The 144179-nt window shown below is 44.8% G+C and overlaps 1 protein-coding gene across 1 annotated transcript; it reads left to right on the top strand.

Annotated features, from left to right (window-relative positions):
- The first annotated feature begins 46248 nt into the window (after positions 1 to 46248).
- Positions 46249 to 114493, top strand: LOC141092857 (uncharacterized). Its single transcript, XM_073579172.1, has 15 exons — positions 46249 to 46352; positions 47182 to 47355; positions 48407 to 48484; positions 54526 to 54584; positions 71241 to 71404; positions 71511 to 71649; positions 82808 to 82933; positions 101525 to 101641; positions 101825 to 101957; positions 111529 to 111682; positions 111906 to 112096; positions 113125 to 113262; positions 113360 to 113785; positions 114196 to 114351; positions 114476 to 114493. Exons 2-15 carry the CDS (start codon positions 47287 to 47289, stop codon positions 114491 to 114493), a joined length of 1968 nt encoding a protein of 655 aa, XP_073435273.1. The 5' UTR covers positions 46249 to 46352; positions 47182 to 47286.
- Positions 114494 to 144179: the final 29686 nt, after the last annotated feature.

Here is a 144179-nt window from a genome sequence, read left to right as displayed (position 1 = left end):
CACGAACTGTACCATTAACTACAGTCCACCATTCAATTTCCCCCATTAATTGGTCGCCCAGGGCCACGGACCCGGTCACCGCTGCTGTGACACATCCCGCCGAAACCGGCCGGATACCGAGTACCCCACGGCCCTGGGAGGGCGACCCAATAACTAACCACAGTTGGTTACTATGCCCAGGCAACGCCGGGCTCTCCAGCTAGTATATATATATATATATATATATAAATGTACCTTATTAGATCTCTGATCAGTGTGAGGTGATTTTGAAAGGTCATAATACTAAAGACATTTAAAACGTCGCCCAAAAAAACAACCATTTATTGAGCAAGTGAATCCAAAATCTAAGAAAGCAAAACTGCCTGGAACAGCTGAGACAGGTCAATAAAAGAACAGGAGTCCCGGCTTGAAAGGAAATGGATGAGACAGGCTGAATCCAAGGGATGCGGAAACATCTGACCACATACTACATATGCAATTTATGCAAAGACGTAGGCAGGCTGAATCGAGTTTGGAAGTGTTTCATTACGTACGACCCAATTCAGGACCATAGGTCACTTCTGTCCATTAACCACTGATATGTTTCGCTGGGGGGAGGAGGGTTGCACTATGTTGTCCCCCTGTTCATTTTTATGTGTTTGTAGAAGGAGGGTAAATTTGAATAGTTAATAAACATTTGTTTAAAAAGTAGTAGTTGTTCACCTGGGTTACCACAAATTTGTAAAAATAAACACCTGTTAACGCCGAACTAACAAAAAAGAAGAGTTTGAAAAAAATGTACGCAATTTTAACCCCTTTACCCCGAAGCCTGTTTTCACCTTCCTGACCAGACCAATTTTTACAATTCTGACCATTGTCACATTATGAGGTCATAACTCTGAAATGCTTCAATGGATCCCACTGATTCTGAGACTATTTTCTTGTGACATATTGTACTTCATGATAATGGTAAAATTTCTTTCATATGACTTGTGTTTATTTGTGAAAAAAAATGGAAATTTGGTGAAAATTTTGCAGCTTTCAAACTTTTAAGTTTTATGCCCTTAAATCAGAGTCAAATCGCACAAACTAGTTAGTAAATAACATTTCCCACATGTCTACTTTACATCAGCACAATTTTTGAAACTTAGTTTTTTTTGTTATGAACTTTTAAGGATCAAAAGCTGACCAGCGATTTCTCATTTTTACAACAAAATTTGCAAAACCATTTTTTTTAGGAACCACTTCACATTTGAAGTGACTTTGAGGAGCCTACATGACAGGCAAAGCCCAAAAGTGATACCATTCTAAAAACTACATTCCTTAAGGTGCTCAAAACCACATTCAAAAAGTTTATTAACGTTTCAGGTGATTCACAGGAATTTTTGGAATGTGGAAGGAAAAAATAAACATTTACTTTTCTTTCACAAAAATTTTCACAATTTTTTTTTTACTTTCATCAGGGCAACAGGAGAAAATGGACCATTCAATTTGTTGTGAAATTTCTCCTGAGCATGACGATACCCCATATGTGGGGGAAATCTTCTGTTTAGGCGCATGGCAGAACTTGGAAGGGAAGGTGCGCCATTTCACTTTTTGAATGTAAAATTTGCTGGCATAATTAGCGGACTCCATGGCATGTTTGGAGAGCCCCTGATATGCCTAAACAGAGGAAACTCCCAACAAATGACACCATTTTGGAAACTAGACCCCTTAGGGAACTTATCTAGATGTGTATTGAGCACCTTGAACCCACAGGTGCTTCACAGAAGTTTATATTGTAGAGCCGTGAAAATGAAAAAAAATCACAATTTTCCCAGATAAATCTTTTTTAGCTCCAAATTTTGCATTTTCATAAAGGTAAAAGGATAAATTGCTCCATACAATTTGTTGTGCAATTTCTCCTGAGTGCGCAGAAACCCATTGTGTATGTGGAGGAAAACAACTGTTTGGGCACACGGCAGGGCTCGGAAGGGAAGGTGCTCCCTTTCACTTTTTAATGTAAAATTTGCTGGCATAATTAGGGGATGCCATGTCATGTTTGGAGATCCCTTGATGTGTCTAAACAATGGAAACCCCCCCACAAGTGACACCATTTTGGAAACTAAACCCCTTTGGGAACTTATCTAGATGTGTATTGAACACCTTGCTTCACAAAACTTTATAACGTTAAGGCTACTTTCACACATCAGGTTTTCGGCGTCAGGCGCGATCCGGCGTCGTGCCGGAATGCCGGATCCGGCAAATGTTTTGTAAAACCTGATGTGCCGGATCCGGTTTTCTGCCGGATCCGTCTTGTTCTTGACAGACAAAACCGGATCCGTCTCATCCGGTTCATCCGTTTTTCTATCCGTTTTTCGACGGATTACGCCGGATCTGGTTTTTAAAATTGACCCTTGTGGCCTTCCGAACGGGATTGGCTACTGGAAAACTATATATAGCATGTTCCTACAGCCCTTCTTTGACAGGTTGTAGTGGGCAGAGCTACTGAGCATGCTCAGACCAAAAAAAACGGATCCGGCCACCGGATCCGGCTTTCGCCGGATCAGGCGCATTGCGGCGCTCATAGGCTTTCATTGTGTGAAAAAGACGGACGCGCCGGATCCGGCGTGTCCGGCTTTTTCGCCGGAGACAAAAAACGTTACAGTAGCCGTTTTTTCCAGACGCCGGATCGCGACACATTGCCGGATCCGGCGAAAACCGGATGAAACGCATGGCCATCCGGCGCGATCCGGCGCAAATGCAAGTCAATGGGGGGGAAACCGGATCCGGCATTGCATTTCGCCGGATCCGGTTTCTGTCAAAAGCGCCGGATCGCGCCTGACGGCGAAAACCTGATGTGTGAAAGAGGCCTAAGCCATGAAAATAAAAAATGACATTTTTCCCACCAAAAATTTTTTTAGCTCAAAATTTTGTGTTTTCACAAGGGCAAAAGAAGAAAATGGACCCCAAAGTTTGTTGTGCAATTTCTCCTCAGTTCATCGATACCCCATATGTAGTCGGAAATTACTTTTGAGGCACAGTGCAAAGCTCAGAAGGGAAGCAGTGACATATTACAGTGCAGATTTTGTTGCGCTGGTTTCACGGTGCCATGTCACATTGGCAGAGCCCCTGAGGTGCCAGAGCAGCAGAACCTCCCATAAGTGACCCCATTTTGCAAACTAAACCTCTCATTGAATTCATTTAAGGATGCAGTGATAATATTGACACCACAGGTGTGCCACAGAATTTTATACCATTGGGCAGTGAAGAAAAAAGAATTTACATTTTTACCACCAAAATTGATTAGTCCCAAATTTTACATTTTCATACTTAGAACTTAGAAAATGGTAAAAATGACACCAAAGTTTGTCCCACAATTGTGCTGAATGTAGAAATATCCCATATGTGGCTGTACAGTACTACTTAGCCATACTGAGAGACTTGGGAGGGACGGAGTGCTATTTGCCTCCTGGAGCACAGATTTTACTAGATAGTTTGCGTAATCCATATACAGAGCCCCTAAGGGTATGTGCACACATTGCGGATTTGGCTGCGGATCCGCAGCAGATTTGGCCCTGCAGATCCGCAGCAGTTTTCCATGCGGTGTACAGTACCATGTAAACCTATGGAAAACAAAATCCGCTGTGCACATGCTGCGGAAAATTACGAGCAGAAACTCAGCGGTTTATTTTCCGCAGCAAGTCAATTCTTTGTGCGGAATCCGCAGCGTTTTTACACCTATTCCATTATAGGAATCCGCAGGTGTAAAATCGCAGACAAAATCCATACAAAATCTGCAGGGAATCCGCAGGTAAAACGCAGGTCATTTTACCTGCGGATTCTGCAGAATTCGGCGCTGGAAAATCCGCACTGGAATCCGCAACGTGTGCACACACCCTAAGTGCTAGAAAAGCAGTCTCCCCCTCAAGAGACCCCATTTTTGAAATTATACCCCTTTGGGAATTTATCTACAGGTGTAGTGATGATTTTGACTACATGGGTCTTTTCCAGAAACAGGCAGCAGTGGATGTTGCTGAGTGAAAATTGCAAACTGCCATTGTAGTGACCAGTACTTTATGCCCAGACAATGCTTCTGGAGATATGCACCTGTAAATTAGTTGGACTGTCATCACTACAGAAATATCAAACATATGGGCGCTAAATGTGGTTTAGGCACACTGGGGCTCATTTGGATTTAGGAGCAGAGAATTTGCTGAATTTATTTTGGGGGACGAGGAGCCATTTAGCTTTTCTAGAGCCTTTATGCTACCAGTAACGTGGAAGCCCCTATATTTCTGTTAACATTTGACAGACCTGAGTGAGGGCTTGCTTTTTTGCGGATTGAGTTGAAGGTTTTATTGGGAACATTTTACATAACATTTATCTGGCGCCCTATGCTGAGCACTTAATAATAATAATAATCTTTATATAGCGCTAACATATTCCGCAGCGCTTTACAATTTGCACTGTCCCCGATGGGGCTCACAATCTAGATTCCCTATCAGTACGTCTTTGGAATGTGGGAGGAAACCAGAGTACACCCACACAAACACAGAGAGAACATACAAACTCTTTGCAGATGTTGTCCTTGGTGGGAATTGAACCTAGGACCCCAGCACTGCAAGGCTAGGCTGCAGTGCTAACCACTAAGCCACCGTGCTGCCCGAAGCACTTAAATCGGGGTTTCCATCTAAATCTTCAAGTGAATCCATTCACTATAATGAGGCAGCACAGTTACTCTGGACTCCGTCTGACCTCTCTTCAGCGGTGTACTTCTTTTCAGAATTGTACAAAACTGTGGCCGACATCACTTTATGCAATCTTAAAAAGACGGACACCGTCAGATCACAGGTCAGGCATCCAGAGTGCCTTCATCTGCGTCATTATAGGAAATCTGCCAGAGGTTCTTAATCACGTATTTCACGGCTTTACAAGCCACCTTCCCTGCAGGACCCGGAAGGACCCCGTGGCCATCTTGGTGTCGGGGGTCTCCATGGAGACCATCACGACAAAGCGATCGCATCGCATTGTCCAGATGGTGCGCATCAGATGGGTTAAATGTCTGCGATTGGTGCTAACAGAGCTGCTACCCGCACCCGATCGCCGCGGTGCAAAGCTTGAGGCCGTGCGATTGTGTCGCCTTACATATACTGCTGTTTGCAGGAACGCAGCTCCCGCAGAGCAGTATATGTACGGCACATATCGGGAAGTGGGTAAGTGCAGAAGATGTCAACTTCAGGGTGAAACGCTTACATTTCTCTTCCTGTGCAGGTTCATTGAAAGGTGCTACTCTTTGAACATTCTGAATAGTTATTTATACTCTATCTCTTCTTCAGGAACACTGAAAAGTTCTTCTCTTGCAACATTCTGAAGAGATTCTTCTGCTCTGTCAAGGAAATCCTCATCTTTGATGAGCTTCAGTGTAGCTCTTCTCTCCTGAAGACTGCCTCTTTTCCTCTAATTTCTCTAAGGTCCTCTAAGGTCATTAACCACTTAAGTACCATTAAGAGTAACAAAATAAATTTGAATAAAAACTGTACTGGGTCCAACAAAGATTTTTTTATACAGTATATCAAAAGTGCATATTACGTAAAATGTAAAATGTACATGTACAAAAGGTTATTCGTCTACAATCAGTGTACCGTGAATAATGAGGTACTGCGGTGCGAATAAACACCACACCAAAGCAAGCAATTGAACAATGAATTAGTATCTGTGAGTATCCCAAAAATACCGTATATTAGAAAAGTGCATTGCGCCAGAAATATAAAAAAGAATATGAATTAATGATTTGTAAAAAATAAAAAAGAAGAGGGGAAAGGGGAGGAAAGGGAAAACAGGGGGCGAGTGATTGGACGTGTGGGTGATGAAGGCAAATTAATTCCTTAGCAATCCTGAAGTCATCAAGGTTAATCAAGACAAATTGTGATGTGCCAGGTAAAGAAGGTGGAGGAAGACGGGTCTGAGAGGTCCTAAAGATGGGGTGATAAACGTGAGTAAGAGGAAACCAAATTACTGAAAAAGATAATATATATATTAGTGCATAAAATATTCCCATATTCTTAATGTGAATCCAAATAGTAATCATTTATAGAAACCATTAAAGAGGAGTTCCTCATTGAGCACCAATAGAGCCATACTATGGAGATTGTATATCCATTTTGACTCCCGACACAGAAGTTCCTTAGTCATGTTTCTCTCCCTAATGTTTGTTGACCACTGTGACCTTCAACCCATTTTGCTGTCCATTATGATGGTCCAAAAAGTATGCGGCAACTGAAGAAATGGCCTTACCCTTTTCTCTATCTCTTCTGGCTTTATCATGTTAGAGATATGTTGCTGTATCCTTCGTCAGTGCTCCTGACTCGTTTGACCCACAAAGATCTTTGGACACTCACAGATGATGAGGTACACAATGTTCCGAGACCGACAGTTAAAATAAGATTTTGATTTACGGTAATCTGGCCAGGAAAAATTGGTAGGTCGATTCTTTTATCTGCAATAATATATGGGCAGATAGTGCACCCCCTACATGGATAAGAACCAATTAGATGATGGCCCCTACCTGTTTTGTATGTTGTCAGTTTGGAATGACTTGATGTTAAACAGTCTTTCAAATTTCTGGTCCTTCTACCCACCAGTTTAGCGACATTAGAGATGAAAGGCCTAAGTTTCGGTTCACTCAACAGAATATCCCAATCTTTTTGTAAAATTTGATGAATATAATGCCATTGATTGTTGAAAGTAGTTAAAGTTGTCATTGAAGATGGTGGTTTGGGGGGTACTTTGGGGCTATGGTATGGCTGTAACAGAGAAAATCAACTGAAGAACATGAAAATTTAGCAGTTAGCGAGAAGTTAAAAGGATTGCTATTGAGTTTCGAAACAAAGAGCTCACATTCTGCCTCAGAGCCCGTCTGGAAGAACAGAATGTCTTCAATAAACTGGTACCACCGATAAACCTTGGAGCGGAAAGAATCCAAAGAGCACATCTGTTTCTCCTCCCAACAAAACAGAAAGAGGTTGGCGTAAGACAGCACATCGTGCGCTCATCGTGGTGCCAGAGATCTGTTTATAAAAGACACGATCAAATACAAAATCACTATTCTCCAAAATCAAGTCTAAGAAAATCCAATACAAAAGAATCTTGTCTTCTGTCACCTGAAATATGTTGGTGCAAAGAATAAGAAATTGCTCCAATTCCAGGGTCATAGTCAGTACATGTATAAAGCGATTCAACGTCCATTGTTACAATAATGGTATTAGGTGGGACAGACAGCTCATCCAGTTGCTGGATCAGATCTGAGGACTCCTGGATATATGATCCTAGTGGAAAAACAATAGTGTTCCAGGTAAATACAGTGGCATGGGCGTTCAAAAAGGCTAGTAAGGCCTGAGACGATAGACCTACCTGGGGGTTCCTGTAGGGATTTGTGCACGTTTGGAAGCATGTATTCTGTGGCAGCAACAGGATGTTGAGTCGCGAGAAATCCAACTCTTTCTTTGTTAATATTTGTTAATATGTTGTAGTATGTGACTGATAAAAGGACTTGATCCAGTTTCCTCTTGAAAATGGCCCTCGGACCCGAAGGGAGAACCTGGTAACAGCAAGAGTTTGTTAGTTGCCGTTTAACCTCTTTGGTATATATTTGGATAAGCCAGATCGAAATGTAGAGCACTTCAGCTTCATCAGGGAAAGTTATAGGTGTGAGAAGTGGATACAGTAAGTGTATGATTGCAGCGAAACGTGTGCCTTGTCTGGGTTACCTGAATCATGGGTCTTCATGGGAGATATGGTTTTCCTCTTAGCATATTGTTTTGATTTTCTATTGCAGGTATAGGGCACCACACCTAGCACAATGTATTATACCCACTCAGCCTTTATTACTAGAGCAAACGCAAACCTATGGATTTCTTAACATACTTATTGTGGATTTCTTGCATATTAAGGGGGCAATACTATGCTTTATTGATGTACTTGACAATTTTATATTATTCTTGTTAATGCTGTGAGAGACTGAACTTCTTTAGCTCTTCCAATATATTGTATATTTAGTTACAGCCTCATTTTATTATTGATGTACTTTCCCGATTTCAGCATCAGCATCATTGTATATTATAGGTGATATATTGCATACTGTGTGCTATAGCCTTTGTGGGGTATGGTGTATTGGTTTTGCATGTAATAACTATGATATACAGCTCTGTCAAAAATTAAGAGACCACCACATCAAAACTCTGTCATGGGCAGCCCATTCTCCAGACCTGAACCCCATTGAAAACCTCTGGAATGTAATCAAGAGGATGATGGATAGTCACAAGCCATCAAACAAAGAAGAACTGCTTAAATTTTTACGCCAGAAGCATTGTGAAAGACTAGTGGAAAGCATGCCAAGACACATGAAAGCTGTTTTTAAAAATCATGGTTATTCCACAAAATATTGATTTCTGAGTTAAAACATTAGTATTGTTGTTTCTAAATGATATAACTACTATAACCTGCTCTTTATATACACGAATATAACTACTATAATACTGCCCCTATGTACAAGAATATACTGTAGCTACTATAAGGCCGGGATCACACACAGCGAGATACGGCCGAGTCTCGCAGGTTAAAACCAAGCTCTGGCGCAGGCACTCCGGAGCGGAGCATGCAGCCGCACAGCAATACATGGAGCTGCACGCTCCGCTCCAGAGTGCTGGTGCCAGAGCTTGGTTTTAACCTGCGAGACTCGGCCGTATCTCGCTGTAGTGTGACTCCAGCCTTATACTGACCCTATATAAAAGAACATAACTACTTTAACACTGCATCTATGTACAAGAATATAACTACTATAATACTGTTCCCTATGTACAAGAATACAATTGCTATAATACTGCCCCTATGTACAAAGTATAATACTATTCCTATGTACAAGAACTACTATAATACTGCCCCTATGCACAAGGATATAATTTCTATAATACTGCCCATATGTACAAGAATATACCATATATACTCGAGTATAAGTCGACCCGAGTATAAGCCGACCCCCCTAATTTTGCCACAAAAAACTGGGAGAACTTATTGACTCGAGTATAAGCCTAGGGTGGGAAATGCTCCATAGATTATTCCCCCATATGGTGTCCCCAGAAGAAGCTCCATAGATTATTCCCCCATATGCTGCCCACATAAGAAGCTCCATAGATTGTTCCCCCATATGCTGCCCCCATAAGAAGCTCCATAGATTGTTCCCCCATATGCTGCCCCCATAAGAAGCTCCATAGATTGTTCCCCCATATACTGCCCCCATAAGAAGCTCCATAGATTGTTCCCCCATATGCTGCCCCCATGCTGCTGCTGCATGTAAAAATAAAAAAAATGACATACTCACCTCTCCGTCGCTGGGTGTCAGATACTCACATGTCCTGCGTCCATGGCTGCTCACCGCTATCTGCCACGTCATCAGTCAGTGACGTTCAGACTGCAGGGGGTGCGGTGCGCACTAACCACGTCACCGCGCCCTCTGCTGTCTGAAGTCACTGACCGATGACAGACAGCAGCAAGCAGCCATGGACGCAGGACAGGTGAGTATCGCTATACTTACCCGTCCTGACGCTGTGTCTTGAGCCCCCAGCTTCTCCGCGCTCTCTCTTCCTGCCTTCAGCGGTCACATGGTACCGCTCATTAAAACTCATGAATATGCGCATATTCATGAGTTTTAATGAGCGGCACCACGTGACCGCTGAAGGCAGGAAGAGAGAGCACGGAGAAGCTGGGGGCTCAAGACACAGCGTCAGGACGGGTAAGTATGACCTGACACTTCCTCCCCCTCCGACCCCCTTTGTATATGACTCGAATATAAGACGAGAGGGGAACTTTCAGCCCAATTTTTTTGGCTGAAAATCTCAACTTATATTCGAGTATATACGGTAATTACTATAATATTGCTTCTATATACGAGAATATAACTGCTATAATTCTGCCCCTATGTACAAAAAATATACTGTAGCTACTATAATACTGCCCCTATGTACAAGAATATAACTACTATAATACTGCCCCATGTACAAGACTATAACTACTATAATATTGCACCTATGCACAAGAATATAACTACTATAATACTGACCCTATGTACAACAGGTTTCAGGGGAACAATTTCTAGAATATAAAACAATGATATACACAGTAAAGTATACGCCACTACAGTTTCCCTTCCCACGTTATCTCAGTGGTGTGAAGGATTCGTTGGGAGAGCCCTCCTTTCCGTCAACGTGTCCATGACTGATGAGACATAAACATGTACAGTAAGAGGAGATGCAAAAACCTTTAGTGTGGCAAGCCAACAACCTTAAGACAGGAAAGATTCTGGGTAAACAGCATGTGCGCTCATGTCCTGCAGAGGCGGTGCAGACAGAGGGGTGTGCAGATCACTAATTAAGACTAATTAAAATGCTGGCATTCTGAGAGCGATGCCAGGCTCTGGGCATTATTATTTACAGAGAAGGGAGCCGCAATCCTAAAATGGTCCCATCTGGAAGAGGAAATTACCAATAGTATAGCAAACTGTAGGTAATTTGAAAATATAATATGTGTTTTCTTGAGACAGACACACACTTGGTATTAACATAAGAACCAACGTTTCGGCCTACTTCCGTCTTGTTCACGGTTATCTAAATAAAACAAAAAGTCTGTTCATCACAAGACATTAACAAAATAAATACAAAGTAATAATGGAGGACAAAATAATATAAAGAAAAAGAAAAACACAAGCACATATAACGGAGGATCTCCAACGCTCAAGTGAAAAAGCTGTGAACAAAAGAATTGAAAAAACATGTATCAACATACTGTATTTTGCAGATTATAAGATGCACCCCAAATTTTGAGGATAAAAATAGGAAGAAAACTTTTTTTAATAAAATGGTGGTGCTCCTTATAATCCATGCGTCTTATTGCTTACCGGGGGTGGTGGCTGCAGTGAAGCGGGGTCCCAGGGTTGCTGCTGGAGGATGCAAGAGTGGAGCGTTGCTGCAGGCCGCAGGCTGGGATGAGGGGGTGTTCGGATATGTGCCGTTGCTGGTGTTCGGTGGTGCGGGGACTCTGCCGACATTTTGTGAAAGCCCAAAGCCCCCGCAATTACATGGTTTACTGTGCAGTGGACTACGGGAAAATGACTGCCGGAGTATGCGCAAATGGAGATCTCAGCACCAAGAACTCGGGAGATGAGATCTCAGCGCTGAAAAGAAAGAAAAGAAACAAAAAGAAAAAAGAAAGATGAACAGGGAAAAAGAACAGGAAAAATACTGTGGATACCTGATGAACCGCTAGTTGCCCTAAAGGTGAAACAAAGAAAAAGAAAACAAATATAAGTATATAAAGACTTAAATAAGAACTAAGTATAAAAGTAAAAGGGCAGTTAGTGCAACACCTCATACTCTCTGTTCAGACCATGGGATTCTTCTAGAGTATTAAGTGTATAAATCCAAAAAACTTCCGTTTCTTTTAATCTAAGAATCCTATTACCTCCTCTCCTAGCCATACAGACAGATTCAATCACCTGAAATAATAATTGCGCTATGTTGTGATTCATCGCAATATGTGCTGGAATAGGTAGCATAGTTTTTGTGCATTGTGTTGCAAAATGAAACACAGACAAACACAGTAAAACAAACGTATAACAATACACTGTTGTAAAAAAGTAACAGTAAACAGCAAGTGCTAGTAAAAAGATTATAACAAAACAGGGTATTGGGTTGATACAATTTTTGCAAAAAATATATACTAAGCTGCTCTACCAAACGTCAAGGTATACCCATCTCAGAGCAGTCCCTAACTGATGTATTTAAAATCCTGATCATGTGTATATTACCTGTATGAGCAGGATTCAGGCAGGTAATATCCGATGTGGACACGCTATGGAAGCCGGCTTTTGTGTGCAAGATGCGGTCTCGGATATGCTGGGTAGTCTCCCAACATATCTGAGACCGCACAGGCATTTGATAATGTACACTACATGTGACGAGTCACAAGTATGAAAACCATTGCCATGGAACCGTCTGCCTATCCTAGGATGAGAAAATGATTCACCCTTAGACACAAAAGGGTAAGAAATCTTTGCAAACGTGCTTTATTTTTGATTCATAAGACAAGGTTACAGGAGAGGATGATGGATTATGAGATTTCGCCTTGGACGTCTGCAGCTGTTTCACGACAGTACTGAAGTTTGCTTGCGATATGTGCTCTTTTCATAGACCCGGAGGGAGAGACGGAGAATTGCAACATTCATCAGAACGTATAGTGACAGCTTCACCCAATATTCAAATCTGAAAATAGATATAGCTAATGAAAAATAAAAAAGTAACTGTTGGAAGACAACATGGACAATGTATCATAGGAATCACTGAACCCTATATTGAATTTATGAGAGCTGAATAATTCCGGGACTCTATTCATGAGATAAACCAGATACAAGACTGTGTACCTGAGAAGGCCTATGTTCTTGTGTGTTGTCCTTTTGGTTTAGACATAAGATAAAAGTGCATCTGCATGCGAAATGAATACTGGCCCTCCAACATAATAGAAGATATAGGTGCACACACACTGTGGAGGTCTTGCGAATGAATAGCCTCTATCCTGTTTGTGATCTATGGTTATCTGCATACGTACACAGCTCCTGTGGGTTTCCATTACGAACCAGTGGTCCTGAGCTAGACATCCTGTCTCCAGCCTATGGATATGTATATTGATACACAATGTCTGTGGTGTTTGCATGATAAACTATTGTTCTTCAGATGGACATCTAGTCTTGGCCTAAACTGAATACCCTCAGGCCTTTTGACATGAGGACTTTATCCTAAATCCAAAGACGCCATCTACAGGAAAATGATGAATACTGCAGCCAATGACAGTGTTCCTATTACAGGAAGATGATTGGACATTTGCCACAGAAGATACCTGAAGACGGGTGGAGTCATGGTTTGTATTTAGGTGTGAATGTGAAATCTGGGTATAAATGGAGGAAGAATCAAGGCAATTTCTCTCTCTCTCTCGCTCTCATTATTGCCATGAAGAACCATTGCTAAGTATACTTGTATTACATAGATATTTGTATTGGTATTTATCTAATTCTAGGACATTGAAGAAAGGTTTTATTGTTATATTATTGTTTGAATTGTCTTATTACTATCTTATTTTACTTGTCATTAAATATCTTTGTCATTCTCCCAAATTTGAGTTATTGATTATACAGGAAATATTTAGGACGGGAAGTGACCTCCAACAGTAACTATAGGTAAATATTAACAAAAATACAAATATATTAAAAGGGTATATATATTAGTAAGCTGCGGTACACGAAGTCTCTCTCTTCTGTACAAGGGAGGGGGTAGGCTGAAAAGATATTAGTCGCTAGACTTATGTTCATGTTTACTCGAAGGCCCAAATTTCAATGTCTTGAATAATGAAATTCTCTTTCTTAGAAAGCGTGTGGTGCTTGCAGGTGCGCAGGATGCAGTGACGAGTCGCGAGACAGTTAGGTGCTTTCTATATTAACGTTTATAAGACTAGACTAGGGAACTTTCCTCAGTCCCGGCCTGATCACCAAAAGCGGTAACGCGGGTTGCCCTCGCAGGGGGTTCTATACAAGCACACACAAACGGGTAGAACACGACTATTTCCGGCAACAGCCGGTCACTATAGGGCCGCGGTATGGCCGACTACGGGTCCTTAATTATAAAGTCAACTTAGCTGTCCAGACGTCCCTCGCCGTTTGGGTTGGTGGTCTTTCGGCGTAGTAGTTGCTGGCCCAGTTGCTGAGGCAATGACGAAGACTTCGCGCACTCCGGCGCGCTGATGACACTGGAGCCCCACAGGCTCCGGCGTAGTCCTTGGACGGTTCGGCTGCAGCCCCTGGCCTGGGGCAAGCGGCAGCGATGTGTGGTGGCGAATGATAGGCCACCTGCACAGCTAACAGCTGCGATGGAGAGTCCGTGGTCAGCAGAGGCCCGGCCCCTGCTGCGGACCGGAGCGGGACAGTGGTGGCCGCCGGCGGTACAGTACTTGCTGCGGACACTGGTGAGAAAAGGGTGGCTGCAGGTGGCGGGGAACAAGATGGCAGCGGCGGGCTGAGGGGAAGCGGCAGCGACCGCGGGTTAAACTGGGGCCGCAGTGGCCGCGAGCTGGAGCGGGGCAGCAAGTCCCAGACATTCGCCTTGGTATCGTCCCTCTGGAGTCCTCGGTGAGCGTCCTCCCTGGCACTGGTGAGTCGCTCTCGCTTTCAGCTGCTCCCACGGTCTCCTGCTGTCTCTGTGTTGGTCTGCTGACTCATCGTCCCGGGAATTCCCCGCCTCCTTTATATTGGTCCCTCCTTGGCCCATCTGTCTGTCACAACGGTCCCCGAATTCTGTCCCATGGGGACAGTTTCCCCCAGAACCCAGATGATGGCTCCCTTGGTTCCGGCCTGGACACAACGGTGGCAGTTCCTCCCACACTCCACCGCCCTGTATGCTCGCCACTCCTCGGGTGAGGGTTTTTGTAGATTCGGGCTAGTTCTTTGGGACGACAGTCCTTGCCGCCATACGAACTGGTCCTGTTTGTAACGTTCAGGGGGTTTGCCAGCTGTTGACCGCTCGGAGCGTCGAAGCTTGGGTGTAGTGGAGTCTTCTGGGGTGGTCGAATAGTTGGTTCTGGTGGGATGCCGGGGTCTACTGTCGTGCCACTATTTGGGCGACCCGCAGATGCGGCGGGGAAGTCCTCTTCGTCATCCAGGTCCCAGACCGGGGGCAGGGGGTCGGGGACCTGGAGGGTCGGTTCGAGCCGTGGGGGATCGGTAGACATACAAGGTCGTAGCATGTTACGGTGCACAACCCGAGTGAGAGGCGCGTTGTTTCCTTCGGATTGTATTTCGTACACAGGCCCGTCGGGGCTTATTTGGCGCAACACTCGGTACGCGTTCACTTCCCACCGTGGTTCTAACTTGTTTTGGGGGTGTTGATCAAGTACGAGTACTCCGGTCCAGGGTTGGGGTTCTTCCGGGTTCAATTCCACCTCCGTAATTCCTTTGCCTTCCCGTCCGAACAGCAATGAGTAGGGGGTGTGACCAGTCACTCGATGCACCAGATTGTTATATACCCATACCAGCTCGGGGACATATTCAGGCCAGCGTGCCTTGCGGTCGCTCTTCAGGGTGCACAGCATTAGGATTAGCGTACGATTGAATTGTTCGCAGGCTCCGTTTCCCTGCGGGTGGTATGGCGTAGTCCGCGATTTATCGATACCGTAAAGATGGTGTAGCTCTTCCATGACTTTTCCTAGGAATCACGCCCCTTGGTCCGAATGTATTCGTTGTGGACATCCGTACACTTGAATAAAGTTCTTACAAATCGCATAGGCGGCCGATTCCGCTGTTTGGTCTCGGGTGGGGGTGACCACGGCAAACTTGGTGAAATGGTCCACCATAACGAGACAATGTTCATACCTCTGATAGGCAGGACCTATGGTGAGATAGTCCACCGTAAGAAGCTCCAGAAGGGCTGATGTTACAATAGTTTGCTCCGGGGCTCTTTGCGCGGGGGGTTTAGCGAGCTCACACAGGCGGCAGGTTCGACAAACTTCTACAGCAGCGTGCAAGCGTGGGTGGTACACTATCTGCTGCAGCCATGGTAAAGTCTTTTGAGCACCAAAATGAGCCCCCTTTTCATGGGCTTCCCGGGCCAGTTGGTTGAGATGGGCTCCGGGCACTACCACCTGCCATATCGTAGCTGACGTGGTTCGTGACATGGCTTTCCGATATAAAAGTCCCTTTTTGATGGCTACTTTTTCCCACTGACGCAACATCAGCAACATATCTTGGGTCAAAGTCTGTCTTTGTGAGCCCGTGGGCAATTTACTGGTGGCCACCCATCAGCGCAGGAGTCCAGTTTCTGTATCTTCCAGTTGCTGCTGGATCCAGTTGTCACGGGGCTGTTCCAGCATCCCTCCTAGGAGTCCCGGATGAGGCGCTTCTTGCGTATGAACTGTAAGCACGGCGGTGGTGAGGGCGAACGGCATCTCGTCTGCCTCTAATTCATCATCTCGACTTCTCCCTGGGGTGGTATGTCGGATTCTGGAGAGCGCGTCGGCGTGCACGTTTTCAGCTTCCCGTTTGCAGATGATCTTATAATTGAATTTGGCCATCCGAGCCACCCACCTCTGCTCGAGGGCCCCCAGTTTGCCATTCTCCAAATGGGCTAGCGGGTTGTTATCGGTCCGCACTATTACGTCGGAGCCCGCCAGGTACTCTTCGAACTGCTCCGTCATTGCCCACACTACCGCGAGGAGTTCGAGCTTAAAGGAGTTGTAATTGTCCGGGTTGCGTTCTGAGTCGTGCAGCGATCAGCTACCATAAGCGATCACTTTCTCCCGGCCGTCCTGCACCTGTGACAACACAGCTCCTAGTCCCTGGAGGCTCCCATCGGTATGCAGGATGAACGGTTGCGAGAAATCCGCATATGCCAATACCGGGGCGTCCGAAAGAGCAGCCTTGAGATCTTGAAACGCATCCTCTTGCGGTTGCTGCCACCGGATCTTCTGCCCACTCGCCCAGGCGGGAGCCCCCTTCAGCAGGTCTTGCAGGGCTTGAGCTCGGCGTACAAAATTTTTCACGAACCGACGGTAATAGCCGGCCAGCCCCAAGAAGGCCCGCACGTCCTTCATCGTCTCGGGGTAGGCCACCCCTGGATGGCAGCGACCTTCTCCAGGGATGGTCGGACACCCTCTGCCGAGATGGTATGATCCAGGTACTCAATTTGGGTGCGGAAAAGGTGGCATTTGTGGGGCTTTACCTTTAACCCGTACTTCTGCAGCCGGCCGAGCACCTGCCCCAACCGCTTCAGGTGGTTCTCGAACGTGGCGGAGTAGATGATAATATCGTCCAGGTATATCAATGTGGCTTCAAAGTTGAGGTCTCCTAGACACTGCTCCATCAACTGCTGGAAAGTTCCTGGGGCGTTGGCCAGCCCAAACGGCATCCGATTAAACTCGAACAGTCCCATGGGAAGGATGAATGCCGTCTTGGCCCTGTCTTCCTCCGACATCGGCACTTGCCAGTACCCACTGGCCAGGTCCAGGGTTGAAAAGTACGTCGCATTCCCCAGGGCGGACAGAGACTCTTCTATGCGGGGCAGTGGATACGAATTCTTGATGGTGCAGGCGTTCAACTTCCGATAGTCCACGCAAAAACGCAAAGTGCCATCTTTTTTCCGAACCAGGACAATAGGGGCCGCCCAAGGGCTTTGGCTTTCTCGTATGACCCCCTTCCGGAGCATTTGGGCTAACAGAGTTTTCACTTCCTGGTATAGCTGCGGTGGTATTTGCCGATATCGCTCCCGGATGGGGGCCGCTCCTGCCGTGGGGATCGCATGCGTGATGGCCATGGTACATCTGAAGTTGTCCTTGTGGCTGGTGAAGACACTGTAAAATTGTCCAAGAAGTGTCTCTACTTGGAGAAGCTGGGCTGGCGTTAGGCCGGAAAGCGGGCCACCAGGATGTCAGGGTGCTGGCGCTCCGAGTAACATGGTTCCACCTGCACCTCCACGCCCTCCAGGGGTATCGGGGCGCGGATCGGCAGAGCCACCACCGTCTGCCCCGGAGGAAGCACAAGCATAGGGGCCGCGGGTGTGATGACATTGCCCAGCGCCTCAAACTGCTGGCACACCAGGAGTATCCGTGCCTCCCGCACCAACCGCTGTAAGACCTGCCCCTGGGCCGTGCGAGAACCCCACTGACTTAGGGTCTCCTGCGTGGTATCGTTGAGGAGTAGATTGCCAAACTCCCGCATTATGTTCATGCCCAAGATGATCGGATGACAGTCGTTAGTCTCTCCTTGGGTTAGGACCACTCTCCGGCGGCTGAGGGATTTACCACATAATGCCATCTGGAGCCACACCACTACGGCGACAGGTACCGGCAGTTGGTTTGCGGCCACTAGTCGTATCATGGGCCCCCCATTGAGGCCTTGCCGCTTCCGGAAAATGCTGCCGGAAGTACGTTGCCGGCATGGTCGTTACTTGCGACCCTGTATCCACTAGGCACCGTACAGCACGACCCTCAACTTCGGCCCATACTATTGGGCACTTAGCAACCATTTCTTCAGGACTTCCACCACCCCTCGTTGTGGCTTCCGGCTCCGAGCGTCGTCCCCCATGCCCGGAGCTCTTTAGTTTAATGTCCGCCGGGGTGGGTATTTCCCACGCCGTGGACACTCCCGTGCGAAGTGGCCCAGTTCTGCACACTCATAACACCGGGGCGGTGAGGCTCGGCCACCCCGGGTATTGCGAGGCCCCCAGGGCCCGGAATTGTAGCCAGGTTGGCCGGGCGTGGGCTCCGTTCTTTTCTTCACTTCAGCCAGCTCACCCAGGATACCCTTCAGTTCTTGTCTCATTTCCTCGATCCATCGAGACTCTTCGGCAACGCTTACCGAAGACTCCAGGCTCCGGGCCTTCCCCACAGGAGCCGTCATCCCCTGCTCTTGCTCTTGCACCCGGGCCTGACTCCCCACTTCGGAGAAGGCTAAACGTGGGTTCTCTCGGACCTGTTCCTGCAATGCCTGCTTAATTAGCGGGTCCCGGAGTCCAGTCACTAACAGGTCACGCAGGGTAATGTCGATGGGCCCTACCCCTATTCCGTCCTTCCTTTCTATGGTGGTGTGTAACTCCTGGAGGGCGTTCATATGCTGGGTGATGGTCTCCCACTCCCCCTGCATCCGACTGAACAACCGGGTTCTCAACTCCCCCATGTCTGTCGGATCCCCGTGGGTCTCTTCCAGGATCTGTAAGACCCTGGCGAAGGTGTTGCGATGCCCCGGGGGTCTCAACATAACCGACTTCAGGGCTTCCCCATCTAGCGCCATAAGGGCCACCTCAGCCTCTCGGGGGTCATGGGGTGCATACGGAAGAGGCCCCGTATACGTTCGGTCCAGCTCCACAACAGGGTATTGGAGCCAGAAAACCGGGGCAAGTTACTTAGCATAGCCCCCAGGGAGATGCTGGAGCGGGGACCCCCATCATCAGCAGCGCCCACAGCCCCACTCTGATCAGGCGCACCGCCGTCTGCGCTCGGAGACTGCATCCTGCTGACTACGCCAAATGTGGTGCTTGCAGGTACGCAGGATGCAGTGACGAGTCGCGAGACAGTTAGGTGCTTTCTATATTAACGTTTATAAGACTAGAGGGAACTTTCCTCAGTCCCGGCCTGATCACCAAAAGGGGTAACACGGGTTGCCCTCACAGGGGGTTCTATACAAGCACACACAAATGGGTAGAACACGACTACTTCCGGCAACAGCCGGTCACTATAGGGCCGCGGTATGGCAGACTACGGGTCCTTAATTATAAAGTCAACTTAGCTGTCCAGACGTAACTCGCCATTCGGGATGGTGGCCTTTCGGCATAGTAGTTGCTGGCCCAGTTGCTGAGGCGATGACGAAGACTTTGCGCACTTCGGCGCGCTGATGACACTGAAGCCCCACAGGCTCTAACGTAGTCCTTGGACGGTTGGGCTGCAGCCCCTGGCCTGGGGCAAGCGGCAGCGATGTGTGGTGGTGAATGACAGGCCACCCGCACAGCTAACGGCTGCGACGGGAATTCCACGGTCAGCAGAGGCCCGGCCCTGCTGCGGACCGGAGCGGGACAGTGGTGGCCGCCGGCGAACCTGCACTTGCCGCAGACACTGGTGAGAACAGGGCGGCTGCAGGTGGCGGGGAACAGGCCGCAGCCGCGGGCTGGAGCGAGACGGCAGCGGCCGCGGGTGACCGCGGGTAGGCCGCAGCGGCCTCAGGTTGCACTGGGGCTGCAGTGGCCGTGGGCTGGAGCGGGGCAGCAAGTCCTGGATATTCACCTCGGTTCCGTCCCTCTGGAGTCCTCGGTGAGCGTCCTACCTGGCACTGGTGAGTCGCTCTCGCGTTCAGCCGCTCCCACGGTCTCCTGCTGTCTCTGTGTCAGTCTGCTGACTCATCTTCCCGGGAATTCCCCGCCTCCTTTATATTGGTCCCTCCCCCGGCCCATCTGTCTGTCACAACGGTCCGTCCCCGAATTCTGTCCCCTGGGGACAGTTTCCCCCGGAACCCAGATGACAGCTCCCTTGGTTCCGGCCCGGACACTCGACGGGGGCCGTTCCTCCCACAAGCGTATAGTTATCAAACGTTTTACATGAGTGACTTCTCCCGTGGTAAAGATCTCTGTCCAGCCACAAGGCAAATTCTCCTCCTCCTCCAAATGCTAGCGAGTCCATATCTCCTTTGAGGAAGAACATGTTATCACCTGTCCATTTAAAGACCTTAAATTCAGGGCAGAAAGTGAACAAGAACATTTTCCCTGTACCATAGAAACCATCGCTTATTTTAAATGGTTCAGAAGCCAAAGCCCCAAAAATCTGAGCATCGCTGTCCTTAATCACCAGGAGCACAGGAGTGTCTAACCCCAGCATAGTCCTGTACAGTCTTCATGCTCATCCCATGCTTTGCAGTACACAAGCGTCCACGGATAGCCGATAGTCCGAGGAGGAAGGTGCTTCATCAGTGATATTAGAGCTTCATCGCTCTGGGTGATCAAATCGGTGGCACGGCTGGTGATGTCTTTGTAGAGCTTAATGAAGTGGTAGAGGTTCACGATCCTTGATATATCCAAGATGCCGCTCGTCTTCCTAATCTGGAGAAAACAAATGTGACAAGACAGTCAGAAAAGTTTTCAGAGAGACAAAACAAGGTCATAAGTCTGCATCAGTGATTATGGGACTACATGTCTCCTCATGCCACAGCAAACACTGTAGGTGCACCATAGCTTGAGGTAATGATCAGGCCTGATATAAATCCACAGGTAATGCACCACATGGAAAGTTACAGATGGCACCCATCTTAGTACACAAAACACGGACAATGAGACTCCACTGATCTGATGATGCACAAAACACAGATGTGGTACTAGCAGGTACGCAGGATGCAGTGACGAGTCGCGAGTCGGCTTGATGTTTTTATAATAACGTTTATAGGCCGCAGCCACGGGCTGGAGCGGGACCGCAATGGCTGCGGGCGACCGCGGGTCGGCCGCAGTCGCGGGCTGTGGTGAGGCGGCAGCGGCCACGGGCTGAGCTGGGGCAGCAGTGGCCGTGGGCTGGAGCGGGGCAGCAAGTCTCGGCGCCGTCCCTCCGAAGTCCTCAGTGAGTGTCTTCCCTTGCACTGGTAAGGCGCTCTAGCTCTCAGTCGCTCCCACAGTCTCCTGCTGCCTCTGTCCTGGTCTGCTGACTCATCGTGACTGGTGCTCCCCGCCCCTTTTATACTGACCCCTCCCCTAGCCCAGCTGTCCATCTCAATGGTCCGTCCCCAAACTCTGTCCCCCGGGAATAGTTCCCCCCGGAACCTAGATGACGGCTCCCTTGGTTCCGGCCCGGACAATCGACGGGGGCCGTTCCTCCCACATGGACGATGACATTCTACAGATCTGACGAGTCTGAGCCCGGTTGCAACTCAAACAGGAGATGCTTGCCCTGCCTGGCGGCCAACCTCGCTGTGCTGAAAGAGAAAGGGGATACGTTAGCAAGACAGACCACATATCCTCTCCACCATGACCGGCGATAGAACTACCAACAAAAAATCTGATATGTGCATAGTACATGTATGAGCAGGATTCAGGCAGGTAATGTCCGAGGTGGACATGCTATGGAAGATAGCTTTTGTGTGCATGATGTGGTCTTGGATATGCTGGGTAGTCTTCCCAACATATCCGGGACCGCACAGGCATTTAATAAGGTACACTACATGTGACGAGTCACAAGTATAAAAATCATTGATAGGGAATCATCTGCCTGTCCTAGGATGAGAAAATGATTCACCCTTAGACACAAAAGGGTAAGAAATCTTTGCAAACGTGCTTAATTTTTGATACATAAGACAAAGTTACAGGAGAGGATGATGGTGTATGAGATTTCGCCTTGGCCGTCTGCAGCTGTTTCACAACAGTACTGACGTGCTCTTTTCATAGACCGGAGGGCGAGACGGAGAATTGCAACATTCATTGGAACGTACAGTTACAGCTTTACCCAATATTCAGGTCTGAAAATAGATATAGCTAATGAAAAATAAAAAAGTAATTATAGGTAAATATTAACAAAAATACAAATATATTAAAAGGGTATATATATTAGTAAGCTGCGGTACACAGAGTCTCTCTTCTGTACAAGGGAGGGGGTAGGCTGAAGAGATATTAGTCGCTAGGTTTATGTTCATGTTTATGACACGCCCCAGAGGCATGGGATACTCGGTACCGGGCCGGTCGTCTTAAAGGGATGTGTCACAGTGGCAGTGACCCCATCCGTGGTCCCAGGCGGTCATATAAAATTGGTGTAATTCGTCTATGAGAATAAAGTTTATATGTAAATTTGTGACGCCACCTGTGGTTTCTGGTCAGAGTAACCAGCGCTGCAGTGTTGCTTCTCTGGGACAGATGTCATAATGCAGCAGAGTGGTAAAAGCTCTCCACAGGTAGAACTGTAGTCCCAGGGCAGTTGAGATGAGTTTGTAGCTGGCGAGGTAGTATGGAGTGGAGGATGTAGCAGTGCCGAATGAGAGGCGCAGAAAAAAGGCAGATGACACAATTGTATGTAGTTCCAATGGGCTTTACTCACAGTTCTGTCTGCAGTACAGGTGCCTGCTTCAGTGCTGCGTCCTCCAGGTGAGGGGTCCAGACAACTTCCAGATAAGATGAAGTACACCCTTCCAAGCCTTCCCTGTCAGATTGTACTTTTCTTTTCCGTCTCCACACAGTATGCTGCTTTAATTCCCTCCTTCCTTCTGCTGGCCCAGAACAAGCACTTCACAGTTATCGTTCTGGGCCAGCAGCTGCGAATCCTGTCAGACAACATGTAATCTTCCGTTCTGTGATCCTGTATAGCTGCCTTTACAGTCAGACTAACCGTGGTAGGGCTATGGTCCATAAAGTAACCAAAGCTATCGGCTTGCTAGTAGCGCCCTAAGGTACGCTAGCTAGGCTAGGGGCCGTGACCCTTTGCGACCAGTTTCTCCCTCCACCTGACCTGTAGTCAGCGTGGAGAAGGGACACACAGGGAGTCTGCTCCAGCCATGTCCCAGAAGACCTTCTTTCCTTTAGGGGGCTTTCCTTGTAATCCACTCCGTCCAGCAGCCTCTAATCAGTAGAGCTGCTGCAGACCCTTCCTTCGCCTTCCCTCCCTCAGAGGGATCTCACCTTGCTTTCTCTCCTGCTCCCGCTCTCAAGCTGCACTCCGCCCACCTCCCAGCACTCTTTGTGTTCCAAGCAGGGGCCATGAAGGGTGCTCTGCTACACTACTGGTGTGTGGGATGTGGGTGTTGGAATCTGGTCGGGTGTCTCCACCTTACCTGGTTGTGGGATACCACATCTCTGGGTGAGGTGCAGTACCTCTGTGGCGACTGGACCCTCAGGGGTGCCACATTCCCTCCCCCGTTAAACCAAGCACGTCCATGGGCTGAAAATAAAGCACAAGATGTTACAGGGGAACAATACAAATTTTTTTTTTTTGGAAAACATTACTGCAGTAATTAACAATATATATATCACAATAAAACTTCTCCTGAGAGAGGCATTTTTACTTTAAACGTTACCTAAAATAACTTCATTTATACTATCTATGACTTTAAGTGCTGCCTGGTGACAACCGCTAACTATATATCAAAATGAGAAAAATGGTTGCACTCAATTGCATTAAGGCATGTCAATATGAAATCTAAGAAGTGGGAATAGCATAATGGCTTTGGAAATTTAGAAAAGACACATGAGATACTTAGCACAAAATTTGGCCAAAAATTGTGAGCCCATTCACCAACGTCAAGGTAATCTCGAAATCGAATGGGTCCCTAATCTAACTGCCTAGTGTGAACACTTACCTCTGGCTATTGACTAGGTAAAGCCTATATTTATAGGAGGATAGGAACCAAATGATTGGATGTAATTAAAATCACAGCTTGGTGAAGGGCGGAGTGCTCAGTCAGAAAGCTAGTATACAAATAACAGAAAAACTGACGCCACATCCTAGTCTGAATAGGTGCATGCCAAAAACAGCTTATATATCAAAATGAGAAAAATGGTTGCACTCAATTGCATTAAGGCATGTCAATATGAAATCTAAGAAGTGTGAATAGCATAATGGCTTTGGAAATTTAGAAAAGACACATGAGATACTTAGCACAAAATTTGGCCAAAAATTGTGAGCCTATTCACCAACGTCAAGGTAATCTCAAAATCGAATGGGTCCCTATTCTAACTGCCTAGTGTAAACATTTCTTAGATTTCATATTGACATGCCTTAATGCAATAGAGTGCAACCATTTTTCTCATTTACCAATACAGGCTCCAGCATTCCCCCCAAGGGTGGTCTCCTGGTCCCACACTATGTCCAGCACCACCTGGCCAGATTTCGGGGCAGGTGGTGACCCAATGGGGACTAACAGGGCCTACTAAGATGCAGGGGCAGTGGCCATACCTGCATCCTCAGGGTCTGCAGGGTCATGTTGCTCCTCTATGGATGTCGGCGGCAGGGATGCTGGGGAATCTGCAGGGTCAGACGCTGGAGAGCTGCTCTCAGGGGCTGATGGTGACGCCTCCTGGGTGTTGGTGGCGGCTTCCAGCGACGTGATCTGGGCGGTTGCAGCAGCGGGTACTGGCGGTGGTGTTGCAAGTGCAACGGCGGCGGGTACCGATGGTCGTTGTACCTGGACAGGGACAGCGGGTGCCGGTGGTGTGGGTTCTCCTAGGGCAGACCCCTCCTGGGCGTGCTGCCTCCGCTGTTCCAGCAAAGCCTGCCTCAGTTGCAGGCTGTGATTCAGCTGGGCGATCTCTGCCTCCTGCTGCTCCAGGTCCATGGATCCAGGGGGCCAGAGCCTGGTGCTAAGGAGCCAGGTGAGAGGGGCTGCTCCTCTCCGCACTCTTCAGGCCTCCGTCTGCTCTCCATCATGGCTGCCTGGGGTTGTGGCTTCTTTCTGGCTCTTCTTCCCACCGCTGAGCGTCTCTCCTCCCTTTGGGGGTGGTGTCTCTTCCCCTTTCCACCATACCAGGCCAAGACCCGGACTCCTCTGGGCGTTGACCATGATGCTGTAGCATAGAAATACAGGCAGGGGAGGCCCAGGATGGTTCACGCTCTTTTCTGAGTGCCACCCACGCTGACACGTCTCTCTTCACCCCTCTGGCGGCCATTTTTAGAGTCCAATTTACAGTCTATCATTTTAGTTCTTTTGCACATTTTCAGGCAAAGTTAAATGTATAAAATCTTCAGCACACAGGACCCAGTGATACCGGGCTTCGTCATCCTGTTTGTGACGCCAAAAATGACGTGCCCCAGGGGCCCTGGGAAACTCAGTACCGGGCCTGTCGTCTTAAAGGGATATGTCACCGTGGCAGTGACCCGATCCGTGGTCCCAGGCGGTCATGTAATTTGGCGTGTAATTAGATGAAAGTAAAGTTTAGATGTAAGAATTTGTGACGCCACCTGTGGGATCTGATCAGTGATGACCAGTGCTGCAGTGTTGCTTCTCTTGTACAGATGTTGGGATGCAGCAGAGATGTTAAAGCTCTCCACAGGTAGAGCTGTGGTCCCAGGGCAGTAGTTATGAGTTTGGAGCTGGTGAGGGAGTGTGGAGTGGAGGATGTAGCAGTGCTGAGTGGAAACGCAAGAATAATGCAGATGACACAATGGCATGTAGTTCCAAAGGGCTTTACTCACAGTTCTGTTCGTGATACAGATGCCCGCTTCAGTGCTGCGTCCTCCAGGTGAGGGGTCCAGACAATTTACAGATAACATGAAATACACACTTCCAGCCTTCCCTGTCAGTATGTACCTTTCTTGGCCTTTTCCACACAATATGCTGCGTTAACTCCTTCCTTCCTTCCAGCACTCCACAGTTATCGTTCAGGGCCAGCAGCTGCGAATCCTGTCAGACAACATGTAATCTTCCGTTCTATGATCCTAAATAGTTGCCTTTCCAGTCGGAATAACCGTGGTAGGGGCGATGGTCCATAAAGTAACCAAAGCTATCGGCTTGCTAGTAGCGCCCTGAGGTACACTAGTTAGGCTAAGGGCCGTGACCCTTTGCGACCAGTTTCTCCCTCCACCTGACCTGTAGTCAGCGTGGAGAAGGGACCCATGGGGTGTCTGCTCCAGCCAGGTCTCCACCTTACCAGGTTGTGGGACACCACACCTCTGGGTGAGGTGCAGTACTTCTGTGGCGACTGGACCCTCAGGGGCGCCACATTTACTCAAAGGCCAAAATTTCAATGTCTTGAACAATGAAATCCTCTTTCTTAGAAAGCATATCGTTATCAAGCGTTTTACCTGAGTGACTTCTCCCGTGGTAAAGATCTCCGTCCAGCCACAAGGCAAATTCTCCTCCTCCAAATGCTAGCGAGTCCATATCTCCTTTGAGGAAGAACATGTTATCACCTGTCCACTTAAAGACCTTAAATTCAGGGCAGAAAGTGAACAAGAACGTTTCCCCTGTACCACAGAAACAATCGCTTATTTTAAATGGTTCAGAAGCCAAAGCCCCAAAAATCTAAGCATCGCTGTCCTTAATCACCAGGAGCACAGGAGTGTCTAACCCCAGCATAGTCCTGTACAGGGTCTTCAGGCTCATCCCATTCTTTGCAGTACTGTACTCAAGCGTCCACAGATAGCCGATCATCCGAGGAGGAAGGTGCTTCGTCAGTGATATTAGAGCCTCACCGCTCTGGGTGATCAAACAGGTGGCACGGCTGGTGATGTCTTTGTAGAGCTGAATGAAGTGCTAGAGGTTCATGATCCTTGATATAGCCAAGATGCTGCTCCTCTTCTTAATCTGGAGAAAAAAATTGTGACAAGACAGTCAGAAAAGTTTTCAGGGAGACAATACAAGGTCATAAGTCTGTATCAGTGGTTATGGGACTACATGTCTCCTCATGCCACGGCAAACACTGTAGGTGCACCATAGCTTGAGGTAATGATCAGGCCTGATATAAATCCACAGGTAATGCACAACATGGAAAGTTACAGATGGCACCCACCTTAGTACACAAAACACGGACAACGAGACTCCACTGATCTGACGATGCACAAAACATGGACGACGATATTCTACAGATCTGACGAGTCTGAGCCCGGATGCAATTCAAACAGATGATGCTTGACCTGCCCGGCGGCCAACCTCGCTGTGCTGAAAGAGAAAGGGGATACGTTAGCAAGACAGACCACATATCCTCTCCACCATGACCAGCGATAGAACTACCAGCAAAAAACCTGATCATGTGTATAGTACCTGTATGAGCAGGATTCAGGCAGGTAATGTCCGACGTGGACATGCTATGAAAGATGGCTTTTGTTTGCATGATGCGGTCTTGGATATGCTGGGTAGTCTCCCCAACATATCTGAGACCGCACAGGCATTTGATATGGTACATTTCATGTGACGAGTCACAAGTATGAAAACCATTGATAGGGAATCGTCTGCCTGTCCTAGAATGAGAAAATGATTCACCCTTAGACACAAAAGGGTAAGAAATCTTTTCAAACGCGCTTCATTTTTGATGCATAAGACAAAGTTACAGGAGAGGATGATGATTTATGAGATTTTGCCTTGAACGTCTGCATCTGTTTCACAACAGTACTGAAGTTTGCTTGCGATATGTGCTCTTTTCGTAGACCGCAGGGAGAGATGGAGAATTGCAACATTCATTATAACGTACAGTTACAGCATCACCCAATATTCAGGTCTGATAATAGATATATATATAGCTAACAAAAAATAAAAAAGTAACTATGGGTAAATATTAACAAAAATACAAGTATATTAAAGGGGTATATATATTAGTAAGCTGCGTTATATGGAGTCTCTCTCTTCTGTACAAGGGAGGGGGGTAGGCTGAAGAGATATTAGTCGCTAGGTTTATGTTTATATTTACTTGAAGGCCCAAATTTCAATGTCTTGAACAATAAAATCATCTTTCCTAGAAAGCGTATCGTTATTAAACGTTTTACATGAGTGACTTCTCCCGTGGTAAAGATCTCTGTCCAGCCACAAGGCAAATTCTCCTCCTCCTCCTCCTCCAAATGCTAGGGAGTCCATATCTCCTTTGAGGAAGAACATGTTATTGTCGAGGTAGCTATTTTGGGAGGGCTAAATTAACCCTTCACGGTTGATCCAGTGATTTCCAAATTAATTCCACAGTGTTGTTAGCAACTCAAATGACCACACAGAGACTGGGGTCTCTGTATGGGAGGATCGAAGCAGATCACTAAGCCCCTTTATTTTAGTCACTTCTTTTATAATATTTTACTTAATTATGCAAGGTTCTCAACTACCAATAACATGATGGTAATGCTTCACTTTGTAAGTCAATAATATTGCAAGAAAGCCGGAACTGCATATATGTCCGTACCTAAATAGCGTAGAAAGTAGTATAATGGCATATTCTTCAGAGTTTTACACCCCCGCCTCCCTTATCTTGCACCTGATGGGAAAAGTCTGGTTTCATGACAGCCCATGCCAATTACAAAAATGTATCTTACAGCAACAAAAATGGAGAAACGAAACCCTCAGAGAATGGATAAAACGAAACTTCAGCTTTGATTTTAGTTTTAACCCTTCACATCCCCCCTCGATACATTTTGTTAACACATATGCAGCATCAGAGGTGCTATCTCAAGCTAACAGCTTGAGGGGTACTGGTCTTCACATGACTGATGCCGTGTTACCAGTCATGGCTGTCGCGGCGCACTCGTCCCCCCTGTATACTGCAGTTCATGAATAACAATTTTTGATGACGGTGGTGGGAATCTTTTGTAGGTAGCCATGTGCTTGGCTTCAACATCTTCACCAAGTAGCCTTTTGAGATCGGTGCAGAGAAGAGCAGGGGCAACGACTCCTTTGGTATCATCATTAGCTGGCTTAGTGTAGAATTTCCTAATAAATACAGAAATACACCAAAGAACAAGTTTAGTATCACATATACAACAAGGATACAGGCAGCAATGTGCAACAAGCTTTGTAAGATCCCAGCTATCCAGCCCCCAATTCCCTTAAACCAATTGGCTGGATTGAGAAAGGAGAAAGTGTCTGACCACCAACTGTCCTTATTACGATCATTGTCTTTATCGTATTGATCTCTGAGTCTTTGAATATCTTCTAACTTTATCTTTAACTTCTACCAATAATAATATGAAAAAAATGCGAAAAACTAAAACATTATGCCCCTTTATTTGCTATTGGCTTGTTTAACCAGCTTGCAGTGTGGTGCGTGAATCCAAGTCAGTCTTCCTTCTAGTTTCACTGACATAGGGGTGATGAGGAGGACTTGATAGGGACCCGCCATACAAGGGTTCTAGTCCGTGCTTCCTGACATGCCTTTTCACGACTACCAAATCACCAGGCTTCAGGTTATGACAGGTGTCGGTTTCTGCTGAATCTGGAAAAGAAAAGGAAACTAGAACATGGGTGTTAGCAAGATTTTTACGAAGCTGAATAACATATTGAACAGCACGCTCAGTTTCTTATGATAACTGCTGAGGCTGGCTGGAAATTTGCAACTGGGGGCCTAGTACCAAACAATATCTCATATGGGGACAGGCCATGTTTTGTAATAGGGGTAGTACGGATGTGGTATAGTACAATGGGTAGGAGCTCTGGCCATGGAGCCGTAGTCTGCATCATTTTGGTCAATTGTCCCCTCAGTGTGCCATTCAACCTCTCAACTTTCCCACTGGATTGTGGGTGGTACGGAGTATGGAGGGCTACAGTGGACGCAAGCATTGTCAGAACTTCTTGGTACACATGAGAAGAAAAGGCCGGGCCTTGGTCACTTTCAACAACTTCTGGAACCCCATATCTGCATATAACTTTCATCACCAGTTTCTTCGCTGTGGTCTTTGCAGTTATGTTGGTAACAGGGAATGCTTCCGGCAAACTGGAGAACCGGGGCCCAGTAGAATTTTTGCACCAGTGCGAGGGCCTGATTCTTTCCTCGATGTGTAGGTCCATGTGCCCATGTGGCAATAGCAGGGTACATCCGCTTAGGGAGACACACAAGTCGGTCCTTTTCCAGAGACCATTATCCATACGTGCCCCATCAGTCTTCCATTGCTTCACCTCTTCCTTTGGAGACATTCTCTGCATTGTCTTTAAGCGGTCTCGCGGGGTCCGACAGAAAACCTCAGTCTGTTGTAGATCCTCAGGTTCTTGTAACTGTTTACGCTGAGAGCGTGTGGTCACCATAGATGGTATGGTTGGTTCAACGGGTAAAAGAGCGGCGGCTTTTGCTTGCATATCCGCAAATATGTTGCCAACAGTCTGTGGGCTGGTCCTAGGACTGTGCGCCTTAACTTTGATAATGGCCACCTGAGTAGGTAATTTGATCGAGTCCATGAGGGTTTTAACAGCTTCAGCATTTTTCACTGGGGTTCCGGCAGTAGTAATAAACCCTCGATTGGCTCATAGAGCCCTAAAATCGTGAGCAATACCAAATGCATACCGTGAGTCTGTGTATATATTAGCCCGTCTGTTCTTGGCCAAAGTACATGCAGTAGACAGAGCCTGGAGTTCTGCTTCTTGTGCTGACTGTGAGGGCGGGAGTGCAGCTGCGTGCACTACAGTGTCCTCTGTGGTAACAGCATATCCCGTGTGGAATCTACCAAACTCATCAGCATATCTTGAACCATCCGTGAATAACACCAGATCAGGATTTGGGAGTGAATTCTCACTGACATTTGGTGGAGTAGCTGTTTCTTCAGTCAGAAGTTGGGAACAATCATGTTGGAGGTAATCCTCATCACTGCCATCTTTCCTTATAGTTCATTATACCGTCTTTCAAGGCATTGTAAAGGGGTTGCATTATGCGGGATGCATCCGGTATCCACTGACAAAAATAAGTGCATAGTCCAAGAAAACCCTGGAGTTCAGTTTCATCTTTTGGGAAAGGAAGGGAGCTGACAGCTATTTTTCTTTCTTCTGTGAGGTGTCTGGCACCCTGAAGGAGACAGTGACCCAAGAAGATCACTTGACCAAGGCAGAACTGAAGTCTCGAGGCCGAAACCCGACAGTTCAGTGCTGCCAGATACTTAAGGAGGCTAACAGTGGCAGAAATGGCAAAAGACACCTGCTCATATTTTTTTTTTTTTTGAAAACTGGTTGGAACTGTTTTGGGCCCCTTGTGGCATAACTGTGGGAAAGGCATGCAAAATACAGATTTCCTCACTGTCTTCATCTACATAGGGATTATATAACAAAAAAACCATCTGACCATCATCTTGGAATTGTATTCTGGAGCGGAACTGTGATAATAAATCTGCCCCTAGTAAATTTACAGGACATGTGGGAGAGATTACAAACTGAGCAGTAACGAGAATTAGCAGGGAGGGGCTGAGGAGCAGGGTTCCCAGTAGCTGAAGTCTGAGGGGGGGCGAGAGTTTGCTGTGTGGGCTGAAGGGCACACTGTGTGCTCACAGCTGCGGTGGGGGCTAGAGGCTGCTGTTTGCTCTTTTTTTTTTTCTCTCTCTCTCTGCTGAACAGAGCGGGTTAAAGTCTTCTGAAAACTTTTTTTTTTTTTCCTCTGGAGCTGGTAAATGGAAGGGGTGGATACTCATAATCACTAGCAATAACAGGGACTAAGGCTGGCAGCGGTGGCTGATAATAGATACCGTGAGCGTTTAACAAAGAAAAGGTGGGGGCTGCGACTCTCGGTCTCCTTGTACAATCGTCATCTAGCAGGGAGACCTCTTCTTTCAAATCATCACTTTTAACTCTTCGTCTGCCTGACACATTCTCATTAATCTCAGTTCCTTCTTTAATCAATCACTTTCTCACACCACAGTCACTTTCTTGAACCACAATACATCCCGTCCCTGTCATAATAATAGACAATTTTTCCTTCTTCAACATAGCAGTAACAGAAACAATCAGAATTCACTTGCTGTTCAATGTCCACATAACCTTCATTATACAATTCATGTGCCAAGCCACGGAATTCCTCAGCGCCTTCAAGTAATCCATCATCAGTCAACCTTTTAACTCCTGCATCCCATAGCGTAGGCTGCAACCTCCCGCCCTTAGGAAATCCCAGAATCGAAAATATTTTTCCTGCATTCCTGACAGATTTCTTTCCTCGTCTTTGAATCATAAGACTAACAGTATCTGATCCTTCACACAATTCCAAACTTTTCTTTTTCTTCCACAGAAACATAATTCTCTCCTTTAGAGCTAAATACCCTGACTTAAATTGTGCACAGATCTGGCGGCCATTTCAGTCTCTGTTCCACCGGGTCACTAATCCCCCTCTGGGATTGCCCAAAATTCGCAGTACTCAGTGAAAGGAGGAGGGCGTCTCAGACTATCCCTCCGGACACCTCTCGTTATATATATCTATCTATATATACCTGAGTTACGTATCCTACCCAGTCTTCGATCACTCACCACGCCCGATTACTAATAATGATCGGGAATGTCAGGGTATTTTGACTATAAAGAGAGCCACAATCACTGGTCAATCCGGGGTGTCCGTCCCTTATGAGGTATGGTTCGAGCACTGGGCCCCCAACGGGTCTACACCTCTATATGATTCCACCCATGAATCACCCCACCAGGGGACAAACCTCAGATCCTCTTTGCAGCAACAAGCACAGGAAAACCACACCAACGGTCAGTCTGAACAGTATAACTGCCAACTTACCGTGGTTGTCGTGGGGGGTGATCAGTCCCAATTTTCCAGCACCTGTGTCCGCTCCGAGGGTCCTTTGTCTTGTTGTCCTCCGGGGGCAGAGGCGTCCCTGTTCAGGGGCCCCACGTTGGGCACCACTGTCGAGGTAGCTATTTTGGGAGGGCTAAAATAACCCTTCACGGTTGATCCAGTGATTTCCAAATTAATTCCACAGTGTTGCTAGCAACTCAAATGACCACACGGAGACTGGGGTCTCTGTATGGGAGGATCGAGGCAGATCACTAAGTCCCTTTATTTTAGTCACTTCTTTTATAATATTTTACTTAATTATGCAAGGTTCCCAACTACCAATAATATCATGGTAATGCTTCACTTTGTAAGCCAATAATATTGCAAGAAAACCGGAACTGCATATATATCCGTACCTAAATAGCGTAGAAAGTAGTATAATGGCATATTCTTCAGAGTTTTACACCCGCGCCTCCCTTATCTTGCACCTGATGTGAACAGTCTGGTTTCATGACGGCCCATGCCAATTACAAAAATTTATCTTACAGCAACAAAAATGGAGAAACGAAACCTTCAGAGAATGGATAAAATGAAACTTCAGCTTTGATTTTAGTTTTAACCCTTCACATTATCACTTGTCCATTTAAAGACCTTAAATTCAGGGCATAAAGTGAACAAGAACGTTTCCCCTGTACCATAGAAATAATGGCTTATTTTAAATGGTTCAGAAGCCAAAGCCCCAAAAATCTGAGCATCGCTGTCCTTAATCACCAGGAGCACAGGAGTGTCTAACCCCAGTATAGTCCTGTACAGAGTCTTCAGGCTCATCCCATGCTTTTTTTCTCTCTCTCCTATCAGTCTTCATATGTCTCTCTCACCATATTACATGATTCTCTCACCCCCCTCCACAATGCCTGGCCATTCACTGCAGACCTGCAGCTCCTTATCTTATCTTACTGAGGGATAAATCCAGGGCTGCCACTAGGAATTTCGGGGCCCCATTCTGGCAAAATTTTCGGGGCCCCCTTCAGACTCTGCCCAGGCTCCACCCAGCCCCACCCTCCACCCTCCACCCCTCGAACTGTCCACAGCCCCACCCTCCACCCCTCGAACTGTCCACAGCCCCGCCCTCCACCCCTCGAACTGTCCACAGCCCCGCCCTCCACCCCTCGAACTGTCCACAGCCCCGCCCTCCACCCCTCGAACTGTCCACAGCCCCACTGCTCTCTCTTGGAAAAATTTCACTTCTCATGAAATCACACATTAACAGTTCCCATTTCCAGATCACACACATAGCCAGCAGCTCTTGTTTTGGTCAAAATATTTTTTAAATCTGACACCATGACAAGGTAGACTCTTTTGGCCGGTCCCTACTCTACACTTACCTATTAAACATTTGCTAAAATATCCAATACAATTTAGGTATATTTTTATTTATTTTTCAATTTTTAAAATGACCAATAATATCACATCCAAAGGGACAAATACCACCGCACCATGTCCAGTACACATATTACCACCACAATGTGACCTATAATACCACATACAAGGAACAAATACAGCCACACCATGACCAGACCACATATTACCACCAGTGACAGAATAATAGCACATACAAGGGGCAAATATCACCACACCATGACCAGACCACATATTACCACCAGTGACAGAATAATAGCACATACAAGGGACAAATATCACCACACCAAGACCAGACCACATATTACCAGCACATGGTGACTGAATAATATCACATACAAGAAACAAATACCACCGCACCATGCCCAGACCACATATTACCAGTACATGGTGACTGGATACTACAATACTGATCATTATTAAAAAAAACATAATACTATCACCATAAGTGCCATTATACACAGGAGATCTGTACTTAGTATGCAGTGTCTGTGTACAGGTAATACAGTGATCACCAATGACATTATACACAGGAACTCTGTATATAGTGTCAGTGTAAAAGTAATACAGTGATCACTGGTGACATTGTACAAAGGCACTCTGTATATAGTGTATAGTGTCATTGTACAGGTAACACACTGACTGACCAGTGACGTCTCTAGGTAAAGTCCTTCATCTTTCCTTTTCATCTTTCATCCAGCACAGACCGCAATCACGTCTTCCAGCCAGGGCTCATCTCTGCAGGAAATAGCACAGTTATCTAGAGCTCCACTTGCAGAACATATTACTTAATTTTTTCCCAACTTCTACACTACACCAGATGAAGAAAAAAGGCGACATAGTGTCTCTCTGCACAGTAACAGAACCTCCCCCATTTAAAACAGTATCCTCAAAAAATAAAATACATACATCACTGCAGTAATAATATCCCTTAATTAGCCCCTATGGTAATAATATCCCCCATCCTGGCCCCCGTGTGTCTGATTCCTGGATCCAGCCATGTTTTCTCTCATCCTGCCCTCATGAGTATCCATTCTGCCCCCATATGATCTCCCCATCCTGCCCCATCTGTCTACATCGTATCCATCCTGCCCCATGATCCTGCACCATGTCTCCCATCCTGCCCCCTGTGTCTAACATTCTGCCCCCTCCAGTGTCTCTCTGTCACATTCTGCCCCTCCTGTGTCTCACTGTCACATTCTGCCCCTCCTGTGTCTCACTGTCACATTCTGCCCCCTCCTGTGTCTCACTGTCACATTCTGCCCCCTCCTGTGTCTTACTGTCACATTCTGCCCCGTGCCTCACATTCTGCCCCCTCCTGTGTCTCAGTCACATTCTGCCCCCTCCTGTGTCTTACTGTCACATTCTGCCCCTTGTCCATTCTGCCTCCGTGTCTCACATTGTGCCCCCTCCTATGTATCACTGTCACATTCTGCCCCCTCCTGTGTCTCACTGTCACATTCTGCCCCCATGTCTCACATTCTGCTCCTCCTGTGTCTCATTGTCACATTCTGCCCCTCCTGTGTCTCACTGTCACATTCTGCCCCCCTCCTGTGTCTCACTGTCACATTCTGCCCTCTCCTGTGTCTTACTTTCACATTCTGCCCCGGTGCCTCAAATTCTGCCTCCTCCTGTGTCTCAGTCACATTCTGCCCCCTCCTGTGTCTTACTGTCACATTCTGCCCCCATGTCCATGCTGACCCCGTGTCTCACATTCTGCCCCCGTGTCTCACATTCTGCCCCTCCTATGTATCACTGTCACTTTCTGCCCCCTCCTGTGTCTCACTGTAACATTCTGCCCCTTCCTGTGTCTCATTGTCACATTCTGCCCCATGTATTGCATTCTGCCCCATGTCTCACATTCTGCCCCATGTCTCACATTCTGCCCCTCCTGTGTCTCACTGTCACATTCTGCCCCCTCCTGTGTCTTACTGTCACATTCTGCCCCATGTCTTGCATTCTGCCCCCATGTCCAGCATTCTGCCCCATCAAGTCTGCATTCTGCCCCCATGTCCAGCATTCTGCCCCGTGTCTTGCATTCTGCCCCATGTCCATTTTGCCCCCATGGCTTGCATTCTGCCCCCATGTCTTGCATTCTGCCCCCATGGCTTGCATTCTGCCCCCATGTCTTGTTCTCTGCCCCCATGTCTTGCATTCTGCCCCATTGTCTCACATTCTGCTCTCATGTCCGTTCTCCCCCATGGCTTGCATTCTGCCCCCATGGTTTGCATTCTGCCCCCATGTCTGCATTCTGCCCCCCATGTCTTGTATTCTGCCCCCATGTCTCACATTCTGCCCCCGAGTCTACATATTGCCCCTGTGTGTCTCCAATCCTGCCCTCGAGTCTCCATTCTGCCTCTGTGTGTCTCCATTCTGCCCCAGCTGGGTCTCCATCCTGCCAGGGAAACATTTTGCCCCTTTCAATAATAAAATAAAATAAAATCTTTCTTCTTACCTGACTGCGCTCCTGCTTTGAAGATGGAGCTGCTGCTGTGTGAGCAGAAAGGACCAGTGGTAACGTCATCGTCATGTGATCAGGGGACGGAGCTGATCAATGCTGAAGGCCTGTGATAATGATGACGTCACCACAGGTCCTTCAGCACTTCTGTAGCTTTGGATGTCGGCCGCTGTGGTGGCTCTGCTGATGTGTGCGCTGCAGGCCTGGCGCAGCGCACACTTGGGGCCGCCCAGCGCCCGATGACGCACAGCACTTGGGGCCCGATGACTGGAAGCACAGGAGCGGGGCCCCTGATCTGCGGGCCCCCTTCTGTACTGCTGTTCACCGGGCCCCATACAGCAGTAAGGGCTGTCATGCCCTGATGGCGGCCCTGGATAAATCACAACTTCTGCTCCTGCTCCTATAATGCTGATCCTACACTGTTCCTCCTTGATGTCTTTACAGTCTCTGCTAATCTGCCTGTGCTTTTCTCCCTCATTTTGTTCTTGTATGTCTAGGATTTGTTATGCTGGAAGCAGATCCGAGGGCTCCATGAAAATGGCAGCAGAACACTCCCACTCCTGTGAATTGTGCAGTCCACAGAGGCATGCCCAGTTCACAGCAGTGACATCTCCATTATAATAGACTAGATTATGGCCCGATGCTATCGCATCGGGAGGATGCGATAGCATCACACCTCTTGCCATGTTAACCCTCAACACACACTCCTCAACACACACTCCTCTCACCTTTCACCATCTCCACTCGCATCCACTCACTCTTTCACTCCACATACGACCCTTTCTCTCTCACTCCATCTCTCATACTCACACCGTCATCGTCGCTGCCCCGACATCTTCCTCCGCCGCCGCGATCCTGGATCCAGACGTTCTCCAGGCCGCCGACATGTTCTTGCGGCGACGCCATCTTGGATTTCATGAAATCCCGCGATAGTCAAGATGGCGTCGCAGGCAAGAACATGTCGCTGGCGTGGACAACATCGGGATCCAAAATGGCGTCGACGTAATCTCGCGAGATTTCGCCGACGCCATCTTTTTGGATCCCGAGTCGTCCACGCCAGCAACATGTTCTTGCGGCGACGCCATCTTGACTATCGCGGGATTTCACGAAATCCAAGATGGCGTCGCCGCAAGAACATGTCGGCGGCCTGGAGAACGTCTGGATCCAGGATCGCGGCGGCGGAGGAAGATGTCGGGCAGCGACGATGACGGTGTGAGTATGAGAAACGGAGTGAGAGAAAGGAATGTATGTGGAGTGAAAGAGTGAGTGGACGTGAGTGGAGGTGAGAGGAGTGTGTGTTGAGGCGGTTTGGTGTGTTAAGGGTTAACATGTGCGTGTGTGTGTGTGTGTGTGTGGTGACGTCACCGGTTACAACTGGACGGAAGTTGTTACAACCGGAAGCTGCTTAGGGCATTTATTATTATAGATAGGGTCGGTGTCAGTCTGTTATCTCTAATGACCATGGGATGCTGTATTATGACACTGAAAAAGTGTTGTGCTGCTACTGTGAAAGCAAAATGATCTCAACCCAATTGAGCATGCATTTCACTTATTAAAGACTAAACTTCAGACAGAAAGGCCCACAAACAAGCAGCAACTGAAAACCACCGCAGTGAAGGCCTGGCGGAGCATCAAAAAGAGGAAACACAGCGTCTGGTGATGTCCATGAGTTTAAGACTTCAGGCAGTCATTGTCAACAAAGGGTTTTCAACCAAGTACTAGAAATGAACATTTTAGTTACAATTATTTAATCTGTCCAATTACTTTTGGTCCCTTTAAAAACAGGGTGGCACATGTTAAAAGCTGAAACTCCTAAACCCTTCATCCAATTTTAATGTGGATACCCTCAAATGAAAGCTGAAAGTCTGAACTTCAACTGCATCTGAATTGTTTTGTTTAAAATTCATTGTGATAATGTCTAGAGCCAAAATTAGAAAAATGTTGTCTCTGTTCAAATATATATGGACCTAACTGTAATTACAAAAAATCCCTGTTTGGGAGAGAAGAACAGACAAATCGCGGTGCCCTAAGTGCATAAACACAATATTGTAGTCATTAAAGGGTGCACAATTTTATAATAATAATAATCTTTATTTATATAGCGCCAACATATTCCGCAGCGCTTTACAGTTTAACAGTTTCAAAACACAAGTCATAAGTAACAATGTTAACTACCATAATTAAAGCAAAATAAGATGACCCTGATCGTGAGAGCTTACAATCTACAATGAGGTGGGGGAGATACAAAGTACAGGGATGTATTTACAATGGTGTATTTACAATGATGGTCCAGCCATCTTGAGGGAGAGAGGGATGGATGGAGATAGTGAATGGGCTACTCATGCACACTTACACATAGAATGATTTTGATTAGTGAACATGATAGGCCGCTCTGAACAAATATGTTTTGAGGGAGCGCCTAAAACTATGCAAATTGTGGATAGTCCTAATTTCTTGGGGTAGAGCATTCCAGAGGATTGGCGCAGTGCGGGAGAAGTCTTGGAGTCGGGAGTGGGAGGTACGGATTAGTACAGAGTTTAGTCGAAAGTTGTTTGCAGTGCGCAGCAGTCGGTTAGGCCGATAGACAGAAATGCACTCACCTGATAGAAGACTAATATGGCTTTAGATTGTGTATCCTCAAAGATCCTTCCTTCTGGGATACTTTTCAATAGACAGGGCTTGCAGCTTGCCTCAGGTGGATCCAAGTGAAAGAGACAGATTCAGGCTCACACAGGATGAGTAAATCAAGAAAGGCACATCCAGCCCATGAATGGCAGCGCTTCCCAGGACTCACATCCAAAGATGATATTTCATATTTTTTTATTTGATGGGGTGTATCTCCTCTTTTTTAACCTATCAAATAAAAAAATATGAAATATCATTTTTGGATGTGATTTCTTAATTACATTTCGAACTGAGGAAAGGGCAACTTGAAAACGCTTTGCTATCTTCTTATAGTCTTCTCCTGCTTTGTGGGCCTCAACCATTTACATTTTCAGAGTGCTAGGCAGCTGCTATACCAGGCACAGACACATCCATGTATGGATGGAGATTGTATACAGTAGTGTATATATATTTATACAGTGGTGTGAAAAAGTGCTTGCAACCTTTCCTTATTTCCTATTATTTTGTATGTTTGTCGTACTTAAATGTTTCAGATCATCAAACAGATTTAAATATTAGACACAGATAACACAAGTATTTACAAAATGCAGTTTTTAAATGAAGGTCTTTCGTTCCTTATTATTAAGGGAAAAAGAAATCTAAACCTACTGTTTGGGTTGCAGATTGCACTGAAAAAAAAATATAAGTGCGATCGCAACCCAGGGTCCACCGTGCAGAGATGGTATACCACTGCTAATAACAACAGACAGTAGTAAACAGCTTGCTGGACAACGGCGGGGACCCACTGACCCGGTGTAATAGGAAGCGGCTCTGTTACTGCACAGAGTCCGCAGAACCTGATGCCGAAGCCTGTTAAACCTCACACGCTACAGCTAGAGGAGCGCTAGCATGAGGTCACAGGACACTGCTGCCGAGACACGAGAACGGTGCCCCTCTAGACCCACTAGCACCCGGAACAGCTACTGCGGAGCCAGGGAAAGTTCCCTCTAGAACGATGTGCCCTGTTAAACGTCACAGGGCACTGCAAGCATTAGCCTACCGCTCTGAGTGTGTACTGCGTCTGCACTCGCGGTCGCCACTTACCAGCCTGAGCTTAGTGCTGGAAAGCACACTATCTATGCACGGCGCTGTACAGACGGACGCTGCGACACAAGCGGTACTGTGATGCCTGTGCTGACTGGCACCCACTGGCGCTAATGGATGAGAGCGCTGACTGCACTGTGGCGCTAGGCGGTACCAGTATTAAGTGATGACTCTAACCTCCAAACCCTACTAACATGTGTATCAAAGGGAAGGGGTTTCATAATAAGTCATTCACCTGTCTCATACATCCCATCATCACAAACACCACTATAAACATGAGAATTAATCTCTATCATAGCGCATGGCGGAGCGGCCATGTGAGGCTTTTATAGCCACGACCTTCCGTGACCTTCCTGATGGTCCAATCAGAGCAGGAACTGAGCATGTGACCTCCGTTCTCCAATGAGAGATCGTCCCACGGGCATGCTTAGTGGACCGAAAGGAGGACTTAGTCCCTGGTGTAGCTCGCTGCTGACCAGCATGCGTTGCTATAGCTGGACCAGAGGTGGTAGCAGCAACCAAACCCACAGTGCTAGTCTGAGCAGAGCGCCGGGATTGGTGAGTCTGCTGAGCAGCCTCTTCTGCGGCTGGAGAGGAATGGGAGACTGCAGACGTCAAGGCTCGGGAATCCTGCTGTGAAGCAACAAGACCATGAAACCTAACACCTACAGTGCCCGATGATAAAAAGTGATTGCCCCCCTTAAAACATCAATTAACTGTGGCTATATAAAATTTTACATGTGCGATACCCACCTAAAAGAAAAAAGGGGTCAACCCAGATGCAGCTGGTGAAATAACAGGTCTGTGTCGGTTCCTGTTGGAAAAACGACTAGAATTATATTAGAACAATTCACCGTGCTATACTGAGAAGATGTGAGGTTGCTAGTTGCAAATTGACAATACTGTTGATACTCACTTGTTGGTGCAGTGGATGTAGAATATTCTGTGAGGGTTATATTTTCCTCAGCTGCCAATTAGTGGATGTAGAATATTCTGTGAGGATTATGTTCCTCAGCTTATGAGTGGTACTGGTGGAGTAATAATAATGATATTATTAGTATTAGTAACAATACACCGTGTGTGAATTGCGCAATGTGTAAATTGCACACTATAAAGGTACCACAATTGCTGTACTTACTGGTCCCTCTGGTGGCTTATAATCCTTTGTTATGTTGACCTTATATATTTGGCAGCAGTGAGATATATATGTCCCAATAGGTGGTATGCCGAGGTGGCTGGTGAGGGATAGCAAAATAGTTATTTTAGATATGCCTGATTAGAGTTGGAGTGCTAAACTGCTGTTTGGCTGGCACTTACTTTTGTGTCTGTAGTGAGAATATGAAATAAGGCAGTCACTGTCCAATAGACCAATGTAAGCAGTATGCTGGAGCACTGAGAATAAAATTAAGTCCACTGTGTTAGAAGCACTAGTAGTAATAGTAGTAAAAACTGGGCAGACAGTCCTTATTGATAGGACTTATGTGCACTTAATTGTGCAGCTTCTTGCTGGTAACAGCAGAATGGGAGTGTTGTTCGCCAGTGAGGATGTCGGGCGGTACAGCGTGTGGAGAGGAGAGCAGGTGAACGCCAGCACTTTGCGCGCTCCAGCTGGAAGCAGCGCTTTTATGGTCATTCCACAGCATCTCAATCGGATTAAGGTCAGGACTTTGACTAGGCCACTCCAAAGTCTTAATTTTATTTTTCTTAAACCATTCAGAGGTGTACTTGCTGGTGTGTTTTAGGCAAGTAAGGCCTGCAGTTTTTTGGATGTTGTGGAGTCTTTTGTGACCTCCTGGATGAGTCGTCACTGCGCTCTTGGGTAAGTTTTGTTGGCCAGCCACTCCAGGGAAGGTTCACCACTGTTCTATGTTTTTGCCATTTGTTGGTAATGGCTCTCAATGTAGTTTGCTGGAGTCCTGAAGCTTTAGAAATGACTTTATAACCTTTTCCAGACTCATAGATCTCAATTACTTTGTTACCTAGGCGGCCTCAATAGTAAAAGTTGGTCACACTCGAGTGTGATCAACCTGTCAATCAGTTCTCCAAGCGATGCTACAGATCGCTTGGAAAACGCTAGCAATTCTGCAAGCTAATTACGCTTGCAAAATTCTAGTTTTTCCGCGGGAAAATCGCGGGAATTTAAAATGCGATTTTCCCGCGGAATGGAATTCCGGAATTCTCGCGGTAATTTCCGTGAGATTTCCGCTACGTGTGAACCCAGCCTAAGTTGGTGAATTATTTGAAGAATTATCATTCTGTAGTTCCTGTAAATTAATAAGAGACATTTGCTCTTGAAAGTTTAAATGGTGATACTCATTCTCTGGGATGGAAGATTCGGTCTCTTGGTTAGTAGCATAATCTGCAAAAAAAATATCTCCTGAAGGTCAAGTTTCTGATGAATCTATTAATATCAAGCAATGTGGTAAAAAAAGTCAATAATATTGTCTGGCACAAAATTTAATTAATAAGAAAGGACATTGATCTGGTCTACAGTCAATATTTGGCTAGAGAGATTCAAGACACTGGTAGAACTACTTAATCCTGTGATATTTTCTTGCAGTGGGTTATCATGCCTGGAGTGTTAATCATGTTTATGTCTCCCCGTGCCTCTTGCTTTTTTTTTTTTTTTTATGAGTTAGTATAGTAAGTATAATCGTGTTGTGAATCGATGAAATCCGCATAGTTTAAATTGCTATCTGAAGATTTTGGGTAAGAGGAACAGAAGCTGACATGCATTGTTGGGGAAAGTTTCCCTTGGATCGTATTGCGTTTGAGAATAGATTTAGGAGTTGTAGGGATTCTCTGGTAGGTAATGGCAGGGCTGCAGTAACGAGGCAACACACAGGCTTAAAGTCCAATTTCATTGGTTTAATGTCACTTTGCAAACAGCAGGTTAACAGAAAATGAAGGAAAAACATAAATGTACTCCAGCTTGGAGAACCACTGGTCCCAGACTCACCCCTTGCACGGGACGGGCTTAACTAAGCGGCTGCCAGGTCCTGCGGCATCCGCCAGGTGCCATTCCCAGGGTTGTTGAGAGTCTTGCTGCTATAGTCCTGCAGCACGGGGATCCTGTACACAAGTTCAGGCTAAGTCCAGCCAAGTTCCTGTAAGTTCCAGACACACACTCACCATGTGCCAAATACCAACCTCCATTACATAGCCCATAACCCCTCCCACCGGTGAGGTAGGCTTCACATGGGCTGATCACGTGACCATGACAAATTTTGCAGGGACAGGAACCTGGTGACTCGGGCATTCCTCTCCTTAGCTTGACTCATCCATGTAAGAGGGGAATGATCTGTTACCAACCAAAATGTTCTCCCCAGCAAGTAGTAGCGCAATGACTCCAGTGCCCACTTGATGGCCAGGCACTCTCTCTCCACACTACTGTACCTGGTTTCAGCTGGGGTAAGTTTCCGGCTTAGGAAACTAACGGGATGCTCTTCCCCGTTAACCTCCTGAGACAGCACGGCACCGAGCCCTATCTCAGAGGCATCTGTCTGCACAACAAACTCCCTTTTGAAATTTGGAGTGATCAGGACTGATGTACCACACAGTACCTCTTTTAACTTTGTAAAGGCCCCCTCTAACTGATCATTCCAGTGGACCATCACAGATTTCCTTCCTTTTAAGCAGTCTGTTAAAGGGGCGGACAGGGTTGCAAATTTGGGAATGAACCACCTGTTATATCCCACCAAACCTAAAAAGGCTTTTACCTGTTTTGTTGTGAGAGGACGGGGCCAGTTCTGAATTGCCTCCACTTTGTTTACGTGAGGCTCGAGAACTCCTCTCTCAATGACGTAACCCAAGAACCGAGCTTCCTCCAACCCTATGGAACACTTCTTTGGGTTGACAGTTAGCCCTGCTTGTCCCAGTTCTGACATGTATACAGTGAGTTAACCTTATTCTACTGCAGAGCTCTTCTAGAACATTCTGGCCATTGAACAGGAGAAATACTTATGTTAATTAACAGAGTGAAATACTAATGCTCTTTATAGTGAGAGTATCAGTGAGATAAAAAAGGATTCAGTTTCTCAGCTCAGAGACACCACTGAATAATTTAGTATCACAATATGGAAACAAGTAGGAAGAATGCTTCCATACAGGTAGAAAGATAGCAGAAAGGACGCAAGAAGAAAGTCAAAAGAGGAAAAAGCTGCAAAGTAACAACAGCGGCAAAATAATATAAAAAATGTCTTAATGGGAATACAAATGTGTACCGAGCCTGGGAATAAAGGAACACCCAAGCTGCTACCTGTGACAGGTAAGTAGGCGATTATACCAATTTATTGAGTATTTCAGCTTGATATATAGTCGCTTTCATATGATGAGCTTGTGTAAATACACCAATAGACCAATAGTAAGATTACATCATAGGCAAATGCATGAATCTTCTTATATCATTAATATGGGGTTAATGTGAAAACAGAAACTTTCGCTAAAAATGCATTCTCCAATCATCCTTCCTCCAGATAAGGCAGATAAAGTGCTCTTGTCTTGTTTATTGCTCTTTATAACTCAGGCTAGGTTCACATTACATTTTGCTTCTACTTTTACCAAACGATTTTACCAGAATTCTCCCGTTGTACAATGTGCTTGTAGGTTATCATTAACCAGATGTATTCCAAAGATAGCTCTTATGCATTGTGTTTGTGGCTTTGTAGCTGTTTACTCATCATGGATTCACAGTCAAAACCTCCTTGTTGTCGAGTCTCATTGGCAGAGATCTGCTCGCTATACCAGAAGCTTTTCCATACCCCGGCTGACATGAGGACTGTGCAAGCTGCTGTGGACAAGGTGGGACGAATAAAGATTATATCTGACTGATAGGCATGTAATATGGTTTACTATGTGTCTCATCATTTATCCACTCCACATTGTAGAATACTGCTCTTAAGTACATGATGTGCATTGAGTTGATAGAACATCTATCTCCGTTTAGACTGTACAAGAAAAATACATACGGTATACCTAATACTTCATGCTACCACCACCTACTGTCTCCTTCCCTTTTCCTTTGTAGATTTTAAAATGTAAACATAGTATAATTTTTATTTTAGAAATGAATAATTCACGTGGAAATAAGCTACTTTGTAATATCACAGAAATTAGCTTCCTCCTGGAATGATCTTTCACTCTCAATTCTTGGGACAAATCTGTATTCAGCTAAGATACTAAGATAGGAAATGATAGTTGGTGGTTATAAGATTCTATAGAGGAGTAGGGATGAGCTAGAGGCAGACACAGACATTATGCTGCAAGTTCTCTTGAAACCACAGTTACAGTTCTCCATAGAACTTTGTAAGCGCCAACTGTCATCTTATCAATGGGAAAATTTATGCTCACTGAAGACAGCTTTTTCCATTACTATGATATAAAATGACCGTTGGTGCTTATTAAATTCTATGGATGGGGAAGAGAAGGGAGTAGCTAGAGGCAGACACAGACATTCTGCTGCAAGTTCTCTTGAAAACGATAGTTACAGTTCTCTTTAGAACCTCATAAGTGCCAACCATCACCTTCTATCAGCAATTGGAAAATCTGAGTTCAAATGAAGACAGAATTTAACCATGAAATAAGAATTTTCATACTGAAACATCAATGCAAAGGGGAATTAAGTGGATTTCTCTGATATATTTCAATCTTTCTTATTTTTATTTGTATAATTGATATAAGAAATAAAAATTAAAATGACGGTTATTGTTTAATCCCTCGCTGGCCGGGTTCTCTACCCCATGCACCAGTCTGTTTGTCATATAGTCATGTTTGCTATACTTGCTTTCTACCTTATGTTATATATTTATGTTATTTATTTCCATGTGTATGTCATGTGCTGTAAACTCTGCACTTTTTTCCTATGTACAGCGCCGTGATTTAAAATATATAATAACTATCACAATGCTGAATTGTCAGGTCGCTCACTATTCTTTCTAGCTGCTACTTCTATATCACAAATTGCTCTTATAAGAGGTCCCCATGCTACAACCTCTGACGTAGTCCACATGTCTCACTAGGTGTGTGGGGCAAGGCCTCATCAAGGTTTCTGCTGTTCCTCCAAATTACTTGATGTGCTGGTAGAAGTAGAGAGACAGCGATGGGTGAAGGAACAGGTATGAGATTGCTTGCTTGTCTACTAAATGGAAACTCAGTCTTTGGTAATGATTTAGAAATAGCAGTCTACAGTATGTGAAGAAAATGATTTGTTTTGACTAATGGAAATCTGATTTATTAGCCAGGAGGACACTTATGGCACAAAAATGAGAAAAATTCATATGGCTCAAAGTGTCTCATGATTCAATCTGTGGTAAAAACGTATATATTTTGTCAACTGTTCATCTATGCTTCTTTTCTGATCAACTTTCTGGTACTTTCAGTATAAGTCCATGTTCACACATTCAATATTTGGTCAGTATTTTACCTCAGTATTTGTAAGACAAAACCAGGAGTGGGTGATAAATCCAGAAGTGGTGATGTGTCTCTATTACACTTTTCTTCTGAGTGTTTCACTCCAAATTTTGGCTTGCAAATACTGAGGTAAAATTCTCACCAAATACTGACTGTGTGAATGTGGCCTAATGTCTACCCTCAGCTGCAACTGCACGTAAGCACACAACCTCAATATCGATATGTAGCACGCACTAAAAAAAGGCAAAAATGATCACCCAGGAAAAATATTCCCCAAATTACATGGCTTTCCTATATACAGTATACGTGTAATATCCTGTAATTGCATTGTTTTGTGTCTGTTATATTGGGAAAATCATATATTTGAATAGTAAGTAATCAGTTATTACATACTCTATCACATTTATCAAATAGTCACATTTTTACACATTTTAGATTCCTATTTATACACAGAATAAACAGTTTCAGTAACAGATTTTTTTCACGTCTATCTGTGATCAATTTGGGCCTAAACTCTATAGCCTCTTGCTTTAGATCTACTGGGATTTCCAACTTTTGGACTTCGACAGGGATTCATCACTCAGCTTAAGTGATATCAAGATTCTGCTACAGAAAGCTAAGGAATCTCAAGTTACTTCTATGTCTTGGGTGGATTTTTTGACTCAACGCCAAGAAACATCCAACAGAGTCACCTGGGCTGAACTGGAGGTAAAATGACAAATTACCTGAACAAGAAAAGTGTACTATCAGCTGTTGGCCATTCTCTATTGCATTTAGACAGGTTTCAGAATAATTGTTCTGCCTGGTATGTACTGAGGTAAAAAACAATGAGCAAATACCTTACAGTAAGTAAATAGATAGTAATAGTACATATACTGTAAATAACATAGGGTACGTAGTTGACACTATTTTGACCAAAAAAGCACAAAAGCCATCCCACCACTCAAGGCATACCGAATCGGGAAAGACCCTGACTGTTTTAGTTCTCCTCACTATGTGTCAGCACTGCAGTCCCTCAAAATAGATGTATACAGAGCAGGACCCCAGACCCGACTGTTCATACACCTGCCCATAGAAAACTATATAGACAAAGCCAAAAGGGGGGAGCACGCCTGTGTTTATACAAAGTGCAAAAAAATGGCGCAAAACCGAAGAAACTGAGAAAATATGTTGGTATAAGTGCAACGTGTAGGTGCAAATTCACACTGTGGCCATTTAGGAGACAGGTTCTCCAGGTTTTGCTTGTATTTATTGATAAAACTAAAATCTGATATTATTTTTCTTCATTTCTGTCAGATGTTATTACAATGTCTTTCATATTGGAGGCATACACTTTGCAGCAGGGTGTGAAATGTCATAGATTTTTACAGACTTCTTAAACAGGGGGATTGAAACCTCCTCCCTGAAATCTGAGAGTGAGAAGAAAGATGCATACAGGGCTTTATCTGTGTGTATAGTGTTGCTACCCTACCTTATCTATGTCTCCTGGGGTCAAAAAGGTCTGTCATCATATCCTCTACCACCTGATTAAAGGAGATGACTCTGTTGACCCTGTTCCAGTTTATACAGCAAAGCTACATAAAATCTAAAAGCCTATTACGCGTGTTCCAGTGGCTGGTGTAAAAATATGGCAGGATTTTTTTTGCTTACAAACAAAAAAAAATATAACATAAAGTTTGGAATAAAAACCTTTTTAATATATAATTTTTAGATGTCAGAATAAGTGTAACCCCCTATTATACCCTTTTCTTTTCTTTAGGCATGGCTGTTTGAAATATCATCACCAATGAGACAGGGGACACCAGGGGCATCAAATGCTCAGATATTATTCCATGAGGTTTGTTGAATCTTGTGAAAATATGGAATTTTCAGGGCAAGAAAAAGGAGAACAGACTTACTTAAAGGAAATATGTCAGCATGTTTTTGTTATGTAATTTGAGAGCAGCACTATGTAAGGGCTGATACCCTTATTCCAGCAATATGTCACTTACTGGGCTGCTTGGTGTACTTTTTATAAAATCACTGTTTTCTTTGCAGCAGATATATAAGTTCTCTGAATTATGAGCTCTGTATAACCTCACCCATATCACTGATTAACAGCTTTTTGTGTACACTATACATAATCAGAAAGCTGCTAATCAGTGTTGGGGTGGGACTACATGCAGCAGGAATATAGGGAACGAGACAACTAGTCCTCTAGTGATCATCTCCTGCTGATAAATGATTTTATGGAAACTACAGCAAGCAGCATAGTAAGTGACGCATTACTGGAATCAGAATCCCTGACATTACAGGTATCAACCACTGAGGACTCTCAATTCCAAATATTTTTCTGACATTACAGTGGCATGTAAAAGTTTGGGCACCTTTGGTGAAAGTTGCTGTTATTGTGAACCGATAAGCATGTTGAAGATGAAATGATCTCTAAAAGGCCTAATGTTAAAGTTGTTACATTTCGTTTGCATTTTTGCAAAAAAAAATATATTTTCATCTTTTACATTTTAAAAATTACATTTTAAAAATTACAAAAAGGAAAATGGGTTGATGTAAAAGTTTGGGCACCCTGCATGGTTAGTACCTTGTTGCACCCCCTTTTGAAAGTATCACAGCTTGTAAATGCTTTTTATAGCCATCCAAGAGTCTTTCAATTCTTGTTTGAGGGATTTTCAACCATGATTCCTTATATAATTCTTCCAGTTTTGTGAGATTCCCGCATCTATTTTTAGGTCTAGCCACAGATTTTCAAAGATGTTCAGATATGGAGTCATTAGGACTGCTGGATAGCAAGTGTGCTCCTAGTCTGACCCTAAGGGCCCCATCACACATAGCGACTCACCAGCGATCCCGACAACGATATCAACTTGTCAGGATCGCTGGTGAGTCGCTACATGATCGCTGGTGAGCTGTCAAACAGGCAGCTTCACCAGCGATCAGCACCAGCGATGCCGAGCGCGCGGCATCACTGTGTACGTTAGTTACCAGCGGGCTGATGCAGAGAGCTGGTAACGAAGGTACACATCGGGTTTCTAAGCGGCGTGCCTCACTTAGAAACCCGATGTGTACCTTGGTTACCAGCTCCCTGCATCAACGCGCTGGTAACTAAGGTACACATCGGATTTCTAAGCACCGCGCGCTGCTTAGAAACCCTGCGTTTACCTTAGTTACCAGCGCGCTGATCGCTGGTCTCCCGCCTGTCACACGCAGCGATGCGTGCTGGCCAGCGGGAGACCAGCGATCAAAAAAATGTCCTGGCTATTCCAGGACGATCAGCAATAACCGGCAGGGGGGCCGGTCGCTGATCGCTGTCACACACTGCGATCTCGCTGGTTAGATCGCTGTTGCGTCGCAAAACTTGTGACTCAGCAGCGATCTCGATAGCGACATCGCTATGTGTGACGGCAGCCTAAGGCTAGGGGTCCCTAGCTATCCTTGTTCCCAAGATTACTCCTGAAGCCCAGAGCCTCGTTCTTTACTATGCTCCTAAGCAGCACTAGTCTGAAGTGTATATGGGGACATACCAAACCAAACAGACAGGACAGAACTGAAAAACAGTAACACAACACGCTCTCAGTGAAATACATAAAGTGTTATTCAACAAAGTAATATAAAGACATGTAGGGGTAAAGGAAAGAGATAACAAAACACTGCTCACAATTACTTTGGTAATAACCAGTACACCAGAACATGTTCACCTCTCCAAGACCAGTATAGAGAAAACTATTGCTGGCATTCCCTGATCAGTGACTACAGCTTAAATAGGGAAATAGCAGATATGACTGGTTCTCTTGCAGCATGTAACCTGACCACAGGCAATCAGCAAGCTATGTTCAGCAAAGATTTAACTCCTTCTAACCTTTGTAGAAGCTGCAGCTTTCGATGTCAACGCCGAGTCGCTCTGTGCAGACCATAGCTATCTGTGGAGTCACAAGAAGGATTGTCTGAATCTGTGGAATCCACAGAGTAGACCCTGACGCCTCCATGACAGTTTGAGATGTTGGTGAAAACCTGACATTAGGGGACTGTGAGGGCCATTGTAAAATCTTCAGCTTGCACCTTTTGTAGTAGTCTTTTGTGGATTTTGACATGTGTTTAGGATCATTATCCATTTGTAGAAGCCATCCTCTTTTCAACTTCAGCTTTTTACAGATGGTGTTATGTTTGTGGGTCGCCCTCCCAGGGCCGTGGGATACTCGGTACTGGGCCGATATCAGCGGGATGTGTCACGGTGGCGGTGACCCGGACCGTGGCCCTGGGCGCCCAAGTTATAGGGGAAGTTGTGAATGGTGGAATGTAGTTAGATGAATAGTTCGTGACGCCACCTGTGGTTTTCGGCAAGGGAGGTGTTAAGCCGACACTGCAGACAGATCCTCCGGGACAGATGGTGTGGTACGGCAATGATGTTATAGCCATCCACAGGCAGGGCTGTTGTCCCAGGGTACTGTAGATGTGGAGACACTTAGCTGGTGTAGTGTTTGGCGCAGGGGATGTAGCAGTGTCAGGCGGACGGACGCAGGAAGGAATGGAGGACACCAGGGCATGTAGTTCCAAAGCTTTACTCACAGTCTGTAGTGCCCGCTTCTGTGCCGTGTCCTCCGGGTCAGGGACTCAGTCAACCTCCAGGCAAGATGGAATGCTCCCTTCCACGCTCCGCCAACTCATTTGCCTTTTCTGAACGTCTCCTCTATAGCGCCTTTAAGTGTGAAGATCTCCTAGTACTGAGTTACACTGGAGTTCCTCCTGACAGATGTTCCCAAGAACTCGTACGGCAGACAGCTGTAGCCTGCTTCGAGGACTCTCTACTCCTAAGTCCCGGCTCTCTATCCGTGTTGCTGTTGTGCCCTCAAGTCTTAGATGGGAGTAGTGCATTTACAGCCCACTACTCCACCGGTGTCTGCTGCAGAACCATTAGTGTCCATACAACCTCGGGAATCGGGCCCAGGCCTTGCGCTTAGAACTTCTAGGCAGGGTTCTTCCTCTAACCCACGTCCTCTGTGTTCCCTTTTACTCCTACGTTCCGTACTTGTCTTTCTCTCCTATGGAAGCTCAGGCTTCAGTTCAATGTCTTTCTCCTTCTTTCCTTTCCCGTGCCAGTTGGCTCAGGTCACTGAGGCAGCTGCAGCACTCCTTCCTCCATCCCTCTTCCAGGGATCCCCACTCCTCTCCGAGTGGCTTCCTCTCTCTCAGACTCCCCGTCTGACTGACTGACCGACTCACCTGTAATCCTAAACCATTCCGCTCTTTTATGTATTCTCAACCCCACCCACCTCCCAGCACGTCTAGTGTTCCAAGCAGGGAACCACCAAAGGTGCTCTGCTACTCTCTAAGCAAGGAGCAGCAATGTGGTTTTGCTGAACTACTCTATTGTGTGGGGTGCGAGTGTTAGAGCGTGGTCAGGATCCCCCAACTTACCCAGATGGTGGGGCACCACACCTTAGGAGAAGGTGCAGTACCTCTGTGGCGACTGAGCCTCAGGGGCGCCACATTTGCATGAAGAATTTGTTGAAATTTAATTGAATCCACTCTTCTCTTTACCTGTGAAATGTTTCCCATGCCATTGGCTGCAACACAACCCCAAAGTATGAGGCTTATTTTTTACGTGCCGAGCTGACGTTTTTGATACCATTTTGGTGTAGATACAATCTTTTGATTGGCCGTTATTGCATTTTAATGCAATATTTCGGCAACCAAAAAAGGTAATTCTGTCATTTTGACTTTTTTGCTACACCGTTTACTGATCGGATTAATTCTTTTTATATCTTGATAGATCGGGTGATTCTGAATGCAGCGATACCAAATATGTGTATTTTTTATTTGTTTTAATTGTTTTATTTTGAATGGAGTGTGATTTGAACTTTTATATTTTGTCATTTTTTTAAATATTTTTTAAAACTTTTTTTTACTTTTTGCTTGCTTCAATAGTCTCCATGAGAGACTAGAAGCTTTGATAATCCAATCGCCTCTGCTGCACACAGATCACATATCAGATCGCCTGTGTGTAGCAGAAATGCTCACTTGCTATGAGCGTCGACCGCTATGCGGCGCTCATAACAATCCAGCAATGACAACCAGAGGGATCTGCTGCAGACCGTGGGTTGTCATGCCGACCCATGGTCATGTGACACGGGCACCGATGGGTGGGATTAGTGACACGCTTCTGGCGCGATCACATTTAATGCCGCTGTCAGAGATTTAAAGCAGCATTTAACAGGTTCCACCCACGGCTGTTAGGGGCACATTTCAGCTGTTCAAAGCAGCTGACGTGGCAGATAGATGAGGTCTCAGTGCTGGAGTTCACATCAAAGGGAGGGACATGACATGCCCAGTACATGTACAGAGCATGTCGTGAAGGGGTTAGAATGAAAAAAATGACAATACATTTATACATATACTGTATATTTTAATATGTTTTGCCTAAAATACAAAGGAAATGTGTCATCTTTAACTTTAGGCCTTTTAGAGATCATTTCATCTTCAACTTGATTAACTGTTCTCAATAACAGTAATTTTGCCTAGGGATGCCCAAACTTTTATATGCCACTGTACACCATGCTGCTCGCAGATTCATAACAAGAACTTGCTGACAGGTTCTATTTAATGAGTTTTTTTCAAAGAACCCCCTAAGATAGGGGATAGCTTGTTGACCGTTGAGGGTCCAGATGCTTGGACTGCCAAAGAAAGCTGTACTTAGCTTTCATTGGCAGCCCATTGATAATAAATGCAGTGGAGGCCAAGCAAGCACACCTGCTGCAGAGCCCCATTCACGGGGTTCTAGAGATCTAGTCTCTAAATCATTAGGGGTGACTTTGGTTGGACCACCAATGCTCATCAAGTAATCCCCTTTCCTCCTCATAGGAGATTATTTTTTTAAGGGGGAATTACCCTTTAATTTGCCAGCGACAAAGCCAATTTCAGCTTTTTTCTGGATCATAACTGAATCAGCTAAAATAGTGTGCAAAGTTTTATGTATTTAATTGGATGATATGGACCTTTGGTAAAAGTATAATCAAAGTGGACAACATCTACAGGAGAAGGCAGAAAAACTAGAAGGCACCATTGTCATGAGTGACAGGTTATTTGAACAAAGACATTTATAAGATGCCAATGAATGGCCGATTATATGGATGAATGAGTACTACTCTCTGTCAGACAAAGGATCTGTATAAGGCCAAGGTCACTCGATTATGTTTTCTCTCTTCCAATACTGGTACAGATGTTAAAATAAAATCTTTGATCTGATATCTACAGATTGCAAATCAATATTTTAACATTTAAGTATGTGCAAAAAGTATTTTGTGCAGAAATTTCTGCACCATTTCTCCATCTCTTGGCAGTTTTTGCTGCATTTTTTACTTGCGTTTTTGGTGCAGATTTTTCCCCACTCATCTGTGGCATGTCAATTCTTAAAGCTCTTTTGCTACGTATTTCACCCATACTAATTTAACATCAGACAAGGTGGCTGGCAGCACTCACTGTGTAAGACACATGTCCATATTGACCAAGGAACCCACTCGGTAATATATGCAGCAAACAAAAAAATTGTAGACAGCCTCCAGTCCAAGGTGAAATTAAAAAAAGCTCAAGTTTTATTCCACCATAGCAAAAGTTGTTTTTTAATTTCACCTTGGATTGTATGCTGTCTACATTTTTTTGGTTTGCTGCTACAGATTTAAATCTGCACCAAATCTTCAAGTCACAAATAAAAGCAACGTGTGCATGAGACTTCAGGATTCTCATTGATTTTAATGGCATCAGGAAAAATGCAGCAAAAACGCAAAGTGTGCATACAACCTTACAATTAATCACCATTGAAAAGAACCCCATTGGTAGTTTACAATGTAAGTTAAATCATTCACTAATTAATGTTATCATTCCCTATAGAATGACCAGCGGCGGTATCAGGGAGAGGTGATGGATGAAAGCAGAAGGTTGAAAAGTCAGTAAGTACAAAATAAGGCTAGTTTCACACTAGCGTTCGGCAGAGTTGCGGAGGGCTGCGTAGTTCCTCCGTTAAGCCCTGCCCACTGCCGCACCTCTTCCTTCAGCTCCGCCTACGTTGGCATGCGTCCTGCGTACCCTATCTTTAACATTGGGTACGCAAGCCATGCGAATGTCTGCAGATGCGTCGTTTTGACACTTGCCGATTGCAACAAAATGCAACATGTTGCATTTGGCGCAGCTCGGCGCAGAGTCAAAACGAAGCATGCGCAGGCATCTGCATAGCCTGCGTATCCAATGTCAAAGATAGGGTACGCAGGGCGCATGCCAACGTAGGCAGAGCTGAAGGAAGAGGTGCGGCAGTGGGCGGAGCTTCACGGAGGAAGTCCGCATCCCTCCGCAGCTCTGCCGAATGCTAGTGTGAAACTAGCCTAAGGGTTCCTTCCTAAATATGAGATTACAGGATGGTTTATTACTAAATTCAGTAACTTAACAATTTGCTGCCATTTTGAATTCTCAAAGATAACTGTACATTTCAACCTAAAAAGGAATGTATAACCTACTATATACTGAATAGACTCATATGCTCTATGCCAGCGATCCATGAGTAGGGCTATAGTATCTGTATAAAAGTGTAAAGATAATTGTAAAACTCGGGCCTGGCGTCTATAGAGGAACAGGCTAAGATGCCTCGGGAAGCTAGTGTCTGGTTATGCATCTCATTTGCAGCAGGTTATAACAGCCAAAGAGGCTTTACTATGTATTAAAAATGTAAAAAAAATGCTTTTGATTAAAGGGTTGAATAATTCTGAGACTGCAGTAGTCAGTAAAAGTGGCATTTAAGGTGAATTTAGAGAAATCAGTTGTTATATGCAGTATAAGCTTTCCTATTTACAGTAAATAGTTCTGGTTTCATTGGATTACTGCAAACATCAGAAAGTTTGTAAATTTGATAATAGTAATTTTTATTTATATAGCGCAAACATATTCCGCAGCACTTCACAATTAAGCGGGGACATGTACAGATACTAAAACCAATATAATTTAACACATGTCAACAGTTACAGGGCGTAACAAGCTTATGTGGCGCCCCTGAGGGTTTAGTTGCCACAGAGGTACTGCACCTCCTCTTGAGGTGTGGTGCCCCACCATCTAGGTAAGGTGGGAACTCCTGACCACGCTCCAACACTCGCATCCCACACAACACAGTAGTTCAGCAAAGCCACATTGCGGCTCCCTGCTTGGAGTGTAGCAGAGCACCTTTGGTGGCTCCCTGCTTGGAACACTAAATGTGCTGGGAGGTGGGTGAAGTTTAGAATACATAAAAGGTGGGAAGGTTTAGAATTTCTGTCAGTCAGTCAGAGAGTCACTCAGAGAGGAGTGAGGAAAGGAGATCCCTGGAAGAGGGATGGAGGAAGGAGGTGCTGCAGCAGACCTCAGTGACCTGGGTCTGCTGGCACGGGAAAGGAAAGAAGGAGAAAGACATTGAACTGAAACCTGATCTTCCATAAGAAGGAAAGACTAGTACGGAACGTAGGAGTAAAAGGGAACAGAGGACATGGGTTAGAGAAAGAACCCTGCCTAGAAGTTCTAAGCACAAGGCCGGGGCCCGGTTCCCGAGGTTGTATGGACACTAATGGTTCTGCAGCAGACACCGGTGGAGTAGTGGGCTGTAAATGCACTACTCCCATCTAAGACTCGGGGGCACAACAGCAACATTGATAGTGAGCCGGGACTCAGGAGTAAGGAGTCCCTGAAGCAGGCTACAGCTGTCTGCCGTACAAGTAGAGTTCTTGGGAACATCTTAAAGGAGGAACTCCAGTGTAACTCAGTACTAGGAGATCTTCACACTTAGAGGCGCTATAGAGGAAACGTTCAGAAAGGCACATGCTGGCGGAGTGTTGGAAGGGAGCGTCCTTTCTTGCCTGGAGGTCGACTGAGCCCCTGACCTGGAGGACACAGCACGGAGGCAGGCACCTGTGTGTACTACAGACTGTGAGTAAAGCTTTGGAACTACAAGCCTTGGTGTCCTCCATTCATTTCCCGCCACATCTGGGTACCAGCTTCTACACTGCCTGCGCCTCTTAGCTACCCCTACATCTACACTGCCCTGGGACTACAGCTCCACCTGTGGGGAGCTTCACCATCTTGGCTGCAACACACCACCAGTCCCAGAGGCTCTGCGTGCAGCGTCGGCCTAACATCTCACTTGCCGAACACCACAGGTGGCATCAGGAACTATTCATAAACTCTATTCACCCCTTTTTGCCATGGAGCCCCAGGGCCATGGACCGTATCACAGCTTCCGTGACAACTCCGATTGAGATCAACGGGCCCGGTACCGAGTACCCCGCTAGCCCTGGTCGGGCGCTCCACTTACAATCTATAAGGAAACAGGAGGGTCACAATAGGTAGAATGTGCAGTTATGTATGGTCCGGCCATCATTATAATAAAAAAGGATTTTCAATTTACATGATCCGGTCATCAGCCAGGATCTGTCTAAGTGCATTTACCATGTTCTATTGGGTGCAAGAAGGATGTGGAGACAGATGAATAGGAGGGAGCAGATTATGATTGACATTCAGAAGGAGGGGGCAGGGGAGAGTTAGGCTAGTAAGTTGAGGTGATAGGCTTCTCTAAACAGATGTGTTTTTAAAGCATGCGTAATGAATTATTTTTTAAGAAAATTGGAACCAGTAAGGTCAAAAAACCAGTATTATCAAGGAGCCTTATATAACTTAGAATATATGATATAAAACCAACCTTTATTAAAATCTAGATATAAGACGACACTACCACACACAAAAACAATTAACCGTGTCACCTACTTTACCTACACTGAGGGATCCTGATATCAAAACTGCCTAGCAGCTGAGGTTGGCACCCTAAACATATACGAGATTGGCGCCCCCACTCCACGACGGCTGTACCCTAAAGCTCCTAGATAGCCCTGTATGAGTGCAGCAGACAACTATTCACTCAACCAGGAAAGGAAAATATAGGGGTTGCCACAATGATGATTGTTAGGTAGGCAACAATAGAAAAAAGTGCAAAAAAGAGTGCAATTGACAAGACAATAAAGTGACATGTGCAAACAAGTGAGTACCTGACTAACTGTTCCCTGAATCTGTAAACCTTCCTCTCAGCGGAAGTTGGCACCCTACTGGTCAGCGGAATGGCGCCCCCGCTCCACGATGGCTCACCCTAAATCTGCCTTTATATTGCTTGATAACTCCACATTAGGGTGAAGAAAAATGGAAGGCATTATGACATAATGATATGACATGACATAATGAATATTCAAATCAAATATACTGATAACAGAAAAGGGGTACTCAAGCTTTTTGATGCAGGATAGAATGAACCTCAATGCGTTTCTCCTAACAGGATCATCAGGAGGTAGATAGTTGGATGCTGTGTGGTAACTGACCATAAACCTCCCCTATATATAAATGTGGCTGCTAATTAGTAACAATCACTTCCTGTATAACCTAGAGGTCCCTGTATAATGATCTCACAAAAAGGACCAAGTGTGGATTCCATATTGGAAGTGAAGACTAATTTGAGCTCTATCAACCAAAAATCATTATGCATCATTGGCCAATATGCCTGTTAATCAAGAGTAAGGAAACAGATAGACCGCCATTATTATGATGTCAGGCGTGCGCTCCATCTGGAACGCACTCAGCCTACAGCTGATGTGCAGCGCTACACAATGATTTGCGCGCAAGTGAGATCCATCTGACAGACGGTGTTTCCTGTTCTCATTATGCACGCCCATAGGTCGGCGTGCAACCGGAAGTGCGTCATAAGATTGACAACGGCGCATCACCACGGTTACATGAACACTTCCTGTTGCCTCAGCCATTAAGTGCGCATGCCCAGACCAGTGCCTGTGTCGGCGCATCTCAATTAAAGATCTCAATCCCCCACTATCAATAGGGGGTATAATAGCCTGACCCGCGAGTCCAATAGGGCACCAGATTGATATAACATTATGACTCCAAAATTGCGGGCAGCATATAACAGGAGGTTCACGCGATGGTTGACAAGCGCGTTACCATGGCAACATCAACGCTTTCTGCACTTCAGATCGCGCATGCCCAGAAAGGTGCCACAGTAGCGCATTGAAAGGGTATATCACCATTAGGGGACTCAATCTCCCTCTATTGGTGGGGAGCACCTGAATGTGAGCCGCACGCCACAAACGGCACAATTGGCCTAATTCTGCAACATGATTCATATAGTTAGGGCAAAATTCTATAATATGAGTAATATTTAATAGCCAATTACAACAAAGCCTTTCATATGTACCAGAACCTCATGATAGATGATACTTATCCAACATGAAAAATACCCATATTAACCCTAAAATGCTCATAGAATATAAACAGGGCAGTGACATGAGATACATAATATCAACAAAATATCCTGTTTTTATGCAGAAGAAGGGAAGGGGGAGGAGACAGTCATTATATCATAATAAAGGTACATATTGATGAAAGAAGAAAAGAAATTATATATGAAAAAAATGTCGCACAACAGATTTGTGCATCCCATATTTATGGGAGTACATATTCAAATTGGCATGACAACATAAAGCTCATTCAGCCACTGAGGTTATAAGAAGCAAGCATATGATTGACTCTCATTTAGGCCATTTGGTGCCACGGATTCCAACCTGTGGATCCAGGCACATTCCCTTTGCAGCAATAATTTGTCAAAATTTCCCCCCCTGAGATTTCGTTTTACCACCTCAATGACACAGAACTTGATCTCCTCCATATTGCCTTTATGTCATTCATTAACGTGTTTTGCCAGAGGGGTGTCACGATTATGTCTGATATCACCAGCGTGCTCTCCAACCCTACGTCGAAATTCTCTTAATGTTTTCCCCATATAATCATGAGGACAACTGCATGTGGCCATATATATGACACCAGATGATTTACAGTTTGAGAAATCCCTGTGATAGAAAAATTTCCCATTATAGGAGCTTACAAAGAATTTACATGATCTCATAAACTTACAATTGACACAGTTACTACATTTGAAAAAACCGCAAGTTTTACGGTCCAGCCCAGTACCCGCAGGTGTAGATCTCCTAAAGTAACTGTGTACCAAACTATCTTGTAAAGAACGCCCCTTTCTAAAGGTAATCAATGGGCGTGGTCTCACAATTCCTCTGAGATCAGGGTCTGTTGTCAAAATATCCCAATGTTTATTGAGAATACCCCTCACTCTTTTACTTTGGCAATCAAAAGTTCCAATGATTCTCGTCATCTCAAACTCCCCTGTGGAGTTAGTTGATCTAGTTTGCAATAGAGAATTTCTATCTTGGGATGAGGCATGCTCGTAAGACTTTTCAACAATGTCTCTAGGGTAACCCTTATCCCAGAATCTACTTTTCATGTCCATAGATTGGGATCTAAAGGAATCCATGTCTGAACAGTTCCTCCTTAGTCTCAAAAACTGGCCTTTGGGAATGCCACGTTTTAAAGCTTCAGGGTGATGACTATCCCATCGGAGTAGGCTATTGGAACTCGTCGGTTTACGATAAATTTGAGATTTTAGAGAGCCATCCAGTTCTTTTTTAATCAGGACGTCCAAGAATGGTAGGGTGGTCCCGTCTATTTCATGTGTGAACCTCATACCTATATCATTATTGTTCAACTCATTCACAAAATGTAGGAACTGGCTTTCTGTCCCCTGCCAAACAACAAACACGTCGTCAATAAATCTATACCACGTACCGATGTACTCTTGCCACCACTGTGGTTCATCTGAAAAGACTATGGTTTCCTCCCACCAGCCCAGGAACAAACCTGCATACGATGGAGCACAGGGACTGCCCATTGCAGTGCCCCTGAGCTGGTGGAAGTACTTTCTGTCAAGTAGAAAAAAAAATTTTTTGTCAGGGTAAACCGCAGAATCTCCAACACAAATTGGTTATGGGCCCTATATTGAATTGCCCTTGTTTTCAAAAAATATTCCACCGCTCTCAGACCTAGTTCGTGTGAGATATTACTATATAAGGCTTCAACATCAATTGAGGCCAAAAAAGAGTTTTCAGCGACATGGATACCTTCCAATTTCAAATGTAATGTATGGCGGTAGGGCCAAGACAAAGGGACAAAGTATTTTATCAACATAAACTCCACAATTCTGGATAAGGGAGTCGGATCCCGACACAATTGGGCGTCCCTTTAAGGGATTAAGTCCCTTATGCACCTTAGGTAGAGTGTAAAAGGTGGCAATCAGAGGATGAGAGGGACATAGAAAATCATGTTTATTTTTAGATATTAGACCCTCCACTATGGCTCTCCTTAATACATCCTCTAATTCCAACTTATATCCTACTGATGGATCAGAAGGTAAAATTTCATAGGTTTGTGTATCCCTTAAAATGTTTTGGCACATCTGTAAATAGTTTTTTTCAGACATTATTACAAGGTTCCCACCCTTGTCTGAGGGTTTTATTATTAGATCATTTTGCTCCATTAACCTAGTCAGAGCCTCTCGTTCATTTGTAGAAAGATTCGAATCAGATGATTCAGATGGAATTCTCCTAAGGTCTTTTTCAACAAGCTTGAGAAAAATATCAATGCTAGAGATATCAGACTGAGGAGGCATTTTAGTACTATTATTCCTCAAATTTGTGAAAGGACCAAATCCCTCTTTGGTATCATTTTCCTCCAGTAGTCCCACCAATGCCCTAAATCCTTCAAGCTCATCTTCCTGCAAACCCAACCAGTGGCGGATTAAGTGGACTATGGGCCCGGGGCTGTTCATAAAACCTGGGCCCCTGTACCCCACTTCCCAGGAAAACATTTTCTGTCAAAATTTTGTGGCTCTTCTCACAAAAACACTGCATATGCTGATTTTTAGGTATACAAATTGTAACATTTATTAGACCATAAAAACAAAGAAAAATTACTTTTTTCTCACAAGAAATTGTATTGTATGGTCAAACAATATAAATAATATTAAATCGGCTGTTCCCGAATTTGGCGCCCCCCCGGGCGGTGAATGGCCTGCTCGGATGCGGGGTCTGGAAAGGAATAAAATGGCCGCGCTTGGGAGGGGGTACCGGCCTGGCCGGCTACTGGTTAGGGATGTTAATGATTAATGACACAGTCACAGACAGACATTCATTTCTGACACACTGCCTGCGACAGTGCTCCCAGGCAGCACAGACAGTAATGTGCAGGCTCAGCTCCGCCTCCTCTGCCCCTGGCCGCAGTATAAGTTACACTTATTTATATATATATATATATATATATATCTATATATAAAACAATACCAAATGGAACAATTCGCAATGTACCCCAGGCGAGTCACCATTTGTAAAATTATAACTCAAAGGGGATCGATAATGGACACTCCCACATAACATGTTAACACAAAAAAATGGAGTGAAAGTCCAAAATATTTTAGAAACGTAAGAAATTTATTATACATAAAAATCGTACTGACAATTATAAACAACATCTACAATGAAGGAATCGGGTAATATCAGCTGCTAATTGTCCTGTCCATATAATATTAAGTGAAAAGGAGCCAAGTGCTTCTTGTAATGATGGGCCATAAAACCGGGACACAAAGTGTAGGGAAGAACCCAGGTGCGCACCCTGAGGAACAACCCCGTTATCCCATGCTAAAGTGTTTACCCATCATGTGCTCCAGCCTCCAGGACAAGTGCAGCGCCGCCACGCTGCACTTGCGCTGGTGGCGGCGCTGCACTTGTCCTGGAGCACATGATGGGTAAGCACTTTAGCACGGGATAACGGGGTTGTTCCTCAAATAAATTTCTTACGTTTCTAAAATATTTTGGACTTTCACTCCATTTTTTTTGTGTTAACTTATAAGTTACACGTAGGCTGTGTGCACACGCTACGGATTAGGTGCGGATTCATCCGCGCGGATTTTGTAAAATCCGCAGGTCAAAACACCTGCGGTTTTACCTGCGGATTGCTCTGCGGTTTTGCCCTGCGGTTTTTCATCTCCTCAATAGAGGAGATGGCAAACCGCAGGAGAATCCGCAGAAAGAATTGACATGTCAAAAACCGCTGCGGAACCGCAGCAAAATCCGCAGTGTGTGCACACAGCCTTACACAGGCTGCCTGCAACTGCCTGGCTGCTGTGTGTGTGAGTGTGAGTGACACTGTGTGTGTGTGACACTGAGGAAGGAAGCCGCCCGCAGCGAGAGCTCAGCAGCTGACTGAGCATGGAGGGAGGCTGGGGAGAGGCAGAGCATCCTCCTCCCAAATGGTGAGTGACCTGTGACCCACCTGCGCTAGCCGCTGCCAAAATCTCCTGCTAATACTCAGTCCTCTTCTCTCCTCACTGTGCCTCGGCCGGCCGCCTCCACGCTTCTCTCCCGAGTCCCACAGCACAGAGAGGAGGAATTTCTGCTCCTGCCGTGCTGCGCCGCCCCCACACACGTGCCGCCTGGGGCGGCCCGCCCCCCGCACCCCCGCACCCCCCCGCAACCCCCTTCCTACGCCACTGGGCGGCGGCGGCTCACACAGATGCCGACCGGATTGGCCCCTGCCCTGGGCCCCCAAAAAACCTTGGGCCCGGGGCGACCGCCCCATCCGCCCCTATTAAGATCCGCCACTGAACCCAACCATTCACATTCATTGTGATCATTTCGCGCAAAGAATTTTTTCCATCTGAGTTTGCGACAAAATAAATTAATATCCTTAGTCCAGTAGAAACAATCAAAACTGTTTGTAGGAACATAGTTATTCCTTTTCTCAAAACACCATAATCCTCCTCTTTAAGGACATAATCTGAGAGATTTATAATCTGACCCCGATTAAGGCCTATTTGGGTCTCAGGTAATAACCTGATTTGGCATTTTACTCTAAAAAAGAGGAAGAAGAGGAGGATGAAGTAGTAGGCAAAGGGAGACTGTTTGTTACATTTGGTCCTCTTTGGTTTGTATATTTCAATCCGCCCCTCTGTGGTCCCCTTGGGTGGTACTTTCCCCTGCCCCTCCATTGTCTATAGCGTCTACCTCCTCTAGGAGAGATACTGGTATTAATACGTTCAGTATCCGATGTTTCAATATCAGAGGAGGAAATGTCTGATATATTGTTTTGATGAAAACTATAAGCCTGTTTGTCTCCAAAGGCCTTTAGGTCTCTCTGGAACTGCAGTTGTTTTCTCTCCTTGATAAATGATTGATATTTCTCAACTGAGGTTTGTAAAAGGACTTCCCTTCTTGAGAAGTCGGGGTCAGCCTTAAATTTCAAAATAGCATCAATTGATTTATTTATTTAGCTGTTTAGCAGAAAGATCCAGAGGCGTAGCTAGGGTTTTGGTTCAGGGGGGGCGAAACTTCTGAGTGGGCCCCTAACTAGGTAACTGTGATTACAACTCGGTGACGTACCCTAATAGTGGATGCAGGAGATGACTGCGCTGTTACTGAAAATAATCCCTATATAAAGACCAACATGGATATTACCACAATATTATCAGTGGTAAATACCAGTCCTACAAAACATATGTGATTACTGCACACTTGCACAGGTATAGTTGGTGTCTTACCGCTGACGTTCTTTCTGATGGAATCGGTCACTTTTCACGTCTTTTCCATCTGGCCCAGACCGACATGACAACTCCTCCAGCCACGGCTTTGCTACAGAGAATACAACAACGACACGTCTCACTTCTCATATTCCAGCCCCATCACCATGTATCCCCAACCTGCACAAACCACTCATCCTGCTGATACCCCAATGCTGAGCCGCTGCTGCTGTATGTGTCCCTATTACTTCACCTGATACCCCAATGCTGAACCGCTGCTGCCCTATGTGTCCCTATTACTGCACCTGAAACCCCAATACTGAGCCTCTGCTGCTGCCGTACGTGTCCCTATTACTGCACCTGATACCTCAATACTGAGCCTCTGCTGCTGCTGTATGTGTCCCTATTACTGCACCTGATACCCCAATGATGAGCCGCCGCTGCCGTATATGTCCCTATTACTGCACCTGATACCCCAATACTGAGCCGCTGCTGCCGTATGTGTCCCTATTACTACACCTGATACCCTAATACTGAGCCTCTGCTGCTGCCATATGTGTCCCTATTACTGCACCTGATACCCCAATGCTGAACTGCTGCTGCCGTATGTGTCCCTATTACTGCACCTGATACCCCAATACTGAGCTGCTGCTGCCATATGTGTCCCTATTACTGCACCTGATACCCCAATACTGAGCCGCTGCTGCCGTATATGTCCCTATTACTGCACTTGATACCCCAATACTGAGCCTCTGCTGCCGTATGTGTCCCTATTACTGCACCTGATACCCCAATGCTGAGCCGCTGCTGCTGTATGTGTCCCTATTACTGCACCTGATACCCCAATGCTGAGCCGCTGCTGCCGTATGTGCCCCTATTACTGCACCTGATACTCCAATACTGTGCCGCTGCTGCCATATGTGTCCCTATTACTGCACTTGATACCCAAATACTGAGCCGCTGCTGCCGTATGTTTCCCTATTACTGCACTTGATACCCCAATACTGAGCCTCTGCTGCCGTATGTGTCCCTATTACTGCACCTGATACCCCAATACTGAGCCGCTGCTGCCGTATGTGTCCCTATTTCTGCACTTGATACCCAAACACTGAGCCTCTGCTACCGTATGTGTCCCTATTACTGCACCTGATACATCAATGCTGAGCCACTGCTGCCGTATGTGTCCCTATTACTGCACCTGATACCCCAATGCTGAGCCGCTGCTGCCGTATGTGTCCCTATTACTGCACTTGATACCCCAATGCTGAGCCGCTGATGCCATATGTGTCCCTATTACTGCACCTGATACCCTCTATACACACACGGCTCTGCTCCACACCCCCTATACACACACAGCTCTGCTCCGTACACCTTGTACACAAGCGGCTCTGTTCCATACACCTTGTACACATGAGGCTCTGTTCCGCACACCTTGCACACACGCGGCTCTGTTCCATACACCTTGTACACACACGCCTCTGCTACATACACGCTGTACACACGCGCCTCTGCTATGTACACTGTTATGATTGAGTCACCGTAGGAGGCAAAAACAGAAATGCTAGCTAAGTCCAGAAAACCAGAGAAGTTGGCAGCTATCGGATTGCAGACCCCTGAACCTATCAACACAACTAGCAGTAGCCGTGGGGGGTTCCTACGATGCCCTAGACCCCTCGATCACAGCTGGAGAATTAAATAGGCCTAAAGAAAGAAAGGGGAAATCTAAACTGCCCCAGAGCAGACCCCAAAGCAATAGGCAGCCCCCAACATATAATGACAGTGAAGCAAGATGAAAATACTAACACAGACAGAAAGATAGACTGAGCAAAGATGGGGCCCAAGCTAACTAGATAGAAAAGGACAGGAAGGCTGCTGTCTGCAATCCGTGAAAAACCCTATGAAAATAAGAGCTAACAGACTGACAGTGAAAAAGGCCCTGAAGACGCTAGGCTTCAAAAAAGCTATGTCAGTACTCAGGAATATTCTGAAGACAGAGCTACAGGCAAAAGGAAATTCAGCTCACCCCAGCAGGGAATGGCAGAATACAGAAAAGCAAGGAAAACAAAAAACAAAACAAAAATGCTAACAGGCAAAACAGAAAACTTAGCTTTAGAAGAGCAGGAATCAGACTGGTGTCCAGAAGTCCACAGAGAAAAGACCCGCAGGGCAGAAGGGCATCGGCAGCCTTATATCCAGTCCGTGACTCCACTCAGCCAGTCATCCTCATTAGGCTCAGGTGCCTGATAATCAGGCTCACTACCTTCCTTTACCAGAATAGGGAGTTCACCAGACCTCAGTGACGAAGGGGAAAATGAACTCACAACAGTACACGCTGTACACATGCGCCTCTGCTACATACACGCTGTACAAACGCGGCTCCGCTCCGTACACCTTGTACACACCTGGCTCCACTTCGTGCACTTGTACACATGTGGCTCTGCTCCATACACCTTGTACACACGCTGCTCTGCTCCCTACACCCCATACACACTTGGCTCTGCTCCATACACGCTGTACACATGTGGCTCTGCTCCGTACACGCTGTACACATGCGGCTCCGCTCCGTACACCTTGTACACACACGGCTCTGCTCCGCACACCCCGTACACACGCGGATCCGCACCATACACCTTGTACACATACGGCTCCAATCCGTACACATTGCACACACGGCTCCACTCCGTACACCCCGCACACACACGGCTCTGCTCCATACACCCCGTACACACACGGCTCTGCTCTGTACACCCCGACCTGTACACACTTGGCTCCGCTCTGTACACAAACGGCTCCGCTCACCCCATGCACATACGGCTCCGCTCCTCTGTACACCTCATACATGCATATCTCTGCTCCGTACACCTTCTACACACACGGCTCGGTTCTGTACGCCTCATACACACACAGCTCTGCTACATCCACCCTGTAAACCCCTCCTGATCCCACACAGAAACTTACTTCACCTCATCCAGCACCATGACAACCAGCACAGCAGAGCCCTTCAGCCGCTGAAGCCCCTGATCATGTGACCCCTTGACTCCGCCCCTCCCGTGACCTCATCACAGGTCCTGTGCGCACAGAATAGCCCAGGATGACATTGCTAGCTGTGAGTGGGGGGTGCACTGCTAGCACCGGGGCCCCCCACCGCCTTCTTAGGGGCCCATAGCGGCTGGGCGGCAGAGTAGGGAGATCGATTCTCCCTGCTCTGCCGCAGAATGTAACTGTATGGGCGTGCTGTGCACTCCCATACAGTTATAGTCGCGTAGCTCTGGTGGGCCCCCTCAGAGCTCGGGGCCCGGGGCGACCGCCCCCCTCTGCCCCCCCCCGGTAGTTACGCTACTGGAAAGATCAAAAAGTTTCTTTTCCTCCTCCAGTAATATCTGCATAAATCTGATGGAGGAATCTATTGATTCTTTTAACCACTTGTTGAGTAAATCAGGAGATGCAGTTCTAGGAGATGGATTTAAATTAATCCTAAGGCCCCTTGGGACAACTCTATTCTTGATATAGTTTTCTACAGCTCTTATTTCCCACCCGGACTTAATATGTTCTTTATAATTGTTATACAGATCACCAAACCGAGACTTCAAGGACTGATTTATATTGTCAGTTTGCCCACTCAGACAGAATGCCTGATTTGCAATTCTATTTGACAGGAAGTACTTCCACCAGCTCAGGGGCACTGCAATGGGCAGTCCTTGTGCTCCATCATATGCAGGTTTGTTCCTGGGCTGGTGGGAGGAAACCATAGTCTTTTCCGATGAACCACAGTGGTGGCAAGAGTACATCGGCACGTGGTATAGATTTATTGACTACGTGTTTGTTGTTTGGCAGGGGACAGAAAACCAGTTCCTACAGTTTGTGAATGAGTTGAACAATAATGATATAGGTATGAGGTTCACACATGAAATAAACGGGACCACCCTACCATTCTTGGACGTCCTGATTAAAAAAGAACTGGATGGCTCTCTAAAATCTCAAATTTATCGTAAACCGACGAGTTCCAATAGCCTACTCCGATGGGATAGTCATCACCCTGAAGCTTTAAAACGTGGCATTCCCAAAGGCCAGTTTTTGAGACTAAGGAGGAACTGTTCAGACATGGATTCCTTTAGATCCCAATCTATGGACATGAAAAGTAGATTCTGGGATAAGGGTTACCCTAGAGACATTGTTGAAAAGTCTTATAAGCATGCCTCATCCCAAGATAGAAATTCTCTATTGCAAACTAGATCAACTAACTCCACAGGGGAGTTTGAGATGACGAGAATCATTGGAACTTTTGATTGCCAAAGTAAAAGAGTGAGGGGTATTCTCAATAAACATTGGGATATTTTGACAACAGACCCTGATCTCAGAGGAATTGTAGGACCACGCCGATTGATTACCTTTAGAAAAGGGCGTTCTTTAAAGGATAGTTTGGTACACAATTACTTTAGGAGATCTACACCTGCGGGTACTTGGCTGGAACGTAAAACTTGCGGTTTTTTCAAATGTAGTAACTGTGTCAATTGTAAGTTTATGAGATCATGTAAATTCTTTGTAAGCTCCTATAATGGGAAAAAAATTCTATCACAGGGATTTCTCAACCTGTGTCAAATCTGGTGTCATATATATGGCCATATGCAGTTGTCCTCATGATTATGTGGGGAAAACATTAAGAGAATTTCGACATAGGGTTGGAGAGCACACTGGTGATATCAGACATAATTGTGACACCCCTCTGGCAAAACACGTTAATGAATGACATAAAGGCAATATGGATGAGATCAAGTTCTGTGTCATTGAGGTGGTAAAACGAAATCTCAGGGGGGGGGGAAATTTTGACAAATTATTGCTGCAAAGGGAATGTGCCTGGATCCACAGGTTGGAATCCGTGGCACCAAATGGCCTAAATGAGAGTCAATCATATGCTTGCTTCTTATAACCTCAGTGGCTGAATGAGCTTTATGTTGTCATGCCAATTTGAAAATGTACTCCCATAAATATGGGATGCACAAATCTGTTGTGCGACATTTTGTTCATATATAATTTCTTTTCTTCTTTCATCAATATGTACCTTTATTATGATATGACTTTCTCCTCCCCCTTCCCTTCTTCTGCATAAAAATAGGATATTTTGTTGATATTATGTATCTCATGTCACTGCCCTCTTTACATTCTATGAGCATTTTAAGGTTAATATGGGTATTTTTCTTGTTGGATAAGTATCATCTATCATGAGGTTCTGGTACATATGAAAGGCTTTGTTGTAATTGGCTATTAAATATTACTCATATTATAGAATTTTGCCCTAACTATATGAATCATGTTGCAGAATTAGGCCAATTGTGCCGTTTGTGGCGTGCGGCTCACATTCAGGTGCTCCCCACCAACAGAGGAAGATTGAGGCCCCTAATGGTGTTATACGTTTTCAACGTGCTACTATGGCACCTTTCTGGGCATGCACGATCTGAAGTGCAGAAAGCGATGATGTTGCCATGGTAACGCGCGCTTGTCAACCATCGCGTGAACCTCCTGTTATATGCCGCCCGTAATTTTGGAATCATAATGTGATAGCAATCTGGTGCCCTATTGGACTCGCGGGTCAGGCTATTATACCCTCTATTGATAGTGGGGGATTTAGATCTTTAATTGGGATGCGCCGGCACGGGCACTGGTCTGGGCATGCGCACTTAATGGCTGAGGCAACAGGAAGTGTTCATGTAACCGTGGTGATGCGCCGTTGTCAATCTTATGACGCACTTCTGGTTGCACGCCGACCTATGGGCGTGCACAATGAGAACAGGAAACACCACCTGTTAGATGGATCTCACTTGCGGACAAATCAGTGTGTAGCGCTGCACATCAGCTGTAGGCTGAGTGCGTTCCAGATGGAGCGCACGCCTGACATCATAATAATGGCGGTCTATCTGTTTCCTTTACTCCTGATTGACAGGCATATTGGCCAATGATGTATAATGATTTTTGGTTGATAGAGTGCAAATTAGTCTTCACTTCCAATATGGAATCCACACTTGGTCCTTTTTGTGAGATCATTATACAGGGACCTCTAGGTTATACAGGAAGTGATTGTTACTAATTAGCAGCCACATTTATACATATGGGAGGTTTATGGTCAGTTACCACACTGCATCCAACTATCTACCTCCTGATGATCCTGTTAGGAGAAACGCGTTGAGGTTCATTCTATCCTGCATCAAAAAGCTTGAGTACCCCTTTTCTGTTATCAGTATATTTGATTTGAATATTCATTATGTCATGTCATATCATTATGTCATAATGCCTTCAATTTTTCTTCACCCTAATGTGGAGTTATCAAGCAATATAAAGGCTGATTTAGGGTGAGCCATCATGGAGCGGGGGCGCCATTCCGCTGACCAGTAGGGTGCCAACCTCCGCTGATAGGAAGGTTTACAGATTCAGGGAACAGTTAGTCAGGTACTCAATTGTTTGCACATGTCACTTTATTGTCTTGTCAATTGCACTCTCTTTTGCACTTTTTTCTATTGTTGTCTACCTAGCAATCATCATTGTGGCAACCCCTATATTTTCCTTTCCTGGTTGAGTGAATAGTTGTCTGCTGCACTCATACAGGGCTATCTAGGAGCTTTAGGGTACAGCCATCGTGGAGCGGGGGCGCCAATCTCGTATATGTTTAGGGTGCCAACCTCCGCTGCTAGGCAGTTTTGATATCAGGATCCCTCAGTGTAGGGTAAAGTAGGTGACACGGTTAATTGTTTTTGTGTGTGGTAGTGTCGTCTTATATCTAGACTTTAATAAAGGTTGGTTTTATATCATATATTCTAAGTTATGTAAGGCTCCTTGATAATACCTTTTAAAGCATGCGTAAAAACATACGGGCTAGATATTAATAGGATTGTTTGGGGTAGTGCATTCTAGAAAACAAGTGCAGCATGAGAGATGTCTTGTAGACGGAGGTGTGAAGTTACGATTATGGAGGATGTTAGTCTTAGATCAGCTGCTGAACAGAAGACACAAGAAGGGTGATAGACAGATTTTGCCAATAAATGTAATTTACAATGGAGGTTGAATAATTTTGATTGTAACTGTATCTTCTCGAGACATTATTTTTCACTTTGATGTTTTTGTTCTATTTCAGATGGGATAATGGGGGCTTTGAAGTCATAGTCAGAGCTGCCGAGGGGACAACCCATGCAAGAGATTACATCCTTATTAATCAAATGGATCTAAGCCAGGCTGTAGATGACAAATACGCTGCACTAAATGAGAAGCTGTTCTGTGATATGTTACAAGCTCACTATGGTATGTGCACTAACGCACATTAAAATCTCATCACATAATATATTACTGATAAGTCACAGTCTATGATGTTACTGGCCATGTATGTAATATGTGCTGTCAATGGCAGGATCACAGACCTGGGCTTCCATGAACAATGAGCAGAAAGATCAGAATATGAATGAGCTGAAGATGCTGGCAGAGTTTGGTCTGGAGAGGGGGAGTGAGCTAGTACTGTCACAGCTCCCAGGGGCAGCACACAATTTCAGGTGATTGGAATTTGTGACAAAATCTGAAAAAATAAAATTAAACTCAGAACATGTTGATATGGTGTTAATTTTATCTAATGCTATTTTGATCTTCAGTATCTGATTTGAACTACAAAAAAATGGTTAAAAAATAACCCAGAATGAATATAAACTCTAAAAATAATTTTTATTTATTTATCTTCACAAAGGAATACATTAAAATATAAAGACAATGCTACTGAAGATTAAAATACAAAATAAAATGAAGAGGGACGCCAAACTAATATCCAAACAGGACATATATTGTAGTGACTGGTAACAACCTGAAGCTGCTTTACTGACTACTTATTTACATTCATCTTTCTCTGTGCCTAACTAAGCATCAATTCAATTCACACAACTCATGTATAAGAAAAAACAGCAGGAAGACCACACTTACATTAATAAATAGGAGAAAGCGTTCCAGTCGCCCCAACGCACGTTTCATCTTTCTAACTTCTTCAGGAGGGTATGGGGTATGGGTGTACTCAGGAGAAATTACACAAGAAATTTTGTATGGTGCCTTTTCTCCTATTAACCTTGTGCAAATGTAAAAAATGTAAGATAAGTTAACATTTTTGTGGGAAATATTAGATTTTTTATTTTCACAATTCTACATTATAAGCTTCTGTGAAGCACCTGGGGGATAAAGATGCTCATCATACCTTCTAGATTCTTTCCTTATGGAGTCTAGTTTCCAACATGGGGTTCCTTGTGGGGGGTTTCCACTGTTTAGGCACCTCAGGGGCTCTTCAAACGCGACATGGCGTCCACTCACAAGTCCAGCAATTTTTGTCTTCAAAAAGTTAAACGGTGCTCATTCACTTCCTAGCCCTGCTTGTTGTGAGTTCATTTTCCCCTTCACTACTGGGGCCCGAGGAACTCCCTCTTCTGGTGAAGAGGGGTGGTGAGCCTGATTGTCAAACACCTGGGGCTGATGATGATGACTGGCTGAGTGGAGTTAATGACTGGATATAGGGCTGCCGACACCCTTCTGGCTTGCGGGTGATTTCTCTGTGGACTTCTAGGAAACCAGTCTGATTCCTGCTCATCTAAAGCTAAGATTTCTGCTTTGCCTTTTTGCATTAGTGTTTTGTTTTCCTTGCTTTTCTGGATTCTGCCATTCCCTGCTGGGGTGAGCTGAATCTCCTTTTGCCTGTTGCTCTGTCTTCAGAATATTCCTGAGTACTGACATAGCTTTTTTGAAGCCTAGCATCTTCAGGGCCTTTTTTACTGTCAGTTGGTTGGCTCTTATTTTCATAGGGTTTTTCACGGATTGCAGACAGCAGCCTTCCTGTCCTTTCCTATCTAAGCTAGCGTGGGCCCCATCTTTGCTCAGTCTATCTTTCTGTCTGTGTTTTGTTCTTTCTTCTTGCTTCACCGTCATTATATGTGGGGGGCTGCCTTTTGCTTTGGGGTCTGCTCTGGGGCAGTTTAGATTTCCCTTTCTGTCTTTAGGCTATGTAGTCCTCCGGCTGTGATCGAGGGGCCTAGGGCATCGTAGGAGCCCCCCACGGCTACTGCTAGTTGTGTTGATAGGTTCAGGGGTCTGCAATCCGATAGCTGCCAACTTCTCTGGTTTTCTGGACTTAGCTAGCATTTCTATTTTTACCTCCTACGGTGACTCAATCATAACACCTGCTGTTATGAATGAGTCACCGGAGGAAGAAAAAACAAAAATACAAGCTAAGTCCAGAAAACCGGAGAGGTTGGTAGTTAGCGGATTGCAGACCCCTGATCCTATTCACAACAACTAACAGTAGCCGTGGGGTGTTCCTATGGTGGTCCTAGACACCTCGTTCACAGCCAGAAAACTAAATAAACCTAAAGAAAGAAAGGGGAAATCTAAACTGCCCCAGAGCAGACCCCAAAGCAAAAGACAGCACCCAACATGTATTGACGATGAAAACACAAACACAGACAGAAAGACAGGCTGAGCAAATGATGGGGCCCTCACTAACTAGATAGGACAGGAAAGAAAAGCAACTGTCTGCAATCACGCAAAAACCCTGCCAAAAAATAATGTCCAACACGTCTGATAGAAAAAGCCCTGAAGTCACTAGACTTCAAATTCACTATATCAGCACTTAGGTATATTCTGAAAACAGAGCAAAGAGATCAACTGATCAGAGACAAAAATGGAGTTCAGCCAGTCCCAACCAGGGCTGGCTGAACACAAACACTAAGTAAACCAGACAAAATCTCATGGAACAATAGCAGAGCAAAAACTTAGCTTTAGTAGACAGGACTACACTGGAGGCCAGAGCTCAGAGCAGAGAGGATCACCAGCAACCCAGCAGGGCGTCGGCGGCCTTATATCCACTCAGAGATTCCGGATGTCCAATCACACTCCACCTGTTCAGATGACAGGTTTTTCCCATCCAAATCAATTTCACTACCTCCTTTCACCAGCAGAGGGAGTTCATCGGACATCAAAGGTGAAGAGAAAATGAGCTCATAACAGTACCTCCCCCTTGAGGAGGGGTCACCGAACCCTCATCCACACCACCAGGGCAATCAGGATGGGCCCGATGAAAAGCATGAACCAATCTTTCGGCATGAATATCGGATGCAGAGACCCAAGAATTATCCTCCTGGCCTTAACCCTCCCACTTAACCAAATACTGGAGTCTCCGTCTAGCCAGACGAGAATCCAGTATCTTCTCAACCTCATATTCCACATTACCTTCAACCAATACAGGGTCAGGAGGTGCCACCACAGGAACTACTGGCTCAACAAACTTCTTTAACAGAGACTTATGAAACACGTTATGGATCTTGAATGTAACAGGAAGAGCCAATCGAAAAGAGACCGGATTAAGAATCTCCCAAATCTTGTAAGGTCCAATAAATCTAGGTTTAAACTTTGGAGAAGCCACCTTCATAGAGATATTCTTTGATGACAACCAGACCATATCACCCACCTTAAACCGGGGACCAATGGTCTTATGCCGGTTGGAAAACCACTGGGCCTTTTCCTGGGAGAGAGAAAACTTATCCACCACTTGGTCCCAGATCTGGTGCATTCTCTCCACCACAGTGTCAACACCTAGGCAGGCAGAAGACTCCACCTGCCCTGAAGAGAATCGAGTATGAAACCCAAAGTTACAAAAAAAAGGTGACATCAAAGTGGCAGAACTAGCTCTATTATTTAAAGCAAATTTGGCCAAGGGCAAAAATGAAACCCAATCATCCTGATCAGCAGAAATAAAACATCTCAAATAAGACTCCAAAGTCTGGTTTGTTCTCTCCGTCTGCCCATTGGTCTGAGGGTGAAACGCAGAGGAGAAGGACAGCTGAATTCCCAGCTTGGAACAAAAAGTCCTCCAAAATCTAGAAACAAACTGAACTCCTCTGTCAGACACAATGTTCTCAGGAATCCCATGCAAGCGAACCACCTGTTGCAAAAACAAGGGCACCAACTCTGAGGAAGATGGCAACTTAGGGAGTGGTACAAGATGGACCATCTTAGAGAATCTATCACAAATCACCCAAATAACAGTCATTCTCTGAGAGACAGGCATATCAGAAATAAAATCCATTGAAATATGGGTCCATGGCCTCCTGGGCACCGGAAAAGGCATCAACAACCCACTAGAGCGAGAACAAGGTTTAGACCAGGAGCAAGTCCCACAGGACTGCACAAAATTCCTGACATCACGAGACAAGGCGGGCCACCAAAAAGACCGACTCACCAAATCTCTTGTACCAAAAATACCTGGATGACCAGCCAATGCGGAGCAATGAACTTCAGACATTACTCTCTTCCTCCACTGGTCAGGAACATACAATTTTCCAATGGGACAACGCTCAGGTTTGTCCTCCTGAAACTCCTCCAGAGCACGTCTCAAATCGGGCGAGATGGCAGAAAGAACTACCCCCTCACCTAAGATGGTAGCAGGCTTGGTCACAATAGGAGAATCAGCAAAGAAACTCCTAGAGAGGGCATCTGCCTTGACATTCTTAGTGCCCAGAAGAAAAGAGACCACAAAATCAAAACGTGTGAAAAACAAGGCCCACCTAGCCTGTCTAGGATTCAAGCGTTTGGCCGACTCAAGGTAAATCAAATTCTTGTGGTCAGTAAGGACCACGACTTGATGTTTAGCTCCCTCCAACCAATGTCTCCACTCCTCAAATGCCCATTTCATGGCTAACAGTTCCCGATTCCCCACATCATAGTTGCGTTCGGATGGGGAGAACTTTCGGGAAAAGAAAGCACAGGGATTCATTTTAGATGTTACCGGATCTTTTTGGGACAAAACAGCTCCTGCACCAATCTCAGAAGCGTCCACCTCTACCTGAAACGGGAGTGAGACATCAGGTTGCCGCAAAACCGGAGCAGAAGTGAACCTCCGCTTCAGCTCCTGAAAGGAAGAAACAGCCTCTGGAGACCAATTCAGCACATCAGCACCCTTCTTAGTCAAATCAGTCAATGGTTTGGCAATACCAGAAAAATTAGCTATAAATTTAAGATAATAATTAGCAAAACCCAAAAACTTCTGGAGGGCCTTCAAAGAAGTGGGCTGAACCCAATCATAAATGGCCTGTACCTTGGCCGGGTCCATTTCAATAGTTGACGGAGACAAAATAAATCCCAAAAATGAAATCCTCTGTACACAAAAAAGGCATTACGATCCCTTACCATACCAGGGCATTCTCCCTCAAAATCCGGAACACAGTCCGAACATGTTCCACATGAGAGTCCCAATCCCTGGAAAAGATCAAAATATCATCCAGATAGATGATCAAAAATTTATCCACAAATTCCCGGAAAATATCATTCATGAAGCAATGGAAGACAGAAGGGGCATTAGTGAGCCCAAAAGGCATCACCAGGTACTTAAAATGTCCCTCCGGAGTATTAAATGCCGTCTTCCATTCATCCCCATGCTTAATGCGAATAAGATTATACGCCCCCCTGAGGTCAAGCTTGGTAAACCAGCAAGCACCTTTAACTCTGGAGAATAGATCAGAAATCAAGGGTAACTGATACTGATATTTAACAGTAATTTTGTTGAGGGAACGATAGTCAATACAAGGCCTTAATGAACCATCTTTCTTGGCCACGAAAAAAAACACAGCACCCAAGGGTGAAGAGGATGGTCTAATATGACCCTTCTCCAACGACTCCTTAATATAAGATCGCATAGCCTCGTCCTCGGGTACAGATAAATTGAAAAGTCCACCCTTGGGAAATTAACACCCAGGGCTCAACTCAATTGCACAGTCATAACTCCTATGAGGAGGCAAAGACGCAGACTTATTCTCACTAAATACATCATAAAAATCAGCCAAATAGTCAGGATCATCATGCGACTGGGGAGAGGTGGAGAAAACAGGAGCGTCACCAAGAGCACACCGACAACCCCAACTCACCACAGACACAGATTTCCAATCCAAAACTGGATTATGGATTTGCAACCAGGGAAATCCCAGAACAATGGTATCATGCAAATTATGCAACACCAAAAATCTGCAATTTTCTTGATGGTCTGGGGCGACCCGCATTACCACCTGGGTCCAAAGCTGAGGTTTATTCTTCGCCAAAGGAGTAGCATCAATACCCCTCAAAGGGATAGGCGTCCGCAGAGGTGTCATAGGAAACCCACAACGTTTAGCAAAATCCAAGTTCATCAGGTTCAGAGCCGCTCCCGAATCCACAAAAGCCTTAGCAGAAAATGTGGACAGGGAGCAGATCAGAGTAATTGCCAGAAGAAACTTAGGTTGAACACCACCCACAGCAAATGTGTGTGCAAAACGTTTCTCTCGTTTAGGGCAGACAGAAATCATATGAGAGGCATCTCCACAGAAAAAACACAGCTTATTACGCCTTCTGAACTCCTGATGTTGCGCCCTAGACAAAACTCTATCACATTGCATAGGTTTAGACATTTGTTCAACAGGTGGCAACATTTCTCGTGTACTTTTACGTTCACGTAAACGCCGATCAACCTGAATGGCTAATGACATAGAATCGTCAAGACCAGAGGGAACAGGAAATACCACCATAGTATCTTTTACGGTTTCTGACAAACCCTTCCGAAAGAGAGCTGCCAAGGCACCATCATTCCAGGTATAAGGACCGCCCACTTTCGGAATTTTTGACAGTATAACTCTGCAGAATCCTGACCCTGGCTCAATGCCAACAGGGCTTTCTCAGCTTGATCAATAGCATTGGGTTCATCATACAACAACCCCAAGGCTTGAAAAAATGCATCCACATTAGTTAGAATAGGATCATCAGGTGTCAAAGAAAACGCCCAATCCTGGGGATCGCTGCGCAGCAAAGAGATGACAATTTTAACCTGCTGCGCAGAGCTCCCGATGAGTTAGGCTTCAAGGCAAGAAATAATTTACAATTATTCTTAAAATTCAAAAATTTAGACCGATTCCCAAAAAACACATCAGGAGTAGGAATTTTTGGTTCAGCAGCATGTGAATGAGCAAGATAGGCGGAAATTCCACGCACTTCAGCAGCCAGATGCTCCACACACTCAGACAATTGCTTAATCTCCAATAAGAAAATTCCGCCTACGGCCCCAGAGAAAAAGAGGAAAAAATATACATAAAAAAAAAATTCCGACACCTTTTTTCTTTTTTTTTTTCTTTACAATTCTTTCCTGCTATTAAGTACCCTAGAATCTGCGGTATGGCTGGTGATTCTGTTATGAATGAGTCACCGGAGGAGGAAAAAACAAAAATACAAGCTAAGTCCAGAAAACTGGAGAGCTTGGTAGCTAGCGGATTGCAGACCCCTGATCCTATTCACAACAACTAACAGTAGCCATGGGGTGTTCCTACGGTGGTCCTAGACACCTTGTTTACAGCTGGAGAACTAAATAAACCTAAAGAAAGAAAGGGGAAATCTAAACTGCCCCAGAGCAGACCCCAAAGCAAAAGACAGCCCCCAACATGTATTGAGGGTGAAAACAGATGAAAACACAAACACAGACAGAAAGACAGGCTGAGCAAACGATGGGGCCTTCACTAACTAGATAGGACAGGAAAGAAAAGCAACTGTCTGCAATCACGCAAAAACCTTGCCAAAAAATAATGTCCAACACGTCTGATAGAAAAAGCCCTGAAGTCACTAGACTTCAAAATCACTATATCAGCACTCAGGTATATTCTGAAAACAGAGCAAAGAGATCAACTGATCAGAGACAAAAATGGAGTTCAGCCAGTCCCAACCAGGGCTGGCTGAACACAAACACTAAGTAAACCAGACAAAATCTCATGGAACAATAGCAGAGCAAAAACTTAGCTTTAGTAGACAGGACTACACTGGAGGCCAGAGCTCAGAGCAGAGAGGATCACCAGCAACCCAGCAGGGCGTCGGCAGCCTTATATCCACTCAGAGATTCTGGATGTCCAATCACACTCCACCTGTTCAGATGACAGGTTTTTCCCATCCAAATCAATTTCACTACCTCCTTTCACCAGCAGAGGGAGTTCATCGGACATCAAAGGTGAAGGAGAAAATGAGCTCATAACACCCTGCCATGCACCCAAACAGTAGTTTTTCCCCATACTCAAGAGAAATTGCACAATAAATTTTGGGGTCTAATTTCCCCTGTTTTCCTTGATAAAATGAATCATTTTCAGGCTAAAGTAATATTTTTGTGAAAAAGTAAAATGTTCATTTTTTTCTTCCACATTGCATTAATTCCTGTGAAGCATTAACCGGAAAGGTTAATAAACTTCTTAAATCTAGTTTTGAGGACTTTAAGGCTGTGTGCCCACGTTGCATTTTTGAAGCGTTTCTGCCAGATCAGACGCTTCAGAAATGGTTAAAAGAAGCTTCCCATTCAATTTAATGCATTTTGGGCTTCTTGTGCCAATGCATGCGTTTTTTTCCGCTCAGAAAACGCTTAGCGGCTAAAAAATGCAGCATGATCATTATTTTCCGCATAGGTCCACATTTTTAGCTGTTTCCAATGTTCCTAGAAAACACGCGGAAAAAAACGCATCAAAAATGCTCGGTTTTTGTGCAAAAAACGCGTGGAAATAAATTGCGCATTATCTGGGAAGAAGTCTGGTTTTCTGAGCGTTAAAAAACACTAACGTGGGCACATAGCCTTAGGGGTGCAGATTTTAGAATCATGTCGCCTATGGGTATTTTCTGTCATATATGCCCCGCACAGTAAATTTTGTTGGGAAAATGGGAAGCTGCTGATCAAATTTTAACCCTTCTGACTTCCTAGCAAAAAAAATATGTTTTAAACATTATGCAGATGTAAAGTAGACATGTGGTTAATGTTATTTATTAACTATTTTGTGTGACGTACATCTCTGGCTTAAGGGCATAAGATTTAAGTTTTGAAAATTTCTGCTATTTTCACAAATAAATGCAAGTCATATTGAACAAATGTTATCACTCCACTATCATGAAGTACAATATGTCATGAGAAAACTGTCTCAGAATTAGTGTGATCTGTTGAAGCAAGTTATTACCACATAAACTGACATTGGTCAAAATTCTAAAATTTGGCCTGGTCATGAAGATGAAAACAGACTTGGGAGGTGAAGGGGTTAATACTTTACCAGAACCAAGTTTTGAATATTGTTGGAGAATCTGGACAGTTTATTCTCCATTTCTGCTGAAAAAGAATCAGTGTGCACACACGTTACATTAAACTGAGTTTTTGGATCAGAAACTCGCCAATTCCTCATCCTGATCTCAAATCACTAGGTTTTGAGTAATTTTAAGTTTAAAGATAGCCATGAAGGATGTTTTGGATTGCTACAGGTGTACGGGATCAGAACCACTCATGCTGACCTCATCACGTCACTGCACATTGGGGCGGGGGCTCACAAGCGCTCCTCTTTCTGTGCCAGCCCCCAAATTTTCAAATGTATTCAATGCTGGTGTTTCCCAGCTCTTACATGCGATATGTTGTTCAGGCCTGCCCTGAAATATTATTTATTATTAATAAAAAAAAATAAAAGCAACTGCAGGAAAAATGACTATCTATATAAAAATAAATTACTTTATTAATTACACTTCATATGATACAAAGGAGTATTAAAATCAACAGAGCGGGCACGTGTCTAATAATTTCAACAATCTATATCTTAAATTGATTGTGTCAGCTTCCCCGAGCCGCCAAACTAGCCTCATGTCTTTATTCAGCTCTTAATATACTTTCTAGCAAAAGCCTATTGGTGGCTTATTGCATTGACTATCACAATAAAATCAATTTTATAACTTGGCCTGTGATATGCTAATTAGGGGCTGAGTAGTCGAGGTGTCATTACTTTTATCAGACTAATCATCTTAGTAGTCATGTTATCCTGGTCATTGGGCCTGAGTGACATGATTTGCAAATGTGTTGTCTTTGCAAATCTCTACATCCCTGACAATGCACACTGAGACCATACACTGCACATGTCCAGGGAGGCAGGGGTCATGCTAGACTCAGCCAACCATTACTTCCAGCCATGCAAATCTAGTAGCTCACTGTGTCCTACGTCACACTGAAGCCAGGTACGTAACCTGTGACAATTATAATTAACCGGAAGGCAGCAACATCCACATTATAATCCTTTCCAGAGAAGTGACAATTTACATCTGATTTAAGATTCATTGTTCCAGTCCATAGTGGGATAATGATAATTACAATGTATTAGACGCAAGTAGTATCCATATTTAACTTGTTTTAAATCAGACCCATAATGGCATAGGATTTATTATTATTGTACTTGATTACCGTATTTTTCGGATTATAAGTTTTCTCCCCAAATTTGGGGGGAAAATGGGGGTACGTCTTATAATGCGGATATACCTTATCGGCGTGGCGTGGTGTCCAGTGCTGCTGGAGGTGTCCGGTGCTGGTGCTGCGCTGTGTCCGGTGCTGCTGCGCTGTGTCCGGAGGTGCTACAAGGGGCTCTGCTGAAATTTTGTGAAAGGCCAGAGCCCCCACAGTTCATTGGTTTCCTGTGTGGTGGACTCTGGGAAAATGGCAGCCGGGGGACGGCGCATGCGCAGATGGAGATCTCAGTACTAAGATCTCAGGAGATGAGATCTCAGTAGCATCGGACATAGCACAGCCACAGCACCGGACACCCTCAGCAGCGTGCCGCACATCAGACCACCCCCTCATCCCAGCCTGCGGCATGCAGCAACGCTCCACTCTTGCCTCCTCCAGCAGCGACCCTGGGACCCCATTTCACCACAGCCACCACCTCCGGTAAGCAATAAGACACATGGATTATAAGAAGCACCACCATTTTATTTAAAAAAAAGTTTTTTTCCTATTTTTCTTTGTGGTGCGTCTTATAATCCGAAGCGTCTTATAATCCGAAAAATACGGTATATAGCGTTAACATATTTTGTATTGCTTTAAAGCCATTATCATCACTGTTGGTATTGGGGCTCACAATCTAAATCTCCTATCAAGTGTGTACTATATCAATTTTCTCCCCAGTAAGGTTCACCAAGCACCCTTTCAGGGACGCAAAAATGGTTTCCACTTTCCTTTTGTACTGCAAATGTCAGATGCTTTCATTTTGCCTTTTTTTAGAAATTGAGAACCCTAATTGGCTCTGTGCATAGTGAAATCCTGCTTCCGTCAGCATAACAGATAGCAGCACTTCCTGCAGTCCTTCACACAGTCACTCAGTTTAGGGCTCACTCACATGAGCATATACAACAGATGAGTGTTACGTGTGCATCACCCTATAGTTCTGTAGACTGCAGGAAGAATGTGACCTGCGGTCTATAGAAAGGAGAGTGGTAGTGCAAAGAGATCATATCTCCCATCTCTACCGCACAGCTAAACTGTTAAATTTAAGGGTAGCGGTAGGTCTGGGTGGGCTCTCAGTGCACAGGACCCGGGGAGACTGACCCATCTTCCCTCCCTGGTAGCTACATTGCTGAGAATCCTATTGATAAGTTATCAGCTATGCTGAGGATAGGTGATAACTTGTTTTCATCAAACCACACCTTTAACAGTTATGTAAGAGTTGTGGGGGGATGATACTAATTGGTGTCTTTGTACTCTTACACATTGCGATACTGCACAAATATATAGTACTATATGTCGATCAGTTGACCATACTGAACTTGTTTTTAGCAAACGCTGCTTTCAAACTTCAGACAGTTCTCTTGTTAAATCTAAACTATTTAACTCATTTATAGGAATGAAGAGAGCAGCTGTTCCTGTAAGGAGGGAAAAAAGTCATGGACAGCAGTCCAAGGCTTAAAGGAGCTGCAAAGGCGACTAGAACTGGAGAAGAGTAATTTGACCAGTTATAAGGAAGAAAGGTATTTATTAGTGATGGGCAGGCACTAAAATGTTCGGGAGCTCATGCTCAGGTCGAGTAAATTGGAATACTCGGGTACTCGGACAGAACAACGAGCCCAATGTAAGTCTATGGGAGACCTGAGCATTTTTACCGCAATTTCCCCAGGGGGTCCTTTTAAGGTCTAAAACATCAGAAAATGATGGAAACACTGCTCAAATGACACAGGGACATCATGGGGATCGCCCCTGGAAGCATTCCTGACTCCTAGTTCACAGCGTTAACAATTTTTTCAGAGTTTCATGCCATTTCTACCGGTGCACCAAAAAAAAACATACCAAAACGGATTTTGCTGTGAAATGTGTTAAGGTACATCCTTTCCATGTTAATGACTTGTATATAAGGCAAAATAAATAACCCCAGACCAAAATGTTTCTCCCCCACTTGAGCTATGTTCAGATGCCACGTTTTTGAAGCGTTTTTCAACTTTAACATTGCTTTCAACCAAAACAAATGCATTCACTGGGAAATGTCATTGTAAAATTTTTCAACCCTAGCTGGCCATGTGGTGTGTGACACAAGGCCTCTTTCACACTTCAGTTTTTTGCATCAGTTCAAATCCGCCAAAAAGTCAGACAAGCGGATCCGTTGTCAACTGATGTGAACGGATGCCACAGGATCCGTTTTCAGACGGATCCTGAAAATGAGGAAATTTAAAGGAAACGCTGGGAGAAAGAGAGAGAGAGAGAGAGAGAGAATGAATTTTTTTTGTCCAGCACCCAGACAGAATTTCGGGTTAAATGAGTGTCTGGAGGATCCGCCAGAGAAAAAAACGTTACAAGCTCCCTTTTCAAATCTTTGAGGATGTTGACGGACAGAAACTTTTGGCGGATCCTCAAAAAAAACGGATACAACGGACAGCAATCCGTCACAATCCGCCATTAATGAAAGTCAATGGGGAAAAAAACGGATCCTCAAAAGAAAATTGAGGATCCGTTTTTTTCAAAACCTGGCGGATTGTGACTGATTGTAAAAAACTGAAGAGTGAAAGAGGCCTAAGCAGATATATCTTGTTTCATTTATAAAGGAGGGACTCTTAAATTCTTAGAGCCTATTTTTACAGGGGCATCAGGCAGCATTAATCTGCTTAAAGGGCCATTATTAAACAGTCAGTGGGTCTCCTAAACTGTTATAGCCTATGCAGTGAGTGGCTGGGCTTCCAAGAATTACAATTCATCCCAATACCCCTTTCACGAGATGTCCATGATGGCTTCCATAAAAAATGTTGCATTGACTGCAAGGCCTGCCCTGCTACCAAGTCATATGCACCTCAATAACCCCAATCCCCCCTTGGAAGAAACATGGAGGAGGGCCTCTTAACAAAAAATGTTCTATTAAAAAGGCGCGTGTCTCCTAGACTTGTAATGTCCATACACTAAGTGTGTTGGCTGGCAAATATGTTCCCCTGTGTGGTACACCTCAACCTTTTCCATAGCAAGTATTTTACGCCCAGCAAAACCACCCACCCTTGTTTGCGTGACGACTCCTGGAGAGGACCCTCTGGGCCGTGATACCAACCCACCCCGGGCGAGCTGACCTAGTGAGGACCACTCCCTATACAGGGAGTGTCAGGGGGAGGTGCAGGGGAATAAAGTACCACAACTGCTGGAACCAGGTTGCCGGCTCGAAGGAGGCACAAAAGACCGTGTTTAGCAGGGTGAAGACTGGGGCACACAGGGTACAGGAATATATAAAGCGTGTATTCAGGGCACGCTGGGTATGGAAGTGCGTACAGCGTGTACACGGGGGCACGCAGAGTACAGGATGGTGCAGGACGTGTACTGAGAAGCACGCCTGGGTACAAGACAGAGCAGAGCGTGTGCTGGGAAGCACGACTGGGTACAAGACAGAGCAGAGCGCGTGCTGGGAAGCAGCCAGAGTACAAGGTAGTAGACCTGAGTACAGAGAGCCACCATGCAGGCACCAAGAAGGCCTAGTAAGGAAGCAAAAGGGATAATCAGGCGCCGCCTTGCAAAATTGTAACGTGGTTTCCTACGCAGTTGCTACTGGGAAGGTGCAGGTTTTTATTAAAAGTATGACAGATGAATCATTGGATGAAGTGATCAGGAAAAGGGGCAGGGTAATGACAGGAATGGGAACGTACATGATTAATAACAGCAGTGGCTAATGGGAGGAAAGAGATCCAGGATACAGCCTACAATGATTTGTCGTTTGGCCACCATCAATTACCAGAATGGGTTTCATGCTCGTCAGAAGATCGGTGTAACAGATGCGCATGTGAGACTCGGCCTAAGAAATGCCCATCCAAAATATGTTGTCAAAGACGCACGTGTCTGTATAAAGGGCTTAGTGCAACATGTTCCTGAGATGCTGAATTATAGAAAGTAGATCAGTGTTGGAGTAAAGCCAAACAAACTGATGGATGCTCGTGAAAAACTAAGTTGAAAGAGGAGTGTGTGGCGCCCCTGAGGCTCAGTCGCCACAGAGGTACTGCACCTTCTCTTAAGGTGTGGTGCTCCACCATCCAGGTAAGTTGGAGGCTCCTGACCACGCTCCAACACTCGCACCCCACACAATAGAGTAGTTCAGCAAAACCACATTGCGGCTCCTTGCTTAGAGAGAAGCAGAGCACCTTTGGTGGTTCCCTGCTTGGAACACTAAATGTGCTGGGAGGTGGGTGGAGTTGATAATACATATAAAAGAGTGGGACGGTTCCAGGATTGAGGTTCAGTTAAGTTCAGAGGTTCAGTCTGACAGGAGGTTCAGTTCAGTCAGACGGGGAGTCTGAGAGAGAAGGCCACTCGGAGAGGAGTGGGGATCCCTGGAAGAGGGATGGAGGAAGGAGTGCTGCAGCTGCCTCAGTGATCTGAGCCAGCTGGCACGGGAAAGGAAAGAAGGAGAAGGACATTGAACCGAAGCCTGAGCTTCTATAGAAGGGAAAAGACAAGTACGGAACGTAGGAGTAAAAGGGAACAGAGGACGTGGGTTAGAGGAAGAGACCTGCCTAGAAGTTCTAAGCACAAAGCCGGGGCCCGGTCCCCCGAGGTTGTATGGACACTAATGGTTCTGCAGCAGACACCGGTGGAGTAGTGGGCTGTAAATGCACTTCTCCCATCTAAGACTTGGGGCACAACAGCAACACGGATAGAGAGCCGGGACTCAGGAGTAGAGAGTTCCCAAAGCAGGCTACAGCTGTCTGCCGTACAAGTAGAGTTCTTGGGAACATCGTTTAGGAGGAACTCCAGTGTAACTCAGTACTAGGAGATCTTCACACTTAAAGGCACTATAGAGGAGACGTTCAGAAAAGGCACATAAGTTGGCGGAGTGTTGGAAGGGAGCATCCCATCTTGCCTGGAGGTTGACTGAGTCCCTGACCGGGAGGACACGGCACAGAAGCGGGCACTACAGACTGTGAGTAAAGCTTTGGAACTACATGCCCTGGTGTCTTCCATTCCTTCCTGCGTCCGTCCGCCTGGCACTGCTACATCCCCTGCGCCAAACACTACACCATCTAAGTGTCTCCACATCTACACTGCCCTGGGACAACAGCCCTGCTTGTGGAGGGCTATAACATCATTGCTGCACCACACCATCTGTCCCGGAGGATCTGTCTGCAGCGTCGGCTTAACACCTCCCTTGCCGAACACCACAGGTGGCGTCACAAACTATTCATCTAACTACATTCCACCATTCATATCTTCCTATTACTTGGGCGCCCAGGGCCACGGTCCGGGTCACCGCTGCTGTGACACATCCCGCTGATACCGGCCCGGTCCGTGTACCCTACAGCCCTGGGAGGGTGACCCAAGTGCACCGTACGTTACTAGAAACACACCCGTGGCACAAGCTTCTTCATCTTCACCAATAGATATTACCAATAATATCCAAATGTCCCAGTCAAAAATTATTTGTCCTAGTGTAACGAACACTGTTAAAGGAATGCCACTAAACGTACATAATCACGACCCTTGAAAACACCAGATTTCCTCTTTACAAGATATGATCAATGATGGTACTGATGCCGACTTTGAAATTTACCACATCCACACCAAGAAGATGAAGATCACAGCTGCAAAAAATGTGGAAAAAAGGCAGTGAATTGCTGGAAAATCATTTTCTCTTGGGCAAAGTTTCCCTCTTACTAAAGTGGTACCGAATGATGCATACACAGCTCTCATGTCAACTCAGTGTGAGATGATTGAAAGATGATGTATTGTGATTTATCCATGTCCACTTTTTGAAAGCGAGCAGAAAAGAAGGTTGATATAGAGTGAAGATGTGTGAATTTAGTCTGTACGGAGGTGATGTCAGGTACAGATACTGTAGGTAGATCTGCGTGTCATCGGCGTAGGGATGATATTGCAAACCGTGCCATTACATCAGCTGTCCCAGGCCGAAGGTGTAGATGGAAAAGAGTAGGGGTCCTAGAACTGAGCTTAGGGGAACCCCGAAAGACAGGAGTCGAGGTGAGTAGGTGGTGTGGGAGAGGGAGACAATGAATGTCAACCTAACAGTCCTGTTGTTTGACTCGGCCAATAACCCCAAAAAGGCCATTTGCACCACCGGCCATGTGTGCATCAGCAGGGGTTGCAATACTACCAGCCTTACCACCACCAGCATGATCAGGCACATGGCAGCAAAGCACCCGACTTTGTTGGTTGAACACCAGGCTCCATGAACAGTGTCTGCAGGTGATACCACTGATTCTTCCACTGTTGTGAATGCAAGCCAATCCCCTGTCCATGGTGCATGCAAAGATGCCTCCTGCCCTGCATCAGTAGTTTCACACAAACTCAACTAGCACCATTAACAAGCACGTCCCAATGCAGCGTTCAGTTGTGCATACCCCAGTACTTGGAACGCAAGCGGAAATACGCAGCCAACGCCACTGTACTAAATTCACACCTTTCTCATCTGCTTGCGCTCAAAATGTTTCATTTTCGACTCATGGTAGACGGAAGCTGTCTGCAACCTGATGGCGGTGTCCATCACAAGGTACTCGGTCCCCACCCCCCACAATTTCTCCATGTGTGCTGTCACGACATTACACAAGCAAGCACGTGTCCCACATTACCTGGGCCTTCAACAATGCTGTTACAGGGAAAGTGAACCTAACCACGGACACGTGGACAAGTCCTTGTGGGCAGGGACGGTATATCTTGCTGATGGAATAATGGGGTAGCGTAGAAGAAGTCATGACCCAGTTGGACATTGGGAGACCATGTCACAGATGTATGGAGGTGACAGGTTGTGGAAGGCTTTGTATGTCTTTGTTAAGGATTTGAATTATAGCCTATGGGCAATAGGAAGGCAGTGAAGATCTGGCAGAGAGGAGAGACTGGGGAATAACGGAAGGACAGTTGGATTACTCAGGCACCAGAGTTTAGAATAGATTTGAGTTGTGCAAGAGTGCTAGAGGTGAGGCCAGAGAGTAGAAGGTTGCAATAGTCTAGGCGGGAGATCATGAGGGTGTGCACAAATATTTTTGAGTTGTGGGCAGGAGGAGGCAAGGGTTTGGATATGTAGCTTGAAAGAGAGGGCAGAGTTGAGGATCACCCCGAGGCCACGAACATGTGGGACTATTTGTCCTGGTGTGCAGTCCTGGCATTACACAAGCACATGTCCCATAACATTAGCCGTGCCCTCAGCAATGCTTTTACTTGTAAAGTCCACCTAACCACAAACACTTGGACAAGTGCATGTGGTCAGGGATGGTACATCTCACTGAGGGCACAGTGGTTAACATAGTGGAAGCCGGGACCTACTCCGACTTTTGTATGGTGCACGTCCTCCCAACCCTGTGTATTGTGGGCCCTACGTCAATCTGGGTTGCCCCCCAGTCTGCAGCTCTTGCACCTCCTCCTCCTTCGCCTCCTCTTCAGCCTCCATCTCCAAAAGTTGCACATCAGTCACAAGCTGGAAGCACTGCAGCACTGCCTCATTAAAGCGGCAACAGGCTGTGCTGAAGCTAATATGCTTAGGTGACAAATTGCAGAATAATGAAGAGTTATGGACTGCACTGAAAGAGCAGGCAGATCGTTGGCTGACACCGCAGAACCCACAGCCAGGCATGGTTGTGTGCCAATGGCTGGAAACTGGTGGCTGCTCTGTGGCGAGGCGAGATCACACACGTGCTATGCCTGGCTCATGCGCTTAGCCTCATTGGTCAATGTTTTCTGAAAAGCGACACAGAGCTGCCAGATCTGCTAGGAAAAGTACAACGCTCAGCATACCCATTTTAGAAAGTCAGCTACAGCTTCATCCCCCCTTGCCATGATTCAGCATCGCTTGCAGCTTCTGGCTCACCGACTGGTGTGTGATGTCCCCAGGCATTGGAACTCTACACTGCAGATGTTGGAAAGGATTTCTGAGCAGGAGAGGGCAGTTGGTGACTAATCTACCAGCATCAACAAGGTTGTCGGTATTCAGTTCTGTCTTCACACATAACATCTGAGGTGTGGACATGGATGTCTGACATGTGTACCATCCTCCAAAACTTTGAGGACTCCACCAAGAGGGTGAGCGTCAATGATACCATAAGTAACGTCTCCATCCTGCTTATCTGTGTTTTAATTTGAATATTGAAAGTTATTATACAGCGAAAACATATTAACAGTTTAACAGTTTCAAACACAAAAGTCCTAAATAACAACGATAACAATAATCCAATAATTAAACTCAAATAAAACTGCCCTGCTCATGACAGCTTACAATCTACACTAAGTAACAACGATAGCAAAAATTTAACCCAAACAAAACAATGCTGCTCGTGACAACTTACAATCTAAAATGAGGTGGGGGAGCTTAAAAATACAGGGGTGTATTTACAGGAAGTTATTTACAATCATGTTTGTACTATGGTCTTACTGAGATTCGTTGTAAGTGTTGTATGCCTGAGGACAAGGAGGAGGAGGACAGCATGGTCAGTCGTCCCCTTGGTGACGACACGGAAGTGTTGCCTGTTAGCAGTCTGGGACGCATTGGGCTGACTTTATGTTGCGCTGTGCTTCCCATGACCCTCGCATTATCAAACTTTTTGGTGACACTCATTACTGGTTGGTGACACTTCTAGACCCACGCTACAAGGAGAACTTTCAATCTCTTCTTCCAGAGGCAGAGAGGTGTACAAAAATGTTTCTGTACCAGAGGGCCCTTGTAGCGGAATTACTGAAAAAATTTCCATGTGAGAACGCTGGCAGCAGACATCAGAGTTTGTTGTACAACCAAGGAGTCCAAGCAAGAGAGACAGAAGTACAGTTCTGGGACAATTTTCTCAGACCCTCCCATCGTGTCGACACAGAGGCAAGGGGTGCAATGTTTGTGAAGATGATGAGGGAGTACCTTGCAGACTGTACAAAAGTTCTCCGTGATTTCTTTGTGCCTTTTAATTATTGGGTATCCAAGCTGGACCACGTGGCATGAACGGGCTCTCTACGCCTTGGAGCTCCTGGCCTGCCCTGCTGCTAGCGTTCTGTCAGGGTGGGTTTTTACTGCCGCTTGAGTGAGGCCGTACTGGCCGCAGGCCATTGAAGGGAGGACGACATGACAGGGTTGAGGGGAACTGTAGGAAAGGTTATATATAAGGGGTTTCGGTAAGGAAGGGGTTAAAGGTTTGAAGAATAGGAAGGGGACGGGGCTTCGGGGTGGTAGGAGGGGTCACAAGGGGGGAGTTAAGGGGAGATCTATAAGGGGGCGCAGCCATTTTAGTGGGGCAACCATTTTAGGTGCCCCATCACAGTGAAACAAGCTGTGATCTTACCTGAAACATGGACGTTGAAGCGATCCTTCAGCAGCTGAGAGTTGCTGCGAGCTCCTGGGGCACAGGATGGCTACAGGCTTCCCTACAAGGCCTGTTGCAAGATGGAGGGACCACTCAGCCTCAGAGCCAGGGCGACGGGCGACGGCCTCGGAGAGCTAGGCCTCCGGAGCGCCTCAGCCCAGAGGTAACCCCCCGAGTTCGGTGCCGTGTAAGGAGCCCCTCCGTGGACCCTCTGCCTGGGGCCTCGTGCCGCAGGCCTAGGGCACGCGGAGCGAAAGCCAGGAGGAATCCTGTGTCGAGGCGGGACCTGCAGCGGGGGGAGGTGTCGGCTTCACCCACGACACGTATGTCTATGGCCGCTGGGGAGCCGGGAGCAGGTGCGGCTGGTGCCCAGCCAGGAACGGGCCCTGCTCGTCGGGATCATCAGGGAGCATGGGGGCCGGTTTATACGGTGCCTTCACGCGGGAGCCGGAGAGGAGGATCCGCCAACACAGCGGCTGCGCTCGGGGACGGGAGCGCAGAGGAATCAGGACCACCCAGCGTGCCCCCTGCTGCACGGCTGAGCGAGAGGACTCCAGGGGTGCAGGCATTAGAACGCAGAGCAGTCGGTGAGAGGCAGTGTAATAGACCCGCCCACCCTCTGGCTGCTGCTGCTGTGAATCAGGGAGACGGGCAAGGGGATATGCCTGTGTGGGACAGGGCAGGGGGGGAGGGTAAGGGTGCTGAATATCAGAGGGGGTTTTCTGCCTGACGGGGGAGATGCTGCAGCTGGGAGGGGGGCGATGGGTTTCATGGCCCCTAGACAGCACTCTGCGCACCCTCCGCTGTCAAGGGGACGAGACACATCACTACAGCGAATGGTAACAACGGTGGACGCAGCGGTCAGTCCTGGTCGGCTGTATGGAGCTCCGGCGGATGCGATTCCCAGGAGCAGGAGGACATCAAGCAAGGACCAAGCACATCAGGACCCCAGATCGGCGGCCGCTGGGAACACAGCACCCAGGCAGCTAGATGAGAGGACCTCCATAGCTTACTTGCAGCCGTCATTAGCCTCTGATGTAAATGCGCGAGGGGAATCGTCTGCGGGGGGGGCTAGTGTTGGCATGGGTATGTTTTTCCAAGGTTTGAGGGAATTGGTTAGGTCATGGGAAGTGGGGAGAAGTCAGGGGAAATCGTCACCACTGTCAGCTTGGGTAGGTTCGGCAAGGGACAGTGGGCTATTGGAGAATAGTGTGCCGACGGGTCCGTTATTGGGGAATAATGGGCCGCCGGGTTCATTAGGTACAATAACAGGCACAGCGACGAGGGAAGCATTGGTGGGGGACGAGTCAGTGGGAAGAGGATCTATAGGCGAGGGGGGTGAGAAGGAGAAAGATGAAGCTGTGCACCTGGATGATGCCGTGAAAGGGGAAGTGTACGTTTGTTTTGAAGGGCCTTTGGGGGCACACTTGAAACAAGAGGTTAGGGAAAAGATATGGAGGGGGGAATACGTGGAAATTTTTTCGTTACTCCCATTGGATCGCTTTAATTTGGACAGGGTTCGGAGGGATGACTCAAATAAAGAGGATGAAGAAAAAAGGAGGTTTCGGCTCATCCCCCGAACATTTTCCAATTGGTTGCAGGCATTTGCTATACTAGCTAGCGTGATTGGGAAAAAATCACCGAAGAATTGTTCATCCCTTTTTTGCTATATGGACGCAATTGGGGAGGCTTATAGAGTTTATGGGGATCAAGGTTGGCTTAGGTATGACGAACAATTCCGCCAGCGGAAAGCAGTTAGATCTAGCATCCGCTGGGACCATAAGGACATAGCACTATGGATGAGAGTAACGGCTCCGGTCAGATCAGGGCAGGGATCGCAACTTTTTTCCGGGGCCACCGGGGGCTCGGGACAGTCAGGGCACTCGGTGGCATTGCAGAAGGGACTGTGCTTTTCCTTTAACGATGGCGCATGTAAATTCGGGACAAAATGTAAGTTCAAACATGAATGTTCTTCATGTTGAGGTAGTCACGGGGCAGCAAAGTGCTTTAGGGGAGGGAAGCAAAGAGGGTCTGACGGGATTGAAAAAAGGGGTGACTCCAGTACGCCTGTCAGAGATGGATCGTTATCTAAATAAGTACCCAGACAAGGAGGCGGTGGTCTTATTACGCGAGGGATTTAGGGACAGGTTTCGGATCCCCTTTGTTGATGTTGAGTTGAAGTTGTCAACCAAGAATTTAAAGTCGGCCAGAGAATTCCCTGAAGTGGTCACGGAAAAATTGAATAAAGAAGTGGCTTTAAGTAGAATGGCTGGACTGTTTGGATCTGCCAGTGGATAATTTGAGAGTTTCATCATTGGGAGTAGTGCCAAAAAAAGAGCCTAACAAATTCAGGTTGATACATCACCTCTCATTCCCAAAGGGTTTGACGGTTAACGATGGGATTGACCCGCAAATGTGTTCAGTTTCGTACACATCATTTGATTTGGCGTTGACTTGGGTCAGGGAGTGCGGCCAAGGAGCTCAGTTGGCAAAGACAGACATTGAAGCGGCTTTTCGCCTGCTACCGGTTCACCCGGACAGCATGCATTTGTTGGGGTGTTTTTGGAATGGGGGGTTTTATGTTGATCGTTGTTTGCCAATGGGGTCTTCGCTGTCATGTGCGTATTTTGAAACGTTTAGCACATTTTTGGAATGGACGGTTAAGGAAGTGTCTGGGCTTAGCTCCTGTATTAATTATCTAGATGATTTTTTGTTCATGGGTTCAGCACAGTCGAATGCTTGTTCCGTTTTGCTTCACACAATGGAGAGCGTGGCAAATAAATTTGGAGTCCCATTGGCGGCAGAGAAAACCATGGGTCCAGTCACCTCACTAAGTTTCTTGGGTATCGAGATTGATTCCGTCACAATGGAATGTAGGATCCCAGAGGATAAAGTGTTGGATATGAGGGCTACGGTAAACCGGATATGTGGTTTGAAGAAGGCAACGTTGAGAGAGGTTCAATCATTACTTGGCAAGCTTAATTTCGCTTGTCGGATTATGCCTATGGGGAGAGCTTTTTGCAGGAAGCTTTCTTTGGCTACAGTTGGGATTACGTCGCCTTCGCATTTTATACGGCTGAAAAAGAAGTTGAAGGGTGACCTGAGAGTTTGGGCGCTTTTTTGGAATCTTACAACGGGAAGTCGATTTGGATTGCGCCAGTGGTGTCGGCTGACTCACTGGGCATGCTTATTTCAACCGGTGAGCGAGGTTTTAGCATGTTCTTTCGCGGTATGTGGTTGGTGGAACAGTGGCCTTCGGAGTTGTTGGCCAATCAGGTAGTGTGCGAGGTGTTCCCGTTAGTGGTGGCGCTATCGTTATGGGGAGAGTTGGTACGTGACAGAAAAGTTTGTTTCAATTGCGAGTCGATAGGAGCATTAAGGGCCATAAATTCGTTGTCATCCTCCAATCAAATCGTGGTCAAAGTTTTGCAGCACTTGGTGTGGGTAGGTTTGAGTTTCAACCTCTGGGTAACGGCCGAGATCCAGCCTAAAGAAAATTACCCTATTCTTGAAGCTCTTTTTTGTTCGTAGTGGGATCAATTTCAGGACCTGGCGCCTCAAGCGGAACCCACGGGGTTGGCATGGAATTATGGAACCTTCGGTCAGGGCAGTAAGAGAATTGTTTTCCAGGTCGTTGGCAGCGGGAACATGGTCTCACTATTCAAAAACATGGCGTGTTTGGGAGGATTGGAAGCTACAGTTAAGGGGGGGCTTAGAGGATGAGAGCAAGTTGCTATTGTTATTGGGTCATAGTTGGGAATCGGGTTGGTCGGTTCCAAAGCTTAATAATTTTTTGTCAGGATTGGCTTTCGGCTTTAAGTTTAGGGGGTTACGGGATTTAACTAAGTCATTTTTGGTTCTGCAAGCAGTAAAGGGATGGAGAAGAAACTGGAGGGTTTCGGACAAGAGGCGTCTGGTATCCTAAGAGGTACTGTTAATTTTAGGCGTACACTTGAGAGATGTATGTACCTCGCTGGGGGAGGTTGTTCTGTTTAAATTGGCTTTTTTTTTGGCATTTTTTGGGGCCTTTCGGTTGGGGGAATTGGTGAGCCCTTCCCGTTTTAGAAAAGGGGGGCTGCTTAGACAGGATGTGGACGTGTATGGGCATCGGTTAGAAATATTTTTTAAGACGGGTATGGAAGGTCAGGGTTGTAAAGTGGTACTTTTTGAGGTGAGCGGGTCTCCTTTATGCCCTGTGAGTTGCATGAGGAATTTCGGGGCAGAACGGGGATCAGTTACTGACCCGTTGTTAGTTCATGAAGATGGCTCATTCCTATCATTCAATTCATAACAATATTCAGGCGTTGTTTGGAAAGAGGGGGCATTCCAGCAAAGGAGTACAGCGGGCACTCATTTCAGATTGGGGCGGCTACGGAGGCGGCAAGGAGGGGACTGGGGGAGGACATGGTAAGGAGGATTGGTCGTTGGGAATCGGTGAGGTTTCGTTCATATGTACGCCCTAATTTGGTTTAGTTATGTGGTTATGGTGTTTTTGTTTTCTTCTTTGTTACAGAGTCGGGACATCTGCTCGTTTGGATCATGGGTCATTCTTTTGTATTCTGGGCAGCGTTGAGAGCTGACGTTCGTCCGGTTGGAAGGCAGCTTGGTGTGCCAAGGACTTTAGCAATCTTGAGGTGGATCGGTAAGCGGGGTATGGTGTGGAAGCAACTGTTACCTGAATTTCATAGGTTTGTTCGCCTAGATCGGACTCCTGATGTGCTGCTTATCCATTTAGGGGGGAACGATTTGGGAAAGCGACCGTGCAGGGACTTAATAAGGGATATTGAGTTTGACATGTTGAGGCTGTGGTCCATGTTTCCCAAGCTTTTGGTGGTCTGGTCGGACATCATCCCCAGGAAAGTGTGGCGCGGGGCGAGATCGGTCCGAGGTGTAAACAAGGCTAGGATAAAAGTAAATCGTACAGTGTCCCGTTTTATGGTAAGGAAGGGGGCGATAGTAGTACGCCACATGGACTTGGAATCGGGCGAATGGGATTATTGGAGGAAGGATGAAATTCATCTGAATGCGATCGGATTGGATTTATGGTGTTTGGCAATTCAAGAGGGCATCGAGAAAGGTTTAAAAGTGTGGCGGGACACAAATGTTTGAGGGGTCAGAACATTTGTGTTGGTGGCATGGCGGGAATGGTCCTCGAGGTTGGTGGTGCCAGGAAATGGCAGTTTGGAGGGGGGGATCTGTAAGGTCCTGGACTCCCCCTTGGGTGGATTAATGTGGAACGGAACATAATGGTCACACTGAGGAACAGAAGCGGAAATACGTGGGTATTTCGGGCGGATATTGTCCGGTCGAGTCTATTAGTGTCTCTGAGCTGGTGCTTAGCGGCTAGAGGCAGAACTCATCCTGGGGACAAGGTTTATGGGGTCATTGACCTGTGGCAGTTACAATTCTTGGGCCTCGAGGACCGCCCCTCCTTTGGGAACATTGTTTATAAATGTTTTGTTAAAATGTTAATAAAAGGCTGCTGTGGCCAATTTATCCAATAAAGGTGTGTGAGTCATCATTTGGCGGGTATGGCAATCTTAAAGCAGATGGGGTGGGAATCTATAGGAATCGCGAATACCCATTGTCATGGGATTATTACAGATAAGTGCATCCGCCTGTCAACTGACAACGCTGAGAGGCTGACTCTTATAAAAATGTACGAGGGCTGAATTGGGCAAGACTTATGTACACCACCAAATGAAAACAGCGAAACATAACCTCAAATACATTGTCTTTTTTGTGGAGGTGTATTCTCATGCACCTCTTCACAACCACACATGGGTATCTGCTTCCTGATTTGGTCTGTTTGGTGTTATCCTCCTCCTTATCCTCCTCCTCATCATCCACAACCAGTAGAACACCAGGGTGAACGTATTCCGTGATGCAAAAGTCACTCAATTTTTGGCAAGGGTGTCTATGATGCCCATAGTATATTTTTTAAAAATGTACCGTCCATGGGGAAATGTTTGTCAGCCCAGGCACTGCGTGTACATAACGAGAGTGACAGACTGCCCAAAAAAGGTAATTTGGGTCTAAAATGCCTCGATTTTTGGCACACGGATGTATGAGGCGTGTCAGAGATAGATCCCACTGTATAATGTGGCCTGTTTTTAAAGAAAATGCAACATAGTGCTGTATATAACTTGAGTACCAGGCAGGCAAACAATGGAGTACCGGCCTAAAATCCACAAAATTTTTATCACACAGACGTATGAGGCGTGTCACAGATATACCACACTGTAAAATATGTTTCTTTTTTATGGTGGATGCAAAAGACTGCTGAATATAACGAGAGTAACAGACGGCCCAAAAAAGGGAATTTTGGCATAAAACGCCTCAATTTTTGGCACATGGATGTATGAGGTGTGTCAGAGATAGACCCCACTATAAAATGTGACCTGTTTTTTTTTTTGGGGGGGCTAACTAGTGCTGTATTTAACCAAAAGTGACAGCCAGGCAAAAAAGAGAAAACAGCCGTAAACTGGCCAAAATTTCAGCACGCACAGATATGAGTTGACACGAAGATACCGCAACAAAAATGTGTGGCCTGTTTGGTTTTTTTTACTAAATACTGCAGTATTTAAACAAAACTGAGAGACAGGCAAAAAAGAGAAAAAAGCCATAAACTGGCCAAAATTTCAGCACGCACAGATATGATATATGCAATGCTCTATATACACACATACAGTGCATGCAGGTCTTGCACTGATGTGTATACATCGACGTACACTCCCCTGCCTGCCTAACACTGGAACCTGTATACTTCGGAATTAGTCCTGTTGGTTTAGCTGGATGTGAGTATTTGGGATGGTAGACCCCACACTAAGAAATGCCCAATTCTGACCCTATCAAGGCAGCAGCTCTCCCTACACTCTCTCAATCTGGAGCTAAACGCGCCGAGCAGGGCGGCGTCCAGTCCCTTATACCCCTGATGGTGCTGTGCGGCCAGCCAATCACTGCACGACCACAACAAAGATGGCTTTGGCGTTTCATGGCCTGGCAGACAATCCCTGCACCCAATCCCTGATTGGGTCTCTAAAGTCCACCAAAAATGCTGGGTGGAGACCTGAGTTCCCGACGAGTAATCCCGGAAATACTCGGTGCTCGCTGAGTACACCGAGCACAGTGATACTCGGGCGAGTACCGAGTAGTGGCGAGCACGTTCGCTCATCACTAGTATTTATGTCTATTGTCTTATTCAAAAGTGTCAGCAAAGGTAATAATGACTATAAACAACTCAGCTGGTATTAGTGCAGCCTACAGGGTTATTACTGATCCACATGGTTCAGTGCCATCCAGCAGTTTCATAGCACAGTAATTCATTTTTGAAACAAGTGGCTTGCTTTGGACAATCTGTAAAATCTTATAAAGAGGGACTTGTTAAGCAGGGTGACACCAGCCGCCATTTTACTGAAGTGAATAGGAGCTGAGTTGCAGCTCTTGACAGAAGTCACTACACAGTATATGGCGCTGTGCTGCTCCAGATCCTTTCCCTGTTTATATCTGGCCACTGATTAAGCTTAAAGCGACTGATCAATGGGGGAGCTTGGTGTCAATCCCCACCGATCTGTTGATGGACATCAGACTCCACCAATCTGGTGCCAGGTGTCAGCACTATGAACAAAAGTGCTGCTTAATAGATAGATTATGGAAAATTAAACATCTTCACAATTGGATATGTTAATAAAATGCTGTGCAAAGATAAACTAATAATGGTGCCTCTTTTGTAACTGCTTGTGCTCGACCATGTAGAGGTGATTTAGCTGCTGGTTTCCGTGTGCTCCTAATATTAATCCCACAGAAGGAGGGGAGGATAAGCGAATATTCCTTACAGATGTCACTAGTGGGAGCTATTTTAGCTTATGATGTTACTGTCAGCCTTTTCCTGCTGCAGCAGATAACTTTTGAGCTCACCACAATAAATCACAGGAGTCTAGTACAATGAGGAAAGAAATATATATAATATAATGTAATTCTTCATCTTCAAAAAAATTCACAGACGTCTTAAATTTTTTTACAGGCAGGGCAAAAAGTGCCCTATTTTTTAATGGACTGTCCTGGAATTTCTGGATGGTTGTCAACCCTGCCCCCTACTGTGTGATCAATACAAACAGCAGGTGCCAACCAGCAGCTACACCACCTCTACACAATTGGGCATAGGACACAGCAGGGGCACCACAATAAGTTTATCTCTGTACAGCAACACATCCAATTATGAAAATGCTTAGTGTTCTATTATCTATTGATCAAACAGAACTTTGTTTGTAGGACAGCTCCTTTAAGGATTGTTAATTGATAAAATTAGTGCGAACAACCACGGATCCGCAGGTAAAACCACAGCTAAAATGACCTGCGGTTTTACCTGCGGATTGGCCTGCGGTTTTCCCCTGCGGTTTGACACCTGAACAATGGAATAGGTGGCAAACCGCAGCAGAATCCGCAGAAAGAATTGACATGTCAATTCTTTCTGCGGATTCAAAACTGCAACTTTTCCGCAGTTGAAAAACCGCAGCATGTGCACAGCAGATCACATAGACTTACATTGTACTGTACATTGTCTGCAGAACTGCTGCGGATCCGCAGAGGCCAAATCCACAGTGGAACCGCAGCAGAATCCGCAGCGTGTGCACATAGCCTAACAATGTGTCCGTGTGAACCACATGGAGACATTTTCCTTTATTACCGGCAGCAAGGGCTAATACAGGTCTAAGGATCAGTGTAAAACATGTACAGCACACGGATGGAATCAGTGTACCATCCGTGTACCATCTGTGTGCAGTCTGTTTAACACTGCAAAGTATAGGAGAAGCTTTGTAATTTCTTTTTCTTTTGCAATACTGGAAAAACACTGATGACACACTGATCCAAAACTGATTGACAGGTTGGTCACACTCGTCAAACATAGTATTTGACGAGTGTGACCAACGTTTTACTATTGATGCCACCTATGCGGCATCAATAGTAAAAGATAGAATGTAAATAATAATAATAAATAAAAAATATTGTTATTCTCACCTTCCGACGTCCTGCGCAGCCTTCCCGCCTCTCTCCACGCTCCCGATCCCAGTAATCCTTTGCGACAATTACCGCAATGACATCTGTTCTCGCGGGATCGCAACGTCTCGCGGTCATTCGCGATGATGTTGCGCGAATGATCGCGAGACTTCGCGATCCCTTGAGAACGGACGTCATCGCTCGCAAATGCTTACTGGGACCGGGAGCGTGGAGAGAGGCGGGAAGGCTGCGCGGGACGTCGGAAGGTGAGAATAATAATATTTTTTATTTTAAATTCTATTTTTTACAGGGATATGGTACCCAAAGCCCGGAGGACAGTCCCCTCTCCTCCGGACCGTGGGTACCATTCGCAAATGTTCTGCTTAATTTTCGCATGGTGTGCACAGCCACATGAGGAAAGTAAGCAGAACAATGCATTCCTATGGGTGCGGGATCGCCGCGATTCCGCAAAATTAATGAGCATGCTGCGTTTTTTACCGCGAAGCGATTCCGCCGCGGTAAAAAACGCAGCATTAGCACAGCATTGCGGAATCCCATAGGAATGCATGGGATGCTTATTTTTCACGTTTTCGCTGCAAAATCGCGCGGTTAAAACCGCCACGGAAACGCGAAAAAACCGCCACGTGTGAACTCAGCCTAATTGTTCCAATCCTGGTTTTGGTTTACAAATACTGATGTAAAATACTGACCAAATGTTAAATGTCTGCACATGGCCTTAATCTGTTTGCAATCCTGGGCACAAGTATTTAATTTCACTGCAGCTCAATTGCAGGAAAAATTAAGCATTATACAGACAGTTCACATTGAAATTGACAGATTGTCAATCTAACGAATGGACATGGGAGGTTCCAGCTAAAGTCTCATTCACATGTCCGTGTTGTACATGTGTGTTATATCCATGTTTTTCCTGGATACAACATGTATCCAGTATCCTCTATGAGGGGCCGTTCACATGTCCATTGTTTTTCACAGACTGTGCCTGGGCAGAACTCACAGAGACATGTCCATTTTTATCTGGTATCACAGATAACAAGGATCAATACAAGTCTATGGGTCTGAAAAAAACACGTACAGCACATGGATGGCATCTGTATGCTGTTCAGATTTTGCATTGAAGAGTATAGGAGAATCTTTGTAATTTATTTATTTATCCATCCATGAAAATCACTGATGACACACTGATGGTAAAAACGGACACAGGGGTGACACACTGATCCAAAACACTGATGGCAAAAAAAGAAAAGGAAAGATCAGCTCACCACTGCGAGGAATCCTCACCGCCAGCTAACGCCCAGCACGGTTCCAATTAGAAGCAAACATATTGAACTGCAGAAAGGAAGGATCCAGCGGAGTAGGTGGCAGCTAAAATTTAACTTTTTATTTCAATTCAATAAAAAATTTTTTTTTTGCAATATAGCACATGAAGCCAGGTGTATAACGCGTCAATTAGATCAACGCGTTTCGACTGAGAGAGTCTTTGTCAAGATCTAATCTTACAACATACTATCAATAGAAATATAGGGTATGCAAAAAATTCATTGGACGGACAATTAACACAATATGCAAATAACTGGTTGGGCCAGCCTTAGCAGCAACAACTGCAATCAAGTGTTTAAGATCACTGGCAATGTGTCTTTTACAACACTCTGGAGGAATTTTGGCCCGCTCATCTTTGCAGAATTGTTGTAATTCAGCCACATTGGAGGGTTTCTGAGCATGAACCACCTTTTCAAGCAGAATGACTTTTTGGAGCTATGTGTAGCTTATAAAAAGTATGATTTTTTTTCTGTCTAGTGACTTAGTTTGCAGTGTTCACAAGTATCTCCTGCTGTTTGCCCAGAAAATAAAAGTGAAAATGGAATGCAACTTCAGTGCCGCTTTGCTGGTGGTTGAACCATACTGGAAACAGAGGTGAATTACACTTCTTCAGTATATGAATTGTGTAATTTTGCATGTTTACACCTTTACAAGTTTATATTTTATCTTATAATGTAAACAATCACTTGTTTTACTATAAACTCAGTCAAATATTTATTGAATGGCAATTAAGTGGATTAGATTAGCACTGTGATTATCACAATAATTTTAATCTAGATTCTGGGATGAAAAATCTGTTTGTTTGGAACCCTGCTTTGAGGAACTTGCTCATATTCGGCTTACAACAGGCCAAAGGATAAAGCAAAAATTTGAGAAAGAACAACATGGTCCCAAAAAAATGTCAATGGAGGTAAAAACTTTGCATGTTCCAGAAGTATTTTCCTGTTTAAATGTCAAATTGTTTGTTTATTTTCACATTCTTATTTTTTGGATTATCCAGGAAAAACTGCTTTGTGGGTCTTGTAGAAAAAAATGAAATTAATCACTTACTTTAACAGCCAATAAAATACTAATTCAGAACCCGAAGAGGCAATTTGGAATGTAAATTATATTACTATTAAAATAGGGAATGATGGTATAAAAATTTGACGTGACAGGAGGTATTCTTAAATTATTGAAGGCATAAATATGTCTACATAGATAACTGTCAATCACTAAGACTAGCCACTGGACTCATTTTTACTCATAAATCAATCTGCTTCAGTCCCACTGCTCTACACAAAGGTGTCCACATGTAGGGTAGTACGAATAAATTGACATTTAAACTTAGACAGTTATAGGAAACACAAGGCACATCGTCATTGAATTCTATGGTTTTACAGATCAGGACACAATAGAAAATACATATGGTCCTTAGAAGGCGTGAAGGATCCACACCTGCCTGTCCACATGGGCCCAGGGCGGCACGGGAAATGAGAGGATGTGACCCATGCAGTCACTGACTTGGCACCACACTTGCAGAAATCCCTCACAGGCTGAAAGGCCCCTTCCACGAACACCAGTAAAATAGTGCCTGGTCAGCCTGGTAGGACTGCCACCAGGTCCTTGTTCGATATATGCCTGGTTCGTTAACAGGGCTATATCGGGCCAGAAACCAGCCCTGTTAGCATGGAAAATAAAAACGAGAAATGGACATGTGGATCGAGGTAAAAAAGCAGCACAATGTTAAATTATATATTAAATTGACTTAAAGGCACACTAACCAATACCCTATATACCCAGTGGTTATACATACTGTATACAATGGTCAGATAGGCAAATACAATAGTGGGAGGACATAAGATATAAGCAGATGGATCATGTCAATTAACGGGTGATGTTTAATCCTGTGTACGCTGGGCCACTGGGGGCATGGGTAGCCAGCAGGGACCTAGGTCCTTCACAGCATGTTACTCAACACAACCTCTCTTTCAAAGTGGACAACATGCATCAGAGAGAGAGACCACATGGCCTTACATTAAGTTTTATCCCCTTTGGGTCACTTCTCTTCTGCCCTCTGGGCTGAACCTAAATCACCTCCCCTGGAGGTTTGTAGCTAAATATCCTACAACCTATGAAAGATCATATCTCCTTTCTGGACTGTCTTAGGGTGGCGGTTCTGGTGCTATCAGATCCAGATGGGCCCCTGCTACATGTTAAGACCAAGCACGCTGTCGCTACCTGGCTTCTAGTAGCTGTTCCATGTATCTCTATACCCCTGGGTGCTAGAATGGATCGTGAACCCTGGAAAGTGTTCAGTCCGATCCATAGATCATGAAAATGTAACTGGTGTGTGACCAGGACATAAAATAAGTCCTTATTCTCCTTATGAAATCGTAGCTGACTCAACAAAGCAGTTTAGACCTCATGATATCCACATGGCAAGCAAGCCTTTTGTTCTGAGCTGAACTGCTCCAAAGTTGTGAGACCTGTCACTGACAGTCTTTGGACACTTTACCCCTCTTGTGCTGCTGCTAGGTACTCTTTTATAGATGCACTGAAGGGGTTTGTATAATTCCATGCCAAATAGGATAGTGATTGACATTAAAATATATCTCCTATATTCTTCACAGAAAATCTTAAAATTAGAAAAATACAACAACACATAGCAAATTACATCAAGTAATTATTGATATAATAGTAACTATGCAAAAAAGCAGCAGTGTGCGAAAAATTAAGTACACCCCAGGAATCAGTAGCTTGTAGAACCACCTTTAGCAGCAATATAGTTTCTGACTCTTTCTCACATCATTCTGGAGAAATTTTGGCACACTCTTATTTTCAATGTGTTTTAACCCCTTTCCTATATTAGACGTACTATTCCGTCCATGTGACCTGGGCCCTAAGTCCCAAGGATGGAATAGTACGTCATAGCGATCAGCGGCGCCCCCTGCGGGGAGCGCCGCTGATTGCGGCCGGGTGTCAGTTGATTATCACAGCTGACATCCAGCACTATGTGTCAGGGGTGGTCACGGACCGCCCTGGCACATTAACCCCCGACACACTGCGATCAAACATGTAATGTACCGGAGGATCAGGGAAGCATCGGCAGGGAGGGGGCTCCCTCCGTGCTTCCCTGAGACACCCGCAGCAGCACAATGTGCTGCGCTGCTGTGGGAGCCTCCTTCCCTGCAGGTCCACGGATCCAATATGGCGGCGGGGACCTTCGGGGGCCTGCAGGGAGCAAGCATGAGAAAGCCTCCAGCAGTGCCTGCAGATCGCCGATCTGACACACTGCTGTGGAAGGTGTCAGATCAGCAATCTGACATATTACAATAATGTCCCCCCCAGGACAATGTAATAAAGTAAAAAAAAAAAAGAGTGTAAAAATAATTTATAAACAAATCGCTAAATAAATTAAAAAAAAAAATTCCCTAATAAATTCATTTTTTGAAAATAAAAAAAACAAACAATAAAAGTACACATATTTGGTATCGCCGTGTCCGTAATGACCCGCCCTATAACACTGTCCCACTTGTTAACCCCTTTATTGAACCCCTTAAAAGATAAAAATAAAAAACGAAGCAAAAAATAATGCTTCATAATCATACCGCCGAACAAAAAGTGCAATAACGCGCGATCAAAAAGACGCATATAAATAACCATGGTACCAATGACCATGGTACCGCTGAAAACATCATCTTGTCCCACAAAAAACGAGCTGCCACACAGCGTCATCAGCAAAAAAATAAAAAGTTATAGCTCGCAGAATAAAGCGATGCAAAAATAATTACTTTTTATATAAAATTGTTTTCATTGCATAAAAGCGCCAAAACATAAAAAAAGACATAAATGAGCTATCGCTGTAACTGTCCTGACCCGATGAATAAAACCGCTTTATCAATTTTACCACATGCGGAACGGTGTAAGCGCACCCCCAAAAAGAAATTCTTGAAATACTGATTTTTGTTCATTCTGCATCCCAAAAATCGGAATAAAAAGCGATCAAAACATTTCACATGCCCCAAAATGGTACCAATAGAAACATCAACTTGTCCCACAAAAAATAAGGTCTCATATAACTCAGTGGGTCAAAATATGGAAAAATTATAGCTCTCAAAATGTGATGCAAAAACTATTTTTACAGTAAAAAGTGTCTTTTAGCGTGCGACAGCTGCCAAACATAAAAACCGCCATAAATAGTAAATCAAGCCCCCCTTTATCACCTCCTTAGTTAGGGAAAAATAATAAAATAAAATAAAAAAATGTATTTATTTCCATTTTCCCATTAGGGTTAGGGCTAGGGTTAGGGCTGAGATTAGGGTTAGGGGTGTGTTGGGGTTAGGGTTGGAGTTAGAATTGGGGGGTTTCCACTGTTCTGGCACATCAGGGGCTCTCCAAATGCGACATGGCGTCCGATCTCAATTCCAGCCAAAAAAGTCAAATGGCGCTGCTTCCCTTCCGAGCTCTGCCATGCGCCCAAATAGTGGTTTACCCCCACATGTGGGGTATCAGTGTACTCAGGACAAATTGCACAATAGCTTTGGGGTCCTGTTACCCTTAGGAAAATAAAAATTGTGAGTGAAAAGATCATTTTTGTGGAAAAAATATGATTTTTTAATTGTACGGCTGTACGTTATAAACTTCTGTGAAGCCCTTGGGGGGTTCAAAGTGCTCACCACATATCTAGATAACTTCCTTGGGTGTCTAGTTTCCAAAATGGGGTCACTTGTGGGGGTCTTCACTGTTTGGGCACATCAGGAGCTCTCCAAACGTGACATGGCGTCCGATCTGAATTCCAGCCAATTTTGCTGTGAAAAAGTCAAACGGCGCTCTTTCCCTTCTAAGCACTGCCGTGCGCCGAAACAGTGGTTCCCCCCAACATATCAAGTATCAGCGTACTCAGGACAAATTGCACAATAACTTTTGCAGTCCAATTTCTCCTGTTACCCTTGGTAAAATAAAAATTTGAACCTGAAGTAATTTTTTTGTGAAAAAAGTTAAATGTTCATTTTTTTTAAACATTAAAAAAATTCCTGTGAAGCACCTGAAGGGTTAATAAACTTCTTGAATCTGGTTTTGAGTACCTTGAGGGGTGCATTTTCTTTTTGGAATGGTGTCACTTTTGGGTATTTTCTATCATATAGACTCCTAAAGTGACTTCAAATGTGATGTGGTCCCTAAAAATAAAATGCTGTTGTAAAAATGAGAAATCGCTGGTCAACTTTTAACCCTTTTAACTTCCTAACAAAAAAAATTTTGGTTCCCAAATTGTGCTGATGTAAAGTAAACATGTGGGAAATGTTACTTATTAAGTTTTTTGAGCACCATAACTGTGAAATTTTCAAAATTTTTCCCAAATTTCCATTTTTTTCACAAATAAGCGCAAGTTATATGAATGAAAGTTTACCAATAACATGAAGTATAATATGTCACGAGAAAACAACGTGAGAATCACCGGGATCCATGGAAGTGTTCCAGAATTGTTACCTCATAAAGGGACAGTGGTCAGAATTGTAAAAATTGGCCCGGGCATTAACATGTACACCACCCTTGGGAGTAACGGGGTTAAAGAGTTGTCTGGTCAGAATATATTGATGATCTATCCACCGGAGATCCAGATCTCCTCTAAAGGCCCATCACGCACAGCGATCTCACTAGCGAGATCGCTGATTTTGTGACGCCACAGCGATCTCGCCAGCGAGATCGCTGTGTGTGATGGGGATCAGCGACCGGCCCCCCCTGCGACGCTGGACACTGGTTTCTAATGTAAACATCGGGTATCCAGGAGCCACACCTCTTGGATACCCGCTGTTTACCTTGGAAACCGGCGTACACGCTGGTTTCCAAGGTAAACAGTGGGTATCCAGGAGGCACGCGGCTCTTAGATACCCGATGTTTACCTTGGAAACCAGCATGTACGCCGGTTTTCAAGGTAAACAGCGGGTATCCAAGAGCCGCGGCTCCTGGATACCCAATGTTTACATTGGAAACTAGCTTGCTCGCTGGTGCTGATCGCTGGAGGGGCTGTCTTGTGACAGCTCATCCGCGATCAGCCTAGCGATGTCCCAGCGATCCCATCCATGTCGGATCGTTGGTGGGATCGCTGGGACATCGTTATGTGTAACGGGGCCTTAACAGCAGTCAGTGTGGAGGGAGAGAGCTGACAGCACTGTGAGATGCAATATGGGAGGGTTTGTAATGATACATAACTCAGCTCTACTGTATCTCTACATATAAGAAGGGGTGGAAAAACCACTAAAATGCGACTACAGATCCAGTGTAAAAATAGAATATCTTTATTGAGACAAGTATACAGTACAGGACAAAGACAGTGTGGAATAGTGCATAAAAACAACCCACGCAGTATGAACTGCAGAACAGACCCAACTCAGGAACTCATCATATTATATTCCAAAATGGAACAAATATATATATAAGAAATGCATCTGTGGTACACCTAAATACCTTCATGCGCCATATAAAGCCCCATAAGTTATATATATAACTAATAAGGCCCACCTTAACAGCATGTCACAGCATCAGTGTGAGCCCATGAATCACTATAACATAAATACCAAGGGAGCGCTACAAGAGAAGGTCCAAATATATATAGAATATAGGTTCCTGCATAATCCCACAATACCGAGATGAATGTCATATAGCTCTGGCCATAGTCCCAGTCCAGATAGTACTTAGCTCAATTACCACTCATTCAAAAATTCAAATCTCACCAAAATAAGTCGGTAGGTCAGAGAGTCCTGGGGAGGGTCCGTGCGTCTGCCCCGACGCGCGTTTCGGATGCTCGTCCTTCGTCAGGGGGCGTGGTAAACAGCGAGACCGGGGGGTTTAAAAAGGCCGTGGACCGGAAGTCCGACCGGAAGTGACGCATCCGCAGTCATGACGACCAGGGATGTGAGGCGGCGCCAGCGTCTATCAGTGCGCGCCACGGCATACAACGACACCATGGCAACGCACCGATCGCAGACGCCAGAGGCCGCGTCACAGCCCCAGACCATGACACACATACGTGCTGGTCAGGACCGATCATGTGGGTCAAACTGGAATCCATAACAATTAGCACCGGGAATGTTTCTACTCATATAAAGGACATAGTGTTTGGACAAGAAATAGAGATAATCAGAATCGATGAATCAGTTTGAAAATACTAGGGGGCATATAGAATATAATAAATGGCCGTTTATATGTATTCTAGTAAATATATCAATAGCAGCATACATATACTTTAGCCCATTAATTACACATACCATATACAGAGTGGCCCTATGCACATATGTACTCTAATAAAAATATCAATAACAATATATATATATAGTATAGGGCCACATTAACCACATATATCATATAAGGCACACCAATATATATGTTATCAATACTAAATAATGTTTGCCTGTGTACAAATTGCTATGCTATCACTTTAAGGATGAATATACCATAAATAGTATACACTGTGCCAGCCACAAACAAATAAAGCATATAGTATATAATGAAACAGGCAGGTTCATAGATCCATCCCATTTCCCTTCCATTAGATGCCAATAGTACAGTAAATATTGATCCCATATATAAAGGGGAAAAAAATACAAATGTCCCTGCAAAAAACTGCTTAATCAACCCATGAATTGCCTCTAGTGGTTCATTGGTTATCATGAGACACTACTTTTACAAGTACAACAGGGATAAACATATATAATGGATTGTAGATATAACATGTTGATATATGGCCCTCGTAGATCAGGATGTAAAAGGTCCACGGATCCGGCTCCCGATGTAACACAGCATAATAAACTAAAATATCACATATGTGATATACTACGCCACCTGTCCGTGCTCCCTGATCTATGTGGGATTGACCACACGTCAACTGAAAGTTAGGGTCAGGGAGCACGTGTTGGGTATACAGGCTGCGGCGAATGAAAATGATGTTTCAATGCTTAAAACCATACCTAAGCACTTTAAGTTACACCACCAGTGTGATAGCAAATTATTCAGAGTCAAAGGGATAGTTTGAACTTCGGTATTCGGGGAGGTAGACTTTCACTACGTTTAGCCCAGTGTGAGGCAAGATGGATATGGACCTTAAATACGGTCCATCCGAATGGGTTAAATGAATGCCTTAATTTTGCGTCTTTTCTATGATCACCCACTGGCTGTACCATTCTGTGCATTTAGCAATCCATGTTAGTGTGATTGTTTTTATCTGGCTGTCATTAATTTTTATTTTATTTTATATTTCTTATTTTTAGGCCTTTAGTTTATTATGCTGTGTTACATCGGGAGCCGGATCCGTGGACCTTTTACATCCTGATCTACGAGGGCCATATATCAACATGTTATATCTACAATCCATTATATATGTTTATCCCTGTTGTACTTGTAAAAGTAGTGTCTCATGATAACCAATGAACCACTAGAGGCAATTCATGGGTTGATTAAGCAGTTTTTTGCAGGGACATTTGTATTTTTTTCCCCTTTATATATGGGATCAATATTTACTGTACTATTGGCATCTAATGGAAGGGAAATGGGATGGATCTATGAACCTGCCTGTTTCATTATATACTATATGCTTTATTTGTTTGTGGCTGGCACAGTGTATACTATTTATGGTATATTCATCCTTAAAGTGATAGCATAGCAATTTGTACACAGGCAAACATTATTTAGTATTGATAACATATATATTGGTGTGCCTTATATGATATATGTGGTTAATGTGGCCCTATACTATATATATATTGTTATTGATATGTTTATTAGAGTACATATGTGCATAGGGCCACTCTGTATATGGTATGTGTAATTAATGGGCTAAAGTATATGTATGCTGCTATTGATATATTTACTAGAATACATATAAACGGCCATTTATTATTTTCTATATGCCCCCTAGTATTTTCAAACTGATTCATCGATTCTGATTATCTCTATTTCTTGTCCAAACACTATGTCCTTTATATGAGTAGAAACATTCCCGGTGCTAATTGTTATGGATTCCAGTTTGACCCACATGATCGGTCCTGACCAGCACGCATGCGTGTCATGGTCTGGGGCTGTGACGCGGCCTCTGGTGTCTGCGATCGGTGCGTTGCCATGGTGTCGTTGTATGCCGTGGCGCGCACTGATAGACGCTGGCGCCGCCTCACATCCCTGGTCGTCATGACTGCGGATGCGTCACTTCCGGTCGGACTTCCGGTCCACGGCCTTTTTAAACCCCCCGGTCTCGCTGTTTATCACGTCCCCTGACGAAGGACGAGCATCCGAAACGCGCGTCGGGGCAGACGCACGGACCCTCCCCAGGACTCTCCGACCTACCGACTTATTTTGGTGAGATTTGAATTTTTGAATGAGTGGTAATTGAGCTAAGTACTATCTGGACTGGGACTATGGCCAGAGCTATATGACATTCATCTCGGTATGGTGGGATTATGCAGGAACCTATATTCTATATATATATTTGGACCTTCTCTTGTAGCGCTCCCTTGGTATTTATGTTATAGTGATTCATGGGCTCACACTGATGCTGTGACATGCTGTTAAGGTGGGCCTTATTAGTTATATATATAACTTATGGGGCTTTATATGACGCATGAAGGTATTTAGGTGTACCACAGATGCATTTCTTATATATATATTTGTTCCATTTTGGAATATAATATGATGAGTTCCTGAGTTGGATCTGTTCTGCAGTTCATACTGCGTGGGTTGTTTTTATGCACTATTCCACACTGTCTTTGTCCTGTACTGTATACTTGTCTCAATAAAGATATTCTATTTTTACACTGGATCTGTAGTCGCATTTTAGTGGTTTTTCCACCCCTTCTTATATTGCTTTGGCGATGGATCTGAATTTAGGTCCTATTTAACAAACAGAGACATCTAGGTGTGATATACATTATGCCAGGAGTATGTTCTCTTAGTTTGTTTTTGTTTATGAGTTTTTCTCTTGTATCTCTACATAGTATGTTCAGAGATTAGTGAGGAGAGGAGGGTGTGTTCTTTTTTTTTTCTCCTGCTTGACGCTGTCTGCTTACGATTAATCAGCTTCATGCAGGGGAACAAGTACACACCCACAGAAGCAAATCTCTGATAATGCTCAGTTGAACTATAACATCAATTATTACCTAAACTTTACAAGCTAACATCTCTGTAATGGTGGAGAAATTAAGAAATAAAAAGTATGTTTTCTTCAACTCTGTAACCACTATTCTTTATGGTGCCAGTTTAACATGCTCAAACTGGTAAAAGGTTCTCTTTAAGCTATAGTTTGATGTTCCATGATACCAATCTACAAAAAATATATTTTTTCTTGTAGTGTTTGCTGTGTTTATTGACTTTTAATCATACTTGGTTATAAGTATTTAGCTTTGTATTGACTATAAGTAAAGTTTGATAACCAATCAGTCATTTATTTGTATATCAGTTAGATCTATATAGCCAGCTTTATTAGCTATTGTATTTTATTACACGTCTTTTTACAGGAGGACAAAATCTTGTCTTTGCTTAAGAGGCAAGAAGATGCAAGAGACCTCTTATTTCACCTCTTGCAAAGCTGCAGCCACGAGGAACTACAGGAGCCCTCATCTAACTTGCTACACAATCCATCCAAAGAAAATATGGACCCCTTAAAAGAGGGTAAGAGCTCATGTAACAGCTTTGGTTTCATCAGTAAAATTAAATACATGGTGTAATATAGGTAAGAATGGTGTATTTGCATGACATATTTTCACAGCAAGGCTGATAAGGTAAGCTGGTAATTAGAACTGCGACCTGTCAAATACCTGAATAATAATTTTCATTTAAATTAGAAATAAGTTGCAGGGTGTATTTATTGAAAAGGTTTTGTCTACTTTTCCAGTTTCTGAAACAAAAGTAGAACGAAACCCCTTACGACAACTTTTCCTCCTTGCCATGACGGTGACAAAGACATGTTTGTTGGATAATCGTGAAATGGTGACTTGGGGTGACTGTGCAGAGAGACTCCTCGTACAAGTTCAGTTAAAGCAGGAGTTGGAACTGAGTGAGCTCATCCAGGAGTTATCTAGAGGGGTGAGTACATTTTTCAAAAACCATTAACAGTATTAGGAAATGAAATTAAGAATGTATGGATGCTTTTCACATGAAAATCAAAACAGAATTGGCTGTGAATTCATGATTTTAAAGGAAATCTTTGCAATGTAATCATAATGTAGAGACAGAAACCCTGATTCCAGTGATCTGTTACTTACTGGACTGCTTGCTTTTGTTTAAAAAAAAATAAGTGTATGATAAGCAGCAGATTATCACTAGAGGACTAGATGATTTGTACCATGTAGTCCTCCTGCTCTGTGTAACCCCTACCCCACCATTGATTAGCAGCTTTATAATAATGCCCAGTGTACACAGAAAGCTGTCAATCAGTGGTGTGGGCGGGGTTATGTAGAGCTCAGCATTCAGAGAACTGCTAGATCTGAAGCAGAGAAAACAGATATTATATCAAAACTATACAAAACAGCCCAGTGAGGGACACAACACTGGAATCAGTGTCTCTGTCCTTACATCATGCTGCTCTCAGATAACACATCAAAAACCTGGTGACTGATTCTCTTTAAAATAAAGCTATAGTCAAAAGAGGTTTATAAAACAATGTAGATGTTTATTTGTTGGCATGTTATCAATAGCAAATTTGTCGTACTGCAATCACCTAAAAGGCATTAGTGAAAATTCTTTGGAAACTGATGCATGCATATATACCTGAAAGGCGGCCTATTCAGCTACTATATACCCTTATAAAATGCGTTGCTCACATTGGACCCATTTCCCTTTCTTATGATCATTGTGAACACGTGCACGGTTCCAAATCTTCACAATCATAATGAAGGCCATCATTCTCATAGTTATACCGCATTTCCTTCCTAAAAGAATAGAAAGTGACCAGTGTTAATCAAGATGATGTGTCATGATCTAACACGAGTGTGGGAAACTATTTTGATTTTTGTAATGCATCTCACTTGCATGTAAGTTCCTACCTACTCAATTTCATTTCAAACTGATCAATACTTAATCAACTTTCTTACTATACTTCTAAAATGTTATAGGTGAATAGGGATGATCGTAGTGGTCAGCAAATGCAAGAGCCAGTCGTAGAAGGAAGTGATCCCGTGTCTTATCTCATTCAACTACTACAACCTATGACACCAAAAGATCAGCTCAATTTAGAGCAGTTTAAAGCTGAGGTAAGAGGCTGCTGCATCATTCATTCAATGATAGTAATAATGCCTCATAGCAATATCTGTATATAAGATAATAACATGAATGCTCCATATGGTACAGCTTGTCTCTAGCCTAGAATGTATGAAAGTGCAAGAGGAATCAGATAACAAGAATATCAAAGAAGCCTTTGACAATCGGGGAATGATGTTCAGCATTAGTAGGCAAGAAGAAAGCAAGAATATATCAGTAAATGACAACAGCGCCAGAAATATAACACTTGTAGATCAGCAGAAAAAAGATGTCCACCTAAAAATTCCAGAAGAAAGTTCTATCAAGGAAAAGCCACAGGAGAAGATCCATAGAAGACAAAAGGCTATGGTTTCTTCAATGTTAAGAGAGCATGAGAAAGAGCAAGGACATCAATGTGAAAGATGTAAGAAAGAAATAAACTTACTGATGGAAACTCCAGGAAGGGGAACCAGTAAGGTGGCAACATCTACGCAGAATGAAGATAGTGAGCAGACGGAGAAGAAGCATGTTGAGCAGGTAGGATAGTTGGCTTGGACATGGTATATGTCATATCTCTGTGTGTTGCTAGATTAAAAGCATTTCATTATGAGCAGGGGCGTAACTAGCAATCATGTTGATCAAAATGGAGTGCACAACATTAACATTTATTTTACATTACATCAATATATTGACCATGTACGAAAGATCAGCTCACCGCTAGTGTGTTGAGGATTCTCAGGTTGCACAGACATCTCCCTGAACCCCACAGACTTTTCAATCCTAAATATAGAAAAGGTCCAACAATGCAGAGATGGCCCATAAGATTTAACATTTATATTCTATCAAGGTTAAAACAAGCTTATGAAGTGGCCTACATGTTTATTTTGGCAGGTTATGCTTTATTCATGGCCAACAGGAACGTCAATATATTGTCTCTTCTCTCTAAGGCCCCTTCGGATGAGCTAGCCTCATCGGTGATGGAAGCCACAGAGAATCTGATAGCAGGCTTAATGATACTTAAAGCAAAAGTGGAAGAAGTCTATATGAAAAGAGGACCAGGTGAACATTCAACTCAAAGGCCTTCAGGGAGTGACACAAAAGCTGTAAGTGTTTAATATTGGGAAGACTATGTAAATTATAGTCTCAAAATAAAGATATGAACATTTAGTGTTTTGTGCAGTCTTCATAACATATTTGTTATTCCATCTCCTACTTTCTTATACTCAGATTAATACTAGTTTCTGAATTCAAGTCTACTGTAGAAAAAGTGTTTTTGCCTAGAAAACATCCCATAGCATAACTTTTATGATATTATATATTATATTATTTAATAATATCTAAAGGAAACTTCTCCTTAGAGCAAAAATTTGAATGTGGAACTATGTGAATATATCAAAACTTTTGTAATTTCATGGTTTGTTTGAAACATAAGATTATTAGTCAAATCACTACAAGTATATATACAGTATAAGAGATTTTAAGAATCCGGCTCTTTCTGTAGATAAGACTGACAATGAAATATTCTCTGCAAATTGTGACCAAAATGTAATGACCTTCAGCATCCTGTACTCAGGGTAACATGGCTTTCACACATCCAGCATTCACAGTCTGAGGATAGACCGTGATGTCTGGTCTGGCAGTGGGTTTCCTGACCTGATATCATGAGCCTCTTGTATGCCTACTATGATGTGTTGAGTTTGAGTCCGAAGACCCGAGGCCAGTACAGATATCCCAATCCATACTCAGACTGAAATAAGAAAGCGGCCTAAAATTAGACATAGTTGAATAATTCTGCTATGGAGCACTCTACAAGCCTGTAGCAAATCCAACCCAAAATCCATTTGTGTTAAATTACGGTATATGGTGAATTGTGCTCCAATTGTGCTGACGATTTTATGCTATGCATTAAGAAGGATAAAATTCCACAATTTTTGTGCAAGAAAAAAAAAGAGTCTTCAGATACAGGACCTGCTATTTTGTATGCTGAGTATAAGTAATGGTTGCATGTTCTATGCAAAGCCTTTTCTGCTTCCTACCTACAACACTATGTACGGCTCCTACAGATTACCTGTGCATTGGAAAACTAGAATAAACAACTGTGTGGAATAGGATGTGCGGGAGTAGACGTTATTATAACCAGGTCAGACACTGTGTATAGAACTAAAAAGAATAAGTAACATTTCTATGACCATGCAGAGATATAATTAATATTCTTTATTTTAAATTGGTTGTCCTCAAATATCAGTTGGTATATATGATGGAAACTGGCAAGCAGTGCCCCAATTTCCTTCTAGCATCACCAAAAGGGAATTGAATCATTACACAGTGGTCTTTTTATTTAATTGGACATGGCAGGTCCACCAGAAGAAGAACCTATCTCGTAGAGGCTCTCCAACCACTGATCTCTAGGACATGAAGTGATGATAATCGCTATTAAAGAATAACTGTCATTTTAACTTTTATTTCATAAATCAATAGTACACATGATAATACTTTGTATGTAACCCCCCTACTCATGTGCAGCACCATGGAATTAATGGCGCTATATAAATAAATAATAATAATAATAATAATAAGAATAACAATAACAATAACAATAATAATAATAAACAACTTTGTAGTATATTTCATCAGAACAAATTGCTTATTTCTCTTCTTGGACAGATCGTTCATTTTTAAAAATCTCACTTTATAAATAAAATTAGTTTTTAGTGAAGAATGGAATGACAGTTGGTACTGATAAAATTCTATGAAGATGGGAGGAGGAGGGAAGAACTCTGGCATTTGCTCCTTCCTTCCCTTTCCATAGAATCCTATCAGTCCCAACTTGATTTATAAAATAAAAGTTAAAACGACAGTTACTCTATAGCTCAAAATATTCTAAATGTCACCATATAAGGCTTTTATATGCAATATATAAATTACAAAATATCTTGTATTTCACCATAATAACCATTTTCTTATTTTTGTTGTAAATGGAAATTCTCCCTTAAAGAAGCAAAATGTAAAGAAATCCATCTGTTAATGAATCAGAAAATAGAGACCTTGCCAAAGTGTGTTAATTATGCCCCTATTTTTAGGTTATATTGGTGTTTCCTCTTGAGTTAGCATCTCAGAAACTTGAAAACAAGTTGTCATTGTCAGTGGGCTGAAAAAGTACAGTAATACTTGAGTTTACTATCACTTACTGAGATGCTCATTCAAATATGACAATCATTGTGGTTCATGTTGTCAATTAAATAATAAAATATATATCTCTCTAAGTAAAAGAGACAGAATTACCACATTTTGGCCACTGTTTTAAATTCTGATTCAATAATAGATGGCTATTTCTGTTTTGGATGGAAAAGCTAAAGAATGTTTGCATCGAACAGAGCTTCAAGGGCTAGATCTACTCCAACCCAATGGAAGAGGTATGGTATATTTTGAGTTTTTGACCGTAGACTCATGGATCAGGTCCCTGTGCAAATTTATTAGCTTCCAAACATACATGTCCAGTTAAGTGGTAATGATATCTTTAGTCATTTGAATTGGGTCTATGGAGACCTCGTCTACTCTATTTGCATATGGCCTTGTCTTTGCACATAGCTGTTTGAAACTATTGCTATGTTTGGAAAAGTACAATGGGTGCTCAACCCGACCATGTCAAACATGCCTAATTGATTAATAAAATTGGGAATCTTACATTAAACACTGTTAGACAAACGTGTTGTTGCTATACTCCATTCTTTCGGTGATGCCAAAGAAGGAGATGGACATACAGACATAACTTAAAACAATGGAAAAGCCAACATTGAAAAATACTAGGGCAACCATAGTAATTCCTCTTACAATGATGGGAAGCTTTTTTAATCAAAGAAGATGTTGCCAAACAGAGGATAGTAAATCAAATAAGCATTTTATGCGGAGAAGGAATAAAAAAGCCCAGGACAGAAATTCTGTGATAGACACAAAGAAATAGCAAAAGAGGCAGAAGACTAACTGCATGAAAGAATGGATAAAAATAATACACGTGATCGTGAAATAAAGCACAGTAATCCTGATGACTCTTTACAGGTAAGTACACACTATCTTGTAAGTTAATGCAGTCAGTAGTCAACCTAGAGTAGGCATATGAAGATCTCTGACCTCTGACAATATTTTTCTCTATTTGTATTCACTTTTATTTACATTATTAATGAGTACTATTAGTGTCAGGTAATAATTAGTCTATTAATGAGCATTAGGTGTTTTGGGTACCAATTAATAAATACGAGAAGTGCCAGGTAACAATTAGTGTACTATCTGTGCCAGGTAACAATTAGTGAGTATTAGCACTGCTGGGCTTCAATTAGTGAGTGCTCATAGTGTTGGGTTGTAATTAGTGAGTACAAACTATGCCAGATAACAATTACTGAGTACTATCAGTGCTGGGTTTCAATTAGTGAGTGCTAGTGGTGCCGGGTTGTAATTAGTGCGTACTAGCTGTACTAGGTAACAATTGGTGAGAACTAGCTGTGCCAGGTAACAATTACTTCAGCGTGGTAACAATTAGTGAGTGCTAGTAGTGCCGGGTTGTAATTAGTGAGTACTAGCTGTACTAGGTAACAATTAGTAAGAACTAGCTGTGTCAGGTAACAATTAGTGAGTATTATTAGCTCTGTAGGATAACAACTTGTGAGGACTAGGTGTGCCAGGTAACAATTAGTAATTACTAACTCTGCGGGGTAAGAATTAATGAGCACTAGCTCTGTGGGGTAACAATTAGTGAGTACTAGCTGTGTCAGGTAACAATTAGTGAGTACTAGCTGTGACAGGTAACAATCAGTGAGTATTAGCTCTGTGGGATAACAATTCGGGAGTACTAGCTGCTCCAGGTAACAATTAGTAATAACTAACTCTGTGGGGTAACAATTATTGAGCACTATCTCTGCGGGGTAACAATTATTGAGCACTATCTCTGTGGGGTAACAATTATTGAGCACTATCTCTGTGGGGTAACAATTATTGAGCACTATCTCTGTGGGGTAACAATTATTGAGCACTATCTCTGTGGGGTAGCAATTATTGAGCACTATCTCTGCGGGGTAACAATTAGTGAGTACTAGCTGTGTCAGGTAACAATTAGTGAGTACTAGCTGTGACAGGTAACAATCAGTGAGTATTAGCTCTGTGGGATAACAATTCGGGAGTACTAGCTGCTCCAGGTAACAATTAGTAATAACTAACTCTGTGGGGTAACAATTATTGAGCACTATCTCTGCGGGGTAACAATTATTGAGCACTATCTTTGTGGGGTAACAATTATTGAGCACTATCTCTGTGGGGTAACAATTATTGAGCACTATCTCTGTGGGGTAACAATTATTGAGCACTATCTCTGTGGGGTAGCAATTATTGAGCACTATCTCTGCGGGGTAACAATTAGTGAGTACTAGCTGTGCCAGGTAACAATTAGTAATAACTAACTCTGTGGGATAACAATTAATGAGCACTATCTCTGTGGGGTAACAATTATTGAGCACTATCTCTGTGGGGTAACAATTATTGAGCACTATCTCTGTGGGGTAACAATTATTGAGCACTATCTCTGTGGGGTAACAATTATTGAGCACTATCTCTGTGGGGTAACAATTATTGAGCAATATCTCTGTGGGGTAACAATTATTGAGCACTATCTCTGTGGGATAACAATTATTGAGCACTATCTCTGTGGGGTAACAATTATTGAGCACTATCTCTGTGGGGTAGCAATTATTGAGCACTATCTCTGCGGGGTAACAATTAGTGAGTACTAGCTGTGCCAGGTAACAATTAGTAATAACTAACTCTGTGGGATAACAATTAATGAGCACTAGCTCTGCAGGGTAACAATTAGTGAGTACTAGCTGTGCCAGGTAACAATTAGTAATAACTAACTCTGTGGGATAACAATTATTGAGCACTATCTCTGTGGGGTAACAATTATTGAGCACTATCTCTGTGGGGTAACAATTATTGAGCACTATCTCTGTGGGGTAACAATTATTGAGCTCTATCTCTGTGGGGTAGCAATTATTGAGCACTATCTCTGTGGGGTAACAATTATTGAGCACTATCTCTGTGGGGTAACAATTAGTGAGTACTATCTCTGTGGGGTAGCAATTATTGAGCACTATCTCTGCGGGGTAACAATTAGTGAGTACTAGCTGTGCCAGGTAACAATTAGTAATAACTAACTCTGTGGGATAACAATTAATGAGCACTATCTCTGTGGGGTAACAATTATTGAGCACTATGTCTGTGGGGTAACAATTATTGAGCACTATCTCTGTGGGGTAACAATTATTGAGCACTATCTCTGTGGGGTAACAATTATTGAGCACTATCTCTGTGGGGTAACAATTATTGAGCACTATCTCTGTGGGGTAGCAATTATTGAGCACTATCTCTGTGGGGTAGCAATTATTGAGCACTATCTCTGTGGGGTAGCAATTATTGAGCACTATCTCTGCGGGGTAACAATTAGTGAGTACTAGCTGTGCCAGGTAACAATTAGTAATAACTAACTCTGTGGGATAACAATTAATGAGCACTAGCTCTGCAGGGTAACAATTAGTGAGTACTAGCTGTGCCAGGTAACAATTAGTAATAACTAACTCTGTGGGATAACAATTAATGAGCACTAGCTCTGCAGGGTAACAATTAGTGAGTACTAGCTGTGCCAGGTAACAATTAGTAATAACTAACTCTGTGGGATAACAATTAATGAGCACTAGCTCTGCAGGGTAACAATTAGTGAGTACTAGCTGTGCCAGGTAACAATTAGTAATAACTAACTCTGTGGGATAACAATTAATGAGCACTAGCTCTGCAGGGTAACAATTAGTGAGTACTAGCTGTGCCAGGTAACAATTAGTAATAACTAACTCTGTGGGATAACAATTATTGAGCACTATCTCTGTGGGGTAACAATTATTGAGCACTATCTCTGTGGGGTAACAATTATTGAGCACTATCTCTGTGGGGTAACAATTATTGAGCACTATCTCTGTGGGGTAACAATTATTGAGCACTATCTCTGTGGGGTAACAATTATTGAGCACTATCTCTGTGGGGTAACAATTATTGAGCACTATCTCTGTGGGGTAGCAATTATTGAGCACTATCTCTGTGGGGTAACAATTATTGAGCACTATCTCTGTGGGGTAGCAATTATTGAGCACTATCTCTGTGGGGTAACAATTATTGAGCACCAGCTCTGCGGGGTAACAATTAGTGAGTACTAGTACTACTAGCTGTGTCAGGTAATCGAATTAAAATAAATAGAATAGGGAAGAACTTGTAGTAGCTGTACACAACTAGAAAAAAAAAAGCTGCCAGAAAGTGTTTTACTTTTCAACAGCCTGTGTATGGAATCATAGCTAAGCCACATGCAGCTCTATTTTCTAATGCACACATAGTAATCATTACAAACCATATTGACTTACAATTTGTCTGTCAGATGTTCAGTTTTGTTTTGGGTTCCTGATAAATTGAATAAAATGCCAGTGTGAACAAAGCCTAATAATGCTCTTTATCAGAAAATGTATTTCCATTTCGTGTAGGACATAACATAATTTCGCTAAGATATGGCAAACATGGAGAACAGTTTATCACAGCCCACACGTACAGTACTCCTACTTTTTTATTCTATTACAGCACCATCACCTAATTTTCTGTTACATGTCTGCACTACTCTTACATACAGTGTACTTATTTCCATGTGTTTCTTGCTATTTTCTTCCCCCCAGCCTCCATCTTGATTCCTAGATTTAAATATGCATATTATTCCTCTGTGCTCTGCAATAAATCCCATCATGCATCAGTACAGCATCACATAACCTGCTAAAACTAATACTGTCCCTATCTACTAGGATGACACTGTGATTATAATATTCTCCTTAATAAACTAATAGAATATAAGTATACAGTATAGGAGGCTTCTGGCAGGCAGGCACTGTGCAGTCATCATCATTAACTTTGATTTGCGATCCTGTGCAAAATAATGGCTGACTGGCAACCATTTGCAAAACTCATTTAAGACAAATTTAAAAAAAAAATGGATTCAGGAAAATCCCAATTTTTTGTAAAATTTGAGATGAAGCCTCAAACTGATTCACTCATCTCTAACAAATACTGTCAGTGGTGTCACTTGGAACAGTCATGGTAAAATTAAACTTTTGAGGGAATTTATGAGCTCAGCGATAGTTTTTATAAATTTGCAAATATAGTATACGATATATACATTTTATATCCCACCTAAGACAGCTTTAATATATGGACACTATAAATTACAGACTTCACCTGAAAATTTTTCTTCAAATGTAATGGAAGCTGCAGAAAGCCTCATTGTGAGCCTAAGGGCTCTTAAAGAGGAAATCAGCCATGACGCTAAATCACAAGTGATTGAACAGAGTGGGGGACAAGTTATGGGAAAACATACGAAACAACAGAAGGATATAGACGGTGCTTCCAGAACAGTCTGTGAGAACAAACCACCTTCATCCTCAGTGAGAAACAATATGGAAACTTTAGAAGACCGCAAAAAGCATGATGGAAGGTAGACGTGTGCTGATTATCTATCTATCTATCTATCTATCTATCCCATATCTATCTATCTATCTATCTATCTATCTATCTATCTATCTATCTATCCCATATCTATCTATCTATCTATCTATCTATCTATCTATCTATCTCTATCCCATATCTGTCTATCTATCTATCTATCTATCTATCTATCTATCTATCCCATATCTATCTATCTATCTATCTATCTATCTATCCCATATCTATCTAGCCCATATCTATCTATCTATCTATCTATCTATCTATCTATCTATCTATCCCATATCTATCTATCTATCTATCTATCTATCTATCCCATATTTATCTATCTATCTATCTATCTATCTATCTATCTATCCCATATCTATCTATCTATCTATCTATCCTATATCTATCTATCTATCTATCTATCTATCTATCTGTCTATCTATCCCATATCTATCGATCCCATATCTATCTATCTATCTATCTATCTATCTATCTATCTATCTATCTATCTATCCCATATCTATCTATCCCATATCTATCTATCGATCGTTCGATCGATCTATCTATCGTTCAACTGCCACATTTTCCTAAATCATAATGTATGAACTTTACCTTATTTTAGTCTAGATGAACAGTCTGACCTTGTTCCTTGTATGCTGGCTAGAGAAGTCTCTTGGGAATTACATCCGCAATGCTCTCAAGGTTGTAACCATGCTAAATTTTGGGATTCCGAAGTCACAAGAGAACATTTTTCAGATGGGATTATGGCTGGAACACATTATGTAAGTAATATATACACAAGTGGAAATCACAAAACCCAAGTAAATGTTTGGCATAGCAATATTGGACATGTATATAACAAGAACCATTTCCATTTTTATAGTCTACTGTTTTAGAAAACACATCATCAGAAGATAAAAGTGAAGCTTTGAACTGCAGTTTAAAATGTTTAGATAAGAAATCTTCAAATTTAATACAAGAACCCAAAGCTCGTAAAGAACAGGAAGCTTCAAAAACAGGATACACGTCACATACGAGAGCAGAGATAATACTGACTGACTGTCATCAGGAAGATGATCAGAAGCTTCCATTAAGTAACGAAGTAGAATCTGGTGAAGACAACAGCACAGAGGAAAAAGGTAGAGAGGGAAAGGCTGTGTCAACAGTGGACAGTTCATCTGAAGATGGTTCCACTGAACAGGTACATTTAGTATTACTATTAATTACTGATAATTTTGGGAACAGGTCAATTGAGGAAAACTACACCACTACAAGTCTAAAATATACTGTTTCCCCATAGCTAGAGGATATAGTAATAATAATTTCTTTGCGCTACTCGTAACTGATGAAATTCTTAGGATTAACCCCCAAGACCCTTAACCCCTTACTGCCATCGGACAGAATAGTACATCCGATGTCAGTATCCCCTGCGATCCGCCAGCGGCTATTAACTAGTTTTTTCCTGTTTTCTGTTACACGACATGGTAAAACCAATGGTGTTGTTCAAAAGTACAACTCAACCCACAATAAAATAAGCCCTCACAGGGCCATATTGACGGAAAACTAAAAAAGTTATGGCTCTGGAAAGGAGGGGAGTGAAAAACGAAAACGCAAAGCAGAAAAAAGATCCTGTCATGAAGGTGTTAAACACTTTCTAACTTGTCTTTTTATACTAGGGAGGTACTTTTCAGGTTTGAATAAAACTCTGATATCACCATAAACAATCAGATAAGAAGGGAAATGTGGTAGTGATGGATAACGATAAGGACGTAAAAATGTGCTGCTTGATATTGTCAGATAAAACCACATAAGAAATCTTTCAAAAAAAATCCTTTGAATGAGTATTCCCTTGGATTGTATGAAACACTGAGTGAAGCCCATGAACATAACCTGATCTCAAGGGGCGAATTTGTTTTTTTGCTCCCTAAGAGAAAGATAATTGCAACATATTATGCCTTACACAAAGTCCATAAGGGGCTTCATCCCCTTAAAGGACATGCAATAATCCAATAATTTTAGGTGTAAACTCTTTATGCCAAAATTCGAGCATATACCTTGATCGTATGTTGCGTCCCTTCGTCACGGCCCTGTCATCCTACTTGAGGGATACAACAGATCTCCTGACCAAATTGGAGGGTATGGTAATGGATAAAAATATGACTCTGGCATCGATAGATGTAGAATCGTTGTATAGTAGCACCTCTCACATAGTTATTATTATTATTATGCATTTATATAGCGCCATTTATTCCATGGCGCTTTACATGTGAAAAGGGGAAATATAGACAAGTATAATAAACATGTGTAAGACAAGGGACACACAAGTACATAAGGAGAGGGGACCCTGCCCGCGAGGGCTCACAGTCTACAGGGATGTAGACCGAGGATCATTGCAGGCTGTAGGCTTGTCGGAACAGGTGGGTCTTCAGGTTCTTCTTGAAGGTTTTCGTTGATGGTGAGAGTCTGATGTGTTGCAGCAGGTAGTTCCAGAGTATGGGGGAAGCACGGGAGAAGTCTTGTATGCGGTTGTGGGAAGAAGAGATAAGGGGGGAGTAGAGAAGGAGATCTTGAGATGATCAAAGGTTGCATGCGGGTAGGTACCTAGAGACCATGTCACAGATGTATGGAGGAGACAGGTTGTGGATGGCTTTGTATGTCATGGTTAGGGTTTTGAATTGTAGCCTCTGGGCAATAGGAAGCCAGTGAAGGGCCTGGCATAGGGGGGAGGCTGGGGAATAGCGGGGAGAAAGGTGGATTAGTTGGGCAGCAGAGTGTAGGATGGACTGGAGCGGAGCCAGAGTGCTAGAGGGGAGGCCAGAGAGTAGGAGGTTGCAGTAGTCGAGACGGGAGATGATAAGAGCATGCACTAGTGTTTTTGTGGTTTCGTGGTTGAGGAATGAGCGGATCCGGGAAATATTTTTGAGTTTGAGGCGGCAGGAGGAGGCGAGGGCTTGGATATGTGGTTTGAAAGAGAGCGCAGAGTCGAGGATCACCCCAAGGCACCGAGCGTGCGGGACTGGGGAAAGAGAGAGCAGCCGTTGACATTGATGGATAGGTCTGGTGGAGGGGTAGAGTGAGATGGGGGAAAGATGATGAATTCTGTTTTGTCCATGTTCAGTTTGAGAAAGCGAGCAGAGAAGAAGGCTGAGATAGCAGACAGACATTGTGGGATTTCAGTCAGTAAGGAGGCGAGGTCAGGTCCAGATAGGTAGATCTGCGTGTCATCGGCATATAGGTGATACTGCAAACCGTGGGATTCTATGAGCTGTCCCAAGCCGAAGGTATAAATGGAGAATAGTAGGGGTACTAGGACAGAGCCTTGGGGAACACCGACAGACAGGGGGTGAGGTGAGGAGGTGGTGTGTGAGAGGGAGACACTAAATGTTCGGTCTGTTAGGTATGATGAGATCCAGGATAGGGCCAGGTCTGTGATGCCAAGAGATGAGAGAGTCTGTAGCAGGAGGGAATTATCTACGGTGTCAAAGGCAGAGGACAGGTCCAGGAGAAGGAGGACAGAGTAGTGTCACTTGCTCTTGGCGGTTAGTAAGTCATTAGTGACTTTAGTTAGGGCAGTTTCAGTTGAGTGATGCAGTCGGAAGCCAGATTGTAACCGGTCAAAGAGGGAACAGAAGGAGAGGTGGGAGGACAGTTCAAGATATACATGCTGTTCCAGTAGTTTTGAGGCGTAAGGGAGAAGAGATATTGGGCGATAGTTAGACACAGAGGATTGGTCAAGGGAGGGCTTTTTGAGAGGATGGGTGTGATTGAGGCATGTTTGAAGGATGAGGGAAAGACACCATTTGTAAGTGAAAGGTTGAAAAAGTGTGTTAGAGATGGGATGAGGACTGTGGCCAAGTTAGGGATGAGGTGAGACGGGAGTGGGTCGAGGGCACAAGTGGTGAGGTGTGATCTTGACAGAAGGGTGGAGAGCTGATCTTCTGTCATGGTGGAGAAGCTGGCTTTTGCACAACAGGGCTGAGCGGCTAAGAGGGGCATTGGGGGCTGTGGGCCAAAGTTTTGTCTGATCGTGTCGATCTTCTGCTTAAAGAAGGAGGCAAAGTCTTCAGCAGAAATGAGAGGAGGGGGAGGAGGTGTTGTGGGACGGAGTAGAGAATTGAAATTGTTGAAGAGCTGTTTAGGGTTGTGAGACGGAGGATATGAGAGATGCGAAGTAAGTTTGTTTTGCAGCAGAGAGCGTGGACTTAAAGCTGACAAGGGACTGCTTGTATGTGTTGAAGTGCTCAGTAGAATGGGTTCTCTTCCATCTCCGCTCAGCGGCCCTGGAAACCCGTCTCAGTTCTTTGGTCAGGCTGGTCAGCCAGGGCTGCCTGTTGATTGTTCGAGTTTTGCTCTGCATGAGGGGGGCAGCCGAATCAAGTGTTGCTGTTATTGTGATGTTATAAAAAGTGGCAGCAGCATCTGTGTCATGAAGGGAAGCTATGTCTGTAAGAGGGAGAAGGGTCTCAGAGACTGATTGTTAATTGAGGTGTTTGAGATTCCTGCGAGGGTGAGCGAGTTTATGGAGCGGGGGTTGCACAGTAGGAGAGGAGAGGGAAGAGAATGTCAGTAGGTTGTGGTCAGACAGGGGGAGGGGTGAGTTATTGAGATTCGTGAAGGAGCAGAGAAGAGTGACGATAAGGTCCAGTGTGTGACCATCTTTGTGTGTGGCCGCAGAGGACCATTGAGTGAGGGCGAGGGAAGCCGTGAGCGATAGAAGTTTATAGGCAGCCGGGGTGGAAGTGTCAATGGGGATGTTGAAGCCGCCCATGATGATGGTGAGGATGTAAGCAGAAAGGAAATGGAGTAGCCAGGTGGTGAAGTGGTCGAGAAAGGTGGAGATGGCTAGTTCTGGGGGGCGGTAGATGACAGCAAGTTGGAGGTTGGAGGGGGAATAGATGCGGACGGAGTGCACCTCAAACGAGGGAAGAGTAGCGGAGGGTGGCAGAGGAATTGGGGTAAAGGAGCAGGTATCAGACAGGAGCAAGCCAACTCCTCCACCACGTTTGTTGCTGGGGCAAGGGGTGTGAGAGAGATGGAATCCACCATAGGAAAGTGCAGCTGGAGAGGCTGTGTCCGAGAGAGTGAGCCAGGTTTCAGTGATGGCGAGGAAGGAGAGTTTGTTGGTGATAAAGAGGTCATGGATAAATGATAGCTTGTTGCAGACAGAGCGTGCATTCCATAGGGCTCCAGGTAAGGGGATTGAGGGAGTGGGGGCTGGATGAATGAGTATGAGGTTATCATGGTTGCAAGGACGTGTAGAGGATCGTGGCAGGGTCGTAGAAGTGAGTGTAGTGATGTGTTGAGGAGGTCCAGAATTTGGGGATACGTCGCCAGCAATAAGGAGTAGTAGACAGAGCATTAGAAGGTGGGAGCAGGATAGGACATGATGTGGCCGTGTATGTCTGGAGAAAAAGGATTGTATGTGGAGGAACAGTTGTGAGGAGAAGGTTAGGTGGCTGGGGAGAATGGAGGGGGAGATGAATAGTTCCTTACTAGGAGGGGGGATTGCAGGAGTTAGGGTGAAATAGAGTAGTATGGGGGTGATAGTAAAAAGAAGGCGAAACATTGTTGTGGTGTTATAGGCTGTTACCTTGCAGTCAAATTCCAGTCCAATTCTAGTCTAGTTCAGAGTACTTAGAAATCAGTACTTTGAAATAAGGATTTTGAAATTGATGGAGCCGACTACGTCTGGAGCAGACCCATGGTGCTGAATATATGTGCAGCTAAAGACAATCAGGTGTGAGTGAAAGTGGGGTGTGACTGCCCAGGCCAAATGCACAGAGTTAAGCAGAGGTCATAAAAGGGGGAAGGGGTTATACAGACCACTTAGATGTGTGGTAAAGATAACAAAATGGAGTACAATTATGGATACAAGAAGATGGGTAAGCTATGCATACCATATAAAATACAATGCAGTTCACATGGGGCATACAGGAGCATGGGAAAATGGTGGATATTCAGCAATGCATACCATATAAAATACAATGCAGTTCACATGGGGCATACAGGAGCATGGGAAAGTGGTGGATATTCAGCAATGCATACCATATAAAATACAATGCAGTTCACATGGGGCATACAGGAGCATGGGAAAGTGGAGGATATTCAGCAATGCATACCTGTGGGAACAGAAGAACATCTCGGTCAGATGGTGATGATGACAATACTGTAGGAGTCATGAGTGGCCAAATGCATTCTAGAATTCTAGTCTAATTCAGAGTACTTAGGCTGGTTTCACATTAGCGCTTTTTAAGCGCACGCACGGCCGGGGGTAGCTCCGCCCCCGAGCTGGCTCTCTGCCCGGCGTGCTCACCCCTTGCTTGTAGCGCCGCCTCCTAGCGCACAGCGGCGCCTGCGATCGGCGCACCCTATCTTTAGCATAGGGTGCGCAGATCGTGCGCAGGCCGTGCGCTAGTTGCGCTTTGACCTGCGCTGCGCACTTTTGACGGTGCGCCGTGCGCGCCAAAATCAAACTTTTCGGATTTCGGCGTGCTCGGCGCACCGTCAAAAGTGCGCAGCGCAGGTCAAAGCGCAACTAGCGCACGGCCTGCGCACGATCTGCGCACCCTATGCTAAAGATAGGGTGCGCTGATCGCAGGCGCCGCTGTGCGCTAGGAGGCGGCGCTACAAGCAAGGGGCGGGCACGCCGGGCAGAGAGCCGGCTCCGGGGCGGAGCTACCCCCGGCCGTGCGTGCGCTTAAAAAGCGCTAATGTGAAACCAGCCTTAGAAATCAGTACTTTGAAATAAGGATTTTGAAATTGATGGAGCCGACTATGTCTGGAGCAGACCCATGGTTCTGAATATATGTGCAGCTAAAGACAATCAGGTGGTCTCTCTGTGACTAAATCTAATCACCAGAGGTTTACATCTTAGACTACATAGTGCCTTTATTTTTGGTTTGCTAGACTACATATTCTTGAGCCATAATTTTTTCATGTTTAACAACAAATACTTCCACCAAGTCAGGGACACTACTATGGAGAGGAGAGCCTATGTGCCCCCATGTATGCAAACGTGCTCCTGGGTTGGTGGGAGGACACAATTTTGTTCTGTGAGCAGGATGATATCTGGTGTCCACGGATTATCTGTTGGGACCATTACATAGATAATATTCTGGTAATTTGGTCAAGAGATAAACCATCTTTTGAAGCCTTTGTAACGTATCTCAATGTGAACAACTTGGGTTTGTCACTTACATATGAAGTAGAGGGGGATAGCATTGCATTCTTGGATCTCCTGATATCAAAAGAAAAAGATGACTCCCTAAGGACTTCTATTTTTTGTACACAGACGTCAACAAAGAATCTGCTTAGGTGGGAAAGCCATCACCCCACGAATCTAAAGAAAGAGAACCGCGAGGGTTAATTTTTAGACTCAGACATACTGTAATTGCTCTAGTCTTGCAGTTTTTTTGGAAACAAGGGAATGACCTTAAAGGAGATTCAAAACAAGGCATTATCCTTATCTATTATATAAAGCTCAAGTGTGTGTATCTATGTATGTATGTATGTCCGGGACTGGCATCCGCACCGTCGCAGCTACAGCCAAAAAATTTGGCACAGTCACACGTCTAGACCCCGAGAGCGTCCTAGGCTATGTTGTGAGGCAAACTTTTAACCCCGCGCGTGCCAATTCACCAAACAATTTTGCCCCTATCTACATAATGGGGAAAAAGTGTGTGTGTATCAAGCCCCGCCCCTCATTATGATGTCATAATGGTTGCCATGGCGACGCTGATGTCATCATAGGTTACAAGCCCCGCCGCTCATTATGATGTCAAATTGGTTGACTATGGGATGGAGGATGTGTGATGGGTATATGGGCACTGGACTATGGGATGGAGGATATGTATGATGGGTATATGGGCACTGGACTATGGGATGGAAGACATGCATGACGGGTATATGGGCATGGGATGGCGGATATGTATGATGGGTATATGGGCACGGGACTATGGGATGGAGGATATGTATGATGGGTAGTGTTGAGCGATACTTTCCGATATTGTGAAATATCGGATCGGATTGGATCGGACCGATACCCAAAAAGTAACGGGTATCGCCGATTCCGATACCGGAAGCCCATGCAAGTTAATGGGACAGAAATATCGGAATTAAAAAAAACCCTTTCTTTACTTGCACATCAAGTTCGGGAGGAGGGAAGAGTGTGGGCGGTGCGTGGGCGGAAACTGTGCGTGTCTGTGTGTGCGGGCGGGGTCTGTACGGGCCTCTCGGGGGTCTGTGCGGGCCTGCCGGGGGTCTGTGCGGGCCTGCCGGGGGTCTGTGCGGGCCTGCCGGGGGTCTGTGCGGCCTGCCGGGGGTCTGTGTGGGCCTGCCGGGGGTCTGTGCGGGCTGCCGGGGGTCTGTGCGGGCCTGCCGGGGGTTGTGTGTGTGTGCAGGCATCATCTGATGGGACTACAAGTCCCATCGGGCTATGCCTGCTACAATGACAGTGATTGACACATTAGCCAATGATGGGACAGTAGTAGTCCCATCATCCGGCTAATGTGTTGAATGTAAACAAAAAAAACATACATACTACATGCATACTACATATATACTACATTCCTACAGCATACATACATACTACATATTACATACATACTTCATATATACTACATTCATACAACATACATACATACTACATACATACTTAATATATACTACATTCATACAACATACATACATACATAGTACATACTACATATATACTACATTCATACAACATACATACATACTACATACATACTTCATATATACTACATTCATACAACATACATGCATACTACATACTGTGCATACTACATTCATGCAACATGCATACATACTACATACATACTTCATATATACTACATTCATAAAACATACATAAATACTACATACATACTACATATATACTACATTCATACAACATACATACATGCATAGTACATACTACATATATACTACATTCATACAACATACATACATACTACATACATACTTCATATATACTACATTCATACAACATACATACATACTACATACTGCATACTACATACTGTGCATACTACATATATACTACATTCATGCAACATGCATACATACTACATACATACTTCATATATACTACATTCATAAAACATACATACATACTACATACATACTACATATATACTACATTCATGCAACATACATACATACATACATCGGAATGTTCAACACTAGTGATGGGTATATGGGCATGGGACTATGAGATGAAGGATGTGTGATGGGTATATGGGCACTCGACTATGGGATGGTGAATATGTACAGTTGTGGCCAAAAGTATTGACACTCCTGCAATTTTGTCAGATAATACTCAGTTTCTTCCTGAAAAAGATTGCAAACACAAATTCTTTGGTATTATTATCTTCATTTAATTTGTCTTAAATGAAAAAACACAAAAGAGAATGAAGCAAAAAGAAAAACATTGATCATTTCACACAAAACTCCAAAAATGGGCCAGACAAAAGTATTGGCACCCTCAGCCTAATACTTGGTTGCACAACCCTTAGCCAAAATTATTGCGACCAACCGCTTCCGGTAACCATCAATGAGTTTCTTACAATGCTCTGCTGGAATTTTAGACCATTCTTCTCTGGCAAACTGCTCCAGGTCCCTGATATTAGAAGGGTGTCTTCTCCAAACTGCCGTTTTTAGATCTCTCCACAGGTGTTCTATGGGATTCAGGTCTGGACTCATTGCTGGCCACCTTAGAAGTCTCCAGTGCTTTCTCTCAAACCATTTTCTAGTGCTTTTTGAAGTGTGTTTTGGGTCATTGTCCTGCTGGAAGACCCATGACCTCTGAGGGAGACCCAGCTTTCTCACACTGGGCCCTACATTATGCTGCAAAATTTGTGGGTAGTCTTCAGACTTCATAATGCCATGCACACGGTCAAGCAGTTCAGTGCCAGAGGCAGCAAAGCAACCCCAAAACATCAGGGAACCTCGCCATGTTTGACTGTAGGGACCGTGTTTTTTTCTTTGAATGCCTCTTTTTTTCTCCTGTAAACTCTATGTTGATGTAGGGCGGCACGGTGGCTCAGTGGTTAGCGCTGCAGCGCTGAGGTCCTGGGTTCGAATCCCACCAAGGACAACATCTGCAAGGAGTTTGTATGTTCTTCCCGTGTTTGCGTGGGTTTCCTCCGGGTACTTCGGTTTCCTCCCACATTCTAAAGACATACTGATAGGGAATTTAGATTGTGAGCCCCATCGGGGACAGTGATGATATTATGTGCAAACTGTAAAGCGCTGCGGAATATGTTAGCGCTATATAAAAATAAAGATTATTATTATTGATGCCTTTGCCCAAAAAGCTCTACTTTTGTCTCATCTGACCAGAGAAATTCTTCCAAAACGTTTTAGGCTTTTTCAGGTAAGTTTTGGCAAACTCCAGCCTGGCTTTTTATGTCTCGGGGTAAGAAGTGGGGTCTTCCTGGGTCTCCTACCATACAGTCCCTTTTTATTCAGATGCCAACGGATAGTACGGGTTGACACTGTTGTACCCTTGGACTGCAGGGCAGCTTGAACTTGTTTGGATGTTAGTCGAGGTTCTTTATCCAACATCCGCACAATCTTCCTTTGAAATCTCTTGTCAATTTTTCTTTTCCGTCCACATCTAGGGAGGATAGCCACAGTGCCATGGGCTTTAAGCTTCTTGATCACACTGCGCACGGTAGACACAGGAACATTCAGGTCTTTGGAGATGGACTTGTAGCCTTGAGATTGCTCATGCTTCCTCACAATTTGGTTTCTCAAGTCCTCAGACAGTTCTTTGGTCTTCTTTCTTTTCTCCATGCTCAATGTGATACACACAAGGAGACAGGACAGAGGTTGAGTCAACTTTAATCCATGTCAACTGGCTGCAAGTGTGATTTAGTTATTGCCAACACCTATTAGGTGCCACAGGTAAGTTACAGGTGCTGTTAATTACACAAATTAGAGAAGCATCACATGATTTTTCGAACAGTGCCAATACTTTTGTCCACCCTCTTTTTTATGTTTGGTGTGGAATTATATCCAATTTGGCTTTATGACAATTCTTTTTGTTTTTTCATTTAAGAAAAATTAAATGAAGATAATAATACCAAAGAATTTGTGTTTGCAATCATTTTCAGGATGAAACTGAGTATTATCTGACAAAATTGCAGGGGTGTCAATACTTTTGGCCACAACTGTATGATGGGTATATGGGCATGGGACTATGGGATGGAGGATGTGTGATGGGTATATGGGCATGGGACTATGGGATGGAGGTTGTGTGATGGGTATATGGGCACTCAACTATGGGATGGAGGATATGTATGATGGGTATATGGGCACGGGCCTATGGGATCGTGGATATGTATGATGGGTATATGGGCACGGGACTATGGGACGGAGGATAATTATAATTTGCTATAACTAACCACAGTTAGTTACTATGCCCGGGCAGCGCCGGGCTCTTCAGCTAGTAATATCATAAATGCAGCTTATCATCATGCACTGGCAGTAGATAGGAAAACCCTAATGGCACCCTGACTGAAGCAAGAAAATGAGGACTTTACACACTTCATTGGTACCCTTGATAACCAAACCGATAAAATCATGGGCATTTTGGAAAGATTTTAAGGGCGAACCCTGATATTAAATATTGCATTACATCTTTGCCATCTGTTACCTTTAGAAGGGGTAGATCCCTATAGAACCATGTGGTGCACACAGGGCCGCCATCAGGGCATGACATCCCTTACAAGTGTATGGGGCCTGGCCGGGGCCCGAGCACGCTGGCAGCCCGGTCCGCGCTCGGGCCCCGGGCCCCCCCTACATTTTGTTCAGCCTCAGGCTACCGCTTTACCAGCGCCGCCCCCGCTGCACCATGGTCCAGCACCAGCGCCGCCCCCTCACGTGACATCACACGCTGCTCTGCTCCACTTCCTCATTCCGAAGCAGAGCGGTGTGCGCGCGCCACGTGGAACTGGGAGTGGTGGGCCGGCAGACGGCAGGCAGAGTGGCGTGGCGGCGGCGAGTTAGCAGGGTAAGGTAAGTAGTCTGTCTGTCTTTGTCTTGTCTGTCTCTCTCTCCGTGGCTGCCGCACTGATGATGCGGGAGCCAGGGAGCCCGGCTGTCGGCTGATGATGGGGTGAGCGTGAGCCGGGGCCCGGCTGATGGGGGAGCCAGGGGGCCAGGGGCTGATGATGGGGTGAGCCAGGGGGCCGGCCAGGGGCTAATGATGGGGGAGCCAGGGGCCCGGCTGATGATGGGGGGCTAAGGGTTGATCACGGGGTGAGCCAGGGGGTCCGGCGGATGATGGGGGAGCCAGAGGGCCAGGGGCTGATGATGGGGGAGCCAGGGGGCCGGGGCTGATGATGGGGTGAGTGTGAGCTGGGGCCAGGGGCTGATGATGGAGGAGCCAGGGGGCCTGGATGATGGGGGAGCTAGGGGTCTGGATGATGGGGAAGCCAGGGGACCAGGGGCTGATGATGCGGTGAGCCAGGGGGCCCAGCTGATGATGGGGGAGCCAGGGGGCCAGGGGTTGATGATGGGGTGAGCCAGGACCAGGGGTTGATGATGGGGTGAGTGTGAGCCAGGGCCAGGGGCTGATGATGGGGGAGCCAGGGGGCCAGGGGCTGATGATGGGGGAGCCAGGGGGCCGGGGCTGATGGGGGAGTTAGGGGTCTGGATGATGGGGGAGCCAGGGGACCAGGGGCTGATGATGGGGTGAGCCAGGGGGCCCAGCTGATGATGGGGGAGCCAGGGGGCAAGGGGTTGATGATGGGGTGAGCCAGGGCCAGGGGCTGATGATGGGGTGAGCAGGAGCCAGGGCCAGGGGCTGATGATGGGGTGAGCCAGGGCCCAGTGGGACAAGTCTCCAGCGTCCATGATTAGTAGGCACATTGTTGACTGTCTCCACAGTCTCCACCTGCAGCTCAGCCTGTTGTTCTATCCTTTTAGTCAGCAGACTGTGTGACTAGTACCAGCATGTTGACTATTTCCACCTGCAGCTCAGCCCGTAGTCCTATCCTTTTAGTCAGCAGACTGTGTGACTAGTAGCAGCATTTTGACTGTTTCCACCTGCAGCTCAGCCTGTAGTCCGATCCTTTTAGTCAGCAGACTGTGTGACTAGTACCAGCATGTTGACTGTCTCCACCTGCAGCTCAGCCCATAGTCCTATCCTTTTAGTCAGCACAGACTGTTCTGACCAGTACCAGCATGTTGACTGTCTCCACCTGCAGCTCAGCCCGTAGTCCTATCCTTTTAGTCAGCACAGACTGTGCTGCACAGTACCAGTATGCTGCTGACTGTCTCCACCTGCAGCTCAGCCGTTGTCCTATCCTTTTTTATTTTTCTGGCTCGACATTATAAACTTCTGCCAAGCACTTGTGTGCTCACCACACATCTAAATAAGTTCCTTAAGGGGTCTACTTTACCGTAGTGTTTACTGACTGTGGGAACATACCCTAAAGAGTTTTGGAATTACTACTATATAAAAGTTAGTAAATTAAATAAATGGGGTGATAAGTCCTTTACTCTCGACTCCTATTTTATTTATTTTTGTTTTTTTTACATAATCACTTAGAGTTACGTTTTGAGGTGTATTTATGATCTATAATTTATCGGTTTTTATTAAATACCAATAAAGATGATTTTTTTGTAGTGTATAATCAGTGATTATATATGCAGTAATATATACTTTCCAATCATTTGGTGGGCAGGCTGAAGCGGCAGCGGTGGGCAGGCTGAGACGACCATTTTATTCTTCTTGACTGGGTGTTGGGCGCGGCGGCAACACTGGGTGTGTCAGTAAATAACAAGTCCATGTATTTGTTTGTCCACCATTTCAGTATGTGATTGTACATATATATATATAATATATATATATATATATATATATTGTGATGCAGTGACCCTTGTGAAAGCTAGGGGGTGCTGTATGGGTCATGCACACAGGCATATCCATTGTGGTAAATGACCGTTAAACGTGTTGATCAGCAGAGATACTGCTGAGATTTTGTTACAGTGTATCAGAGAGAAGCTTCCAGGTGGCTTGGTGAGACGGGTGGGACCAGTCACCTACAATCCCACCCAGGGGCATGTGTCTGAATGCCTTTAGTGAGGTCATAACCATGTGATCCATACCTCACCGGTGGGTGTGGTTATGGACCATATAATGTGCCTAAGGTCTGGTCACATGGGGAGAGAGTGTGTACCTGCATGGTTCAGGGTGGAAGGTCCTGGAGGGTCTAGGTGTTGGAAGGCGTGCTGCCTTCCTGAATAGCACCTGCTGCGACCTTGGACCTGGTGAGGCTGGTGTGTTGGGAGTCCCTGGGAGTAAGGACAGATCCCTGAATAGCACCCGGTGAAGTGTGAGTGTTGGACGGTCTCAGGAGGGGACAGACATCCTGAATAGCCCCCGCTGAGGCCCTGGACCTGGTGAGGCCGGTGTGTTGGGAGTCCCTGGGAGTAGGGACGGATCCCTGAATAGCACCGGGACAGGCCATGTGTGTTTGCAGAGTCAGTGACGGCACTGCATTGGGTGAGCTACTGTCCGTCTGTGGATCTGGACTGTCAGGTGGCCTGGTGTGCAAGACGCCATCCGGGACAGTGATCCCAGTTTGGCAGCTTCCCTGGGAAAGAGAGGACTGACAAAGAGTCGGCATCTGGAGCCGGAGCTCCTGCGAGGTAACCCCGGACATGGGGATATGACTGTTGGTGCCTGTTGTGTTCTATGAACATTAATGAACTGTATGGCGTATGGTCGCCCACGGTAACTGGACAGAGAGGAGGTCCAGCGTGTTTTGGGACTGCAAGGAAAAGCCATATGTTGAAATGTTATGAACTATGTGTAAGCCTGTGAAGTATAACATGGCTTACGGTGCGGTTTATGATGCCATAATCAACTGCATTGGACTGTTTTAAGTGAAAGTGTTCTGATGTACATTAATATTGCAGCCAAGTGAGTGTCCCCCAACACTAACAAAAAGCGTTACCTTACAATATATATATATGATTTAAATTAGTTAAAAAAATGTATGTGACACATTCCTTCGAAGAAAGATAATTAAAATATACAAAAAAAAAAAGTTTGCCAAAAAAAAAAAGTTGCCAAATGTTTAATAGGTTAGAGTAGAGTAGGGCCCTGCCAATAGGGTCTACCTTGTCATGATGGCAGGCTTAAAAAATCTTTTGGCCAAAACAAAAGCTGATGGCTCTGTATGTGATATGGTGTTAATGTGTGATTGGTGAGGGCGTGGTGCAAAAGTGAAGTTTTTCCAAGAAAGAGCGGAGGGATTTTGGAAAGTTTGCGTGGTGGAGGAGGAGCTAGGGTGGAGGCCGAACTGGGGGTGGAGCCTGGGCGGAGTCTCAAGGAGGGGCCCCATACATTTTGCCTGCATTGGGCCCCGAAATTCCTAGTGGCAGCCCTGGGTGCACAGCCACTTTACACCACCTAAACCAACTGGTACCTGGCTTGACCATAAACCACTGGGCACATTGAGGTGTGGCTCCTGCAGCTTATGCCAATATGTCTATGTCATACCTTGTAAACATTCAAAAGCTCAATGACTGGAAGAATATATAACATGAGAGATTTCTCCAATTGCAGAACAGCTGGGTTGGTCTACATGTGTACATGTTCTTATCCCATGGACTATGTGAGCAAGACAAAAAGACAGCTTCGGGTCCACATTAGTGAACATTGGAGGCACATTCGAAATGGCAGGGATACACCCTTTGTGAGGCAAGAAGGACCTTTTGATTAGAATCTATGGCCCTGGGACAGATAAATGAACAGCTGAGCTTTGCCAGTTTTATTTGACCTTTTTGTGTCCAATAAATTCAAGTTCTTTTTTGAAAGCTTTAGTCTTAGGTGTATAGGCTTTTCTAGCCACGCCATATTATACTTAGTCACATGTAATTATGTATATATTTTTTACATTAATTTCATTTTGACAGTGTTGGGGTATGTGTATAAGTGTGTTAGTATAATATGGTACTTAAGGGCCATGTTGATCTCTAATGTTTCCCCATTTATTGATGAGGTGACTATCTCGTTTTATGTTTATACATCATTCAGGAAGTGATTTACCTTTATGTGGAACACATTTTGCATTCCAAAACACACACATTTGTGTGGAGCGCAGTTTGCATTTCAAAACACACACATCTGGCATTTTCACCTGAGGAAGGGCAGTGACCAAGCTATTTTTCTGGTTATACGCATTGCGGAGCACATTTGCGTTCCAGCATGACCTCGTGTACCATGTGATCAGCATTTTCGGGTCACGTGTTCACCTATGTGGAACACATTTGCGGTGCAGCATTGAGGAAACACTGGTCTCGCAGTAAGTATAAATGGGGATTTGGGCCAGATAGCATTCTCTCATTGACACATGGCATAACTGAAGCGGAATAAGGCCTCTTTCACACATCAGGTTTTCGCCGTCAGGCGCGATCCGGCGCTTTTGACAGAAACCGGATCCGGCGAAATGCAATGCCGGATCCGGTTCCCCCCCATTGACTTGCATTTGCGCCGGATCGCGCCGGATGGCCATGCGTTTCATCCGGTTTTCGCCGGATCCGGCAATGTGTCGCGATCCGGCGTCTGGAAAAAACGGCTACTGTAACGTTTTTTGTCTCCGGCGAAAAAGCCGGACACGCCGGATCCGGCGCGTCCGGCTTTTTCACACAATGAAAGCCTATGAGCGCCGCAATGCGCCGGATCCGTTTTTTTGGTCTGAGCATGCTCAGTAGCTCTGCCCACAGGAGATATATAAAAGCAAGACAATGGGACCCTCAGCCACACCCAACATGCCACCCAAGCCAAGAACCAGGAGCAGGAGAAGGCAGCAGACATCTGCAGCAGCAGCACCATCAGCACCACCCCAAATGGAGCAGCAAATGGAACATGCTGAGGAGGGGAGTCCAGCAGCAGATGAGAGACGGTAATAATCAAATCCCCCATTCCTCCAAACTAGGGCCATGGAATATCAAGATATTCATTGGCCCTTTGTTTCTCTTTATTCAACAGCCGCCAAAGAGATGCAGCAGCAGCAGCAGAAATGGCATCACTGGCAGCAGCAACAGCAGCAGCAATACCCACAGCCATGGAGTCTGGCCATCAACAGGACAGCACATCTTCTTCTGGGAGCCCTCCCTCGCATCGTCAGCGTTTGACGGTAAGTTTTTATTTCCAAAATCCATCATCTCTGTAATATATGTCTATTCATTGCCTTTTATTTCAAAACAGGAATCACAAGATGAAGAGGAGCTCCCAGAAGAAGAAGGAAGGGGTGGACAGACACCTGGAGTGGGCTCACAATTGGTAAGTTTTTTGCATCAAACGCAGAAACACAACATCACACTACACACAACACATAGAAAACAATGTTCTGCAGACCACACACAGCAAACAAATGCCTACATCCAAAGGCATAACATTTTTTGTTTTCTTCTCTAGTCTTCCCAATCTGGTGCTCGGCCAAGAGGTCCTCGCAGTGCCTCCCAGGGTCGTCGGCGACAGCAACTCGGCGGTCACCAGCGTGTAAGTATAAATATTTTTGCTTTGTTTTTTTGCACTTTTTATTTCATTTCTTTTGTGGAGGCTAATGTTATTTTTGTCTTTTTCTTTAACAGCCTTCACAGCGTGCTCCCGACTCTGACGGTGAGGATGGAGGACTCGATGTGGACCACCTCATCGATCTCGTCAGACAAAGGGAGCCGCTCTGGAATATGGCTGACCGCCGCCACGCTGACCTTATCGTTACCCGACGACTCTGGGAGGAAATCTGTTCACTCCTTGTGGGCCGCTGGGAGGACCTCGATGTTCGGGCCCAGATTAAAGAACGTAAGTATATACAGTACCGGTTGCTTGATGTAAACCAGTGTTTCCCGAACTCCAGTCCTCGTGGTCCCCACGGATCATGTGTTCAGGATTTCTATTTACTATGGAAATCCTGAAAACATGACCCCTGGGGACCATGAGGACTGGAGTTTGGGAAACACTGATGTTGTATACTAACCACTACTTTCTCGTTTCAGGGAACAGAATTGTGAATCGGTGGCGGTCTGTGAGGGATCGTTTCAAGAAGGAGTTCAATAAAGAGATGCGGGCCCTGAGTGGATCTGGAGGACGCAGGAGCAAGTACAAGTACGCACAAGCCCTGTCGTTCCTCCGGGAAACAATGCTCACCAGAAGGTAAATATTACACACCACATGTGAAAAAAAATGTTAGATGTAACTTTTTTTTTTCAGCCAGGGCCATACCATGTCAGTATTTTAATTTTTTTTTTTTCTCTTTATTCCACAGCACGGTGAGCAGCACTCGGGAGCCTGCATGATTGGACCCTTCTGAGGCGATCCCTGAGGAGACCGGCACCGAGGGACACTTCGACCGCCCCGGTACATCTGCACCTTCCCAGCCTTCCCACACATTCGACCCATCTGTCCCATCCACCAGCACAGGAGCATCGTGGCCGCCTACATTACATGAAGCTGCTGGTGAGGAGATCGCTTTCCCTTTACCCCACCCTTCTGACCCTGCCACCTCTAGTACACCTGCGGGTACTGGGCGGCAGCGGCAGAGGGGTCAGGAAAAGAGTTATGCGCAAGAGTTCTTGCATCTGAATGCATCTTTCCAGAACTGTCTAAAAGTCTTGTCAGAGCAAATCTCCGCAGGCTTTCAGCAGATCAACTCCAGCATTCTGGAGGTGAAGACACTTCTGCAAACCATGCATTCAGAAGCAAGATCTTCGCCAAACCACACCTTTTTCAGGTCTGTTGTGGAGCGCATGGCAACACTATCTCCTACCCAGCAGATGCATGTAATGCATTCGTGCCACGGTGCTCTACAGCAGGTTACCTCCCAACCTCCACCTCCCACCACTGTAGTTCCTCCACCTGCACCCCCTCCAGCCACTTTCCATCCTCCCCCTCCTATTACATCTGCACCCCCTCCAGCCACTTTCCATCCTCCCCCTCCTATTACATCTGCACCCCCTCCAGCCACTTTCCATCCTCCCCCTCCTATTACATCTGCACCCCCTCCAGCCACTTTCCATCCTCCCCCTCCTATTACATACCAGCAACCTCACCAGTACCAGCAACCTCCCCACTTCCAGCAACCTGCCCCGTACCAAACTCCTTCCCCGTACCAAACTCCTTCCCCGTACCAAACTCCTTCCCCGTACCAAACTCCTTCCCCATACAACTTTCCATCAACATCATCTGCTCCTACAGTCCCTGCCCAACCCTCCACTCCACCGCCCACCACCTCTTCTGCCTCCAACATGTCCACCCATTCTGTAGCTTTTTCCACACCTTCACCTCTAACTGTTCCTTCCCCACCACGATCCCAGTCCTCTCTCCACACACCCAGTGTCGAAGTGTCCCGCAGCCCCTCCAGCAGTATTTCCACCCCACACTACACAGATTTATGATGTGTTTTGTAATAAAAATGCCCATTGGGTTTAAAACCTTTATTAAAAAAGTTTTTTGCACTTTAAAAACATTTTACAAAAAAAAAAAAAATTTTAAATAAAAGTTAAATTATCGTTTCACAATGGTTGTCTGTCTTTTCTTTCTGCGGCGAACTATGTTTAAAAAAAAGGTTAAATACAGGGTATTTCAAAGGTAAAATGGTATTCAAAACCAGGTACATAACTGTGGGTAAATTTTAGCTTTTTGCCACAGTTGTGTTCCTGGTTGTGTTTGAAGCAAAGTATTTCACCTAAAAAGTTGTGTTTATTGTTGGTGATTTCCTAACAATGTACACAACTTTTGTTAAAAGGTGAAATACTTTGCATAAAACACAACCAGGTACACACCTGTGGCCTAAAGCTAAAAATAGTAGACCATGACAAGATAGCCAACTTTGGTTGGCAAAGGTATATACTGTTGGTCCAGAAGGTACACAAGTTTGGTTAGGGCACAAATCTTTCACACTCTGTCATCCTGCCAGTGTACTCTGCCTTGAGGGGCCACAAGGGTCAATTTTAAAAACCGGATCCGGCGTAATCCGTCGAAAAACGGATAGAAAAACGGATGAACCGGATGAGACGGATCCGGTTTTGTCTGTCAAGAACAAGACGGATCCGGCAGAAAACCGGATTCGGCACATCAGGTTTTACAAAACATTTGCCGGATCCGGCATTCCGGCACGACGCCGGATCGCGCCTGACGCCGAAAACCTGATGTGTGAAAGTAGCCTAAGTGGGCTCCAATTTGAACTCTGGGTTCCTGTATTTAGGAGACATCGAATCATCAAACACTCAGTGCTTTCCAGGCCATGAGGGCTGCTTTACATACCTTTTTGAACCCCTATAACAAGAGGGGGAAAATGCTTTGGGATTGGGAATGTATATCTGAGCAAAGATGCAAGATAAGTATCATCTACTTGTTTATACATGATAAACATTACATATGTGTTATGTTCCAGGAGTTCCTTAATCTCAGAGTGCTAAATGTTTGATCTCACTGGGTATAAGCATAGTGATGCTGTAGTGGAGTGTTCCAGAATGGATATTAGCCCCATGCAGCAATTTATGCACCTGTTTTATTATCCCATATATGGATTTGATATATTCGACTTATAAGTAGAGTTGAGCGACTTTTGGTTTTTTAGGGTCGCGTTTCGTTTCGTGAAACCCGACTTTTCCAAAAGTCGGGTCGAGCAAGATCGTCCGATTATAGGGAAAAGTCGGGGTCGTCCCGAAACCCAATGTAAGTCAATGGGGAATAAAAGTCGGCAGTGAGAGGAGGACAGGAAACACACCTACAGTGCCCATTTGAATGCCAAAAGCATCAATTCTTCTTACTTAAGCTTGTCAACCTTAATTAACTTCATAATACAAGTTACACACTGAAAAATGAGGGTTATTTGGCTAAAGCTGTGGGGGGGAGGGCTGGCTGCAGGTTTTCATGTGCCCTGGGCGAAAGAGCGCCCCTTTAACACATGCCACAACTCATCATGCTCCGATACGGCAGAGAAATAGCGGTATAGTACAATGAAAAATACTTCACTTTTTACATCTCATGACGAGGCCCATCTATTTCTCCATACAGAATCATTGGTCCCATATAATGTTTGAAACAGTATATGATGAGCTCCACATAATGCTACAGTATATGTTGGTCCCCATGGATGAAGCTCCACTGTCTTATGGGCCCAAATAATGCTCCAAACATAATGGGCCCCATTTCTAATGCTCTAGTGTATAATGGGCCCTGTAAATGCTGCTCCAGTGTCTGATGTCCACCTTTGGAATGTTCCAGTGTATGGTGGGCGCCATCTGTCATTCTCCAGAGTATAGTGCTCCCCAAAAATTGCTGTCCCAACATTGAAAACAATCAAATAAGTCTCCTCGCTAGGGAATCCCTGTACTAGTCTAGACTCCTCGTCGTCCCCATCTTCCATCTCACTGCACAGTATTTCAACTTTGCAAGTGCTGTGATCCTGGGCAAGCAGGGGGGGCCCACTCGTTGGCGACGGCACTGGCACAGGGCCCCTGTTAGTACGGTGGTGTGTCTGATGGCGGGTGGGCCGAACCTGCACTTTCATCTGCAGCTTCCTCTTTGTCACCGTGTAAGATGGAACTGTATATGGGAAGGGTAACCTGAGTTTCATCAGGGTCAGATTCAGGCCGGGTAGCGTGCGAGGGTAATGTAGTGGTCTGGGTCAATGTAACAGCAGATTCATCGAGCAGTGGCTGGGCATCAGTGCACTTGTGTCGCCCCCAGGAGTACGGTCGCCACAGTGGCATTACCTTCTTCCTAGGGAGTGTGATGTCATGCTTGGGAGCAACGAAGGATCTCTCTAGCAGGTTAACTGATTGGGCGGCGTTATTCCCACGAGTCATGACCCTCCAAACAGAGTTCATGAAGGCAAAGTGTTTGTTTTACGTGGGCAGTATGGTTGCAAAGCTGAACCTTAAAGGAATGTCCAGAAGGGCACCACCAGGAGTGGAGCCTACGGTTAAATTCGACTCCACCTGGGAAACCTCAACCATGCCAGCTACAGAACAGATGCACACATTGCAAGCTTAATTCCGTTAACGAACGAGACTCCGTCATGCCCCGCGGTCCGAGTCCGGCTTACTAGAGGGACACGTGAGGCTCTGGCACATGAGATTGGCCAATAACTGGTGTGTCATGCCCTTACATGTCCGTGGCTGCATGTGCGCTACACTGAAAAGGCCAGCGTTTGTCGCTTACAGGTGCAGATAACCCGCTGAACAACGTTAGTGATGGGGATCACTGATTACAATTATTACCCGCGAACAATGATTTCCCAGTAAGTGCAGGTCAACCGCAGTTCCGGAATTAGGCCTAACCGTCATTCCTGAAAAAATGAAAAACTTACGTGTGCAAACCACAGGT

Source organism: Dendrobates tinctorius, unplaced genomic scaffold (assembly GCF_039654945.1).
Source record: "Dendrobates tinctorius isolate UK_male_01 unplaced genomic scaffold, ASM3965494v1 ptg000062l, whole genome shotgun sequence".
Taxonomy (NCBI): Eukaryota; Metazoa; Chordata; class Amphibia; order Anura; family Dendrobatidae; genus Dendrobates; species Dendrobates tinctorius.
The sequence above is the reverse complement of the archived record's forward strand: the minus strand, read 5'-3'. Positions and strand labels throughout refer to the sequence as shown.

Bases quoted from the DNA above. Each gene is read 5' to 3' on its own strand.
- LOC141092857 (XM_073579172.1), top strand. From the start codon at position 47,287: ATGTCTTGGGTGGATTTTTTGACTCAACGCCAAGAAACATCCAACAGA. The intron at 71,405-71,510 runs GTATGTGCACTA...TGTCAATGGCAG, and splicing joins TATGTTACAAGCTCACTATG to GATCACAGACCTGGGCTTCC. The intron at 101,958-111,528 runs GTAAAAACTTTG...GTCTTTTTACAG, and splicing joins CCAAAAAAATGTCAATGGAG to GAGGACAAAATCTTGTCTTT.